The sequence below is a fragment of the Ciconia boyciana genome, chromosome 2, assembly GCF_034638445.1.
Source record: "Ciconia boyciana chromosome 2, ASM3463844v1, whole genome shotgun sequence".
NCBI classification, from domain to species: domain Eukaryota; kingdom Metazoa; phylum Chordata; class Aves; order Ciconiiformes; family Ciconiidae; genus Ciconia; species Ciconia boyciana.
The window spans coordinates 97,403,620-97,547,798 of NC_132935.1; the positions used below are offsets into that span (position 1 = coordinate 97,403,620).

Consider the following 144,179-nt stretch of genomic DNA (forward strand, 5'->3'; position numbering starts at 1 on the left):
TTAATTTCTCTTTGAAATGCGGCATGAAGAAAAGCCAAATAAGTTAACTTCTCCCCTTCTGGAATGCAAGTTAATTACAGGTACCCATTTCCAGCTCAAATCACCTCCTGAGATAAAAGGCTTTTGGGTGGGCTGCTCCTACCATCCTTCATAAAAACAAAGCACAAGGAGAAAAAACAGTAAAAGTCCATTTTTTCTTTTTCCTGTTCATGGCCACTCACCCTTGTGGCTTTTTCTCTTTGAGCCAACTGGGAATAAAGGCAGACTTGAATCACCACACAGGGAAATGCACTGGAGCCTTCTACCTGCCCAAAAAGCTTTGAGATATACCTTTTTTCTTCTTCCCCCCTCTGCTCTCCTCTTTCAGACTTTTCTGCTTGTCTTTCACTGTAACCTTCATTTAACCATCCTTAAGTCTGCCTGCATATAAATAGCAGATGCTTCTGGGACATTGTTATTGTGCCTTCCTGGTTGGCAATGGTTTGGGGAGCCCTGGCTACAGTGTTGAGCAAGATAAAGCTAGCTAAGTAGGAAGCCATGAAGGGCCTCTTGGATTTGGTTTCCTGCAGCTTTGCATCAAGGAAAGAGCTCTGATCATTTTTCCTGTAATGAAGGAGAAAAAAAATCCCTTTGATCTCAGGGGACACCCCACCCAACCAGCAGCAAGATTTTTACATCCCTCCCTTGGCCGATGGAAGCTGATACCCCATGGGCACAAGCGTGCATGGAACCAGGGAATCGTGATTTTTGCTCGTGCTTACGGTATGTGTAACCTTCTGGGAGCCCGCTCCATGTGGAGGCGGCTGCTGCTGCTTGTGCCGCAAAGCTGAGGCAGCGTGTTGCAGATGAGATGAGCTTTATATATCTCCTGTAGACCCGATACTTTGTGCTCCCCCCGTTCTCTTTTTGCTGTAGTCAGCCTGACGTATTGAGTTGCTGCTTGTACAGAAAAAGATACCGTGTCTCTTGGTGTTCAGCAGAGAAAAAGAAACCCTTCTCAGGGAGGTGGTACGTATGCCGAGCCCGTTGCAGCTGCAACAGTGCTCCTTGGGCACAGGTTTCCCAGGCGCTGGGCTTTGCCCTCGGCAGGGACTCGGAGGACTCATGGAGATGGAGAGGTCAACAGCAACAAGGCGGACTCCTATGAAGAACATTGACTTGGTGGACTTTGCTTGTGGGGGTGTAGGGCCAGAAGTTAAACCTAGAGAGGTGCAGAAAGAAGGAAGCAATCTATTCTAGGTTGAGCCTAGCCCAATGCTGTCTGCTGAAAAGACAGAATTGAAGCACAAACTCCTGTGAGGAGGTTATTATTGCAAATGAAACCCCAGGAGAGGTGGGAAAGTCACGTTCTGCTCAGCATTGCCTCCCCCTCAAACATTTCAGCTTCTCCTGCTCAGAAATCCCCGGCAACTGCGAGCCAAGACCATGTCGCTATAGAGACATGGGTTTATCAGAAGGCACAAGGAGCTTTTGTCTCCTTGGTTCTTGCCACGGAACTGCCAACTCCTGATTTTCTGCTGCCCTGTGAGGCTGAAGAGGAGGGCTCTGCAACAGCCAGCATCGTGCATGCCCAGCCATGCCCTGATATTTTGACCTGAAACTCTCCTTGTTGGTCCTTTGCTCTGGGAGGCCATCCCTAAGTGGCCCTAGCCACTGACCTGGAAGGTGGTGGGATGAAGATCACCCCGCTCTGAACCCAGCAGCTCCCCAGAGGCACAAAGCAATGCCCTGGGAAGGTGTCTCCTCTGAGGTCAGGCTGCTGACTAACTATTTCGTGCCCTGTGTAACTCGCAGGCACCGAAGACTAAATATTTGGTTTTGGAATGGAGAAAAATGTACTTGCGTTTCCTAAGTGATTCCAACGGCCAGCAGCATGTCCAGCATGATCGGGCCTTGCTAATGATGTGAACTGCACTCCAAATTTAGCTCTAATTTAATCAAAGTAAAATTGCCTCTGGGCAGTTCATTAGAGGGAAAGTGAGGTGGTTCAAGTTACTAGGAGTCTGTGCTAGCCCTCATGCTAGCTCCCAGGAGGTTAAGTTTCATGTCACTCCTGCTCTCTCTGAAGGCAGCAGGTTTATGATAAGGCTGGATTAGATGTTTCTTCTGCTGCAGTTCACTTTATCCAGGTACTCTCAAGCCTGGATTGAATGTCCTCTTTGTGTCGGAAGAACTTCTGGGAGGACTTTGCAGTGCTAGATATAACTGTAGATTAACTCTGATGTTGAAAAGCCACACACCTATATCCAGGGCTTCTCAGAGAGAGAAAGCTGCTGTCTTAGGTGGAATTTGGGTGCAAATAGCAAAAAGAAATGATTTAAAAATAAGTAAATAAATCCACATTATCTGGACAGTCCATCTCCAAGATGGAAAAATCTTCTAGCAGAAAAAGGGCTCCGTTGATTTAAGAGTCATGTGTATATATTGCTTTTGAAATGGCCAGCGTAAGAGCTTAAGAAGAAATGAATAGGCACGTTTCAGAGTCGGGAGGAAGGCTCGGTGTCATCCTCCGAGACTGGCAAGACCCCATCTTTGCCCTGGAAATATTCCTGTCTAAATGTGGACTAATGCAGTGAACACTGTGAGAGGAGAAAGGGGCAAGGGAGGGTTAAGAACTACCTTTGGAGTAAATCCTATGAGTTTCTAAAGCCTTTTGATTGAGACTAAGGCATGTTAAGATGGAGCAGGCAGCCTGGAAGTGGGATTCAATGGGGAAAAGCTGGATTTGGAGCAGAACAGCTACAGATGCTTGGGTTGCGGACAGAGGGAAGGTGTTACTGGTGTAGCAACACTGAAGAGTGCTGGCAGTCGATGTGGGAGGTACGTTTCTGAAATACAGCCCAGATGTATGTGTCAGAGAGTACCAAAAGCTCTAGGGTCTAGAAGTTACGGGGAATGTGAAGATGCTGGGGTGTAATCTAGCATCAGGCAATGGTGTGGGAACTTGGTTTCCTTCACCCGTGTTGCCTTTGCTGGAACAGCATGCAGTGGGTTTGCCAAGGTTGCAGCAATGCACAGCTAATTGAAAATGCAGAAGCTGCGCAGCCCTGGCTTGCAAGAAATGGTAGAGGTAGCAGCAGGGGGTTGTGCAGTATGGGGTGCAATGAAGTATGTCCTGTGTCATCTGTCAGTACGAATTGATAATTTCTCTAAAACCTGCCCGTTTCAAGGGTGGCTTTTGTCTCTCCTCTTTCTCCCTTGGTCATTGTCCTGGAAGACAAAGGAAATATTTTTCTAATTAATATGGATTAGTATTTACTTAATGTCTGGAGTAACAAGCCAAGTGTATTCCGCGTTTGCCACTAGTGTGAGGCAGACTTTTTTTTTTTCCACACTGGACATCAACTTGGTTGCCAAACAGCAGTGGTTTCTTGGCAGCTGTGTGGGGATGCTGTGGCTCAGGGAGGAGAGCAAAGAGGCTCTGGTTTCTATTCTGAACCATTTTGGTTGTCCAGTCCCTCCTTTGTTGTTAGTTGACCTTTTTAAATTTAGCAGAGGAACAAAATGGAGCGCACTCGGGAAGCAGCCCTGCATCACCAGCTGTCCCCTTGTGAGGACACAACGAGCCAGACCAGGCACTTTGCTCTCAAAGCTTTCATTGCTCTTAATGCTCCTCAACAGGAACGTTGTTTGTTGGCAGCCAACAGGCATAAGCACAGAGCCAGTCCCAGGCTTTTTCTCTCCTCCTTGCACACCCACTGTGCCTGACAGGAGGTAGGGCAATGCCTCAGCAACAGTGAAATTGGAAGGTAACTTTTGGGAAAGACTCAGTGATCCTTAAAGCCATGCGGTTGTTTCAGATGGAACCCACACCCAGATAATGCTCAACTTCACATGTAGAAGAGGGGTGCTCTTACCATTGGGTTGGGGGGGAAGGATGACTACACTGAGCAAAGTTGCTCTTCCAGTTCCTGCGTGGATCGTGGCTTCACCAGTAAGTGCTGGAGAGGGGGAGCAGGCCAGAACAGGTGGACAGTCACATCTGTGTCTTGCCACCCCACCTCACTGTGGGGTAGTGCTGAGAGGAATTGCCCTGTTCACCTCAAGGACTGATGCCTGTGCTATGACGAGGTGGTTCAGGATGCAGCTCATGCAGCAGGAATAGACACCGGGAATGGGGCAGGAGCGTGGCCCGGTGCTCTGCAGACTCTGATGGTTGTATTTTGGACTTGATGCCTTGTGTAGCTGAGTTGGGTAAATGCTTCACCTGCTGCTTCTGGACAGGCAGAGAAAATGCCTGTCCCTTCCTCTTATACCCTCAAGCTCTCGCTTCATACTATAAGCACTGATCGGTGAAGAGAGAAAGTGAACTCATTTTAGAATGGCTTTGATAGTATTAGCAAGCAGCAATGTTTCCTTTTAATATGCTTAGAGTACTCTGAAAACAAGAGAAAATAAGACCAAGTGTTGCCTTTTTTATATAAAAAAAGCTAATCCTTTAATAATTTGAAAATGACTCTCTACAAGATATCAGACTGTAATACAGGCTTGCAATAAAGGTTCTCCTTTTGAAAGCACAAACTATCAACATAACCACTAAGCTTCAAAACACTTTTTCACTTTCTAAGAATATACAGTGAAAAAAATGGACAAGGAAATCCGAAAGAATCCCAAACAGCACTAGTACAAAACAGGTTCACGTGGATTGCTTTTTGGCAACTGGCTATCAGTTACAATAGGAAAACCACCCTTTCTGGATGTTATGTCAGAGCCAAGCCCTGGAGCCGATTCTGGGCCAGCTGAGGCTGTGCTGGCTCCCGCTGGCCTTCCTGGGAACGTTCTGCAGACTCTGGAAGTGACATTATGGTAGTTCACTCTGAGACAATACATTAAGGCTGAAAGATTTCATACGTTGCTGAAATGGTTTTGTTGTCTAAGACAATAAATCCCATTTCAATAAGGCTCATGTTCGGATACAAGCTGGGAAAGTGAAAAGTTAGGCAGAAATGCCTGTTTTCTAGGTGCTACTGATCTCATGAGTGTGTATTTACCAGTGATCCGCTCACCGATGCAAAACACTCAGAACACATCAATGTAGGACTACCTTGAATTTTGCAAGGACAGTACTGTTTCTGCTTTAAAAACACCAGAATTGCCTGGAATTTACCTGAGCTATTGCCCACTTTGAAGTGCAGCTTCTAGTCCGAGGACCACAGGCAACTGGCATTCTGTGCCTTATTTTTAGGGGGTTCACAAAAGGCAATGAAGTTTATAAGTGTTTTGCAGCAGCCAGCATACATGAAATTTCTAAAGGAGTCTACCACTCTGCTAAGAATTTTTAAGGGTCTAAATTGAAAATTACTCGGTGGGATTGTGTGTACTTACTGATGGAATGGCCCCATTAAAACGGGAGGTCATTTTTGGCAAGTGTACTGCAGAAGGACCAGCACCTATGCAACAATTTGGAAAAAAGCCCAATAGTTGAATGGAGGTCAGAATTGCAATAGAATTCCCAAGAATATGTCCTAGAAAAATAAGTGCTATTCCTCATTGAATTGTGTATATGCTATAGAGATGTTTAAATGTCTGTTATTTCAAACTAAGCTGTTTTCTTTCTGTGTGAATTACAATTTGTACGTTAATCCCTCTGGAAGGGACCGGTATTTTGAGATGTTGCTCATCTGCAGCCTCAAAGATGAGCCCAGTGGATCCTGGGATGCTCTCAGGATAATTCTGAGTCCATGAACAATAAGGCTTTTGAGCCTGACTGTTAAATTTAATTGCCAATGCAAAGTCGTACAAAGTAAACGTTTATGAATTTACATTGCTGGGAATCCATCCACGTTTTGAAATCCCATGTTGCACAGTTGTTAGAAATAGTGAAATTTGAATGCCGCAAGATATTCAATATATACAATTCTGCCTTCCTCCTTAGAAGGTTCTGATTCTAATATGGCCTAAAAATGCTTTTCTCCCAAATGCTGTATGCCTTGCTTGATGTGTTGCTTGTTGCAGTTGTGCATATATGCTACTCAGAATGATCAAATGCTGTACATAACAAAGTAACATCAAGAGGAGAGTTAAATTTCATGGTATTAAGCTATAGAAAGTAATTTCTAAGAAGGGAATGGAGTTCTATGAGAACCATTACACTTGCTTCATGGATTGCTACAAGTAGGTTTCACAAGCAAGTCCATGTGCCAAAATCAAGATAGAATGAAACAAGAAGAGTGCAGCATCCAGTTAACAAATATACTGAGGAAACAGGCAGTATATACAAAAGATACGCACTGCTTACCCGAGACATAATTTTCTAAGGTGCTTAATTGATGTTTTAGGGAATGTAGCAACATATACATATATGCAGTGTATACATATCTAAATGTGTATTAGAAACATAATGCACAACTAGATAGTTCCCAGATCCCTGATTTCATTAGATTCTCTAATGCAGTATTTAAAATATTTCATAAAAAATTTCTAAAAAAAATAAATGATAACATTTACATAAAAATAGCTCCAGTTTTTTTGCTTTTCTGTTTCGCTGCTCATGGATTGGATACCACTGAGTTTCATAAGGTCGCCAATTGGACCAGTGAGAGTTTGAACAACTGTGCGTGACGAGACAGCTCTGTTACTCGGTCCACCATCTTCTGTAGGGCTGCTGTGTTGGGGTAATGCAAGGCAGCCATCTTGGTAGCCAGAACGACACTCTTCAGCAGTTCACACAACTGGTTGCTGGAGTTCATCACTTTGTTGCGTATGTCCTGAGTTGTCACTTGCCTCGTGAGCATGTCCCCAATGAACACAAGTTTGTGAGCGCTCAAAATGACAAATTTGCTGTGAGCCACGAAGATTCGGGGGGGCTGAGAAGCGTTGACGCAACTGAAAAAGGCGTCAATGGCATTTAGAAGGGAGTTGAAATGAGTCTCACATTGGTCAGAATAGAATAAGAGCAGCTGGCTGTCACGGGAGGTGGCGGTGCTGTTTGCACTCTGGAGAGCTTGAGGTGGCTTCCATTTTGAGATGTCGTTCTCTACCGGCTTTGTGATCTCTTGCTCCAGACGCTGAAACTGATTAATCTGAAAGGCAAATAAAAAGGCTCCCTTCAAAGAATATTCTCGTAAGATGTTGTTACGTATTACAATGTCACCTTATGCCTCAGGATACCCCTAGGTATCCTAGATTGGCCTTATCCTAAATAAAAACTAGTATTATGTGTTTTCTAAGATCTTCTATTTTGGAGAGTGAGGGGTAATCAAGTGCTTTGGTTATCATAAATCCAAATACACAGGGTTCAGAAGAGAAAAACATCTAAAATACTTTATTTGCATTAAAAAAAAAACCTCCTGAATTTACAAGCTGTTGCTCATTTGGAATATTTTGAAATCAGAAGCGAGAGAAATGGATCCAAGTGGCAATGACTCCTACACAATCTTTAAAAAGCTGCCATCTCTGTGAGATTTTGAGATGACAAACCTTTAACTCTCACCTCCACATTGCTTGTACAATTTTCTGCCATACGATATGGTAACAATATATTGAAGAATTCATGTGAGGGCAAAGTGACAGCCTTCAATCTTATATGACCTGCTTTTTTAGCGTTTACAGTGATGTTAAGCACAGTATTTAACTTAATGGTATTGATGTTCACATCACAGATGTGCAGGTAGCATGTGTATTCAGTGTGGTCCAGTGATTAAGGCACTGGATTGCAGGTCCGGAAAGCCAAGTTCTCAAGCTGGCTTTGTCACTGATCCACTGTGAGACACTCCAGAAACCTGCTTCTCCTCTGTGGTAAACTTTTAGAGACAGAGACTGCTTTTCATTATGTGTATGCACTGGGCCCATTGCAATGGTGCATTGTATAAAGAAATAATTAGTCTCCTAAATTGAGATGGTTGGAAATTGTTTTCAAGGGAAAGGCTTATTCCTGCCACAAGAGACGTCATTCCAAACGCTGAGAGCTGTGGCTGTGCTTCCACTCAGTTACTAAGTGGCAACAAGGAAATGAACAGGGCAGAGATGCTGATCTTCAGAATAGCTACTCTGCAGAAAATACTTCAGCTGTCTCTGGCATAAGCAATCGCTGACGCAGATGCATGAGGCCAAGGAAGGTGCTAAAATCTTGATGCTCACCATTTCCCACTTGGAGCATGACAGCGTGTGTCCTTGTCCTTTGTGTTGATAAATCCATTAATGGTGGAGCCTGACTGGCACAAATCCCACTTGGAAAGAAACTAACCTGGAGCCACTGTTTAGCCAAGACCTAATACCTGCCATCTTCACCATCTAGCACCTGGGACTCTCCAACTGTGTGTGCTGGCGCTATGCACACCTCACAGCCATGATGCCAGCAGTTGCACACTGCTACGCGAAGGGCCCCTCCTGCTTTATTTGACCAGTACTCCTTATGTGCAAGGACCACTGCATTTTAATGTGATTATTGCACCTGAGTGAACATACCTGATGGTGCTCTAGTTCTATTTTGCTCTGCTTGATGATATTTTCTTTTTCCAGCAGCTCCTTCTGTTGTCTTTCAAACTCTTCTTTCCCCTGTTTTGCATAATATAAGAAGACACTGTGTTAAATCAAAACTGCTCCTGAGCTAAACAACAACTCATAGGTCAAATAACAGGCTTCTTTGTATTGGCTTTTTCACTGGTAGTGTGCCACTAAGAGTATGGAGAAGAAAAGGAAAGTGTGGCAGAGCAAAAGGCTATTGCTATTATATATGCAACAGTCCTATTTGAGAGCAAGTAATCGCCCTGGTGAAATTACTCTTGAATGTGTATTAGTGTGACAATCTGATTGCCTCCTTCCTGTGAACAGCTTTTGCAAACAAAAGCATCAACAACTCCTACTTGGCCTTGCACAGACAAAGGTGTTGGGTTTACCTACCTGCAGGTGAACGTAATCGTAGTCATCCATCCAGCTCTTTTCCGAGCTCTCACTGGTAGTATTGTGAGGGTGCTGACCTTTACTCAGAAGCGGAGGAAGGGAACTGCAGTGGTTCTGTGCTTTTTCTCCGTGATGCTGCATATGAGGATTGTCATATGCATAGTCAGGAGTGTTCGTGATATTCTCTGGTATGTTTTTGAAACGTGAGCTGCTCAACGCCTGTTTGAAGAGCACCTCTGCATTGATGCTGATGGTAGTGGTCAGTTGCTTGGCATCATCTGGGACTGTCCTTGCCACCATAACAAACCGATCCAGGTCATCACACTTGTTCTGCAGTCTGTTGAGAGCTAGAACATTCAAAGACCAGTTGTAGCTGTTCAAGTCGTGACTGGTTTGGGTAAGGATCTGGTGAGAGTCCTCCAGCCTTTGCACCTCCCTCCTCATTTTGTTAAGTAGGCTGAACTCAGACAGGCAGGAAGCATTGGCTGCTGATCCTTTTGCAAACTGGAGGTACTCCAACAGCGACTGCTCTACCTTATCCACAGCAGTGTGAATTTCATTGATGTGTTTCTCCATATATCCATAAGACCGCCAGTCTGCTGTAATAAAGGCCATGAGATTATTGACAGCTGTCTCCACCATCTGCTGGAGGCGATAAAGCTTCTCTATAGCAGTATCTGGATCAAGGATTAGTCTTTTGTCCTGTGCAGTTGATGCTGAGAAAGAAGAGTCTTTTGATGTTGTTGAAGATGTGGACATGTTACTCCTTGTGCTTCCTGTGCTGGAGAAAGACAACCTATTTATCCCATCAGTCACATCCTGTAAGCCTTTAGTGTCTTGGAGGACTGGTGGTGGTACATCATATACACCTTCTCTTCCTTCTGGGATGAGACTTTCACTGAGTCCTGTCTGTTGTCCTGGGAATGCCATTCCCCTTGGGGTATCATAAACATCTTTTTGAGGTGCAATTTGCTGTCCAATAAAATGGTTTTGATGGTTCATAGGGATGTCATAAACACTCTGTTTCTGTGGCACTCCATCCGGCAATAAAAGGCTCTCAGGAGAAAATTTATTAAGTTCTTTCCCAGTTGCTTTGGTGATGGGAGGAGGAATATCATATACTCCTTCTGGTCTTACACTGTGGCCCACTGGAGATGAAAAATCCTGCAAATTTTCCCTCAGGCTTGTATCATTTCGGCATGCAGATGGAGGTGTAGCATAGACCTGAATCACAGAAAGCAAACCATGAAACATTTGGCTAGAACAGAAAAATATTTTACACCTTCCATATGGCCTATAAAATGCTGTGATGGAAGATCTGCCATTGACTTTCATGGAGTCTGCTACTTCTCCTGAGTTTCACTGAGTGTCAGTTTTAATATCTCACTTTTTAACCTTCATCTTGATGCAAATTCTCATAAGCAGCAAAATCCAAAAAGGCAGCATGCTGCCACAAAGATAATGTAGGCCTAATTATCAATTCACACTCCATAACTTCAATAATTTTGATGCAGTCCTTCACTTTACCAGTTTTAACAGTTTAAAAACCTAAGGAAATATTTGAAGTACTGAATCTCCTTTTCCTTCAGGATCATACATGAACTCTTGTTTAAACATGTCTTTGGTCAGACATGAAAATACAGGATCTTGTGGAAACAGTGTAATACTCACTCCTTTGGCAGGTGGTATGTCATAGACTCCTAAAGCTTTTGCTTCTCCCATGGGAACTGGAAGTGCAGGCCCCTTAACTGATGTGGGGGGAATATCATATATCTAAAGAAAGAATAAACTGGTTACAGAAACAAGTCACCTCAGGAAAGCTCTGATCTCAGATGAGTTTTCTTGGTTTCCATGCTTCCTCTCAAACAGCCTGAAGATGATCAGAGCTCTTCAACTTTGTTTCATATGGGAGAGCTGCTTGGATTTCCCTGGTATTTTGGACAGTTAGGAAATGCACTTTGCTAGGTCCCCTCTGGCCAATTATGTGGACGGCAGGCTGGAGAGATGAAGTCATGGCTGATTTCCATCCCGAGGTAAATCAAGGCCAGTCTATTACAGATACCTGTTGGGGTGAATGGGGGAGCAGTATATTCATGTGACCAGAACTGATCACACCCTTACTGATAGAGATTAGAGGGATTGAGGAATAAGCTTGTACTAGCATGCGCTAAACTCTCTGAAACTAAGGCTACCCCTGTCAGCATCACCTGTCTGCTTTATTGGGTGCAGTGTGAGCTGTCCTACTAGCAAAAAGTACAGCTGTCCGATGTTTCAAGTGTCCCACTTGGTGGCATGTCCTAGATTACAGTGGGTTCTGCATGTGGTCTAAGGCCACTCTCTGAATGTTTCTTAACCCAGACTTCCCAACAGTTCCAGCCATTTGGTGTTAGTCTGTGCCATGTACTATTGGGCTTCAACGTTGTCCCCTAGAGGAGCTGCTTTGTCAAAGAGCCATGGAGAGATGCAGGGTTGTTGAGTTACAGGTCCTCCAAGCATCCACTCTATATGTCTGTGGTCTTGGGCATTGAATGGTAAGGGTGTTCCCCAGAACAAAGATGTGTTTCAAGTTCACTGACACGGTGCAGTAGATATGTGGTGAAAACAATTCCCTGCATAGTAGCTGTTCATCTAGGCAATAATTTTACCCTTACTGAGTGAATTACTGTCAACTATGCAACAACAAAGTAAGGGAAAAAAAATTGTTCCCAGCCAGCAAGTTTATTCTGTTTAGATATACTCTTTGATCAAAACACAGAAAACAAATGGGACTTTTGCGTTTGGTGTGCTGCCAAATCTTAGTCAACATCAAATACAACTTTGAAATACTTCTGCGCTCTGTGAATAAGCCACTGCATCTAATTAAAACATATTTTCTCTCTGAAATGAGAGAACTTGCTTTGCTCATAAACTTCTGGTAGAAATTCATCACCTTTTGTGCCCTGTCAGTGCTGTTGGCAGTTTTATTGGTACCTACCCCTTGGAGAGGGCGAACAGGGGGGATATCGTAGGTATCCTTCTGGTATTTGGAAGGGAATTCATAAACATAACCTTGTCCTGACCTGACTGGAGTTATTACCTGTGGGATAAAAGAAAAAGAGGAAACATAAGTCTTTGAGGATCTTGGCATGTTCTCTCTGTAACTGCACAGGGCATAAACAATCCAGTATGATTAACATACTTTGTTATGCCACATAAAGCGTGTTATGATCACACTTTATGTGGTAATGTTAGTAACACAAGTCTACGTATACTTCTGACAGTTGAACGCTGCAAGATTATTATTATTAGTAGCTACAAATGCACCATCTTTCCCTTCCAGACCAGTTCTGACACAGCTGCTTGCTAGTGCTACAGTATCTTCTATTTGTCAAGCACAGATTCTCCAACAGGTTTAAGAGAGCTTGGTCCCTTCTTCCCATTGACTGCCCATTAGCACAGGCCACATGATGTGATGGTTACACCACCCACTCACTGAGATCAGAGCTATGTACATTCTGCTGCTCCCACTGAGGTGTTGAGTGTCCCCACTTACTGACAGAGGCTTAAAATACTATGTTCAGGCTCTGGGAGTCTTCCCCCTTTGCTTGTGGAGGTATTTCCCACTTACTCCAGCAACAGAGTCTTGTGTTACTGTGCTCCATAGCACAACATCCTGGATGACTGAGTGTGAGCTGTGGCTTTGGGAATTCTTTACATAGAAAGGCTATGCTTAAACTTTCCAAAGCTGGACATTCAATTATGCTGTCTCCATTTGGTTTGTCTATATTAGTGGATAAGAGATAGGAAATGTTAAGCCATTCTTGAAGTATATAATGCAAGAACAGCCTCTGAAAAAAAAGCTTAGAATTTACATTTTTTGACATTTTTCTAAACCATTAACTACCATAATGACTTCAAATAAAATTTGGTGAAAAATAACTGCCTTGTGTCTTGGACAGCATCTCCATGGCAGAATTTCAGTATAGTTTGGTATAAAAGAAATGTTACCTAACCCTCAGGAAGAGCTGGGTTTATAGTGGAAATGCTGACATCTTAGCCTCTGCTGGTGCTACTTAGCTCTAACAAAAAATTATAAATACTGTAACCCAAAGGCATAAAATGACAAATTACAAATGGCCATACAAGATGTGGCTTCGTGCTCAGCTGGGGAGAATTCTATACCAGAGCTACCTAACTGTCTTTAGAGATGTACGCAAGATGTAGAACAGAGTTTCTGCCCAAATGCTCAGTAAAGATCCTGTATCAGTTTTTGCTGTAAGGAATCCTAGCATCCTGGCCAGATTTCACAGTGAGTTTTGCTTGACTGAGGTCTGCAGGGAAGTCCCTGATGCTAACCTGCTACCTCCTCTCTGCTATGTTAACAGCACAGGCTTTTCTTCTTTTAACTTGCTGCCCAAATATTGCTGTGTAATCACTGGATTTTCCCCTGAGGTGACTGCCACGGCAGTTTACAGTACAGGTCTGACTCAACGTGAGTAGCCCAAGGCAGTGCATCCAGTACTGCCAGCTACTGCACTGACTGTGTGTGCCTTAGATGAGGGAGGAACATCCACACCTGGCAGGCAGGGGAAGACAGTGGTTTTTGCAGCTGCTTTTCCTTGAATTGGCATCAGAGGACAGGGAAGACAGGAACTGGAAGCTGTACGCTCTCCAGAGCACTGGGTCAGTTCACTGCCCGTGACAGAACTCCTGCTGAATTGGGTGTGGGGTTAATAGGGCTCACGTACATAAGAGTTTTTTAAAAAGAATCTAGAAATGTATTGAATTTATGATAGACCGTTCCTCTCCCACGGAGTCACCTACTGCATTGTAAAAGATATCTACAGACAAAACTTTTAAGAAAGTTCTCCCTTAAGTTCCTGGAAGTTCCCATAATGGATCACTCCAGACATTATCTCTTTCGGGCCATTCTCATGTAATACTGGGATTATGTTGTTTGAGAAACTTCAAACTTGTATCAACATCACTTCCTCATGCTTTTTCTGTCAGTGAGGGCTAGTGATCAGACTAGCATAGTTTGCCGTATATTTTTGGCACCCTTTTTTTTTTTCAGTTGGGTGCTGCCAGTCAAATGCTTTCCACCCAAGTCAGGAACAGAAGGATTTGGTTTTAAGCAATGTTTACTCAGAGGTTCCTTCCAGGGGCTCCAAAATTACAACCATGATGTTGCTTCAATAACGAGTCACTGGGGGTGTTTAACAATGATCTTCCAGGAGAACAGACAGTGCACAGTAAAAACGAAGGGCTGTTTCCTGGGTAGCCCATCTCCACAAACCCTTTTGCTACTGTGAACACTGTGGCATTAGCCTGCTCACTAATATGCCAGAAAACTGCTTGACCGTCCCAGAGAAAAAAAAAACCCAGAGTGTTCATGGCAGGCAACCAGAGGCCCCACGCCAGCCTTGGAAGTGGGGAGGACTGGGGCACAGCTGCAGTTCAGCTCTGCTTTACCTGCTGATTGTAAGGTAAAGCCTCCCAAGGCTGGGAGTCAGGCTGTGTCAGGCTCCAAAAAGATGGGTATTGGTCCCTCAGTCTGAAATTTTTATAAACCCTTGCTCAGTTGTGTTCTGCTCCAGAAGTTGAACTCTATCCTAAATCCAGATCAGGAGTCAAATTTGACCAGATCTCCTCCAGGCCTCAGCTGTGTGATGCTCCTTACAGTGCCACCCATGGAGGAAATGTATAGCACCTCTGTAGAAGCTTTATGGCACCCTAGTTCTCCAAGGTTTACACAGCAGTTTAGAGAAGCGCCTTTACACAGGCTCAGCAATAACTGTCCTACCTATCCCATGCCTAAAGTCACTCAGGATACATTAACACCCCTACTCTCGCCTTGCTCAGAGAACGAATTTCCAAGAAGAAACTCAAAGAAAAGTCACAGGTCTCTAATATACAAAAGGGAGCTGATCTGAGCAGCACAGGTAATAAGGGATGTGCAAGTAAAATTATTTGCTCTTGTTGTTATAGGTAAACACGATATTTGGCTTTTGAAAAAGAGAAGCCCTGGTGGCAAAGCAGATTATATCCTTACACCATGGAGCGTGGAACATAAGTGGAAGAGAAGCTGTGCTCGTGCCTAGTATTTAGAGAGATCCTCCCTCACTCTGCCTACAGGAGTATCATGCAGCTGCGGTTATTCTTGTAGCTCATCCTTAGAGACCGTTCCCATTTTTCAGAAAAGGCTGACATACCAGATGCTATATGAAAGGCTTACACTACTACAAGGCTGCTGTTTTTATTTACTGTGCTGTGATACAACCCTAAATAACTACACTAAAGCTAGACTGGCCAGATGAAGGAAGCCAGTTTCAGCACTGCAGGACTTTGTTTTTATCATGTATTTTGACACTTTCATTCTTTCCCAGACTTGACTAACCCAGTGTAGTGGTCAAGCAGAGTCACTCCCTTATTTAGGTGACACAAACCCCTGCTCTGGGTGCTTCCGGCTGTTGTTAAAGGCATTGAGAGGTTAAAACACCAAGTGCCTGATTCCGGGTATTCACGAATACAGCATGCCTACATAGGTGACTGTGGACAGAAGACCGCAGCTATCTGCAGGGCTGTGCTTAGCAGTGCACTCTACTTAAGGTGGCATTTATTTTCCAAATAAAAATGCATCAGAGGCTTTTATGTCTGCTCCTTTTTAGGCTTCTGAAATAGCTATATAAAAGACAGAAAATAAGACTTTAGGAAACCCAGCAACAATCAAGGTTTGTTGATAACATGAAAGACAACTTTTTTCTCCCAGTGACTCAGGTATATTTTCCTGTGTGGAGGATTATTATCCAGTAACAACATGTTCTGAGCGATTTCATCATAAAATCCTCCACAAATGCTGATCTGGTCTGCACTGAATACAGAACGTTTCCTGTTGTACCTCCGCTCATCTTCCCTTCCGACACTTTTCATTAGGTTAAACATCCCTCTGGACTGCTTGTTCCTAGTCAATTCAGAACAGAAGTTGCTCATCACCAAAACATATCTTGAGTGAACATTTTGTAACAGTAATTAAAAGAATACCCATGCTACTTGACGAAGTGAAAATGTGGAGCATTTATTCTGACTTTCATGTCCCCAGAACACTAGTACCTCACATGGGAAGCCAGGACATGCAGTTGCACTGCTGCTTCTGTATGGGGAAGAGGGAGGTAGCTGGGTAGGTGAAGTATGAAAGCTACCAAACCAAATATTTTTAGAACTTCTGATTTCAAGTATTCACCTATAAATATATTTAATGAACTTGCTGCTTCTGAATGAGATGCTCAGCCTTTTCAATGCATTGTTGAACCATTTTTTTTTAATGGTTTTGAATGTCTGATGGCAGTTTAGTCTTGAAGATCCACTTCAGAAGGAAGGAGGTAGCTGCAGAAGAAAAGTTGCCCTTCTCCCACTTCTGGAACAGGGATAGCAGCCCCCCCTGGTACTTAGGAATTCATTTCCTAACATATGCCACTGAACTTCAGACCTCATGAGGATTCTTTTTCCTTTTACTTCTTCTCTTTTAAGAATGCCTGTGGTCATCCGAGTTTAAACAATCCTGCATTTCAAACCAGCAATTTTCTTTGTTTACGCGTTAAAGGAAACAGATGGTGTTCCCACAAACTATCTAGCCCAACATTCTCAAACATTGTTAACCACTTAATCCATGCAGAGCACTAACAGAGACCAGGTTTGGCTCTGGTGAAACATGTAATGAGCCTACTTCAAACTTTTAGTACTGCAAAACAAAGACAATTTAGTAGAAAGCTTGTTCTGTCCTTGCTGAAGACCATGCTCTTCCAAAAGCAATTACTTGGGTCTTTTCCATGCTAATGGCATGTTCCTAACCAAGAAAAAGAGCTGAATGTGCATGTACTTTGCAAAATATCCAGTCCTGTGGTTCATTAAATCCCTCTTCCTTAAATATAAGGGAAAAAAAACCCATTCTATTTCTTCTAGGATTAAAATGGATGTTAGGCTGCAATAGAGAACATTCCTAAGGCAGCAAGAAGACAGTTCTCGTGCTTACAGCAGATGCACAACGCTGTAGTTTACATTGTTATACAAGGACAAAGAGTGAATAAACCTACTGAAGCCAACAGAATTACTCTGAATTTATAGCAGCGCTGTGGAGGGCAGAATTTGGCCTGTTCCCATCAAAAGCAATGCCTGATATGCAGAATGATGGGAAACAAGCTTCGCTGAGTTTTACAGGTGAGAGAACTGAAGCAGAGGTATGTTGCACCTCTGCAACACCTTGCCCCACCCAAACCACAGGCAGACAGGCGAGCTGAAAAGGGCATCTTGCTATTTCCCAGTATGGTCTCTTAACCCCAAGAACCTTCCGACTGCTTTTAAAATAGATCAGTGCTTTTTGGAGGTGGAAAAGAAGAGGCATGTGAGGTAAGTGTTACATATTTATTTTAAATCTGGATGAAGAATTGTATTAAAATATATTTCCTCCCATGATGCTCTCCTCTTCACCCCACGGGTAACTCTCAGCAGTTGATGAGCTACTGCCATCAACTGCTGCTAATCTCAGGTGTCAGTCCTGTATCTATTAAAATCAGCTGTAGCTTAGCCTGGGAAGAGTCCTGCCCTAGAGGAGGCCAAGTGGTGGTGCATAAAATGGGGCTGTTATAAAGCTTGGACATGGGAAAAGTGAATCAAAATATAAGTAAAGGAAAAAGAGCATGTTTGTTTTCTGTTGTAAAGTATTTATGTAAATTTAATACAAAACTCTAGTTGTTGAAATTCTGTTCCTAAGCCTCTTGGGTGGATATATAACAGCTACCTGGGTTCTCTTAGGCTTGTAAGGAGAATGAAATAGCCAAAGAGAATATGGGTAAATTAGAAGAGAGAGAGAGAATTACGGGGAAAAACCTAACCCCTACTCTCTTGAACTCCTAGTCTTTTGGAAGGCAGTGGCAGGAGCCATTGAACGATGCTGGATCAGGCAGCGAGCCACCTCTCGGCCCTTCTTTCTGTTTTGCTGCATGTATTTAGGAAGCTAGGTGTGTCTCCTTAGAAGTTTTTTCTTGGGAAAGGTCCTGTGGCTAAGCTGAACTGCAAGAAGGTTGTGTTAAAGAAAAGAGTCTCTAATGTAATCTGGGTATTTGAAAGAACCTGCCTAGCTGGCTAAAACTGTCCTTTTTACAGAAAGCACATAGTGTTTCCTCTCCTGCCTTTTGCAAGCTGCATCAAGATTTCCAGCGACTGATAACGATTTTCCTGACAGTAATACCTATTGTATCACTCAGTATTGTCTGCTGTAAAAAAGAGCAAAAATGTTTTTATGAAGCAGTAGCCTTGACTTACTTATTTGCTATATGCAATGACATACAACATATTTCCCAGCTGTCAGTGAGTAAGTAATGGTTGGGCTTTCATTCTCACATGTGCTAAGGATACTCACTCTTATAAATGTTTGGTTTTGTGAGTTGTTATTATAGGTCTTAGGATTATCAAATCATAACACTTTATTTTAACCTAAATAATGTATGAACATTGGGCCACTATAAAATGCTCTAGTAGAGTATTTTCTGCCAAGACTGAACCATTGGAGAGCTTTTGATCAAGGCTCACAAGCTGAAAGAGAGGGGAGGAAGCCTATAGAGGTATTTCTTCTAATGCACCAGGCTCGTAGCTGCAACTACGAGTTGCTTCTAGTGCTATGAGACCAAATGTTTCTGCAAGGCAAGAGGAAATCAACAGAAATGACTGTATTTTCTTTCCTGGGCTGAGTGAGTTATCAGCTCTACTGTGTGGCGGAAAGAAACGCGGTATCAGCACACATAGTGACACTGCCGCTTGTCTTTGATCAGGTGTTCCCCAGCGAATTTTCTGAGAAGTAAGATTCAAGATGTGTGAAGATAAGGATACGTGACAAATACTACCCTGATGCAGAACTGATTTATAGTTCTTGATGTTGTTTCCATCTTCAAAATACTTGCTTACTTTCTCCTATGCTTTATGTCCATTTGTTGTCCAAGACCTATACCTATGAAAACCTGCTTTTCTGCTGTAACTGTACATGCTCTCAGGCCTAAAGCATGTCCAGATGTCACTGATTCATGGTGTGTTAAATTAAAAATGCTTAACTTTACAGGCTCATGGATTTAAACAGAAACTTTTTACATGTGGCTATGAAGTGCCTCACCAGTAGATGCCCAGTCTTAAAAAAATGCCCCCATGGTATTGTAATGCAAATAACAAGAAGTAATGAAAATGGGTGTTACACTTTTCTCCTTTTCAGGTCGTATTATTTCAATTAGATTTATGCAAGTTTTGGGTTGTGAGTCTTGAAGATGTTAGGGCAGAAGTTGTGAAACCAATGTAAAATAAAAAATGTGAAATCACGAGCTGGCCTTGATTCAAACCCTCAACTGGTGGTGATACGGGTATAGCCAACTGCTTTGCAACTAGCCTAAGCCTGGCTTTTCAACTTTTGGTGTGACTCTTTCCATTAACCAGCACACAAAAGCAGGTTCATTACACTATTTTTCAGCTTTGTATTTTTCCTAAATCGAAAGTACAGGTTTGTTGTCTTTCCAAACAACTTTTTTTTTTAAATCTATGGAGTTACATAAATGACCTAAGCTCCAATTAGCATAAAATGACACAGCTGTTTTAAGTATAGTGGAATGGTGCTGACTTGCATCAGCTGTAGCTTTGGATTACGGTGTTGAATTTTTGCTTGCTGCTGGTGTTCACGATCACAAACTAAATGCAGATACAACGGTCTATCTGTCTACAGACCTTACTGAATGAGCAGTACAAGGCACAAAAAAGCTCAACAATTTTGTCACTGACAAGATTTTACTGCTTTGTTTGTTTCTTTCAATGCTGCTTTTGTGACCTGATCCTGCTTTCACTCACATCAGCTCTAGGGCTTTCCGCCAGTTGTGTTATGAGCAACATTTCTGCTTGCTTCAGTGGAATAGGCTTGGTGCTGGCTGGCCTTGAACTGCAAGGCTGACTGGGAAGGGGTATTTCCTAGCTTCTAGTGGAGTCATTCTTGCTTATAAAATGTGATTAAAAAGAGTCAAATCCACACTTCTGAGGATGACCCATTTTGAGAGAAAGAGAACAAGAGAAATGGACAGAATTTACCCATTATTATTAAATTATCAGCATTTTTTAGAGAAGTGTGAAAGAGGAAACTTGTCCAATACTCTCACTAAGAGTTTTACCAGTGCCATCCCCATGACAATTACTCATTTTTAGACAGACAGTGACATCACCATTTCTGCATGTGTTGGCCAACAGGGCTAACAAGCTGACATGTTACAGTACTGGTGATAGAACAGGCGTGCACTCTGAAATAAATGTCTGTGGATGGATCTTACGGAGAAACAAAATCCCCAAATTATTGTGTGATAAGTGGAGAAATACATTTTTCTGATAAAGCGTTCTCTGGAAACCTGTGATTAATTTTGAGCTGGAGTTTTGATTAATGAGAAGTGTGTGGCGAAACTCAGCACTTCAGTGTTTTGGTATCTTACCCATGATAAATACTTAAAGCAGCATCTTGCTTTGGCCATCCCAGTCTGTCTGATTTTCCCATTTTAAAAAGGTTGTCACATGAAGAACCATTTGGCAAATATGCACTTGTTTTCTATGCTGGTAATACTATGACTGTCTCGTCTGAAAGACAGAAGCCTAAATTTAGGACAGGTTTGGAGGAGGAGAGGAAATGAAGAAAAAGGATGAGAAGATGGGTGCTGGGACAGGTAGGACAGAGAGCGGTCTTACTGTTGTAAATGACATCAAATCCTAAAGGCTCACAAAAAATAAACCAGTTTCGTTCAGTCCAAACAACTTGTTTTAATTCTTTTGAGGAGCTTCATCTTATTTCTGTTATTTCTTCCCTCCTATATTGAATTTCTAGATGGAAAGTTGGGGGGGGGGGAGGGTGGGGCTTCATTTGGGAATCGTTGAAGTAAGGTATTTCCATGACTTCTTGTTTCCCATCAGATATTTTCTTTCTTCCTTTAAGACATTTCTCGGAACAAATCTTTCCCTGTCACCAGTTTCAGTTTTGGTGAATTGGCATTTCCCAGTGGGCAAAAAAATTGTTGAGATGAAGCATTGCCAAAGAGTTTCAATTCCACAAGAGTGCTCTTGGAGGTACACTTGGACATAAACAATGGAAGTGTCCCTATATAATTTAGGTTGGGAACCATGGTGTTCTGAGAGAGCTAGGCAAAGAATACCTTCCATCAGGAAGAAGCTCAGCTGAATTTGATTGGTAGAGGTTCTCTGGCTCACAAGCTATATTCTGGCTCCATTTTTGTATGGGTTTCTCAAGGCAGCTGTACAGACGAGTGCTCCTATTAACTGGTGTTTAGATTAGCATAGCTTGCTTTGGCAAGTTTATGGAAGGTATAGACACCTTTTAAACAGATATAAACTCCATCCTTAATTGTCTGTTGCATCTATATAATAATTATGCCAGACCTCAGTCAGGACTGATTGTGCATATAAAAAAGTTGTGATTATAAGACCCAATGGGAATATGTTAGTGTCTTTTAAGGATTAGGGATGGACTGTCTTATGGAAGGTTTCTGTCTCCTGAGGACTTAACTACATTAATTTCACTTCGATTCCATTCTACCGATCTGTTTTGGGAGAAAGCTTAATTTAGATTCATTTTTTTAAAAAACTGATGCAGTATTACTACTGCTATTTAAAAAAGAAAAATCGAAACATTTCATGCCAGATATGTGGAATGATGATATTCTGATGCTAACTAGTCTTCCTCCAAAACAAAACATCTACAAAATCATCGAACGCCTGCAAAGCCTTTAGATTTCAATAGAACTATGTTTTCTGACTGTCAGCAACCTGTCTTCATCTATCCATTTCCTATCTCCAGAAACCACACTGCCTCCTTATGATGAGATTTACTTTTTGAATAATCAGTTTTCCACTCGTGCTTTTGTAAAATGCTCTGCTGTTGTGCTTCGGTTTTAGTACTTACAGGGAAATTTAGATTACCCAGACTTAGTGTTTGGTTAGTGTGTTTTCAGATGTAACAAAAAGTCCAGTTAGGTTTCTAACCACCAAGAAAGAGCCCATAACCTTGCATTTTTCTTTTTATTATTATTCTTTTTTTAGCTGAGGTTTGATCCTACACTTGTGCCCGTGCAGGCACATTTGTGTCCCTGCGGACATCAGTTGTTGGATTAGATTGCAGGACTGGCCTTTTTTCTGATACTACAGGGAAAAAATGCATGCCTCTGGTCTACAAATAGAACTGATTAAAAAGAGCCCTGCAGTTAGGGAGAAACAGGGAGTAATGTTGAGCTCATATGTTTGCTCAGCATAATAAAATGCAGTCTTTTTCTTAAAATACTTCTCTACAAATCACATCAGTGACTAACTACTGCTTACTCTGACTTGTGGATGAGTACTTCTTCACTCAGTAGTTTTCATGGACACTACTGAGGATAGATTAACTGCACAGGCTTTTTATCAGTAAAATGGCTTTTCTCCTATTAATGTCACATGGAAAGTTGCAAGTGAAACTCCTGAGTCTAAGGAAAAGGCTGTGTGCTGTTTTTACCATTGAGTTTGCATTTAATTTGAGATAATTTCATCCTTTAGAGCACACTTTGTGAAACAGAGCACTTGGGTGCTGAGGTATGTGTTACCATTCCTGCTGCACTCAGCAAATTTGCTGTGTGTTCAGTACTTTTAACACTGAAGTAATATTTTGTTACAAGGGATACAAATCCCTAAAGTAGAATTTGTAATGTGAAAGCAGAAGAAGAGAGGGACTATAAGATGACCATTTGGGCCATTTAAGTAAACCACATCACAGGAAGCTGTGGTATTTCAGACTTGAGGGTAAACGGGGACATTATTCTATCTTGGAATGTAAATACATTTTGCCAATAAACTACAAAATACTGGATATGCTCCCGTTGTTTTGATGACAAAATATATCTGCCACACAACTCTTCACTATGCTTAATGTATGTCTCTTCTTACTTCATAAATGTGAATAGGCAAGAAAAGAGCTAATAATGTAAAGGCAGGCTTATTTCTGGAACAAACGTTATATCCAGCCGTTTGTTTCCTCCCAGCTAAGACAGTACTTGTTTAACTGGAAGGAAAAACGTCATAACATGGCTAACTGGCTTCTGCTACTGAAGTCTGTGCCAGAACTGTCAGGGTGGTGCTTCTTGTGGGGTGGTGTTTCCACTTTCTCATGGATTCAACCAACATGACTAACATAAATGAAGACCAGGGAACAAGGTCCATTCCCTTAGGCATGGTTTACCCGAACCTCCTGCTGAAGGCAGTGAGCTCTTGAAAAAGGTGGAGATCGCAGGATGGTGGGGTGTGAAACCCTTCATCTGTCATGGGCATGTTTATACCTGGAAATATGCCAGGGATGTTCGTGTGTGAATATGAGTTCCTTCCCTATTCTGCTTTATCCACTTTTAAAAGGTGGATAAATCTGAGTGAGTGTTTCCTGAACTGTAAAGTTCTAGTTCAGACAGACCAACAAACAAAAAAGCTGGTGTGTTCCAAGTTGGCATTGATCTCTATTCGCCTTGAGTTAGTCCTTGTGGGAGCTGTAGTTCAGGGCTGGTAACCACTGCAGTGCAGCCTCTTCCCTGGTTGAACAGCTGTGGTGCATCAGCCTCATATTCTGTTTTGTGCTGCTTTTCCTTGATCAAAAAAGTTCTCCTGAAAGCTACCAGTTCCTACAGAAAGCTTTCAGAATTTGTCAAAACTCTTTTCCAACATGGAAATGTTTACCTTAAATTTTTTGGCCAATGCTATTTTCAGGATGGCAGGGACAGCGCAACAGATCAGTTAGGGGAAATGCTGAACCAGAAGAAGAGTGTTTAAATTACAGCAGTGACTTTTTTTACATGTAGCTTTCCCTAGTTTAAAGCTCATGTGTGAACTAATGATTAATCATAGATGCAAAAGAGGCTTTGTGCTTTGACAGCACCTTTCCCAAAGGATGTTCTCAAAGCAGTCTGTGCAGAATGAGTTCCCTCATAATTACCCCACATATTTTGCAGATTACATTGCTGAGGTGCAAAAACACCACTCAAGACTATGCAGAAGTCTGTGACATGGATAAAACCCAGGTTTTCTGAATGTCAGATTTGTCTGAAGGTTCCTTCTCTTTGCTGGTTGCAGCAAAAGAGAGTAAGTTTGAAGGCAGAGCACAAAAAGAAGGAATAAATTCTACGATTTGGCTTTTGTATCTTTATGCTTCTCAGACACCCTTCACACTTAGGGGTGTAACCGTTTTGTGACTAAACTTGCAGCATAGCTATAAAAGCTTGGGGCTAACCAAGGCTAATTTTAAACCATCCCTCATTATCTCTGTCATTTGTAGGGTGAGTTTTAGAAGGTGGTATTTTTATTTGATAGAAGGAGCCAATACAGCTCTGTTGTCAACATCTAGCTTGGCCAGAATCAATTTGTCATTATAATTACCTGCCTCAGGACTCCTTTTTGACTTGCTTTGCCTTGCTGGCTAAGGAGATGCGTTACCTCAGCACAGCTTTATAACGTGCCTGCTGTTGATTTACTGTTGCTTGAGGCTAGACAATTCCTGCCTGACAGCAGTTCCTAAGCTTTGCCTGTAAAACCTGTATGGCAGCCAAACCACACATTTGCACAAAGAAAACAGGCAAACGTGCACAGAAATGGATAGGATAGAAACTGCTGCTGGTCCTGCTTAGAATGGTGTCTAGAGGACACGGTCTTTTCTAGCTACTGCTATGGGAAGGGAGAAGGTTTACATATAAGACGACCTCACAGCAAAACCCCTCAACGTCCTTAAAACTGCCAAAACACACAGCTTGCTAACCAGCTGTTTCTGCTGATGGAAGAAGGCAGAGTGGCTCACTTAAACCATTGGGGCAGGTGTCACAAGTTCAAGAAAAGAGATTCATCATTTTGGAAGTCAAAGCAAAGATTCCCAAAAATCAAATCTTCAAGATTTCCAGCTTTCCTTAATATTAAGGATTTGTTTTACTGATCCCTAGAGGAGGAGGATTTGGAGGACAGACTGTCTCCTCAGACAAAGGAGAAGTGCTAAAGTGCTTCCCCTTAATTAGGCTTTTCTTTCACAAAGGCATTAGTAGATACTTGCAGCTGTAGCAGTAAAAAGCAGTTTTACAAGGTTAGGATGATAAAGAATGGAGTATGTTTTACCTCAGACTCCTCCCTTACTAATACCCCTACAGTTCTCTCTTGTCTACCATGGTTTCAATCCCAGTGGGTTCTTTTTAGTGTAGAACTGAGCAATTCCAAGGGACCAGAGACATGTCTGCCTCTGATCAAAGCAGGACACTGCCATGACGTTTGCCATCTAGCAACCCTGACACTAATACACAGTGAATACTGAGACTCAGGGCTCTTAGGCTAAATAAATTTAAAGTCAGGATTAAGGTGATCCTATCCTAAGTAACAAGAAGTGGCTAGTGCTAAGCAGGTTGGTAGCTACTTTGCTGAGGGTAAAATGCTTTATAAATGTGTGTGTTTTAGCTTATTCTACAGTTGGCAGCACAGCCATTTGTTTTTATGCAGCATAGCTGACCTTTCATAGGTTGCAAGGAATTAAATGAAACAAGTTATAAGTCAGCCAAATAAATGGTCTTAATTTTCTAAAGGTGACTTCAATTCAGAAAAATGCATATTCAAGCGTGCTGAAAAATTTCTAGGCAGAAACTTGGAGAAAACAGGTGCTTTAGTGCCTCTGATTTTTTGTGTCTCAACAATAAGTCTGCACTTAAATTAAAACAAAGATTTCAGTTTCTCAGTGTATCTAGGGTTTTAACACAGTCCCTGTAGCAACCAGGTTTATGCAGAATGTCCTATTAGTTTCAGTGGAGCTGGAGAGAGCAGGAGGAGGGAGAAGAGATTTCGCATGCAGTTGGTGAATTTTTTCCTTTCAGTCTTACACTGTGCAGAGTACACACACACTTGCATTATGCTAAGTAAACTATGCTAATGGTCATTTAGGCTGGTCAGGTCCTAAATTAAAGTACATAGCACTTTCCAAGCTAGTATCTTGGGCCTCCCAACAGACTTCAGTTCAGCTCTGCAGAGTGGTGCATCTCCTGTAGCCCAAGCCCGCTAGCTGAGTCATCTCTGCAGAGCGCTGTAATGTTTCATGCAGACATACACTAAAATGTGATCTCTTCTGTGCTGTCCCATCAATAGGCTACTTACCATGTGTTCACTAACTACCTTGGAGGGTATCTAAATGCTATGGTGGATAGGTAAACTATACTGCCCCTGAAAAAGATTTCACTATATCTAGCCTATAGGGAAAGGAGAAAAGGAGAGAAAGGATGTGAGATTTCTCAATAAAATCCACATAATTGCTCCAACAAAGCTCCTATCTCTACCTGTGCAGCAAGTGCAATTTTCTCATTTGACCTTTCTGTACACCCTACAAAGCATAATTGTGGAAAAGCTGAGCAAACGAACCTCTTTATACTTGGCTTGGGATGATTTCACAGATCTTTTTCTCTTGCTCAGAAGGAAAAAATCCATTTATTCTTATCAAGCAAAATGAAATTATAACAAGGAAATAAAAGCATTAGAAGATGTCTTCTGGTATGAAAAAGGCTGAGTTGAGAGTGAGGTGGGGGAAAAACCCGAAACAGATTGTCTTGCCAATCTAAATTAGGAGAGGAAAGTTTAAGCCAGTCAGGAACTTCCTGACAGAGACATCATCTGCTCACGTAACTTGGATATAAATACTATGCTTTAAGCTCTAAAGGTAAGGAGGATGCTAATAGCTGGAGCTGTTGAGCTGGGAATGGAGGGACTGTAGGAACTTCTTTTTGGCTTGGCAATAAGAGTTCCGGAAGGCCAGAAGAATCTCCTTCCTCCCTCCCTCAGGTACCTTCCATAACCCTTTTCAGCCACCAAGGCACTGTGTGCCACCAGGGTACCTGGCAGGTACCATGTGAAGGTAAAATGACGGAGTGACAGGAGATGGGGAGAGCCTGAGAGTGACAGCAGGAATAAGGGGGGACCCACATAACGCAACGCCTCTCACTGGAGCCTTCGGAGCTCTCAGCTGCTGCAGTAATGGCTGCATCATGGAGCTGCTGCAGCTCCCGCTTTCAGTCAAGAAATTTAGCTATAGATGAACATCAAGTGCACTCTTATAAACTTCAGGTTTGGTATTAAAACATCCCTCGTTATCATCATCCTCTTGCTCCCTCACTCTTCCAAGTATGGCCCTTGTCACATCAATCATTGCTTTCTCTTTGTAGTTTAGACCCGTTGGGACTTCTTGCAGCAAGGCAGTACATCACCTTTAATTAAACAAAAATTACTTGGGCAGATAATGTAACTGTTCATTAATTTGTGGGCGAGTTAATCTTACTGCAGCAGCTCTCTTCTGAACATATAATGCAAGAGTGCCATAGGCCAGATGTGCTTCAGCCTCCCTGGGGAGCCTGTGAGGACACAAGATCACCTAGATTCAAGACACAAGATTCCCTCACCTTTAGCAGCTGCGGTAGCACAGCTCCAAAATGCTCTACCATGTATCCCAGTTGTGAATTAAGCAAGCTGTTAAGAACTGGGCCTTTCTTTTCCTCCCACAGCAGTAAAGTTACAACTGTAACTTTATATAGTTAAGATATAGGAAGGATAAATATATATATAAAGTCCACACGCTGTCACTAGACATTAACAACTTCATTGGTGGTCAGTACAAGTGACCTCCTTTGGAGCTATCACATGAAAGCAAATGCACGCACCTTGTTAGTCAAAGCTGGACCGTCAATACATCTCTGCATGGAGGGTGGCACCTGGTAAATATCTTGTCCCACTAGACCGTGACCAGTGGGTATTTGGTAAATTCCCTGATTCAGATGGGAAGGTGGCACTTGGTAGACAGGGTCCCGTGCTGAGGCATGTGAGGTTGGCACTTGGTAGATCTTTTGCTGGTTGAAGGATTGATGCATCAATCCTGAATTGGACATATCCTGGCCAGAAGGACTGTCCTGTACCACTGGACCTATCAGGAGTTTCACACGGTTGCCTGGAACGATGCCTTGCCGGCCATGTAAGGAGCAGAGCCACCATCCTTCAAGACCTTCAGTGTTCTGTTCTATCACTGTCAAAATGTCTCCTTTGCGGAAGGCCAACTCCTCTGCGCATTCGGGGACGTTATCGTACAGGGCTCTTGCCATAAGATTCTGTGGAGAAAGAAGGGCAAGAAAAACAAATGAACAAAAAAGCTAGATTTTTTCCTAAAACTTCAAGCACATTCTAGGTGGAGACAAATAAGAACTGAATTGGAAAAAGTGTGCAGAAAATCAAAATGACACAGAAAATAATGCAGCACAGGATTCCTCTGTCCCAGTTTGGAGAAATGAGAGGCTTATGCATTAGCAGCACTGCTAGTGAGAATTTTACCAGTAATACTAGGTCAGATAGAAGCTCTTTATATGGTCTATTCACCCAGAGAGAAATCAGGAGAGTTCTGCTCTTGGCATTGAGATGCTCTTCCTGTGACTGGGGGCTTGTACCTTCATCTCTTGACATTGATTTCCCTGTTGCGCTCTGTGTATTGCTACAGTTAGCTAGCTGATTTTTAAAATAAAACTTGAACAAGACTCTCGGGGACATAATCCAGAGCAGTTGTTTCCAAACTTTTTTACATCTGCAGTGTTCCAAAAGACTTTCCAGTAGAGGTGCAGATCCCATTAGTGTAAAGACAGCGGGCTGGCTTTTCCTAGCTGCCACCTGCAGGCTCCTTAAAGTCAGGGATCTGTAGACCACCTGGTGAGAAAAACTGACCTAAAATACAAATTGACAAAATATCACAGTTTTTTAACGACGATGCTCACATTGGCATGTAGCTCTGTGCCTCCTCATTCTTTAAACTTCCTTGGTGGCACAGCACAGCATAGCACTAGCTTAAAAGGTAAAAAGCTTCCTCCTCCCACTGCCTCAAAAACACCACCACCAAAAAAAAAAGCCAACACCCCACCTCAAAGGACAAGGTTCCTCAGAGTCCCACTCTCCATAGAAAGATCTTGAAGAGAACATTTTTTAAAAAATAATGTGCCCAGTGACCCCAGCTGGAGTCATGCCTTTGCCATTGGGAAACCTGTATCAATCTATATGGGCCTGTTCTCATGCCAAAAAGCATAAGAATTTAGGTACTAAGCATTACTATAGAGTGTGTTTATATGTAACTTGGGAGGAGTCTAAGGGCAGCCAAGGAGTGTCTTTGACCTGTGTCAATATAGTTTAAGCATTCTTATACGCATTTTGCTTGATCACGTCAAGCAGAGTGGTAACATTAATATAGGGAACTTCACACAGGTCTACTCCCAAGCATTTGCCTCATGTTTCAGGCAGGCTTTGCAGCTTGCCCTGACCTCTGTTTTGTTGTGGCTATGCTACCAGCAGTACCTCTGCTAAGAAGTTTTAAGCCAACTCCAAGTCGATGTAAGATTATGCTCTGTGAGGTACAAATATGTTACTGACAAGTGCCGTTTCCTCTCACAGATTGAATCAGCTCCCTTCTCTCTTTCTTTGCAGGCCTGTATGGCACATCCAGTTCTGAATAACTGGCCAAGCTTAGGTATTCAATGGAAAGTAGGCAGGCTGTCTGTACTGACATTCTTGGACCCCTCATAAAGGCCGTGAACACTGAATTTCTTGGCTCTGGTGATGTTTCCAAATGCGCTGGCAACAACTGCTCCATGCCTGCCTGCTTCTCGGTGAAGGCAGTCAGCAGAGATGGTTATAAAGTAATTTTAAGCACTTGAAAAAATATAGGGAGCCCTGGATCTGGAGCGTTCTAGCTAAAGTATTTGGATGCAGTACACAAACTGAAATGGTGCTAATCCACTGTAAGACAGGATATGCAGATGCCTTGAAGATTTATCTTCCCTCTGTTAAAGGGACAGTATCAAGTACAGTTTAGTGGTTGTATCTGTCATACTTATCCTCCTTCTTGGACATATCAAAACTTTTTTTTTTTATCCCCCACTTGTTATATTTTTTCCCATTGACACACATTGATGACTTCCCATCATCTCTGTGCTTCATCTAGACAGCAGACTTCCATTTGACATTGCTCTGTTCAACTTTTCTTAAGTGTAGCTTGCGGCCAGGAGGTTGTATGAAGAGCTCACTGGTGGATGAAGAAAGGGGAAGCTCAGATGTCACATAAAAGGTAGATGAATATGCTTTTCCCAAGATATGGTGTTGAAACAGGGTGCATGAGATCAGTTTTCTCTTCTCTGAATGGGGGATCAGCTTTCAAATGTATGAGAAACACTGGCTTTGCCTTTCATCAGCATCATTAGTGAGGTCAGTATAAATTAAGCTTTGGCTTGGAAAAGCAGGACTGCCATTTTGAAATCCCACGTAAACAGCAGCACTGAGGCCCACCATTCTCTCTGATGTACATCTACTCAGCTCATCAGTCAACAACACTAAGAAATGTGAATAGAGATAAAGCAGGGAGCAATTCTGCTCATGCCTTGGCAGAACTGTAAAACTATTCTTTAGCACGGTCAAAACCGGTGGTCTCTTCTTGAACGCTACATCTATGCTCTTGCTGTGTTGACCTGGCTGCTCAGCTGAGCCCAAGGAGCTCAGAAAAGAAAAGCTCCTGTCTAGTCTGAATATTCAAGTTAATCTCTTACCTTTCTACATTTCTTTCTAATGTGTCTTTCACAGGCGAAATCTACTCACATGACTAGTTCAGCCTGTGCAACTGACTGTTTAAAGGAGACTTTTGCAGAAAATGTTTAAAGAAGGAGGAAGATTATGGGGGGGAGGGCAGAAAACAAGAAGGCTAAATCAATGGTAAATGCTTATTCTTCTATACTTTGGTGATTAAAGGTATTTGAAAAGCCTGTTTAGCTTCTACAGCAAAGCAATTCTCAGAACAAAGCTGGAATGGTGGTAGAATTAGAGCAGATAAAAGTTCCCATGTGAATTTTTTTTTCCAGTTGCTCATTATCTCTGTCCCAGTGACCTTCTCACCACCTGGCATGCAGCATGTTAAGACTTTCTGGATGTGCTTCAAGAACTTCTCTGCTGCAAACAGCTTCAGATTCTTGTTGTCAGTGTTAACTCAGGCACCAGCATGTGAATTATACTAATTGGTTGCCACTTGTTTCACAGCAATTTCCCCAAGGCTTTTTAAATAGCCCGGACTCATGCTACCAGCATCAGTCACTGATGGAGCAGTGAAGCAGGCAAAATATTCTTCCAAATAAGCACTGGGACCAGAAACACTAAGCCTGTTGCTTGTTGCCAGCAACATAGGCACTGTTCCTGCTAAGCAAACCTTCTGTGTCTTGAGTATTTCTCTGACTTCATTCTTCCTTCACAGGATTTCTTAATACGAGCTTCAGGAACAGTGTCACCGTTGCTTTCATTAGTCAGCTGAGTCAGTTGTGAGAAAAATGAAATTGTCACCGCAGAAGGTCATCAGGAAAGCTTTTGAAAACCACAGAAGTACCTTTAACCTTCTGTGTTGATCAGAATGGTAGTCTCTACTTTTCCACACACAGAAAGAAGTCCTGATTGAAGACACGCTGCAACACTTGTGGGCTTTATCTGGATTGATTTGACAAATTCTAGTAACTTTTGGATACTGTGGGCATCATAGCTCACATCTCACAACAGTCCTTTCTCATTGGTCTTATCAGCTGGGGAGCGTTATCTGGAATTAATAGGACTTGCTCTTGGAGGCATGGATCTGTCACTCATCTGTCTGTTAAATAGGCATCAAAGAAGCACTAACATCTGATATGAGAAGGCAAAGGCACAGCAGTGGCCTTTTTGTATGACTAAGTGCTAGAAAAACCCTCGTCCATTTCCTAAACAAATTGGCAACAGAGAAAGGGCTGATGAGAAACTTGTCTTGGAGCTTGTTTTGGCAACTGGCAAGTTGCACAGAAGTCCCTTTATATTTCTAATACAAAAAGGAAAAAAAGGAGAGCAACAGATTCAGAACTACAAATTCAAGTTCTGTAATGGCAGGGGAGAAATCATGTGATCCTAGATAGGGAAAAAAATTTGGTTTGCCATAGAAATCAGCTGTGCTCCATTAAATGAACATATTGGCAGCTACCACCTTCTTTTAGTAAGATTAAGGATGGAAGTCTCTGTTGCCCTCCTTTGGTCCAATTAAATTAGCTGCATGATAGGTGCAGTGGTGCTCTCCTCAAAATCTGAAAGTACCTGTGGTCTATATACAGCTCCATTCTCCTGAGCCCTCTGTGTTACAGCAGCCATACTTCAATTCATGAGTGCTTCTCTGCAACTAATTGTTGACTGGAAAGATTCAGTTCAGCTTTCGTATCCTCAAGCCTTGCTAGTAATACTGGGACGTTTGGAAGTCAAAGCCAGGGTCAGCCCCCCACTGTGTTAATACTCTGTACAGGCAGAACAAAAAAAACCCATTTGTTCTGAAGAAACTTAAATTCCTCTTAACCTTGGACTCTTGAGTGCAGTAGAAAGCATCTTCTGTAAAATCACTGAAAAAAAGGAAATTTTTCAGTCTTCCGTTAAATAAAGTGCTACCCCAGTCATCAGCAGGTCAAAGCGAAAGGGAGCCTGACCCTAATGACTGCTGCCCAGGGATTTCAGCTGGAACGTGCTGCAGGAAAAGGCTCACCAGACTTTGTTGATGCCTTGTGTCAGAAACTCTGTCTAAAAGAACTAAAACTGAAATGGATACTCTCTAGATTAAATGCAGATTACAGTGCCCATGGTCCCAACTTTCTACATTGGTTGAGACAAAATTAAAGCTTTCAAGCTCTCTCTAGGTAAAGTGAACCTGGGATTTGAAACTTCTACCTAAATTTTCCTTTAATGCCAGCTGCAAGTCCATTAGATAAACCCCAGAAAGGCATAATTCAGTCTCTGCACACCTTAGATTTTTCTCTCTTTTGTGTCCAGAATGCATGTCCTAGTAAAACCTGACTGAGAGCAAAAGATGCTGCCCTGAAAGTTGTCAGCTGTTCTACTTGGAGAACCTGAAGCAAAAAAAAAAAAAAAAAAAAAAAAGACCCTGTAAACTATTTTTCTTCTCAGATGCTGAAGGGATTACAGGCCAGATTCAGATCCATAAATGAGGTTTATTATAGAACAGTCAAAGATGTCTCCTCTCTCCTTAACCGACTGCAATTGATGGTTAACATGCCTGCAGCTGAACAAAGATGCATAAAAATACTTTGAAAAATATGATCTGTTTGGGTTGGCCTTCCCTGCAGCAAAGGGAACTGATAGAATTCTGTAATTTGTGGCTTGGAGGATGAAAAGGCTGTTTGTTGATGAGGCTGAGTGGCAGAAGAGGCAAGAGTTAAAGAGAGTGGTGGAAACATCTACTCTTTCTGTTAGAGTAAACACATCCAGTGACGTGGGTAACAAGAGGGCGTGAGGTGCCCACAGCCATGGAAGCAAACACAGGAATAATAAATGACACGCTATGAGATTAAATACAATGGACTCTTTAAGGGCTGAGTGTTGCGGTGCCAAGCTATTAGTGCAGGGCTGCCGACTTGACTCGTCAGCCAGCTCTGCAATGAATGAACGCTCGAGGAAACGGTTCAACCAACCATAAGCTCGAAGAATTTCAGTCGCTTCCCTCAGAGGTGCAATATGAGGATGTTCCAGAGCACGCAGGCTTGTGGATGCTGATCCCTGTTCTGTGCTTGGCTGGTGGGGTGTGCTTTTTTGTTCTGCTTTGTCTTGTTTTTAAATACTGCTTCCTATGCGTAGAGTTTATGTGAAAATAGAACCAGGGAAATCACCTCTGCCCTTAAACTGAAAAAGGGTGGGACCCCTTTTTTCTATTATTGGACAAACTGTTTCTTAAAATGCAAAATGGCTTCTCTTCTACGTTTAGCTAGCTTAGGAGAAGGAAGGAAGAGAAGAACAAAGGAAGGAAAGGTGGGGGGAGACACCCCAAAGGATTGTCTATGCACAAACCAGTAGCTTCACTTTGGCTGGGCTTCTTTTAATTATCCATCACATAATACTTTTAATAGAGATTCTCCTCTCTCCTTTTGGTTCCCCTTGTTTCTGCTTTAGGTTTCTTTAAAATGAATCACTGCCATTCCAAAGTAAGCTTAAGCATTTGCATACCCTTGTTGTTGTAATAAGGCTAATAGTAATGATTTGCCTGTGAGACTGAAAAAACAATCTGAAAATCCAGTAAAGAGTTGAGTTTTGAGAGAAATAGTTTGACTACAAGCAGTACTGGTAGAAGAGAGGGAAGTTCAGGCTCTGTTGTGCTTTCTGACAGAAGGGCTTCAGTGCAAGAGTCATTGGACAGTTTAACATTGGTGCTTTTTAGCTCTCATCTCCTTTTCTGTTTCTCGTTGTCACTGGCCCTGCAATAAAGAATTTATTGTGCTGTGTTTGCAAGGAAAGAAACTACTGAGGCACAATAGGTAACAGGTCTATCTATAATAAGCAACTTTTCATGAGGCTACTTAATACAAGTTGACAGAGGTCACTGAATAAGACATTCAGCCTTGAAAAATGTCTGTTGCTGGTCTCCTCAAACCTGGAAGAAGGCAGTGTGAACAGCAAAGGCAGTTATCTAGTACACGCAAAGTTGCACTGGCATGTTCTTAGACATGTCCCTGTGGGCACTGACATGGCGAATGGACTGTGAAATGGCACCTTGCTGCTTGGCCGCAACAGCCCCCACATGTGTGCAGACCTGTAACAGCTAATTGCCAGCAACAAGCTCTGTGCAGGTACTTACTTTTTATCTTAAGTCGATAGTTATATAGAGGAGGCAGGAAGTGCTACCACAACATATATGAAAGAGCTCGCTGCGCTACCGGGGTGTTGCAGTTACCACAACTTCAGCAAGAGGACTCTGAAAAGCCCTTAGCATCTAGTTCAGACTGTGGGTCTGCCCGCTGGCTCTGGGAGCTGTGAGCTTCCTTGGCTCACATCTAACAACAAAAGAGGGAGCCTGGTTGCAAATGCTCAGCATAGTAATGTTTCAGTTGACTCTTACAGGCAAAGCCCACAATTCTACTTTTTAGGCACTCTCTTGCTTTCTTCCACCAAAAACCAAGTTTTGTTTTAATGCAGATATTTTTCTGGTCAAGTGTTGCTAGCCCAAATAATTACAAGTCCTGCTGGATGGAAATTAAGGCAGTTTTCCATGCATAGATTTGGGAGGCTGATTTTACAGCTAATGAGAGAGTGAGCTATGAGGTTAACAGCCTAAGCAGAGCCTTAAGGAGGACATATCTTCATCCACCCTAAGTATCCTTGCGGTCTAGTCCCATGCATTTCTGGAACAGAAGCTGTCAGTCATGCTAAAGTACACCAAGCTGCCTGGAGGTTGTGATGTGGAAAACCTTGGGTCTGCATGGCAGAAAGGCAAGTGTCTTATTTCAGTGCTCCACCAAGTGGTCCCAGCTGCTCTGTCTGGTCTGAGAGGCCTGAATTTTGGAGTTTGTTCTGGATGTTTTTTTTTTTTGTAGTGTGACCACTTACGCACAAAGTAAAGATGAAAAATGGGAACGTCCCTTCCTTACTGGTTCACACTTGGGTAAGCCAAAGTAGGCATTATGGCTGTCATTCTCTGGATATATTCACCGTTGGTTTTTGCAGGCACAATACTCTACCCCGCAGGGGTGGCAGGCAGGCAGTGAGCAGATCAGCTAGGGCCTAGGCACTTCACACTCCTGCTCAAGATGCTGATGTGATCCATCAGTTCACCCAAGACTGGGATTCAAATGTAACTTAAACATGTGAGAGATCGACTGCTCTCTGGTCTGAGAACATTTTTTTGTTTCAGTGTAGCTGTTCTATTTTAAGCAAATAGGAGATATTTGTGTATCCAGTTTTTTGTAGGCAAGGCACAGCAGTGAACCTGCAACTTGGGAAGGAATCCAAACGCGTCAATCCAAAGGAAGGAATTAGGAAGGGGGGGGGGTGGGGTGGTGTAAAAAACATAAAAATGTGAAAACAAAGGTTAGAGCAAGAGATCCTAACTGAAGCTTTGGCCTGTGTGAATAAAATACTTAATTGTTCTGCACTGAGTGCATCAGCTTATTGCTGTGCTTGACATTTCAAACTGGACAAGTGAGTTGAAAAGAAAGTTTTCTGGCTTTGTATCTATTAAGAACAACAAAATGATAACTCTACATTGGCTAGAAGGACAAGAAGCCAGGCTTTGTTTGTTTGTTTGGGTGATACTCTTCTGTCTCTTCATTGAGTTTTGGTTTTTGGCTTGGCCGGTTTTATTTTGTTTTAGTTAGAGGGGATGTGAGGTGTGGGGGTGCTGCTCTGCTTTCCTGGGCATTACAAAGGTAACCATAGAAATATAATTTTAGGTCAGATGTTAAATAAGGAGTTGATTTACCCTTTCTGTTTCTGATGCAGTGAAAGGTGGATGTATTGTGTCACAAACACCACTTGACTTGCACAAAACCTCTGAGGTGCTCCGTGAGCATGTAGGGGGAGTTTATCAGAAGTGGCAACTCCCTTTCACTACATAGCAACCTTCTGTTTGGATTCTGTACAGTGAGACGCAACGGGTCATAGCTACGCTAGAAAAGCACATATCTGAGGTAATACTCTTTCACTCAGCCCTGGGGAACACCCCTGAGATTAATGCATGCTGCTCCTGTGTTGTGAGACCACCCACTCTGTTTTGGAGCTATTGTAGAAGGCAGATATGGTTAGCGACAGTAACATTTACAGTGAAGCAGAGCAGGCATCTACTGATGACATATCCTGATGTTATTCCCCTGCCCTCTGAGTTTCTGGGGTTTTACAGGAGTGTTGAAATACCATTTTCTTTGCTCTTTCTGGGAATGCAAACCACATCCCCTGAGTTACCTTCACGACCTATTAATATTTTGGGAAATTCCACCACACCTAACTCACAAATTTTTCTGTATATGTTTTACCCCTGTAACCAGTTTCCTTTTCCCCCACCCAAGGAAGGGTGTGATCTAGTTCCATGACTTTAAAAGGCCTTTTCAAATCTGTCTGAGGGCTGTGTGCCTTCTGTGACATCAACGGGGAAAGAAAGAAAAAAAAAAAAAGGCATGCAAACAATAGCCTTGGAGTAAATATGATCTCACTGTGATTAAGCCGCAGTACATCAAAATCAAAAAGCAGATGGAAAACCTAACCTCCTTCCCTCAGGCAAGCAATTAAAAACTTAATGAAAGGAGATCGGATGTTGAATGCTTAAGAATTGAAGGAGCAGAGCAGAAGGAAAAAAAAAAAAGGATGGAAAGAAAGAAAGAATCCTGAAACGTGTGTTTTGAGTTCTCAGTTTTCCATTTTCTGGCATTTGCGAGCAGTCTTCTCCCAGACAAAGTTTCCCTAAAAAAAAAAAACCAACTCTCCTCCCAGATTTAACCCTTTTCTATGCAGCTCTGGGGAAACAATCACAACTCGATTGTCAAGAAACCATAGCTGTGTAGACATAGGACCTCAGTATTGCCACCAACTTATTTCTGTCTTCATCTGATGTCTTCAGCTTTGGAAAGTATGATTTTTATTTATTTATTTTTTAAATCTAGAACTTAGCTGAACTGGGACATGCTCTTCTTCCCCCAAGTCTCTCCAAGAATTCTCCATAGAAGGGAAAGCCACCCTTCTCTGTCACTTTAGTGTCACCATCTGGGATACTATACAGCAGCTGCAACTTGGGATGCCTTGAGAGTCCAGCTTACTGAAGAAAAAACAAGGTTGGGAACTCATGTTTCCAGGCTCTTGCCAGCCCTCAGCAGGCTGGTGGGGTGACAGGCAGCAAGCTGCCTGTGAATCAGACACACTTCCAGGGGAGCAGGGCCTGGCTGGCAGATGAGGCTTGCCAGGTTCCGTCAGGGTCTTCTCCATACCACAGGGCACTGGCCAAAAGTCAACAAGCCTCCCAGAACAGCTCAATTTTGGCAAGCTGAGATTTTCTAGTGAAGTGTACCCCTGGAGAAGGGAGAGGGAGAGTGCGTGGGTGCGTTTTAACCAGTTATAGTTACTATGCTTAGTCTTAGATTGAAACACAACTTTAACTGTATTCTTGATCACGTGAGAGATTGGTTTCTGCAGTTTCTGGGCTGTGAACAAGATAAAGCAGTATAAGCAGGGAGAGAGAAAAAGGAGAACATATCTGCTTGTAAACTAGGCCCTTCTATAACAGTAAAAACTGGTTTATTACCCTAAGCATTTTAACTGGATGTAAAGTCCATAGGACAAGGGCATTCACAACTCTACCTACTGCAAGCTGTATGTTAAACACAGAGTGCACACTTCCAGTTGTTTTGTACTTAACCCTTTGGATCAAAAAAATTCCTTTGAAAGAGAATAATTGAATTTTCATGGTCTGTATTTTCTTCCCCCTGCCCTCAAATAAGCAGGACATTCATAGGAGAAATTGAGATTTACTTCTAGGATCCTTCAGCATTTTCTAAGATTTATTGTCACCAAATGATACACACTATCGCTTCTGCTAAAAATTTCAACCTTGCCGTGAATGAGGCCCACTTAAGAAAGGGCTTCTGATGTGCTGACTGCATTCCTGTAGAGTAAATCCATTCTTATTACTCTTCCTTTTCCAGGCAGGCTAATCCACTCTGACTGTGAATTAAGTGTTTTTAAAACAAACACAAAAATAGAAAGGTGAGAATGGGCCTCATCCCTATAGAGAAAAAAAAATATAAAATTTTTGTCATGCTATGCACTTGTGTTTCTAGAACTGCAAACTATAGCTTTAGCAGTCCTGTTTCTTGTCAAACGCAAGCTATGTCCAAATCTACTGTGGAAAAATGAACTCCTTAAAATTAAGACAGTTTCCACTACTGTAATGTCTAGACCAAAAGGCAGAAGAAAAAGGTCACTTGCCAAGAGCAGCCTGTGATAGACAGGCAGCAATATTCAAGGGCTGTACCCTTAGCTGCTATAAAGTGACCCAGCTTCACTGATCCCGAGAGCTGCAGCCATTTACAGGCAGCAAGGAGTACCTCTAATTGCAGCTTTACTGAGCAGCAGCCCAACTTAACAAATACTGCTGAATACATGCCATAAATATTCTTTTGTAGTACAGTCCCAGAGGACTGTCTGATCAAGCCTAGCATAAAGCATCTTTCAGCAGTCACAGTACTGTTGTAATAGGTAAATGTCCATTGCCTTCATGGATGCTCAGAGAGCACGTATTACATAAAGAAGCATCTTGAAAAGTGACTTGCACATTTACGATTCCAAACATTACTGAATGTGGGCTCCTACAGAGGTGTGTGGACTTCAGTGTCTCAAGAAGTTCAGCTACTTGTCTCCATCAAGTGCAGCCAGAAACGGGAACAGCAGAAGAAAAGGGTTCTCCGCCATTGCTGCAGCTAAGGCAGACACCTCTGCATGCTCTTAAGTGCTTATATTGCTTTAAAAATGAAATTAAACTCTAGATCTTAGAGACAGGTGGGTTCCTACCTACTGTTGATATGAATGGAATTTAAATACTTAAATGTCTGCTATAAGCTAGTCCAAAGAAAATAAGCACAACAAAAGTAACTTTACCTAGGCCCCTAAGTGACCTAAGCCCATCTGTTGTATGCAAGTCATTCCCATGCCCCTAACATGTTTGATAACAGCAATATGACAAGGAGGAAGCCCTATGCTCCAGTCATGGCTTTCTACTCTTTGTATGCACAGAAGCACAAGGCTGTTTGCTATTTCCAGATACTGAGGGAACATCCTGTTCTCCTGCACTTCTGTGCAAGAGCAGGACCTCATGCTTGGCCAAAGACTACCATGAGTGCAAGTTCTTTGCAAGAAGACAAATACGTTTCTTGTCTCCTACCATTTCTAAAGTTGTCAAAAGTAACCGATAGGTACATCCACTCCAGTAGTGGTACATGGAGGTGTGTGTGACTCAGGAGAACTACCTCATTCGAACTTTTACTTGGGTCACTAGACGCACGTGGCCTTGCTGCAATGACTCTGGAATTTGTAATGGAGCACAGGCAGTTCAATAATATAAACTACTTCTGAGTCACTACACGTAGGAGTTCAATGTTCAGTGATAAGGTATCAGTGCAAGTATAATCTCTTCTAACCCTGCTTGTTGCTGTGCTTCAGATCATACAATTCCAAAGGTGAGCTTGCATGTGGTCTTACGAATTGTGGTCCAACACTTAATGAGTTCACAATAACACTTCATGAGACTTCTCCAAAGGCTAGCCTGTATTCTGCAAAATGGTGGTTATCGGCTTAGAAGGGTGCAGAACTCTCCTGAAATATACTTTTATTTTTTCCTTTGCAGAAGATGTTTCCATAAAGTCTTACTATTAGGCAGTTCTCCTGCTCTCTGATCTGGTAGGATCCCCTCTGAGAGGGTCTTTTGATAGTATGGCACTGTTTGGAATGACTAATGTTAAGGCAAGGTACCTCAAGGCAAACTAATAGTTTAATGTGACTGCAGCCTCTAGCAGGATCTTAAAAGCACAGGCAAAACCCCCACATTAGTATCCAATGCCTCTTGTACTATCTAGGGTCAAACTGAATTGGAACTATCAAAAATGTAAGGAAGACTGTTCATGTGGCAGTTCTGCTTCCTCATCATATACTAGGAACCACTGGACAGAGGTAGATTAGACTACCAGTTTCTTGATGAAATAGACTTACAGCTACATTACTCATGAGCAGCTGTTAGCATAAATACATAGAATTTTAGAAATCATGCAAAAAAACTGCATGCTGTTAGCTGTAATGCTTTGTGATGGCTCCTCTTCTTCCTCTGAAACAAGTCCTGTAACATCCCTAAGCCTCAGTACCTCCATCTGTAAAAGAGAATTAACAGCACCTTGCTATCCTACCAAGTCTTTGGGAGGGCACACAAATTCTATTGTGGGAGTTTCTCAAATACCCTGAGGTATTGAGGCAGTTACCTCTATTAAGTATACAAATACATACTTGATGCAAAATTGGAGGCTTATAAGTCTTCAAAATTGAAGGAAACTTATAAGTCTCCTTCAAAATTGGAGACTTACAAAATTGGAGACTTACAAGCCTCCAAAATTGGAGGCTTATAAGTCTACGGGGGGGGGAGGGAGGGGGGAGGAAAGGGGGGGCACACAGAGGCCACAGTGGGGAAAGTGCGGGAATCTGAAAATGGCAGTGGCCCTTCAAGCTGTGGGAAGGAGGCAGTCCTGCTGCTACATCTCACTAGTGCTGCTGCTGATTTAGGCCTGACCCTGCTAGACTTCTGCCACCTCCCTCCATACGTGCACAGAGGAGAGAAAAATCACGAAACTTCCATTGCAAATTCACGATGGTAACAGAGACGACACAAACTTGGACAGATTTTCCCTTTGTTGGTTTGTTCCTCTAGTATTACCTTTTACAAGGTTTTATGGTTCCTGTTTACTTCTAAGTTTGATTGTCACCCTGTGATTGCTGAGATAGCAAAAAAAAAAAAAAAAGGAAAACAAAGAGGAGTGTGAGGAATAAACAGAGAGGATTTGATTAGTAAAGTACAGGCAGTTCTGTTCCCTTGACATGGCCCGACACTTAAAGTCTTTCATTGCCAGGGTTACAAGCAGCTTTTCACAAGTATTTCTGGTTGGGAATATAGTATTTCTTCCTAGTGACACTATTTTGTTTGTCTTGGCATGCAGGCATTGTAATCAAGTCTATATATTACAGGACTGTGCCTTAACACAAATAGCAGGCATTTCCAACCCTATTTACTTGGGTTTCTTCCTTGCCCAACAAATTGTCTAAAAATAGATAATCAAGACCTCATACTTTACATCTACGTCATTCCTTTTGGCTTAAATGAGGTAAGGAATGTAGTTTTCTTTTCCTCTCCTCTTTCACTAACTGTTTGGATCTTTTAGTAAACAGATAAGTCCCCCTTTCTCCTTCCCCCTCTTTTTTGTCTTGCTTGTGAACAGCCAACAAGCTGTACAAAAGCCTTGTTATGATAATGTCTTCTCCCTTTTGCTTCTGTCACAATTCTATTGCCTGAGATAAGGGCATTGGAATTGCTGGCCAGATACATACTCTCCCATCCATGTTCTTCTCTGATCACAGTAACCCACTGGTATTTGTGTTCCTGCATAGTACATTTTAGCTGTAACTGCTTCATCTTTGGAATCACAGTCCGGGTTTGGTTTCAGAAAGGGTTGATCCTACCTTCTGGATTACAGAACACTGGAATGGGATCCTGTGAGAACTTGATGGGATGCAGTTTTTGTGGTACACGGAGATTTAGCGCAAAAGAATGCTGTTCTCATTGCATGAAGAATGGGGGCATTGCCATAATACAACTGCACCCTACAGGAATTCGTTTCTGAAAGTAGCTTCTAGACAAGTAGGACTAAGAAATGCTCACAACCAACATACAAGTATCTGTTATGCTTAACCGTTACTCTGGCTCAGTTAGAATAACTTTTGTGTTCCTCAATATTTAATTAGTACACGACTGGTAGAACAGGACCTAACTTGGAGTCAAATTTGTCTTTGCTTTAAACAGTCATATCTTGACTGAATTGCACACTGTGCGCAAAAGATAGAAGTGTAGAGACATATATAAGGTAAAATTCTGAACTTGCTGAAATCCATAGGGATTTTCCCACTGGCTTTCAGAGGACTCGGACTTGAGTATTATGTTGTAAGAATGTTTAAAGAGTGGGATGGACAATAAAAGAAACTTAGGTGAAAGAGGAGAGGGAACAAATTTTCAAAACCTTTATGAGCAAAAAAAGGGCAGACTGAGTAGCAGAAAGGATTTCTAGACCAGAAATTACCTTGGATTTAGTCACACTGAAAGTGAAGCCAGGAGTGATGGAGAGACATACTCAGGGTCTCACACGAGTCAGTTCCTGTTCTGTCCAGCTGTTAATACTCTAAACTATAACAAGCATCTCAATTATTTCATTAAATGAGGCCTTATCTTATGGACTATCACAATGAAAGTAAATAATGACAGGCCCCAGTATAACACCAGGAGCAGTTAAATAGACCCAACTCTGCACCTGGAAGCTAAGCCACCTCTGAAGTGATGGTATGTCCCCAGGCAGGCCATGAGCATGCTCTGTTCCTTTGTTTTCTTTATATGATAAAAACTACGGGACTTTTGTTTTCCTATAGAAAAATAAAATAAGAAAGAAAATACAAAACGAAAGAAAATAACCGAGACTGAATGAGCAGGTATTTTCTTTATATGTTACTCCAGGGATAAGAAATAGATCTAAGGATGTTTGTCCTAGTTAAACAAGTCCTAGTGTAAGTAAGTACTTCACATTTCCCAGGGAATGTAAACACCCTAGTCTGACAAGAAGGTTTTTGAGGCCAAAACCCTCAGTCGTCTTTTTTTTTTTTTAAAAAAAAAAAAGGCTTGTTATTTCTTTGCCTAGCTTTCTCTGTCTAGAATTACATAATCACAAACCCAAACCAAAATGTTCATTCCAACCAGACAGGGCACAGGAAACAATACAGAGCAGGGAAGCCTTCCCTGTTTTGAGCCACCTTATCGGTCCCTATTTTTGCAGTGCCACTGGGCTACGTATGAAGCATGATCTCCTTGCAGCACAGGAAGGATAGATGGTGACACGAGAAGTCAGGAAGCTGTATAACTACGCAGAACCATTATTTTGCCACTGGGATACAAGTGCCGCTTAGCCATGGGCAGTTGGAAAGCAGTTCATGAGCTCTGGACTAACGGTGACACTGCTCTTCTACCCCCAAGTGCCTGACATTTTGTGGTAAGAGTCACAGCTTTTCTAAGCAGATATAAAGTCTACCTGAACTGATTTGAGGGGGAGTAGAAAGGGACAGGAGATGAATTTCATCTCAGACTTCAAATCAGTCAGTTGTTTGAGATAGAATTAAAAAAAAAAAAAAAAAGCGCCATCAGATCCAGATCAAAATTTTCAAAGTCGTGGAGTATCTTTGTCTATCTATACCTTATACAATTTCTTTTTCCTGGTTATTCTTAACCACCATGAGATGGAGAAACTGGCAGCAGCTTTGAAAACTTAACTCTGAACTTTCCCAAAGTTTGGTTATCAGAGATCCTAAAAGCTTGGGCTGAGCTCAGAGATATATGGAAAATCATGAAAATTTGTGTATATTTACCTAGGTATCACTCACACATCTCATTCTGCCCACGTTTAAGCCTTATACAATATTATAGCACCAGGGCTCTTTCGCACTACACTGCCCAAATTCAGTAAGAAGATGGACTTCACTTCCAAAGCAAGTTAGTCTCCAAGTAAGTATATAACGTGTGACATTTGGAAATCACCTTTTTATTGATGTTGAAATTACTTTTGGCAGAGGATGGAAAGTTTTTCCTTCCCTCCCCCTTTTTTTTCCAATCACACAAGATTACGGTATGTCTGTACAGTAATCTAATGCCCTGTGGGCAATTCAGGACCTTGCCCAGACGTTTTTTAAGTAGAGTAATATTAAGATGAAAGCTTCCACGTTTGTGTCTTCTGAAAAAAAACCTCTGGTAAAAGGTTAAGCTAAAAATCACTTATTCTATAAAAGGCTAAGCTAAAATAACTTATTTTATTTAAAATGGGAAAGGGGGATAGGCTACCCATTTTTTAAAATATACGGTTGTATTTTTTTTTTCTTGCTTGTGACCCATCAAACAGATCGCCCTGAAAAACTGCACTGTGACACCGAGACATTCACAAAGGGCTGGAAAACGGGTGAATTACATCTCGAGGAGAAGCAGCGAGACCTGTCCCAAACCGCTGCCGGGCATCACGTACAAACCCGCCTTTCCCCAGATACCGGGCTCACACCGGTAGCCAGCACCGGCGTAAGCGGGAGAGGCGCCGAGCCACCGACCGGGCACCCGCAGCGCTGGGGGAGAAAAGCCCCTTCTCCCCCCACGGCGAGAACCCTCGGCACCCGGCGGCTCCCCTCCGGCTTGCCCCCCGCTTCGTTTTCTCCCCGGGCACCTCCCTTGGGGGCTCTGTGCCCGGAGAACCGGAGCCGGCGAGGGGAGGCTTGGCCGCCCTCCCGCCCCGGGCCAACAGCTGTACCCGCTTGCCCTGGGGGGTGCCGAGGGGAGCCCCGAGCCGGCCGCCGCCCGCCTCCTGTCAGGGCTGCGGCCCCTCAGCGAGGGCCGCCAGGGAAGCCGCTGACAAGCCCGTGAGACTCTGAACGCCCGCCCTTGCCCTTGCCCTTGCCCTTACCCCAGCCCCAGGACGGCGCCCGCCCCGGCCGCCGCCGCCGGCTCACCTTGTACTTCATGGCTGCGGAGCGCTGCGGGGCCCGCGGGACAGCTATGCCGCCTCCCGCCGCATCGCCGCCGCCTCTCCGCGCCCGGCCGCCAGGCTACCCCGCTCATTTGCATAGCGCCCCCCCATTGGCCACGCTCGGGGACAAGGGGGCCCCTCCCCGGCCCCGCCCTCCGCCTTCCCCCGCCCCCCGGCCCCGCGGCCGGTGGCGCCGCGCGCGGGGTCCGTTAGAGCGGCGGCGCTGAGGGGAGCGGGGGAGCTCGTCGGGGCGCGCGGCTCTTCCTTGCCGCGCAGACGGGGAGAGGGCCTCGCACGGGGCGAGGGCTGGCAGCCCTGCTTCCTGTGACCCGGCGACTCCGCCCGTGCCGTTTCAAAGCCGCTCACCTCGAGTTGTGCGCATGAAAGGGACACTGGGAACAAAAGGCCTTCTGTCTGCCCCCCCGCCCCGGCTGCTGCCTCTTGTGCTGGGGGATTTCTGGGCCTATCAAAGTTCAAAGCGCCCAGGCTATCTGCAGGCAGCCCTGGGAAGAGTGCCTCTCAAGTGACTAAAGTGGCGAGGCACAGAAAACGCCCCTCGAAGCCTGGCCTGGGGCCTGCAGGGCCAGAGCTTGCCCCGCCAGCCATACTGCACAGAGGGCCAAAGCTGCCTGCTGCTACTAAACCCCTTCCATCAATCCCTTCCATAATCACCTTTTTCTTGTGCAGCTTTTGGAGGGGTTGAACGCTTTATGCTGCTCCATTCCGTCTTCCAATCAATTTTTGTTCTCACTTGTCCCCAAAAGATGGTCTTTTAGCTACTGCCTTTCGAATCAAAACGAGAGTTTGCTTTGCCTGGGAAAGCCTGCTATTTAAACACTGATGAGACACCAGAGGCCAAGATGGCTTTAATGATCTAGCAATGTCCATTATCAAGAGTGACCATGGCAAATAAGATTATTTGGAAGAGAGTAATAATTAACTCCAGTGTCTTGGGGGCAGGAAAGAGCAGGGAAAATAAAAGTGTGGTGATCCTCCATGCTTTTTAAGTCAGCCCCCTTAATCAGGCATGATTAATATGGTGCACATAATAGGAATCTCTGTGTATGGGACATACTCCAGCTTGTTTAGATGAACAGGAAATAAATTCTCTCCTTTTTGCCCGAGTTGGATCTTACCCAACATTTTGAGGTCACAGACGGGCTCGACTATTTCTAGTGGCCTAAGGAAGAACAGCAAAGAATAATCTTGTACTACCAAACATAACTTCATTCCATAGTACAGTGATATCCTTAAATTTTCATATGACTAATCCTCTAGAGAGGGATTCTATTGCTAAAATGGCTTCATGGCTTCTAAAGAATGTCATACTCTTTATCTGCAATCTCCTCCGTTCTCTAGTTCCAGCATAAAATATGTGGTTGTACTATAAGAATTTACTAAATGAATGCAAAAATAATTTGTTTCTATACCGTCTTCTTGACTGCACATGCCCTAATAGCTCATCGGTATGAGCCCCTGTCAGTACAAAAGGTGTCTCAGTTGTAAGTGAGAAAAGTGAGCTGCTGCTTTCGGCAGTGCAGACCATGCCGCTGTGACTGGGCTCCCTATGCAGTGCTATAGCGTCACTGGCTATAACCCCTTGTAGGGGTTTTTCTCTGGGTTTTTCTTTACATTTTTGTTGTTGCTGTTGACTCTGATTTTCCAAGAAGGTACTTGAAATAGATAATATCTTATATGCGCTGAGTTTGGGGCAGCGTTGTTCTAAGTGTAGCATCAACATAAATTTGGGTGGTTTCAAGAGAATACAGCTTATTTGTATACTGTGTCCCTAGACACTTTATTTAAGAAAAGAATTCTTCCGGTGATTATGCATAAGCAGCTTACTATTAGGAGAGTGCAAATCTCTTTGGAGTGTTTCTTAACTGTAGAGTTTGACCTTTGATTTTCTCTTTGCGTGTTTTTGCCCTTCATACTCCAAGGATAAAAATTTGTCCTGGGAGGAGAAAATTTCTCCTAAGTACAGAAGATGCAATGGCTAAGGTGTTAGCATGGTATTGGACTAGCATCCAAATCCCGTTCCCTGAATAAACTCTGTATCATCTGTTTATATGGCACCATTGTCATGAAGATAAATGCATTAAAGACCGTAAAACCACATTAATAAGAACTGGATAAGTATCAGAGACAAAAATAAGAAAAGTAGAATCATGTTTCTGACTTCACCAATATTAATATGCAGAGTGCATCCGGTTTCCAGTCATCCCACCAACTTTTCATGTAACTGGTGTTTTTCCTTTTTCAGAATGCTTTACAATCACATTATGAAATCTAAGCACATTTCAGGAGCTGTGCCTTCTGCTTTTCTTTTAGCTTGCATTGCTTTTAATGTATGTAAAATGTCCCTGACTGATCTTAATATGAGGTAACAGATGTGTTAATGTAAAATTCTAGTTGGGTTGTTCCCTTTTTTTATATTGTTTTGCCTTTAGCGCTCTCCATAACTCATATTAAAAACTTTTAATTAGATGCCACGGGAATGACACTTTGGGCACGAAAACATGAAGTCTATCGGTGTTGATAGCTATACTTTACAATACTGAAGAAGAATTGGTGTTTTACAGGGGGAAAAAGAGATTGCCATCGCACACCACCTCCTCAGTGAAGTCCCACTGCTCATTTTATTCATGCACCCTCCCTCCCCCTCTCTCACCTACTCCATTTACTGTCTTAGGTTTTCTTTGCACTTTGAGGGGCTTTTTAATTTCTCCAAGGATGAAATACTCCCGCTTAGTGCAACACTTCTAGCAGAGCTAGCAGCGTGGCGGAGCTCCCCAATGTATCACGAATATCAGGAATTAGATCTACCTTGAAAGAGAGATTTGTAAATATGATCCTCTAACCTTGACACGTTACTATAAGAAGTCAGGGTTGTGGCAAGCACACATCTGTGGTTAGTGCAAGCACTTTGCTTTTCTTGTTGACCTTGTCGACTGCCGTGCCTTTACTATGTAATATTGTATTTCAGGCGTAGTCTAGGAAAGTTTTGAGTTGGTTGCCTTGGATAATCAGCTCAGTTATACAATGGAACATGCTGATGAGGAAGCCAAGACCTGGCATTACTGATGTCTGTGTTGTAGAGGCAACTTGAACTATATAGCTAGGATTTATAACTACAGGACCCTATTGAAGTTCTCAGGAGGGTAATTCATGTAATGTGTCTTTTTGCTTCACAGCACAGCAATGGCTTGATTCACCACCTCATATTTTATGCCGCTGCAATTGTAGCAGAGTAGCAAATAGGCTCTGTGACTTCGTCTGGTACCTGCATCAATGGCTTTTGTTTGTTTCTTTGCTTTTGCCGAGGGCAATTAATTTTACTCTCTGCTCATTTGGGCAACCTACTGCTTGTCTCCTACTCTCGTACACCATCCTGGTGAGCTTATCGCTTGCTTTATTTCTGATTGCACCACTGCTCTGTGTCTTCCCGGTGCCCTCCTGATTGCCAGTTGGGGTTCTGGGGTATCTGGGGGATGGTAGCAGGTGAAATGGTCAGGCAGCCAAAGGGACTGCTTGTCAGCCAGGCTCTGCGGCTCGCCCGCCACAACCCTCAGCATACAACGTGAAACGGAGCTGTCAGCCGGGCTGGGAAGGGAATACCCGTTGAAGCAAATCAGCCAGCTATCGCCCTGTGGCAATTGATAGGAGAAGAACACAAGACAGATATCCTGCTCTGAAAGGTTACTCAAACAAAAATCCCTTGTTCCTATTTCCCCATGACACAACCTGAGAAAAGAGAGACACAGCAGAGTGTCTGCCTCACAGTTGAGAGAGTCTTTTCAGGAACAGTCTGAGAGCTCTGTGTTTTGGAAACACTGAGCTATCTTTTTTTTTTCCTGCACAAAGCCCTAACTATCCTTTGGGTAATGTTGTGCGGTATCTGCATCACTTCTTGCTGTGATACTTGGCCAGGGGATTGGGATTAAAATTAATTTAGTTATAGTGCCACTGCACTTCACGAGCAAAGGAGTTGTAGTAATGAGCCTTCATCCTGCCACCTCTATAATACTACCTAGGCTAGTTCAGCGAGTATGCAGTGGATGGGATTTCTTCAGTACAGAATGGTTTTATACACGCTCAGAGTGATATTTAATTTGCTTGCTTGGACAAATCTGTTAAAAAAGATGAAATGCTGCTGTTTCCTGAAAAGAATGTTAACAAAAATTCACCAGTGACGTGGACAGGCTCTGTGTCTGTCTGCACAGAAAGGCCCCCTCTGCCACCTCACTAGGAGATAATGAGGAAAAGATTTCATTCTCACCCAAAGAAGGGAATATTTTGCATTTCAGCAAACCAAAACAAAGTCTGCTCTGTTTTTCTTTGACCAGTGACGGAAATCTTTTCAAGCAAGCGGTCTATTCCATTTAACAGTAACAGAAGTCTGTCCTGGCAGACAGAGGGGTGGGTAGCGATCGCTGTAGTGGTCAGGTTTAAATGCAAGGGTCAAATTGTGGGAATAAAAATTGTTAATAGAAGTATCTTTTTAAATTTGACTGTCCTTTGCCAGTCTACCTAAGGTGCCTTTTAACCACAGAGGTAGTTCACTTGCCTTGCTCTAGAATTCTACATTTCCTTTAATATATATGAACTAATCTTACAGACATCCCACCCCCTTTCACAATAAAGCACAAAAGCTGTTCACATTCTCAAGAAGGGCATTTTATGCTGTGTTTCTTCAGGAATCGCTCATTTAACTTTGTAAGTCAACCATCAAGGCTCTGTTTAGTGACCCTCCTTCAGATAAAGGGAATAAATGCAGCTCCCTCTGTCCTCTCTGTTTTGCTTCAAATGCCAGCCAGAAAGAAACATACTGGTGTCCTCCCACCCAAAAGGTTTTGAAAGTGAATCCAGTCTTTGTTAGTTTGAGAAATCATGGAAGGCAGTTGGAGTTTAGATATTCTGCCACTGGGTCAGCCACCAGCCTGACCCAGTGAATAAAAACTGAGAAGTCTCTTCAGTTTAAAAAAAAAAAAGGGGGGGAGGAAAATAAATACCACTACAATTTTCACTTGTTATGAGAAGCAGGCAGTCACCTTCTCAGGGGAAAATGAACATGGGAAAGGGAAACAGTGGAATCACTATTCAAACAGCATGAGGGACCCATCTCACCCTGGAGAAAGGAAAGGAGAGAATGTAAAATCAAAACGAAGTAAATTTATCTCTGGTCCAACACTGAGTACTAACTGCAGATGAGAATGGAAAAGAATAGCTTTTCCAGGTCCATGCAGCACAGCAGCTCCCCAGCCATCTGGCTGGTGTAGAGCACGTAGGTCAGGGGGACTTCATGTTCTCAGCAGCACTGGAAGGAATTTGTGGAAGACGGCAGCAATCGTAGCTGAGCTGCCATGCGTGCTTTGCAAAGCCGAGGCAAGTAAGATCTCTGCGAACCTTGATATGTGCACTGGTGCAGATAACATTGGTGCATTGGGTAGGAGAGATGGCAGAAGTCGGTGACTTCAAGATGGGTTGCAGGGCGGTGGCAGACTCGGTCCCCAGTGCTTGGCTGCCCACGAACCGGTAGTGTTGGGAGGGCAAGAAGAATGTAAGGTATGCGGGGAAGACTGGAGAGGGAAAAGAATGTCAGGATGGAGCACGCACTGGCCTATTCCTTCCAGAGATACTGTCAAAGGCTTATTCATTTCCCAAACAAACAAACCAGTCTAACAGTCGTGCTTGCAGAATACACTCCTTTATTTTCCCCTCTGGCACTGAATATTTTTAATACATGGGTTAAAAAATACAAGCTTGCTTCCAGACGTGTGGCGTGCATGCCATTCAACCTACTGATGCCAAAAGAGGGTTTTTTTGTTTTTCCTAAGAAAAGCTGAGAAATAGCACAACTATGGAGACTGCAAAAGGCTTCTGTTCTCTCTGGTTCACAATTATGTGGATGAAATATGATAAATGTAATACAGGGAGGTTGCTCAAGAGGAAATGTATGTTTAGACATCGCAGCTCGTTTAAGATGAAAGGAATCCAGAATTGGAACCGGAATTGCCTCAGACAAGAAACTTAGGCACAAAGCTTATGTATGTTAAGCTTTTCATGCAGTTGTAAGAAGTCATAGTGCTGGCATCTTTACCTGAACTTTCTACTTGAACTTTCCCCAGTTTGGGCGAAACTCTGGAGCTGAGATTTTATCCACGTGGATCATGTTACCTTATTCCAGCAGGTATTAAAATTGTTAAAATAGGAGTGAATTGAGTAAGGTTTTTATTTTCTTTTTGGTTTTGGGTTGGTTTTTTTTTTTTTTTGTGGAGGCCAACCAGCCCAGCTCAGCACTGTGATCCCAATTTGGAAGCACCCCAGGCTCTTTTGAATTCACACATCTGGCATGCTAGGTTTGTGGGAATGAAGTCCTGACTCAAATAGCACATAACCCACCCGCAAAGGAGTTCTTTCATGAAAGTAGGAGTGTGAGTGTGGACAATTAAGTAGGAAACAGTGGTCTGGAGTAAAAAGGTTCACTTTCCTGTGACATGCTGTTTGATGTCTAGAAAGATAAGGTTTTGTAGACTAGCATCAGTAAGTTTTTTCTCAGCAGGTGCAATCTCTCTTGCCTCCACACATGCACAGACAGAGTAATATGCAGCAATTCCCATCCCCAGAAGCTTTGTCTTAAAAGCGGTAGCGCACAGCTCTGCTCTTTCCAGTCTCTGGTGCCCTGCTCCTGCCTGCTCCTCCTGCCTGCCTCCCCTTCCTCTCCTCCTGCCTTCCCAGTCCTGCAGTCGACAGGGTGGAGAGCCCCACTTCCAAACACACGTACCAGCACTTTCCTCTGAATTTGTGTGGAAGGAGGTTGTACAGAAACATGAAGCTACAAAGTGGCGTATAAAGAGGGGTGTGCATTGAAGTCCTTACACATCTATTAGATAGATTTAAAATACTGCGTCAAAATCTTTGAAATCCCATGAAACCTCTGTGTAGAGCATTTCTGCATCTCAGCCTCATCTCAGGGAGCCAGGACCAAGGAAACCTTTGTCTAAATACTCTCCCCTTCCCCCTGATTTGCAAAATGCATGCTACTTTAACTTGGCAAAACCGCAAAACTGACCCTAAAATACAATCTCTCCTGACTGTAAATTGTCCGTCAGTTTTACGCATCATCCTGTGACTGGACTAGCCAACTGTGTCCATTTTGTTTGCAAAGCCTGTTATTTTTGTTCTCTCTGGTTTTAGGAACCTTTTGTTGCATATCTCCCACGCTTCTTTTAGCAAAGGTGATCTGCTGTTGTTATATTTTATATCCTCATGTTTTCCCTCTCCCCATCTCTCACCAGCAACTCTTTCATAGCACCAAAAGCATTTCTCCCTGGTAGGGAGAGCTCGGTTGTTGTCCACTAGCCAGCAACCAGTTCTTTCCAGTGGGAAGAGGGGAAGCAAAAATGAAAATTTAATAAAATGCAAATTAGGGATTTTTTAAAAAAATAAATCCAAGGGGGAAACTCCTGTTTTGCCTTTACCACCAAGCTTCCCATGAAGTCTCAGCCTGGAGGTATTTTGAGGCTTGAGGAATTTCAGGGAAATTTGCTTCTTTTGGAGGTGTTTGGAGGGAGGTTATACGATAGGAAAGCGATCATCTTTTCTCTCTTTCGCCTCAACCAGATCTGTGGAGGTTGGTTGATATCCACAGCAACAGAGAATGGCACGTGAAATGTCTCACACTGTCTGACTTATTTTTCTCTTCTTTGGGTGTTGGTGTTTAAGCTCTCATCTCATATTCAGTGTAAATTTGCATCTCCACAAAACTGCCAAAAATGGTTATCTTTGCTGCCATCTAAATCTGTTTATGGTCTACTCTCCCAAAATCATTCTTTAAAGGAAAATGACTGATTTCCAAACCCCTCCTCCTCTTCTGTTATTTTTAACAAGCAATTCAGTCCAAGGTCGTTTAAAGAAAAGATCATTGCATTACTGCATGTTGCAGGACTCTCAGGAAACAATACTAGAAGAAAAGGAACGTGGGAACTCTGTTCCCTCTCTTTTCCATTGCTATCGTTTGCAAACTCTATGCTTCCAGCAACGGGGTAGCCGAAGATGGGGTGAAAAGGACAGAGCATGTTCCCGTTGGCAAAGCTTCCCTCAGCTTCACTGGGACCAGGATTTGGCCCACACCGCATAGCATCCCAAGCCTTGGCTTTGACTTAATTGGCTCCTCATAGTAGACTGTCTCTGCTGAGGGAGGCAGCGCCTGCAGATAACTCAGCTCTCACGAGTATCCATCACAGTTATTCTTCTGCTTGCTTCAGTCTGGATACTTACACTTGCACAGCTGATAGAAGCACCAGTCGTGGGATCACATGAAAGGAAGGCTGCACACAACCATTTGCTGGTCTCTCCTTCAACACCTACGTTCTCTTCTCTGTCTGCCCTTTCCCTCACATCCCAATTGACTCACGGTGTTTGCTCCTGAAGTCTGATGAGGGCTTGAGTCATAAGGGTTGACACGAGTATTTGACTTCTCAGCTCCTCAGAGTTCAGCCCTGTCTGGGAGCTGTAAAGATCTGTCTCCACGTGTACTCATGGCTTTTGAGGAGGGGCTTAGCTCATTTGTTGTGCCATAAGGTCCTGGAGAATGTACGTCTGGAAGCCATTGCTAAAAATCCCTGGGAGCGTCAGGGTACTGGAGAGGCTCTCCTACTTTAAAGTTTTGAGATAGAGTGTGTTGGCTCTGGCTCTCTAGACAGTAAGTAGGCACTGTAAAAGGACCTTAGTCATGCTTTCAAAAGTAAGGCACTGTAGGGCGCCATAGTGAGCGCAGCTGCCGTGGGATGGGTCTGCAGTAGCTATTCCAGAGGTTGTTGCTTCCAGTGAAAGACCATGGTATGATTGAGTGTTTGCCCAAAAAGAAGACCATGAAGGTCGTATGTGTGCAATCCCCCCTCCCCAGAACATAAGCAGTGGTCTGACATGACCATCTAGTGGTGTAAACACTGGCTCAGAAACATGAAAGTCAAAGATGTGCTGGGAGAGCAGGTTTCAGGTATATATGTGTAGATAGGGTCAAAAGGTTTGGACTAAAGCTGCTGGAATAGGTTCCTTAGACTGGTCTTATCATTTCATTTTCCTTACTTCTCAGAGATGGATCTTCTGGTGCAGAGATCAAAAGTGGGAAGGCATAAGAAATGCAAGGTCCCAAATGCTGACTCCTGCCCTAAGCACATGGGTGAAAGAAAAGTCTGTCGGACCAAGCTGCATTTGTAGGAGCTGTAACCACTGTGGGGAGGAATGGAGGGAGACATTTCTTTGAATTTGTGGGAAAAGGGAAAGAGGGCAAGAAAAGGAAGACGGATAGAGAAATAGACTATTATTAATCAAAATAATGAGAGAGAAATAGTCAGGGGCATTAGGGATACAAAGCATCCCACACCTTATGTGGATCAGTACAGATTATAGCCTTTTCAGTCTTTTGAGAAATCTGTTCCCCTCCTTACTTTGATATTTAAAACATTCTGCACTTGATAAGTAACAAAAAATATGGTTCTTAAAGACCGAATCACATTCTGGTAGCAGCCAAGATAACTTTATGAAGACAGACAAACTTGTGTTAAATTAAAATATATATATATCACGCTAGAAAGTTATGTAAGATTCTATTTTAAAATCATCTGGTCCTAATTTACTAAATTTACTGCCTCAGAGCTAATGCCAAACTGCTACATTTGATTTATAGAAATACTTTAGCACATTTTTCCATCAGGCTATTGTAGAGTATATTTACTGCCTTTTTATTATTGTTAAAAATGCAGACTTCTTTAAAGGAACGGAACATTTTTGAAGAGCTTATTGATAGTTTCTCGCAGGATGCCAGGAGACATGCGGATAGTAAACAATGCTGTGTGCTTAGGAACATTCCACTCGATTTTCAACTCCTTCACCATCTTTTTTTTTCTTTGTAATTGAACAAAGTGATCCATCTGGTAAATGGATGTTTGAAAATGTCCGGTTTGTGCCAAACCACTTTTCTTAAGCACAGACTACATTTTTTTCAGGCAAATATTTAAACAGCAGCCGTACTGTGATGCATTGCTAACCATTAAAAAAACACACACAAAACCCAGACAGCGAGCAGGGGGGAGTCGAGGTGGAAGAAAGCTTAACAAATATTTCATTAAAAATCTATCTAAAAATATCGTGCTAAACAACCCTCCTTCTTCCCCTTTCTCTTCCTGACAAGGGTTTCCAAATGGGAAGTGACTGCTAGGGAGTAGACCCTATGCCTTGTGTTCAGCAGAGTGATTGAATGCGTGCTTAACTTTACGCACGTGCTGAAGTCCTTCCTTATTCATTTGTATGTATGTGCTTCACTGAACTGGGTCTTTGTCTGCTTGTGCAAAAAAACTGTGTTCCAGAAGAGTTACGTTTTTCAAGATTTTGAGAAGTCATCGTAGCTTTTTTTCTCCCGCATCCATCTCCCATTGTACTTATCCACAAAGTTTCCACCATCTGCAATGAGTTCTCAAATTTATGGGTATTGGGTGGAGCTTTGGTTCAGGCCTTTCCCTAATTTTTATTCAGCTCTGTATACTGATCTTCTGAACCCAGAAGTGCCAAAATACCACAAGCAGAGGGAATTTTTCTGGTATTTCCAGCTGGAGCAGAAGTAGGTGGTATTAGACATCCCCTCTTCTTCTGTGGTAAACTCAGACTAATTCAGATCTAATCATCTAATCTAGCAGTCATACCAATACCTCTTCTCCAAAAGTCCCCATGCAGTTACCTGAAACTTGTATTGCCTGCTTTCATTTTGATACCTCTCTTTCCTCATCCATCTCTACAACTGCTCTCTGTTGAGTCTTAGATTCAAATTCAGAGTCTCCTGAAGTCACACAACCACCTAACCAACTTCAGGGACTTTTACTTTAGCCCTGTTTTGAGTCCATAAACTCCCTCCCATTTTAAAGCCCAAATCTCTGAGTAATTTTGAAGCTCAAGGGATTGATATTTTTGCCTTGATGCAGCAAGACATCAGACTCTTAATGCCAGCTTCAAAAAAAGCATCAATGCTTTTAAAGTGTCTGGTCTCAATAGCAGTACTTCCAGATGAGATGGGTTTGCACAGCCGAAGAGGCTGTTAGTAAAAGAATGAGAGGGTGTAATCCTGATCCTAGCAAAGCTGACTCAAGTGTGGCTGTGGCTCCATGGTATCATCTGTTTAGTCTCAAGATAGAGAAGACTTAGTCAGCTATCCCAGTCTTAACTGTGCCAAGGCAAAATTGATGTCTGTTTTGTATCCATGAATGCCCTGCCACTGTGTCTGCTTGTAACATCCCAAGATTTTAGGGCATTTCAGTTTTGTGAAACAGGTTACTAGGCTGTTGTGGTTTTTGTAGTTGTTGTTACAGTTGTTGGAGAAGGACTGTCAGAAAAGGCGAACTGTGTTTGTTGCCCAGCATGAAAGGCTCCTGCCTGAGAAAATTTCCCTGCAGCTCATCAAGTACAAATCCACTGAATCTTCTCAAATGCTTCTGTGATAGAGATGCATGAGAGCCACTCATGAAGAAATGGACTGACCTGAAAGGAAAGGAGGGTAAAAAGGTCGCAGATGGGAAAAGAAATGATTCAGCACTAGTTTTTGTGGGCTGGCATTTGTGTTTGCAGGTCAAAGTCAGTGTAAAGTTGTAAATGTTCTTCTGTGTTCTGCTCTGGGAAGGAGATAACGGCGCAAGAAAAGCAAATCACTGAAGTCTAAATTTAATTTGACACACCATGAAAATGAGACAATTGTGTGCTAGCTGGTTGAGGTCCAGAGATGTCACCTCCCATTACTATCATTTGTTGAGTGATTGCCAACATTTGTCCATTTTCACAGCCCCATCAATGCTATAGAAAGGTATTTCTGGGACTCCTCGGCAGTCTGAGGAAGAGCGGAGCTATGTTTTTCGGGAGCTAATCCCCTTAAACCACTTCCACTTCCCATTAGAGAGAGGTTTTCTTAATGCCTTTTTGTGTTTTTTGTTTTGTTTTAATGACCAGTGCTCTTGGGGCTGTTTCCAGGTCTCCCTGAAAGGTCAGGTCTGCTTTTCTCTTTGCTTGCCATTCATATGGTGAGTAGCAAGTGCTCCTCCTGCCCCCTTCCCTCCGGCTTTGAGGCTGCTCTGTTTGCTGATCTCAACTCTTGTTCTTTGAGGTTGACAGTGGTTATTTCATTATTTCACTCTTTGGAAAAATAAAGTCCCTTCAAAACTTTTAAATGTATATCCCTTATTGCTAGTTATCACTACTTCACCCAAATACCTGGGTAAATAAAAAGTGTGTCTGTGTCTTTCAGCTTTTTCCTTGCACAGTGATACAATGAAAGACACCTGATGCAGAGAGGAATTTTTCCACCTGCAGCTCTGGACAGCTTTCAGCTCTGCTTTAATGTTTGTTTTGTATTTTCTCTTGCAGGGTTTGCTCTGCATTTCAGAAAACAAAAACACACATGACATGTTTATATAGTCATGGTTCTAGGCATGGTTCTAAGCAGGTGTCCCCAGATAATCTAAAATATATCAGGCATGCCATTTTTATAGATGTATATGATATAATCACTTAATTAAATTAGCCATACATGCTAAAGACTGCATCTGTCTTTGATTCATGCAAGATCTTGGTGGTGTTGAGAACCCGCAAGCTATACGGAAGCTACTCAGTTTTATGAGTGATTACTGCCTCTTGGGACCAGTCCAGCTGATAAAGCTTATGTTGAAGTAGGTGGCAGTTGCATTTGTATGTGTAGGGTAATAATTCTGACTTACTACATATAGATAAATTAATACAGATGAATTCTAAATGTTCACCATGAATGATGTAGTTAGATACAGAAAAATCTGTCAGGGTATGAGAAGATTTAACTTAAAAGTGAGTCCAGCCTTCAGAGCAGCAACTGCCTCGTCTCTAATCAAGGACCTGTCTTTTTATAACACTATTAAGTTCCAAAGTTCAGAGCCAGACAGCTAATATGAGCTGGATGAATTTTGCTTTCTTCTCTCTCCATTACTTATTTACAAACAATTTGTGCTATTTCTTAGCTTGGCTGATTTCTTTCCAAAATAATTTGGGGCTTTTTTGCTCATATCATGGCTCCATTTCATTAGAAAAATCATCTCTTGAATTTTTTTCCTGCTATTCATGACTCAATGATCCATTCCCCTTCAAGGTTTCAAAACTTGTTGCAGAGAGTGCCACTTTTAGACCAGGTGAGGTTAGAAAACAAGTGCTGAGATGCTAATATGAACCCATCTCTGGACCACAACCACAACTGACATGAGAAAAGGAGTACTGGAGAAGGTGGTTCATTTAGCTGTGTTCTTTAGCAGAGGAAAATAAGGGAAGGATTACATACTTTATAGTCTGTCAATGGTTTATTGACCACACTGTGGTTGAATTTTGGTTAAAAGAACATCTTCCAGTGTTTAAATATATATTGACCTAGAACTATATATGGCAGAGATGTAATACATCTCTTTGATCACGTAGTCCCTTGCATTTAAGAAAATTTACTGCATCCTCTACTACAGGTTTTTCGCTGGTTTGGGTGGTAGGTCAGCAATCTCTGAACTGCTGGCTGTTCTTTGAGTAGTAGTATCATCAGTATTTTGCAGGAAGAAAAACTGAGGCACTTGTTGATTTGCTTATGATCACACAAGAAGTGCAAAACAGCTGAGGTACGGGCAGTCGTGAGCTGAAGGGCAGGGAGAGTTGGCTACTTGGCTGTGACAACATTGCTTAAGAGGGGAGCATGGACGTTACTTGAATGGGCTGCTGTATCTTCACTCAATCTCCCCCATTATATCCTTGGCTGTGTTGTAATGCTACAAATAGCACCTAGTGGGATTTCCCTTGCTCTCGGGTCTGTGTTGTCCTTCTCCTAAAAAATCAAAGTGGTTTGGAGGTTTTCACTTAGGCATGTGAATGTTTGAGGGCTAGACTTTCAAAAGTAAATGTGGGTCCACCAGGGATGGGACTGGGTTGCCTGAGCATGGAGTCTGTGGACAGGTCTATCTTAGGGTATCCCAGCTGACATATAGCTGCAACTCCAGGAAGGCAGCCGTATCCAATAGGTGCTATTGCATTATACCCACCCTTGCATGGATGGTTGAGAGTTGGGTGCCAGAGCCTTTTGAATCCAACCCCTGAACATTTGTTGGGATCATGGCCAAGATGTCTGAACGTCCTGGCTCCGCAAAGCTGAGCTGGAGTTTGAGACCTGCATCTCCCCTGTCCACAAATGCATTTCTTCTGCCAGAAACCAGACATGCAGAGCAGAAAACACATAAAACACATAAAATAATAATCATCACATCTTCAAAATATGTTTGAGCTGTTTCCAGGTAAAATTTTTGTCCAGGAATTCTGGGAGCAGGAGAGATTTGGTAGTCAGAGTAATAGCAGTAGAAAAATCTGGGCCAGTTTCCGGTCCCTAAAGTTCAGCCAAGTGAAAATTCATCCATTGTGAAATTGTCACAGCCTGCTTGCTTAGGCGGCCATGACCTCTGCCACTTTTATCCTGTAAATACAAAGTGGCCTCTTCCCTGATCCAGCAAGGAACAGAAAATTATTCATTGCAGTCAAGCATCTCAGTGCTCAAAGTAGCCAGTAAGTTTTTCCCAGGACTTCTGAAAGGCCTGTTCATTTGATGGAGTGCACACAGAAGGCAAAGGTATGGTGGAGGGAAACTACTCTTTTCAGTTGCTTTCTGTTTCTACTAATTTGTGCCATACTTAAAAACAAAAGACCCCTAAATCCATTACTGGTTCAGTAACCTCTGCATCAATATCCTACTCTCTGCACCAGTAATCTAGCTACCTTGCTAGCTGCAGCTACAAAATGTGTCTTTCTGGTTTTTTAGAGTGAAATCACACCTCACACTGGGAGTTTCTAGGTCATATGCTCACATTCAGAAAGGATGTGGTTTTCCTGTTCTGTAGGTTGCAATGCAGAGCTGCACCAAAATGGACTCTGAGAAAGCTTGCTGTGTAGTGCCAGCTGTGAGAAATGCTTCACCATTATTCTTCACAAAAGGGTGAAACCCACTGTTTTAGTCTTCTGAACTGCAGCTAGCCCGCTAGGAAGGCTAGACTCAGGTTTAAGTTGCACGCTGGGCAGAGCAGGACAATAACTAGAAGGACAGAAGGACAAATGGAGACTTGCAGCGCAATGATTCTCACCCAAGTGCTTAGTCAAACTAGCCCTTACTTACACTTTGCTTTGGCTTCTGCTCATATTGAAGGTGCCCCCACAATAAATCTTGACTTTTTCATCCTCTGTGACAGGTACCTAACTAGACCTTGCATCCTGGCTTGACTCCATACCCACAAAGCTGCACTATACAAAGAATCCTTATATGCCACCTTTTTGCTTGCCAAACATCTGCTAAGTCTTTGTCAGTGCTTAGGAGATCTATTCTGAGCCCTCTGGCTTTGGAGTCTGCAAAGGGCCTCACTGTGCTCGCGGGAGCTAGTTTGTGCAACCAATTCTCATTCAGTTACGAGAGGCGTAGCAGACTTCCCAGGAGTATGGAAGAAATGTAGGGGGGGCACATCTGCTCCTTAAACCAAATGAGGTGGATAAGCAGATGTAGTGGTTACTCTGAAGCGTCTGCCAAAAGGGTGACACATTTCTAGGAACACAGGGCTTGCTGGGTGGGGACTAGCTATGTCACTGAAGAAGCTTTATGCATTCACTGAACCCAGTCCTGCTAAATGTCGTAACACAGAAAAGAAGATTCTCTCTCCTTTTTGCCAGCAGACAGTCATGGTTCATCATCAGTGCATTTGTATCTTCAGGGAGGGATACACTCTTTGCTGGGAGCTCAGCAGTCCGTGGGTCTTTATGCATGAGGACCAAAGGCTCTCTGTCTTCCTTCCTGATAGATTTGCTAATAAATTGAGAAGAAAAAGGGCTCACCACATTAATGACATTCCTCCACTCACTGGCAAGCAGTGGACACCTCTTGTGCTAGGTGCTGAGGATAGCCCTGATGTGACTGGGAGATGCGCACAGCTTTGCAATTAAAACATCCACCCACATCCTGGGAGCATTTGCCATACCCACTGCTGTTGGCCAGAGGGTCAATGCCTACTGATGCTCTGTGGTAAGTCTGCAGCTGCACCACATTTGACAGAACTGGAACTGCTGAACATACTCAGCATGGAGTTCTTTACTGCTAGCACTGAAATCATGTCTCCATCTTTCTTCTCCTTTAGAGAACAAAAAAAATGAGCTTTATAATAAAAAATCCCTCAAAATCATAGTTTTAAACTGCTACCAAAAAGAAGTTTTAAGGAAATATTTGGCCAACCAATTAGTAAACTGATCTTTAAGGACAAGCTCTTTAAATTATTGCATAATTCCCTGTCTCCAACCCCATAATGAAAAAAAGTGACCCTTCCATAAAACCACCACCTGGCTACAAATCATTATTTCATTTCAAGGAAAGTTGGTATTAAAATAACTAGACCAGTTATATGCATTACATTTTAATAATCTTCCAGACCATCACATTTATGCTGAAGTGGCTTCTCTTTTTCTCAAAAGAAAATGTTCAGAGCATAATCATCATACATAGGTTGAGTTCTTTTTTCCATAAATCTGGCATGAGTGCGAAACATGGGCTTCACAATTATTTGCTTTTGGTCTTGATTTTGTCTGGGGTTTTAATGGGGTGCACAACAATGTCAAAATGGCTTCTGACCTAAACAGCTCATCGTTCTCCTGGTAGGGCTGGAGACCACATGCAGTGACTTAAGAGACAGTAATTGCTGGTGGATCTCAGGTATCTTCTCACCCTTCTAACAGAAGGCAACATTTTACATGGAGAAGATGTTACTGCAAAATTTCAGCCCATATTGAAAAAAATAAAGTTGAGTCAAGACAGGCACATTAGTGTGGGGACTGCAAAAGCAAAGGGTTAGCTCAGGGCATGCTTGCACTAACCCAGAGGAACTAGATACATTCTCCAGCTCATTTTTTTTATTCAAACATAGCCTCAGGTCTGCTGAACTGTTCATAACATTCAGCAACGGAAAGTTTCTAAAAGCTTGCATTAGTTGAATTTTCACAGTGCATCTTCCAAAACTACCCATGGCAGTATGCAATAGTTATATCTAATCTAGTATTTACAGCCCCATTCTGCAACTGTGCAGCTTCTTCCTGGAACAGTGAAAGAGTTTCAAGGGGGCTCTTGCTCATGGGTGGATCTTGTGGTTAATGTGCCAGGCCCCCAGTTTAACAGCGAGGCAGTTTGATGCGCTAGCATGCAAGCGCCTCTTTTCTCTCTAATATAATTCTCTAAGTTCAAAGAATACCAAATACAGATGAAAATGTCCCTGACCTTTCCACCAAGCCAGCAGTGTCATTCCATTTTTGCACTCTAGTAAGTGGTTCTAACAGTTTGAAGTCCACCTGATTCTACATACGTTTAGCAATGTTTTGTTCTGCTAATAGTGTAATTTATTTCATGTGGAACAAAGGCTGCCAGGGGAACTGGATGCTCTTCCCCTTGAACAGCACGTTCACGATCTGCTCCCAGGTCATTCTTGTCTCTGAATATTTTCTAAAGGCTTAAATTTCAAATTGTTCCTACCAGTCTGGCATGTAAATATCTAAGTGATGATGCATGCAGTAGCTCTTATAGAAGTCTTACATAGGCCAGATTATTAAAACTCTCTCTAGGGGGTATTCTACTTTATTTGTGAAGTATCATATCTGATTTCAATGATGCTACTCATCAGCTGAGGTGTTTTCAGTCAGAATAACAAAATACTTGATTCTGTACCTTCTAAAAAGGATTCCTGCTTTCAGTAATCTAGTTTCTAATTGATAATGAATATTAAAATGTCTGCACATGGGCAAATTATATCCAAGTGTAAAGACACTAATTTTGCAGTTTATCCTGTTTACAACTAATATGGTAAAACATCCCCCTGCTTTTTAAATACAATAAATGTACCTTAACACAGTAAGTACTGACTGCATGCTTCATTCAAAGCACTGGTATTTCCTTTCTTCACGCATATTGGGTAATAATAATTCATCTTAAATTGTCTATCTTCTTTTACAAGTCCAATGGAGAAGTAAATATTCTGGTTGAGAAAGAATAACCAAGTCTGACTCAAGCACCTGTGTTGATTAATATGGTATGTAATTTTGCAGCAAGCACCTCAAATAAAAGGATGTGAAATCAATTTGACATATCTATTTCCTATTTTATGCCATATTACATTGATTATTGAAAGGTTGATTTGGAGATACCAACTTAAAAGATATCCTCCTGAGTGAGGAAAAGAAATAGCTAAAAATTCTTGGGTTTTTTTTCAACAACTCCTAAAACTTGATTTATCTGAAATATAAATAAAGCCGCCCTTGGTGTCAAATGCAGACTGAAGGGTGAGCATTAAAATTTGAGGCTTGTCCTTTGGCTCAGTGCAAATCATCGTAGTACCACTGATTTGAATAAATCAACACACATCTTCACTAACCAAGGATCTGGCCTTTAGAAATGGCTGTGTGAAATGGCCTCTACTTTCAGAGTATCCATGACTGACTATTCTGTTCATTTGAACTGCATTAAGGTCCAGTGTCTTTCTACTAGATTGCAATAGATACCAGAACTGTAGTGCACCCTGCTTCCCACCTTTCAGTTGCCTCTACTTAGAGATTCAAGCAACAAACTTCTCTTTCTTTTCCCTTCTACTTCCGTTTAGATCTTTGGCTTCTGCAGTTATTGCTAGTCCTCTGCAAAAGGACAAAAGTTAGATGGAGTTTACACTGCTGTTTCTGGTCTGAAGCTGTCTCTAGTCCTTGATGGAATGGGCTTCTGGGTGGCTACTGAGAAAAAATTGTCCCCCTTGCCCCCTTTCTGAAAGTTGCACCTATGAATCTTTCCATCATTCTAGTTCAGCATCTAAAAAGCAGTAAATGGATGTGGAGAAATTTAACCTGATCTCCTTCTGGGTGATAGAATAAAGGAAGATCTGGAAACGTCAAGTTGGTCACCATTTTCCCTCTGTAGGTTTTCTTTAAAGCTAAGGATTTGTTTGCTGAAAGTCATTGTTCCCTACCTTCTCATGCTTCTTCAAAAAGTATTTTAGAATTGCAATTCACCTAGCAAAAAACGAGTATTAAGGAACTTGGGAATTCCCCTTGCCTCTGCAGGTGTTTTTTGAATAGCAAGCCTTCATTTCTCCTGGAACGTGAACCACTCATATCCAACTGGTACACAGTTTGGGGAATGTATCTATATTGTGTTGTTCCTCTATGCAGATTTATAAATGGCTGCTACTTTAGGACACAAAACTGTTTAACCTTGTATATCTTAAGATATTTTTCTATGAGCTAAATTAACCTTACACAAATTATCTATTTCCTACTTCACTATCGAAGGAAGCCTTTAAGAGAATGGGGAAAAATGCTTCTTTTCCTTCTGCTCCATGCTGTATCTTGTATTTATATATATCTATATGTTATAATATATCTATCTATATATTGTATTTTCCTACTAATGTTGTCCCCTTATATTGAAAATGCAGGCAGATAGGGTGGGAAATAGCATTCACATAGCTCCTTATGACAGCCTAGCTAGTGACTGCAGCGTATCACATTGTTGGTATATGAAATCAAATGAACATAGTATCCTGAGGATAGTGACACAATGGCAAATAAGTTCTGTGTATTCAAAATGATATGTATACTGCAGGTAACAATACTGAGGCAGATTGAAAAAAAAAACCCCATGCTTTTCTATATGAAATTGTTTAAGTTTTGCTGGCAGAGATTTTAAAACAAAGCCAGATGACCTTTATTTCAATTTAATTATTTCGTTTCTGGGAAGAGAAACAACATGCTTGTATTTTGGGGTATTTCAACCTGATTTCTCTCATTTTTCTCTCATGCATAAAAGGGGGGTGAAACTGTGGGGTTTCTAAGTCTGAGGAAGTACCCCATTTCCAGTTGTGAAAAGAGTATAGAAGTGTGAAAGACTGTTTTATTCCCTTTTCCTTCTAACCTTTTTAAAATATTTTCCTGCATTTTTAAATGAGAGAGAATAAAACCTGTATAATATCTGGGGGTTTTCCTCCTTTTCCTCCTTTTTTTTTTTTTTTTTTAAATGTTCTACACCCTTTCAGAAATGTAAGCTCTTGATCTACTTCTCCCTCTTCCAGGGAGCACTTGGACTGCTAGCACCACTCATTCCTCTAGACCAATCTATTTATGAGTGTCCATCACTGTAAACACCATCCACTAGAAGACTAAAACATCATGTTTATTACTTGTCATAGCTTTGGTTACAGCTGAAACAGTTTATTAATTCACATTAGCAAAACAAGATTAAGGCCGTGTCCCACTACCTAGCAAAATAGTTCTTGCTCTCTCAGATAGTGCCATAAAGGACCTTTGCCTATTGTGAATAAGACCTCATCTAAAATCCAGGCTGCCATAAAGGAGGTAGCTAGAAGCATTTGCAGGACACCATAGTATCTGGAACTCATCCACAGAAATGCAATAAAGTATTTTTAAATACATATGAATCTTCCAAATCTTTGGAAATCTGAGCAGTTTGCTTTGAGAATGCCCATAAATTAAATATCTCCCAGACCTGCAAACCACATCTGTTGCCAAAGTTTAATCCCAAATACTAAAAGTGCAGAAAGAAGCTGGCTCATGAAGTGTGCAGGGGTACTCCTATGTGCACATAGATCATCTCCTTTTGCAAAGTACATCAAGGACTTCACAGGCAATTTGGAATTTCATCTCACTGGGCGAGACTCTGGATGAGCTACCGGCCTTGGCTCCCTGGAATTCAAGAGTCGTGAGTTTCGTAAGTTCAGATAAATGGTCATCCACACACATGCTGAAGTTTTCTAAGAAATGCATACATGCATACACACAGAGTGTTATCCCTTAAGCTTTCATTTCCTTAGGAAACCAGGCACACACACACCAGCCACAGGTGCACACACATACAGATAGACATTTTGTAGATCGATTTAAGAATCAGTTTGCCAAGTTTACCAGAGTGTACTGGTTCCTGAAGTGCTATTTTGTCCTGTTGCATATTTACAGAGGCTGCATTGGTAGCTGACTTTCAGAACTAAACACAAGGGAATAGGCGTGGTTGCTGTAATGCTTTCAACATACATGTTATTGCAAATGTCTTCTTCTCTACGTCTTAACTGGACTTGTGGGTTTGGTAGCGCTTTTGCATAAGTTCTATTTGTGCAGCTGAATATCTCTCCTCTTCCTGCATAATCGAGTTCTGACCGTTAAAATCAGAGCCCAACAAAAAAGGTCAGCATTTAACAATCATCCATTATAAAAAATGTCCACATGTTTTTTCCTATTCCCTCCCTAGATAACTAGGATGGATTTTTAGGTACTTTTTGGCTGACAGTTAACACATGTTCATCATATAGTTTGTGTCTGTATTCAAGTATTTTGAATCTCAGCTTGATTGCTTTTATGTGATTTCTTCTGTGTAAGGAAATGAGGGTCAGACTTTTCCATGGGCTTCTCAAGAATAAGCTCGTTCTTCTGTTGCTGCTGGTGTACATGACTATTTATACTGCGCTGAGGTAGGATCGAGTTAGACTGTTTGGCTAATGTTTAGTTCCTTGGATTCTTCCAGCAAGCGAGATGTGCGAGTCGTCAGCTATTCAGTAGGATAACATTATGAAATCATGTATTTTTTTTACCAGCCAGCAGATAAAATGACAGCTCTCCTTGTGCTCTGGAATGTCATTGTGGGGGCCTCTTTTACAAGTTTTGTCAGCCTAAGTAAAACAAATGCCCTACTCATTTGCCTTAGGTTACAAAATAACAGCTAGACATTTGCTGTTGTTATAGGGAACCATAATTATTATCAATTACTGAGTATGCAAACATATTTTGTATACTCAATGGATTTAGACCTATTTTCATTCCTGTCTAATTAGAAAGCTACATGGTAATCTCCAGCCTCAGGCTTTTCCTACCCATCCTTGAGTGACTGCTTAACTTATCCCTTCAAAATAAACAAAGAGCTGCCACATCCACAGCAAAGCTCCAAAAGGAAGCCCCATACACAATGACACAGCATTAAGAGATGACTTTTTTTAGCAATTCCCTTCTATTTTTCTTTGCAAAATTGTCTACTAACTACTAGCTTCAATGGGAAGATTTAATTTTGAAATTGAATTTCAGTATTTCTAGATCAAGTCAATATTTTCTTTCCTACGTGGTGGGAGAGGAAGAAAACAAATTTGAAGCAAACATTAGTTAGTTGACTATCTTTGAAGTTAGTTAGAAGACAAAAAAGATGAATTCTGGGAGTATAAAGTACTGAAGCAGGTATCTGAATGAGGTTATGGGCTCTCCTTTCTCATATTCTTTCCAGAGCATGTTAGATAAACATATGTTGGGGTTAGCCTAGGGATATCAGACCCTGCCTCTGGGCAAATAAATGGTATTAGATGGGCTCATGCGGTCTCTTTCAGCCCCAGTTTTCTAAGAATAATTCAAATTAAACAGGAGGCTGAGCTGTGCGAGTCACTGAACTTAATCCACTACTGCTAGAAATCAAGGTGCCCACCGTGGACCCCGAAAGGTAAGAGCAGACCCTCTGTATGAGAACCGTGCCACTGTAAGAGGAGGTAGACATGGAGATGAGAGGATGCTGGCAGTACATCCCCAGGATGGAGGCTGTGAGCAACGCCAATCACAGTGGCCTCTGAGACTGGCAAGGTATTAGAGAAAGAGTTCGAAGGGAGTTTGCCCACTCTGTGGGCAAAGAACTGGCTGAAAGAAGATGAACTGGCTGAAAGAAGAGGGGTCCTAAGGTTTGGGTCTCTGACTCCCTGCTGAGACTTGGTGGGCGTCTCTGATGTAATTGAATGTTTGCTGAAAGGCAGCTTGATGCCCAGCTTCCACATCCCAGGTGAGCGTCCAGCTTGCTGGCTTACCAAGCTACCCTCTCACTTTCTGCATTGCATTATCTCTGTCCCAGTTTAGGTGTGGGAGCAGAGTGAAGTAAGTCCATCTAGTGAAACAGTGGGAGGACCACTCCTGGACAACATGTAACACAGTGGCTAAGGTGGCTTCCTAGGAGTTTGGGAAACCAGCATCAAGTGCCTGCTTCACAGCAGGCAAAGAAATGTTTGAGCTCTCACTTCTGGTATCTCAGAAATAAGCTTTAGCCAATGGGCCTCTTGGTGCGAGAGAGGCATAGTCCTTGTAGCCTCCTCTTGGGCGTGAGTTTTGGGTGGTTGTCATGAACAAGCCTGCTGTAGGACCAGTATTCAACATGCATTAGGCACAAAGCAGTTTGGAGCTGAATGAAAGAGAAAATGGGGTTCAGTGTCTGCAGGCTGAGGTCTGGGCTCTCGGGGTGCAAACCACAGTCTTCGTGCAGAACATGGCAATTAGACACCTAAACCGCCCACACAAATCTCATCCCATCAAACTGTGGTGTTTGACTATTTATGTTTGTTTATATTTATATTGTTTACATTTATATTTTAGAGGGAAATGCAAACAAACCTCCTTACTAAAAGAAAATAGCTCATTGCACAAACAGCATTTCTGTCAAGAAGAAGAAGGGGCCCTATGTCATAGAGGATGGTCACGCCACCTGATGTGCAACCAGGAGGTGTTTGATACCACACTGATGATGCTTCCATGAGAATTTGGGCAGTTTAGAACAGAAGTTTCAAGCTTCAGTAAAGGGCAGGTGGGTGTATATATCTTCATGTTCACTGTTGTTTGTGTGGCAGCACATGTATTTTAGTCGCAGGATGGATATGCTTTTTGATCATGGGAGAAGCCAGAGCTGCTTATGTCCATTTACAAGGTTAGGTAGCCTGACTCTGGCAAGCAATCAGACTCAATTTCTCTATATCATGTTAATATTTCCACTCTGGGATATACAGTGGCTTTAGGACCTCAGGAAGAGCTGTTTGTGCAAATTACCAAGCAAATCAATGGTATGTGCATTCCAAGGACTCATAACTCAGGCAGAAAGAAAAAAAAATCATCAAATGGCTCAAAGGAACTTGTTTAGGGTGGCAATTTCCTTGCTATATTTCAGCTCTCTGTCTCCCGCTATTCAGGCTGTCTAAAATAAATCACTGTCTTTTTTTTCTTCTTTTTTTCCTGAACAATGGGGGAAGTGTGATCAGTTTGTTTGTGCTAACTCTTTTTTTTTTAATTCTCCTTTTCTATAAACCCAAACAAAACCTGTGACTATTTCTGTTGACAACTCTACCCTAAGACCTAAACATGCAAAAACTTTCAACAGGCTTAAAGTAGTATTTTAACCAGGAGACGTCAAAATAGCTCAGCTGTTTTACCCACCACTGGAATGTAACGCAAGCTATGTACACAAACCAGGCCTCACATATTAAAAAACATCAATAAGAAGTAAGATCCATTCCCCCCTTTAGAAGCTAGGGATTTCATCCTACGTTGGAAGGATGCTGAGTCCAGACTCCTGTTAGGTGGCCTCATCCCAGACAGTGGTGAGTCCATATAAAATCACAACCAGTTGTGGGGGGTTTTTGCCAAAGCTGAATGTATTTCCCTTTGAAGTACTGCTGGTGAGGAGCGTGTTTTATTACGCATGGTGTTAACACCAGTTCAAAATTTTAACTCCTTTTTCATATTAAAATAAGAAATCGTGTCCATGAGAGCTTGAGACTGGCTTTTTAACTACAAGCTGCAACTCCTTTTTTCTCAAATGAAATAAAGGCATGCTTGGGAGCAGGAGACCAAAAGGATGTTTCTAAGCTAAAAGGCAGGCAGAATAAGCTTGGCTTGTCACCAAGTTGCACTGAATTTGACAAATGAAATTTCATTAGAAGTGCAGGGGCGGTTGTGAAACTGCCAGTAAATAACTGTCTCCCCAGAGTCTCACACTTTTTCCAGAGTCTATTTTCTCTTCGGACTCCATTCTGCCAGGGATAATATTTTAAGAGCAAAACCCAGAGCTAAGTGTCAGGGTTAGAAGTTAGTAGATAATAAAGGTCAAATGTATTTTTTCCAGGAGCTACTGGAATTTATGCCATTATTTTATCTTTTCTTCCTCGCTTGTGCTTTCTCTCACAGTTGTTACCGCTAATGGGCCCAAGCCAAGACCATGAATCCAGACAAATTCAGGGATGGTTCCAGAGCTAAATTGTGTAGCTGACCATTTTGTCTCCAATGACCCAAATGCCATCCCCATGACCCTGTGCTCTGAAATGTTTGGAGCTGTTTCAGACCTGGATCTGAACTTCATGGCTGATGACCGTCTCTAGTCATCATCCTTCGGTAATTCAAAATATAAATTAAATGCACATCATCATTCATCTTACCAAACCACATCTGTGCATGAAGCTACTTTTGCTCTCTCAGGGCATTACAAACCCATGAAGTATCTCTCCTCCTGGCTGTTACTGAGCAAAGAAAAAGGGTTCTTTGTCTTGTTTCTTGCTGCTTCTGTAAGGAAGGTTTTCTACTCTTTCTAGCTCAGGGATGTAAGACACTTCCATTTCCAAACAGGAGACTCTATCATGACAGTTTGTGTTTTCTGTACGGATTAGCTGTTGAATTTACTCTTCTGTACCACCCCTCGCTGCTCCTCAGCTGGAACGCGGGCTCGGGTGGCCCTGACAATGCAGCTTCTTTTGCTCTGAAGCCAAGGTGGGAGGCCCAGTGGGGGTCCGAAGTGTTGAACGCAGCTTTCCTGCGTGGACACTATCACTTGTGATTGACCAAGACTGGCTCGAGGGAGCACCCGAGCTCTTTTCACAGGAGGCTTCCCCCTCAGTGACACAGTCTGTATCTCTTCTTACAGATGGCACTCTGAAGGACACCTGCTTCTGAAAACATGTATATCTGCATCTGTCTCTTTGTTGTTAGACGCAATTTTGATCATGCATAGAGATGTTTTGTAAGTGAACTCTTTCCTTCCCCGTATGCAAGGAAAGAGCTAGCTTTTCTTGGTAGCCGGTAAAACCAGGTGTATGAAACATCTGTTTCTGAAGTGCACAGCAGTGTCTCCAAATGGACGAGAGATGGAAAAGGAGGTGCCCTCAGACTCACTCTCTAGTTTTCTTTTTAAAACCTTGAGACCGTGTGTTTTGGGCAAAATTCATAGCTGCTGCCGTCAGAAGGGCAGAGCTGGGATTTCAGGTCCCTAATTTGTCTGATAGTTTAATTTGCTGGGAAACAGGTCCTGTGTATCACATGCTTCAGCTGATAAAATCAGCAGGACTTTACTACCTTCCCTCATCAGGCCATGTTCCACCCGTCACTGGTGTAAATGGAAGTCATTACACTGATAGTTTATGGGAAGAGGATTTAGGTTATAGAGACAATAGAGCCCCAGTCTTTGGTCCTCCAGGTTTCCTAAAGCCATAAATGCTTGCAAAACTAATATGAAGAGCATATTTCCAGTGTAGATGAAGTTGGAGGACTCAGTTTCTTGGTACAATTTCTGTTTTCTAGAACCTTAATTAGAACTTTCAAAAATCACTGATAACCCAGATGTCTTGCCACTGCTTTTAGTAGAAGGTAATCCTAGATGACCTTCCACAAATCCCTTTTAATTAGCCTCTTTCCCAGAGTGTGCCATGCCAGCAGACGATTAATACATTAATCTTACTGTATTTGCAGCTGATTCTTTATTCTTTCTCTACAGATGGAATTTTATTTTGGGGCCCCATGAAGTTTTAGGTCACAATCATCTACTGTAAAATCTATTCTCACCCTTAGAGAGTCTAGTCACATTTTGGGGAGGGGGGATGATCTAAAATAAAATCTTGCAGATGATATTGCACGAAACACCACACACAACTGCACACAACAACATACACAATGCTGCCAGCAGTCCTGCTGCTTAAGAGCAAAAACTGTCTCTCATGAAATCTGAATTTACAAGTTGATTGTAATGGTATTGAACAAGCTAACAAATGCCATACTATTGTACAAGCTCACATGGGAGGCAGTGCTAACACATTCATTAATGGTACCAAATTGTGTAGATTGTGACATCAGATATACTTTTTAGTCTTGAGAAATAAGAATTTATTTATGCTGCTTATTATTGAGAAATAATACCAAATGGTTCACATGAGAAAAAGTTCCTGTTATGGCACTTGATATTCACCATTGTGCTGGATAGAAAGTAGCCATGTGAAAGAAAAATCTGGGGGATTTGGTGGGGCTAACTAGATTTGCTGGAAAACATGTCCTGCATATCACCTGCTGCAAATTTGATCTGAATTTGGGTCATCAATCAGATGCTGGACTGAAATGTAACATAACATTAGGGAGGGTCAGTAGAACATTGAGCTTTGTATTTAAAATATTGCAATCTATGTCAGGCATTAACTACATCAGCTGCTATATATGGCACTATGGAAAGCATTTTGCAACTGGACTCAGTAACTCTGAAAATATTTTCCCTTAAACTTTCTGTTTGAGGAAAAAAGGTAAAGAAATAAGTAAGTGCACTTTTGCCGCCTCCGGGCTTTATAAAAGTATGGCTTCGTGGATGGTCATGGGGAGCATGGATGGCAAGGTTCAGCGTAGCGATTGGTCACGTGGACCATGGGGAGTCTGGAAGGGAGGATCTATCAATCTGCTTCAGTTGAGTTTATCTGTCCCAGTGGTAACCTGGGTACCAGCAGGTATTTGATGGCTTTATGGTAGGCGTGGGTTAGAAGCCACTGGAAGGGCTATAAATTTTCAGACTTGAGGCATGAACTGACCTGGAACTGATGGAGGTTAGGGAGAAGGTTTGCCTTTGGGGAAACTGCTAGTTTATTTGTGTCTTAGCAAGGCAGCTGGTTTTACATCAAAACCAGCACATGGATTAGATGGACAGTTAGTTGTATCAAACACGATGGTTCCTGTGTACTCCAGCTGTCAGGCTGGGTAGGGAAGCTCTGTCAGATGGTGAAAGCACACTGTAACAGAGATCTGCCAGTCACTTCTTACAATAGCTGTATATATACAGTATAGTTAAATGCTGAGAATCAGGTCCCACAAGGCACTACCAGTCCTGTCATTTACTAAAGTCCTTGTAAACGAAGAGTACACTGAACCTTGCAGATGTGAACCTGGGGCACCTGTCATTTGAGGAGCAAAGGGGAAGCCAGAAAACCAGGAAATCTGATGACAAAGAAATCTGAGAGGCTTTCAGCAGTGGTATTTTGTACTGTTTCCCACTACATTCTGGGAGCCAGTAAAGATTTCTGAAGATATTTGCTTGATAGAACACCCACTGCTTGTTTTAATTAGCTTGGTCTCATTTTTAATAGGCACCAGCTGAAAATTTTGAGTGGGATCTTGCATGCATTTCAGTATTAATGCAGAAAGATGGGCCTGACAGAGTTCAAGCTTGCATCCCAGTTATTGCAGGCGTAGTTCCACAGGTCTGGTCTGGCACAGCATAGGGGGAGCAGCATGACCCAGCCGAATTAAACTTTGCGGATTGGGGCTATCTTTTGCATTTCACTTGAAAGACTTAAAACATATAAAGGCCATTTGGGTTCCTTTTTGCTCGTCTCTGTTCAAGGCTGCTGAGGTCTTCTGCTGAAAGCAAGTCATGATTGCCTGTGGTGGATAGCTTTTCTATTAAGAGATAGTTAAAGTATGTCAGCAATCTTTAGCTGATAGCAGACAAACTAAACTCCTCTCGTGTTCCCTCACACAGAGCCTTTAAGTCTTGCTGACATGCCTGGAGTTGAAAAAGCCAATGATGAGCTGTGATAATAGCTCGTAAACACAGAGCGTGGCTACACCTTGCAGTGTCTACAGCCTAAGGGAACAGATCTGCCAACCCATATCTGCCCTTAAAAGCCAGGAAACAAATCATTGGTAATAAAACACAATGGCTGTTCTCCATCTGCAATCAATTTGTGTTTAACTAACGATGTTAAGTACAAAATAGCCACAGTCATTTCTTATTAGGTCCTTGAATAAACAATAGCTGTAGCTCAAATGTTTCATTAGCAGGGAGGGAAGCAGCTACTAGCTACTTTTCCAGGTGTCAGTAGCTGCTGCTAGGGTTTGCAGAGCTGTGGGCAGGCAGGAATGGCCCACGTTACTGCTGTCCTCCTTGGCTTGTGTGATGAAGGGAAGCTGTGCCTCTGTTTGCTACAAGGCCTGGACAAGTATGGTGTGTTCATACCAGCAAGCAAGATCTGCAACCCAGTGAAAAGAGTAAGTCTTTCTGCTGGTTGCAAATGATTTTGGGTTCAAACATGAAAAAAGTCAGCCAAGGGCAGGGAGAAGTTTGGGGTGTCTGGGGGAAAATTATGGAGCTGGGGCTGCCTCTAAGCTCTCAAGCAGAGAGCCTGAGACAAGCTGCCTTATGTGTTTCCTGTCTCCCCTTGAGCAGGCTTGGGGTGCAACTGCTGATGGCATTGCTGTCCCCATGAGCAGGCCAGCTTCATGTAGTCAAGAGGTTTTTTCAGGCTCAATAGCAGAGAGAGGTTCAAGATGTACTGTTGGAATTGGGGTCAGGTGCAAAAGTTGTCAAAAGCTGAAGGTGATGATATGACTTTGATTTGACTGACCAAAAGCCATGCACAGATAACACTTCTCAACTTTTCTAGGCTTAAAGTTATTTGCTCTTTAAGTTAGGGGTTTTGTGCCATCTATAAATTACAAAACCTAGGTCTCTTAAAGTGGAAATTCTGTGCTATGTATGCACACAGGGCTTGGCTGTTCTGTTACAACAAAATGCCATGCCAAATAAATAATCATGAGCATAAGGAAATGTCATGAATGAGAGAAGGGTGAAAAAGACTAAAATGAAATAAGGCTCCTTAAAAATATTCTGGGAAATGAGCAGACATTATGCGCAAGTAAAGACATTATCATTTGTAGGCAGACTGGTGAATCTATGTTCTTTAATGGCATTCTAAAGCTACTGATAAGAAATGCTGCACGTATTCATGGGACTTAAGTAGATGCTAGATCCTCTTGCTTTAGGATTAAAGCAAATAAAGCTTTAAGGTATTTTCAGAGAACCCCTTCACTTCTAGCGTGCTCTTCGTTAGTTTAAAAAAAAAAAAGGCAACAAAACAGAAGAATTCCTAGAGGACAATATGTATGTTCATTTGGGGCAACCCAAAGCCTTTCATTTGTTTTTGTTTTGAAAGGCAAATGTTTACCCTGAGTCTGAGCCTAGCCTGCAGGTGTTGTGGCTGGCCCCATTAACCTGTATGGGCCTGCTCGCACACACGGGTGGCTTTCAGGGTGGCCTGCCTCGCTGCACTTAGCTTCTTTCTTTGCTGGGCATGTTATAGATCGGTCTTTCTTGTGCAAATCTGAGTATTTCTGGCTTGGATTAGGTTAGAGAAACTGTGAAAGGAAGGGGTTTTGTTTTGTTCTGGTTTTCCCTTCATGCTACTCAGCACTAATAGCTTCAGCCAGATCAGAATCGAGAAAAGCAAAAAGGATTTCTCCCTGACTTCCCCCCAGTGTCTGACTGCTTCTGGACCTGAAAAAGTTGGTTCTGAGCATTAAATGTTAGCACTGCTCTATTCCAGTCCTTTTGTATGTATCTGTATTTAGTTTGCTATTCTGGATCTTCCCTTCTCCAACAGAATAGTAATGGTGATCATGCAATAGGGGTTTATGTAAAATGGCCATCCAAAAAATGCTATGTATTGCTGCAAAGAGCCTTTACTTCAGCTGCTGCTTATGTGAATCCTAGTGATCCACATACACACTGTGGTAACCATACACAACAGTGAAACATAACAACGAGAGGCTGTCTTTAATGGGGGAAGGTAATATTAAACACTTGTACAAGGAGTCACCAAAGCTGGAACAGCCCAGCCCTTAAATACCTGGTGACTCAGCAGCTGATGAAGATATCATCTGGGTCCCTGGGCTCTCCCTTCTGCACTTGTCCTTGTAACTCAGTGATACCTTCTCTAGTTGGTCAAGGATGCATTAATCCATAATCCAAACTTCAGCTAAATGTCTCCTTCAGCGGTATCTCTGATTCTCGTTACTCTCCAGTAGGCTAGAGCTTGAAATGTGCCTCACTTACACTTTGTCATACTTGGAAAAGAGAGAGGACTAAGTTGGCTTTAAACTTGTACCTGGCTGCAGTGCAGGAGTTACTGGGTTGCACGCAGGCGTAAAACAGAGCAGGCTTAGGCTTTTTTCCATGCTTTGTTTTGTCTGCCAGCATCTCCTGAGGACTACTCTATCACATGAGGGTTCTTAGGGAATAGACTTCCCGCTTATGAGTTGTCCCTGAGGCCTTAACTCCTGCATTGAAGAACAGCAAATGCAGGAGCTGCTCTCAAGGCCAGGCTTCCCTGAAGGATTCCTTTAGATAAACCATGGCCAATGTGTGTTGATGAACTACTTGCACAGCAGATGGGAAACGAATGGAAAGCATACAAAACCCTTTATCCATGTTACAAGTTTGTATATTTTCTGCCTCCACTTCTAATCCAGTCTGAAGCTTTTTTTCCTTTGAAAAAATAAAATTAAAAAATCCAAGCACTTGGTTATTTTTCTTCAAGATCCATTATGAGGTACTCTGTTTTTCTTGCTGCTTTACTGGACACTAAACCCAGATTTCTCCATGGTAATTTTTAATGACCTAAAGCTCTGTACACAATATTTCTATAACTGGGTGTATTTCAAGCAGTTGCTACTTCAGGTCTTCATCTTTCTGTATTTCAGTGGAGAGGAAAATAAACAATCAATGGCAACTGGAGGCAGAGGTTATAGATGGAAAGCTATGGCTCCATGAATGAAAGTATTATTGTACTGATATGTAATCCCCAAAATCCAGGCTGGGAGAACTGCTGCTCAGCTGAGGCCACTTTTAAAACCTGTAAGGCAACTTGCTTTCCTTGTAAACTAAGGAATCAGGTATAAATACATTTTACTGTACCTTTAAAGTACAAAACAAAACAGATGGTTGAAAGGTACTGTGTGCTCTTGTCAGCTCTCGCCCTCTTTACATGGACTTCTTCCAGCCCTCCCAGTCTGTCTTTGTGGGTTTTAATACAGTTATTAATCCCAGTTGCCCTCCCGCCTTGGCAAGAGGCCTTTCCCCTTGCCAGTCTTTGGTCAGGCAATACTACCGAAGCCTGATTCCGAACCTGCTGATGAAGCCAAACCTGTGATTAGCTATTGTTTGGAAACCCTAATAATTAGGCGGGGTGTATATGTTCAGCTGGAAGCCGATGATCTTGTGCAGGAGGTCATGGGATGGGGGCGAATCACTGGACAAGTGTCACAGAGCAGTTCAGTTTACTGTAGTGCAAAGCATCAGGGGATGTGCAGCGAAAATCCCCGATGACACACTGGGATGAGGACATCCCCAGGAAGGGCATGTTGTGATGCAGCTGCCTGTACAAACCAGGTCATTCAGCTTCATTGCCTGAACTGCAGAAGCAGATAAAGCACTGAGGGCTGAGTCAAAAAAAAATATATATAACTTTCTCTAAACAAAAAATAATTGAATGCTGGGATTCTTGCAAAATCTGGGAGCTGGCAGGGCACTGTAGAAACCAGAATGTATTCTGAGTCTTGTGCTCCAGAAAATGTATCGTGAGCTGGCAGTGCTGGGACAGTGGAAGGCTCATAAAGATAAAATATTAATGCTGTGTGCTTTAAGGTGCTTCACATCAAGAGGGAGGTACTTGATTCAAATATAACTTGCTTGGGGGCCATCTGAGCCTGCAGACTTGTTTCAGCTTGTTACTAACTGCTGTGCCTTGTTTCTGCTACCTACCTCCAAATGAGCAGCTAAGAGGGTTTACCCTGAATCCAGGCATGGGCATGGCTTTGCCAAATGGGTTGGGTTGTACACAGAGGACAAGATGTTGCCCTTGTCCCATTACCATGCAAGCACTAAGATGCATGGGCAGAGCTCAGTCAGCTGTTGATTGTAAGGCACTAGTGTTAGGTACAAATTATATTTCTCGGGGCAGGAAGGTTGAAATTTATGCTGCCTAGCTGAGATACTGAGAGCTAGGTATCTCCAGATCTTATTCAGTCTAATACCAGTTTCTGTTGACCGTGGAGAGAACAACCTGGGCTAGTTGTCTTTGTTAAGCGAGGTGGATGCTAATGCCCCAGATTTTTGGGTGCACGGCTGGCTGGAGAAATAAAACGCTGTGGCGCTAGCAAGATAGCCAAGGACCACCGCTTTCTTCTGTAAATCCTGAATATGGAGTTGGGGGATATAGTGGGAGGGGATGTCTGCATGGGTGGACACTGAGACAAATGTGATTGCCCCCTTTCCATTGACTAATTGAAGATAGAGTGATCCTGTTCCTCTCTTTGGTGGCCTATGAGATGTGTACTTCACCTCTGCCAGGCAGTGCTGCAAGGCAGAGACTTCCCTTCTCTCTTCTAGCTGGGCACTTTGGCCCACGTGCAGGGTGGTGGTTTTGGTCAGTTCCTGAGAGTAAGAAAAAAAGCTATATCTGAATCCTGCTGTCTCTTCCCAGGCACGCTCCGGATGCAAGCAAGCCTAGGTTTCTTACTTGACCTCAATTTATACTTTCCTAGAGAGAAATGAGGAGGATCTGCAACTGAGAGTCCTGACTGGAAGAAAGCAAAGTCTGCCACAAGCATCTACCTACCTGCCTTAGTAAAAGGACAGAAGGGAAAGTTTCTGCTTAGTGGAAGAAAGTAAGTGAGCACAGCTAAAACCTTGCTAAACGTAGGGAGTCACTTGCTACCTTTCAGTTCCTGCTTACTCCCTGTGATTTGGCAACTCTCCATTCTGCCCGCACAATTTCTTCAGTGTGACTGGGCTTTGCAAAAACCTCCTTAATCCATCACAGAAAGGTTTTATGCAATTGCATCCAACACAGTCCTTTTTCACTTGATTTAAATGAGAAAGTTAAATCTCAGTCTAGACGGAGTGCTCTCTAGCTCCTGTGAATCTTGCACCCGGCGAGATGTATCATCTATGAGTATGTTTCTCATTTTCCAGACGAGCCCAGGGGATCTGCACCCCCCTCCATAAAATTCCTGTCTGTGCTAAATTGCCTTTTAGTCTTGATTTATACCTCAATAAAACCCATCATGAGAAAGAGAAAATGTTTAATTGTAAAACTGACATGACTTACACAGGGCACATTTTTGGTGGTTATTTATGCACTTATCTTCTTTAAAAGGGATATAAAGACCCATGACTTTCGTTTACAGTGGCAACAGTAAAAGGTGAGGAAAATGAAGGCAGTGAAGGATGAGGAGTAAACCTTAAACCAGTATGTCTTCTGGAAAAGGACCTCTGTTAAAACAATCACTGCAAAATATGAAGAGATGCAGGTTGGAATTGGGATCTTAAGGGGTTCCAAGAAAAACTTTGAGATTCCTCCTGTCCCCTATCAAACCAAGCCAGAAAACAACCTTACATTGGGGCTGTTTGATGTTGAAAGTTGGAAAACATTTCTTTTCTCAAAGCAGTAACAAGTGAAGAAATTTTATTTTATGTTGCTTATGAAATCATTGATTCTGAGTTCTTGTTTGATTTCTTTCACCCAGACCCCTTTCAAAATTGTGCTGTGGTTTTCTTTTAAAGTAGTTTTCTCAAGGGTGAACGTGGTGCTAGAGAGAGGTATGCAAGCCTGTCTTCAGGTTTCGGCTGCAAAGTTTATACTGGCAACCTTGTCCTACTGATGACAGGCACCCTGGCAGCACCTTAAACAAGTGTTCAAGCAGCACATACAAGATAAGAAGACTCCAGGATAATTAGAAATGGTTTCATTACTGGGAGGTCAGCATGATTTACTTAATTACATCATAAATGTGCTTCCTTATCTTTTCTATCGCCTGTATAAGGATGTAGCTTCTAAGACTGTTCTTTGGGGGTGAAAGCTAAGGAGCAAAGTTAAGCTTCTTGTTCAGCTCCAATTTGGTCTCATTACTGACAAAATGTTTATTATGGCATGGAGTTAGTGTTGACATGTGCTTTGTTCTGCATGATGTGACTCTTGCCTCAAGGGCCATCTAGACTTCAAACGCTGGAGAGTAGGTGCATGGTAATGCACAGACATGCCTATATATTTGCATATTAGCCAGGCTGATAGAGAGAAGAAATACTTCATAAATATGTAGGTCAGCAGCATTCTTATCTCCTTGTCTTTCACTGTCTCAGCCCTGAGCCTACTTGCCTTACCTATAGCATTGTCCTCTGCATGGGAACTCGGCTGCTACGGTGCTGTGGACCAGCACACGGGGAGTGTGAAGTCAGGAACTTGTGAAGGTTTCAGAGTGGTGGGGTACAAGGCCTCCTAAAATGTCTTAGACTGTCCATAGGAGATGCTGAATTCTTCCTGTTGACATCTAGAAATTTCCCTTAAATATGAGAAGTGACCAGCGCAATCTTCAAAAGTTCTCCTCTAATGGAGAGATGGCCAAAGTTGCTCATGTGTTTGTACTTGGAGGCTGTACCCCAACGGGCTGCACCAATCCCTTGAAACATCCTTTACTAGAGACAAGCCTCCCCCTTCTTCACTGGAGAAAATCCTCCTGGCAATATGTTCAGTAAAGATACATTTACTACCAAGACTTGCAGCATTCTCCCTACCCAGGATACCAGCTCTTGCTGGCTTTGGCACTAAGACTGGTTGCGACCAAGCCCAACAAGGAGCGCTCTGCCTGACCCCTGAACAACGTGGGTGTTTGGTCAGCCTCTGAGAAAGAGAGTATTTTCTTGCTGAACTGAAAAGAAAGGCAGTTACGCTTCTATTAAAACATTTTTTTTTGTAGAAAGTGAAACTTACCATTATCCAGTGATTTTGGCTTCCACCTACAGTATGTTAATCGAAGGAACACAGGAGCTTTGTGCATCGGTGATGGTTATCTCTATAGGAAATCCAGCATTGTGGTTACACTGGCTGGTTTTTTGCCTTTCCCAATTGTAGGACTTCTTTTCACTTGCAGGATTTCCTTGTTCCAAATATTTCTTCATAGACCCAAGTGCTTTTTTCCTCTCCTGAAAGAAAAGGTCAATGAAACAGAGATGAACAAAGGAGGAAAATGTCTTTCCATTTACTTACCGTCCTGCCAATTCAAACAGTTCTGCGCTGTGCAGGGTTTCCCTGCATGCCTCTCCTGATGATGCACAAGACTGACCTCAGGGGAAAACTGATTCTCTCTAAAATATGATTAAATAACTTTGCCACTGTCAGCGATATGTGTTTTTAATCAGCAGCATGACCTTTTTTTATATATCCCTTTTAAGGGCTAAGGAATTTTGGCAGGTATCATAAACTGATGCATGCTGCATGGCCTTACTTTACTGCTCCCAATGCCTTTATCAGGAAGGCTGATATCCAGAGTTGTTCAATAGCTCTGGAATGCTTTTTCGAGCCGTTCCTTCATCTGCAGGTCTGCAACCTAATGTTGCAGCTTTGTGCCAGAGAAACAAAAGGTCAAACAGACCAACTCGGGGGTAAAATCAGCTACTTTGTGGGCTTCACTGAACAAGTTTTGAGAGAAATGCAGCCGGTAAACCAAAGCACAACCAATCCATGACTGTGGACTGAAAAAATAATATTTTATGAGTTTGAATAGATTAGTCTTTTAAAAAAAATTGTTGTTGCTCTTTGTATTGGGACAGTGCCTAGAGCCAGACCACCATATGGATTATGCAAACATAAAAAAAAGAGTTGATCTCTGTACTGGAGATCATTAATCTAGCCTTAAAATGACCAGTTGTGCTTTCAGAGGTCATTTTTGTTTGTTTTTTAAACCTGCTTGTTGTCTTGAGTAACCCAAACATAACATTGCTGAGGCCCTGCCCTTATCCTGATAAGGGACACAAAAACTGCTATTGTGCATGGACTTTGTCTCCTGAGCATTCAGGTATATAGGTGACTGTCCACTGATAACCAGTTCCTCTGTGTGAATTTTCTGAGACGCTTCATCTTTCAAAGACAGACCTGAGCTGCACAGAAAAAAAACAAAACAACACAACCCATGGGAGTTGTCAGGAAATAGCTGAGCAAGCTTGTGAGAAAATTGTGAGTTAAAGGAATATGCGAAGAGTTTATGCCATGCATGGAGGGTGTGAAGTTTTAGACAGGCTCCGGGTACGGCTGCAGTAAGCCATAACGTAATCCTTCTAGCATGCGACGCGCAGGATGAGCTAGAGGTTGAGTAGAATTACTTGGCTTTGGGATCTTTTCCGTTTGCCAGGAGAGTCAATCTGAAGGAAGCCTTGGAAACAGAGCACACTTACTTTTTTTGAGGAGCTCAGTAACTTTTGCTATTTGTACTTCCAAATCCAGAAAAGTGGTTGTCACAAATGACTGTTTTCTCTTGACTTGTTGGGGGGCTGGGTGTGTCTCTGAGGTACAACAGCAGCTCCTGACCTTCAAAATGCTTTCACTATCCTCTTGGTAGTAAAGAACCCAGGAGGCATGACTTCCCCCCTGCCCCCAAATTCTTCTAGACAACATTAATGCCTTGTCCAAAAATTATGGAGGACACAACTGCACAAAAGCAGGCAGAAATGACTGCTGCCTTAAAATATGCTCACATCATGGCACTAACACCTGCTTCGCTCCCAACCAAAAGAGATTTATAACAAAGACACTGAGTAAGCTGTAGGGTCCTTTAGCTGACAGCGAGACTGCTGGTAAAGGTTGCACAGCAGTCTCCTTTCTCTGCTCCAAACAAATGAGGAAAACTGATGTCCTGGCAAGGACTTTTCCTGTCTGTCTGGGTCTTAAGCACAGAAGTAGCACTTCCCAGGGAAGAAAAAGAAATTATCTTTTTGTGTGCGAATAGCAGCCAGCTGCTGGTTGTGTTTCTTGTTGTTTATTCCCCCCTGCCCCTTGACTTCTAAAATGTGTTCAACATGTTGTACCCAATTTCTCACCCCTCATCCAACCTGCAGGGGATTTAAAGAACAGGATCAAACACTTTCCTGTATGTCAAATACAGCAAGTGTCCTGAGGGATGCAGGGACCAGAGGCGACTTGTTGCACCAAGCCCAGTGTGTTAGCTCAATATGCATCCAGAACTGTGACCAGACACTGGGCCAAAGAGTTTGGCCAGGTGGGAGACAACTTCAGGGGGACTTTTCATGAAAGCAGTATGTGCTGCCTCACGGCAGGACCTCCGGTGTTGGCCTTACTTAGTTCATCTCTCTGGACTCTGTTTTGTAGAAGCTTTAGCAATTGCTTTTGCTCTCCTCTTCCTCCTCTCTAGCCCCTGTGGGGTGAGCCATGCACTGCTTGTGGTCCTTCCTCTCAGAGCGTTACGCAGGAACGTTATTTCCCTCTCTGTTTTCCTGTCAGGCCAACTTTTCTGCAAGGTGTGACCTTGAGGAAGGGCAGTCTGTGCCTGCCTTGTCTCCCATCAGGGGAGTGATGGGGTCGAACAGCTCACGCAGGATTTCTTGTTCCTGCTGAGTGTGCGTCTCTCCTGTGACCTGGGAGATGTGCTGACACTGCTGGGTTTGACTAGGTGTGGGGAATCTTCCAGGCACAGCTGTAGGGTGCAGTTATGCCATTGCAGTAATGCCACTGTCAGTTCCTTTGGTTGTGGATCAAGAGTGCAGTTCAGGCTGGCTGAGCTGTTTCTGAAGCGATAACTTTTGAGTACGGCAGGACAGGCAAGGTATTTGATCCAAGCAATGCTCCCGCTTTCCCAAGATGTGTTACTGACCTGCTGGTGCGTACTCAGCCCAAGAAGGACCATATAGCTGGGGGGAGTCGCTAGCTGAGGGGTCCATACCACAGAATAAAGCCTTTTGCTAAGGGCATCAAGTAAGAGTCTGAAGTCTGTTGGCATGTTATTTCATCTGTTGGTATGGGTTTTTTTTCCGCTGCCCAAGAGTGAGGCATGAAACCTGCCTATGAAGTGCCTACAGTATTCATCCCTCTTGCTTGCTTAAGAGAATCTCAAAGGGACTTGCATTACTTGCTTTCATCTTAGGCAGCGGCAACCTCGTGCTAAATCCCATGAACCAAAGGCTGCCGGATACTTGAGCTTTCAGCCAGCACTTGACTTCATAGCTTAGGCAACCAAATAGCACTCCAGAAGTAAAACAGGGTTTCTCAAATGAGTGCTTTGGGATTATTACCCTTACATTTCAATTAATACATTCATTCCTGTAGCACAGTCTGAGGCATACAGAAAACATTTGTTTTGCCAAATGGTACCAAGAGCAAAATTACCCTTCTATGATCCATGTGGTTTACCAGGGTATATCAGAGTACTAAAAAATGATGGAAAGACAGATGCAATTAAAATCCTTTTTTAAATAAAAACACTAAAGAAATCCTTGTCAGCTGTGTTTAAGGAAGAAAGGCAAACATAAAATCTTAAGCCCCCCTCCTCTAAAGAAGGACAACATTGTACTGAAAGGGCTAACTGCTGCTCTATATACTGCATGATTTTACTTTGAACCCTTTCATAGCACTGAGGAAAGAAAATAAGGTACAACCCACATGCCTTCCAGATCTGCCATAAGGCATTTTTTTTTCCCTCCTCTTGCTCCATAATGAACAAATGCTCTGTGCCTTTGCTTCACAGATTTACTGCTTGATGCTGAATTCCCCTTTTATTTGCTATATTATTTTCACCAGTGTATTTTGAAAATTGCTCTTTCAGGTATCTGCTCTTCTAGCACTGAAAAATGAAGCACTACAGGAAGTTATTAGTTTCTAATTAGGAGACCAGTCTGAGGGACAGGCTACACAGGCAGTCCTTGCAACCTGAGCAGGTAACAGTGAGAGAGCAAGCACTGGTCTGAGGACCTGAAGTGACTTGTACAAGAGCCGGGCAGAAGGTCCGTGGTGGCATTGGGGACAGAGTCCATGTTTTCTGCATCACAGGAGGGTCTCATCTTTGACAACTCTGGATGGCAGGATTTTCAGGACCCCAGAAAACAGTCACTGTTGTAGCTGGAAATAACCATCTAACCTGCTCTGATCGCAGGGGAAGAGCTCTTGGAAGAGTTCTTCTGTCTAGATGCAGAAATTGAGAGGAAAGTGTTAGTAGCTAGGGGTGAAGAGAGCTGGGAGAAGTTGGCGAAGAGCAGGGATAGATGGCTGAGGCATAAACCTTGCTTAATGGGTGTTTGATTTCGCTGTTCAGAAAGTGCGTGGGAACTGAGAGACTGCAGAGGTGCGTGTAATTTAAACTACAGGGAATGTACCAGAATTCCCAGGTAACCTGCAATGAGAATTGCCTGATGCTTCTCACTTGGAAGATCCTGCTTAAAGGCGTTCACATCTCTGCCAGGCTTTGACTGGATGGGTTGATGGCTTTGGGGTCAAACCACAGGCACAGATGCTGTAATCAGCCCCAGTTCCTGAACCAAGAGCTGTTCCTGCTGTGGCTGCATGGGATGGGCCTCACCTGATGGCTGCAACTGAACTGCAACTTTAACCACCATGCTTAAACCATAAATACCTCTCAATCTATTAAGCAAGCCGGAGGGTAACTGGTTGAAGAGCATTACCCTGGAGGTGGTTGTTCTTCAGGGCTTGGAGCAGAGGTCTGGGCTGCGTTTCCTTTCTCTGCAACAGGCTGCAAACCTGCTGGAAGCCGTCTGTCTTGTCCTCTGGGAGGAGGATCATAATGGGAATAATGATGGGTTATTGCACTAGCTCTAGTAGAGAGGTGTGAATGTTGCTCACAAGAGCCCATTTCACAAGTGAGAATCTGTTGTTTCAGTATATTTATTGTAAAATATTAAGAAAGTGATGTTAGAAGCAACCTAGTAATGTTTGATTGGTGTGTTTTGATGATACTAATGGTACTCTTAAAAATGAATCAATGTCAAAGTCAAGGTCATCCGTATGACCTTTACTTGAGGTTAAGTTGCTTAAATCATAAAACTTTTCTTCTTATTACTCAGTGTAGTTACTCCTTTTCTGTTTCCTTTCCATGCTGCATGGCTCCATACATTATCTGGTATATACTGTATGTCCTCCTCAGCCCTGAACTACATAGTCATTTTTAATGTTCGTCCGTCAGGTAGTGCTGCTGTTGTAGATGTCCATGCAGTGTTCATCTGCCTAGTGATGAGGGGTGATACTTTGGAAGGAGCAGAGAAGCACAGAAAGTTAATTCAGCATTATCCAGGGCAGGATGTGCTGCACCTGCCAGCAGGCATCTCATCTGAGCTGCTTCTCAATGGATGCGGAAAGACATTTCTAAAACCTCTTTTCAGCTGAAGTCCACTTCTTTCGTAATTATTGGGGGGGGAGAAATATGCAATCCAAAATATTGCTTTTAATTTCCATTTAAAACATGGTTTTTATATAAAAATTTAGATACCTGTGTTCTTAAACAGTTTTGTTTTGGAAAACAGTAAAGCCAAATGTTTGAATTTCTGATAATATTTGCTGACAACTATTTTCTGACTTTGACCCAACTTTGCTCACAGGCTCACTTAACTGAAAACTAGATTTATTTTCAGGTCAAAATGAACTGTGAAATTGAGAGGAGAAAATCCCAAACCCTTCTTACTTGTACATAACATTTTTCTTATACTACTTGATTAATTTAAGTATTGCCCTCTGCTTTTGCTTGCTGCTGTGCATGCTTACCATTTCAGCAGAGCAGATCAAAAATGTTTCAGTGTAATTAATTGGAAGTAGATGAATATGAAGTATCTGTTTTCAAAGCCTGGGGTTAAATAAGGTAATAGGCGTTTTGTAGGGACTGTGCAAATGTTATGGATGCAATCTGAAACTATGGAAACTGTTTTTGTACAAGAGACCATGATATTTCTTTCAACAAACTGCATTCGCTACTTCAGCAGCACATTATGAGTTTACAACAAATAAAGCAGGGGCCTGGTTTATTAAATAGAGACAGGATACTTATTAGCACACAGCCCCTGACTAACACTTAAAGTATTGGCACTGAATGAGGCAGGGGATTTATGGAAAAATAGTATGTGATAAAACGCATATGGGTGAAGACTAAAGATAAGAGATGCAGATATAAAGGCTATTTGGACAGTCTGGATTCAGAGTACATGACTTTGTAGCTATAGTATTCTTTTAATCTGTAATAATTTTTGATGCTAGGAGTGCCGGACTGATGTGGCAGGGAGGTTTGATGTGTGTGGGTGTATATACATTGCATATATATATGCATATTTAAAACATATATATTGGTCTAAAACCCATGCTCGGTTGTCCTTCCAACCTGTATTCTTTCTGTGTGGAGAGAATTGTGGGAGCGGGGACCTGGACCTTCACAGCCTTCCTGAGAGGTACAAGTGAGCAGGCTGATGCAGAACCCTGCAGTACCAGCTGCGTGTGGCACGCATGATGGCAGACAAGCTACTTGGGTCAATAGGACTCCCCTTACAGTGGAGCTTCACTTGGACAAGGGAGGAGAGCAGTTTTGGTGGGTGCCTGTGTTATTTAACCTCATTAATCCACAAAAAAAGCAGTGGGCGGCATGTATGCTGCTGATGCAAGGTGCTTTGTTCTGGGGACAGGTTGTACCAGGATGGTAACTGCCTTGCCTGACGTGAGCAAGAGGAAGGAAGTAAAACCAAGGATTAATTCTTCTAGCCTTTTGCTCCTGGGGGTGGATGAAGTTTGTGTTTCCATGTCAGATGAATGTGGACATTGCAGCCTCGTGCTGCGTAGCACAGCAAACGCTGCCGACGCTCTGTAAACAGCGTGCTCTGTGGCTCCCGGGCTGAGCTCTGTCAGCTCCCTGAGCAAGCCATGCTGGGCCTATTGTAAAGTAATGCTAGTTCAGTGCTCAGAAAAAACCAGCTGGGCTAAGTCTTGGGAGCGTTTGGCAGCTTTTTTCCCTTCTGTTGCAGAGCAGTAGGCAAATGTTGGGAAATTCATCATGGGCAGTTACAACGGATGGATGCAAGCTCTGAAATGCACTTCTGTACTTTGCAGTTTTATGAACTTTCAGGTATAAGCTGTTGCTTTGGGCCTCTCACAACATATTTGCAAATAGGGAGCAATGTTAAAGAGATTGATAGGGATCAAATCGTGCACCAGTAAGTGCTCAGTGTGCACCAGGCCATGCCACTTTCTCTGTTCAGGCACATCACACTTTGGGAGGTACAACCTGGCAGTGGAAAAGCTGGAGGTTTGCCTCATTGCTAGGGTTCAAACCCGTACTCTTGCTGAATGAGTTGCCTAGGGAAGATTATTACACCTATACGCGTACTTGCTCCTGGGCAAATCTACAGGCTCGCGTTATCCCATCCTCAGCGCTGCAAGCATGACGTTTGCCACCCACCGAGTCTTTAAGTGTGCGTGGGGGTAGGAGGAGGTAAGTCATACGAAACAGGAGGTAATAAAGAGCCTAATGAACAGCAGGCAAAGCAGACATGAGTTAATGTAAAAGCAGAGTAAGTAGTGTAGTCAAAAGCTAAAGGAAAATAAAGCTTTGGCTGTCCTGTTGGAAGTGCATGTATCAGCAGGAGTCCCTGTGTCCTAATTTTAAGTGAAGAATTAATCACAGGCGGCAGAGCAGAGCCTTGGGGAGGTGAAACGATGCCCGTAGCTGCCTCCCAGAGCCCCACTCTTCCCATGAGCATGCCAGGAGCCCCCCGCCAGTGGGCAGACAGGCATCAGCCTGTATCCTTCTGCAGTCTCTGGCTCACAAGCTCAGTTTATCAGGGACCAGCTTGGTCCTGGGCAATAAAGGTTGACATGGTAGTGGAGAGGAGCTGCAGGCACTTGGGTTCTGCCTGGGCAGCTGCTAGGAGGATGGTGTTCCACCTTGTGCAAGCCCATGTGTTTGTAAGGGGGATGGGAACACTCTGGCGCCTGTGGCATACCGGCAGTATCCTTGAGGACATCATCGTCACAAACTGCTGTTGCCGGTGTGAACATAAACCATAACTGCAGCTGTGATCTTCTGCCTGACCATACGCTAGTGCACGCTTGCTCCATGCTATGCCAAAGGCAGAGGAGGAGGTTGTAAGTCAGTAGCTCTGTTTGGCCTCAAAACTGATGCTATAAAGAAGCAACTTTTCCCACCCCACCTCACCCTCCTCCTTATTAACCATTACGAACACACCATTCTGAGTTAAGGCAAGACAAACATCAAACACTTAAATTTACCCCACCCAGAGTTTGAAGCATGGCTTGCAATTCCTCTCAAGTCTAGTTGCGGCAGCAGCTGATGATGTTGCCACCCGTGCTGGTGTGCCTGGCCCCTCTGCCAGAAGCTACTGCCACTGCGGCAGGGATGACGAGAGAAGCAGCACGCTCCCCTCTCCCCAAGGCAGTTTGCAGCCTCACACGCCAGTGCCGGCTGGGGTCAGTGCCCGTGTGAGGGGGGATGCTGGGCTCCGACGTGTGTGGCTGAGAGCCGTGCTTCAAATATTTCTGTTGTAGCAGTAGTAGCTGAAGCTTACCCAGCCCCTGGCAAGTCAGGAGGAAGCTTTCAGTCCATAGGGATTGCAGATTGCTTCTGACCTTGCGTGGTTTACCTCACCAGTTTTATATTACGGGAGGTAAAATAATTGCTATGCAGACCTCTTCCACAGCTCTGAGGCACCCACTTCGTCATCCCTGCTCTGAAGTCATGTGTTAGGAGGTATCGCTTAGATCCAGCCCCTCATCCTGCCTTAAAAGCTTTATGCTCTTAAACTCCTGTGGACCTCCTGGTCCATTTACTTCCCATATTATGACTTCACTTCTTTCCAGTTCCTGTTTTTATTTGCCTTCTCCCACTTTCTTGGGATTTCTTGGCTGCCTAAGTCCATACTCTAAACAAAGCATGTCAGAAAAATGAGCAAAACCACAGCAGAGCATCCAAGTTTAAAATTTATCACGTGCTTTGGATGAGTAATTAGCAATTGCATTGCTTCAAGAACTATTTTTACAATTGCCATTGAAAACTCATTGCAACTCGTATTTTTCAGCAATGATGCTTCAGATCATTGAATTAGTAGCTGTAAATGTCACTTGGACTTGACAGGAGGAGGACAAATAATCTAGTTAAATAGTTTGGTTGTAAGATGCTGGGGTGGGTAGTGGTCTGGTCTAATATGAACTTTCTAGGGGAAGCTGCATGAAATTAGAACTATAAAGAAATGTAGAAACTGCCATAATTGGCAGGATAATGATTAATCTCATCACTTGGCTAATTGACAGTTTTTAAATTTGGTGCCTACGTTCCCCCCACCACGTGAGGTGAACTGGGAACCTCAGCATGGCTCTCCTGGCTTTGTATCAGTGGTGACTTGCTCTGACTCTGGCCTGAGCGCTAGGGCACCAGTGAATCAAGAGGCTGGACTTACAGAAAGTTAATATTGGAGAGCTGAAAGCAGACCAAATGAGTACTCCCTCCTCCTCTTCCCGAAAGACTTTACTACTAGGTTTAATTATGTTCACAAGAGTTGAGGCATGGGTGATCAAGTGAGGCAGAGGAACAGAATTAAACATTGGTTTCCTTGCATTGCAGCTGAGCTGTAGGGTACGGGGAGAACCACAACCTCCTCCAGTTTTGTTTTATACAAACCTGTGAGAAATAGCTCTAGTTCTTTACTAAACTGGGCCTCTTGGACAAAGTAGGCAAATGAAGTCTTAGTCTGTGGATCCCCTCTAAATCTGAAGAGTAAGCTGTAACTTGCTGTTTAGCTGTAACTTTGTTAGCCAAGATGTTTGCCACATCCGCTTTGCACAAAAACACCTGCCATAGTGACAGGATATGTTCTACAAGGTGGACAAGGGGCTTGGCCAGCAAAGTCCATCTTCTAAACACTGTGTTACAGCGGAGTAGCTGCCTTTGACTGAATGGTCTTAAACCTGCAGGCTGGCAGAAATATTCTGGTTCCCTCGGCTCCTATGAATGATTTTCCATATGAGGTTGAGACTTGTTGGACTATCTAAAGAACTGTAACATTAGTGGAAGGGACTTGCATCCAAGGTGACAGTAGTTTATTAGTGACATGTCTCATGAGATGAATGACTGCTAATGAAGTAAATCATGGTTTGAGCTGTCAGCACGGTAATTACAGACAAAAGGACTAGTTTGGAGTCTCGTGTTTAAAAAAAAAAACAAAACCCCAAGCATACCTTTTTATTGAAACCAAATGTGTTTATGTGAAAAGGCAGGAGTTACCTAAGATAGATACATATTTAAATGTGCATAGTTAAGTGTCAGTTGTCAACTACTCATTTTAAGCCCTATAAATAGTAGCTCATCCATTTTTTTGATACGAGATGTGCATATGATAGTTGGAGGTTATCTTGGGCATGCTTTCTTCTCAGTGCCAGTCCAGTTCTGCTTCAGGAATATCAGTGCATTCCCTTTCATGCTTATTTTCCCCTGGCTTACTTGCAGCACTATCAAATAATCAGAATTTGAAAATTTGCCAAAGGGTGATTGTTTTCAGCATTGGGATAAATACGAAAACACCACTTCTGACATTTTAAGCCATTCATTTTTGTTTTGTGTTTTTGTTTTTGTGGGTTTTTTCTTCCCCCAATCACAGCAAATTACATCCCTAGATAAACATCTCACTAGCATACCAGTTAGACAGTCATGCAAGCCCAAATGTATGTGTTGGGTTTGCTGGCAAAAAGAAGGGTGTACCACTTGGCAGCAAACACTTCTCAAAGTTCAGCAAGCCTCTGACATAAATTTTTATATATATATAAGGGTTTGGGGTTTTTTTCCCCTCCAAAGTTCTGGAAACTGTTTTCCTTAAACTCCAAAAATAATGAAAAACACTTGTTTGTAGCAATGTCTGCGCTGTTGCATGTGAGGCTCGATTGGAATGCACTGGCTCGGGGGTCAGATGAGCTCACGGCAAAGACGGGGCCGTGAGCACAAGGCGGCACACAGGCCGAACGCCCACCAGCAGGCAAGCGGGGCTGCCCGCGCTGTAAGGAAATGTGGCATGTTAGGTGGCTGAGCAGCCCGGGCAAATAACCCTGGCATTCACAGTTTTCTCACGTACAAAAGCAACTCTTGAGACTTTCATGCTCCAGCAGCTCCGCTGCAGAGTGTACCACCTCTAGGAGATGGTATGAGGAACTAATGCCTGACCTTGATTTGGGTCTGCTCCAGGGGAATTCAGCTCGTGAGAGCCCTGGCCACAGCACAGCATGGGGCTGAGACCGCTCTCGCCCACAGCGGTGCAAATGTGGAATCACTCAGAGTCCAATAATCAAAACAGAGTATTTCCCTTGCCAGGTCACTAAGCCTACTTCACGTTTACGTTGGTGCATGGCAGAAAGTGGTCTTAAGGGCTCAGTCCAGTGGCATGCCACATAGCTCTGACCAGGAGCTGGATGTCCTCTGCTTGTCTTGTGGGGAAGGACCGTCCCCGTCACCTGCTGTGTTCAGGACCACACGCAGCCACCTTATTTCAAGAGTGGGAATCGGAGCTGTTGTACGTGTTGCTCTGATCTCTGGGCCATTCGGACTCAATTAGAACAGTAATTTTTTGTGGAAGCGCTATTTCGTGCACTGTGGCTCATGGCTACAGATAAATCTGATAATTGATCACTTTGGTTCATTGCAGTATAGTTGCAAAGAACTAATCTGGGCAGACCTCAGGCAGGGTGTCATGTCTTCATTGCAAATAGTTCAATGGAGGAAGAAGTCAGCTATTGGAGCACTGCGGGGAGTTGTGGTTTCCCTCCTCCAGAGAGCTGCCTCTGGAAACTGTGTGTTCAGTTGCAGCTGAGACTGATCTCAAAGGAAAAATGTCAGTAGCAAATGGAAAGAAAAGGTGGTACTGAGTTTGCTTGTCTCAGCTGCCCTGGCTGCACCTTTATAAATGTGTGATTGCCCTTACATGCAACAAATGGGAAGTGGGTCTAAAACACCACCTCTCAATTTTTCCCTGAATCGATCCCCTGGTTCCATAGGGACCATCTGCCTTAAGAAGAGTGAATCCCATGGCTTGTGCCAGCTCTGTCAAATCTGGCAGCAGATGCAAACCTTGGGAGAGAGGACGTGCATTTACCATTCATCAGATGGCACGTTTTCCAAACATGCTAAGTGAGCAATACTGGACAAGATTGGGATCTGTAACCTTCTGGTGGCCCTGGTAGTGCTCCGAGATGCATGCAGGGGCAATCAGAAAGCCATTTCAGTATATCTGCTTCAGTTTGTCAGTGGTCGCAAACTCACAGTTGCATATAAGCTTTTTTGTTGGGCAGATGACGACGTTGTGCGTTCAAAGGAGTATTACGACAGGTCATTTTTCTTTTTGTGGCACTGGAACGTGCTTTTTTAAGCATGGAATCTGTGGAGGTCAGGGGAGTTTCTTCCTGCTTTTGCAATAGCAATAAGTTTCAGTTTACAAAACAGTTTCTCTGGGACACGAACACAAGGCATTTGACAGCCTTGTTAGAGATAAGTTGTTTGGGAATGTTTTTCTCTGGATCATTTTTTGTAACAACAACAAAAAAATCCTACTTTGTCTAAAATGAACCCTTTTGATAAGAATTAATAATTTTAAGAGACTTAGCTGTAAAAATTTCAGGTTTTTTTTTTTATTATTTAAAAGGACTCATTTTGATATTTTTTGAGTAGAAAAACTAGCTCAAAATTACCTTCATTTTAACACTTGACCTAATAAGAACCCTGAAACAAGAAAATCAATGTATTTTGAAGTGCTCAAAGATTTAAAAAAGCACAGTGGTGGAAAGACTGGATAAGTTTTTTCAGATTTTCATTTTTTGTAAATCTGGATTTTTCTTTAGAACAATTCCCTCAAAGCCTGAAATATTTCCCCCCACATAGGAGGACTGTTTCTAGTCCAGTTTATTATGGATTCAGTAGTAAAGCTGCATATTCCACAATAGATAACCTTACAAATATTGTTTGAGGAGGAAAGGAAATCTGACTCAGCCTTCTGGTAGAATTACACAAACCAGAGGCCTTTCCTACGTGATATTATAGGTACCTGCCTTCTCTCTGATGCTTTCCAGACAGCACTCATAAATAAAAAGGCATGGTATCTCTGAACAGAGGGGTATAGAGAAGTGAGGGCTGTGTGGTGGAGCGCTGCTAATGCGTGAGCATCTACCCAGAGGCTCGACAAAATGAAAACTGAGTTTTGCTGAGCTCCACCCTGATCCTACCTCCACTGCTCTCTTCTAGTGGCTCTTTCACCCTCCAGCCTCTTTAGAAATCCTCACCCTGCAGGAAGGGAGAAGAGAGTGAGGAACCGGGGGTCCAGCCACAATAGCTGTGCCCAGACCCGCTTGTGCCACGCTGAGGAGCGAGGTGAAACAACTGGAGGTGTTTCCCCCACACACTACAAAAGATGCATGGGTCCGTGCTGCGAAGGCTGTTTCATGCTGTTTTAAACTCGAAAGCTGGAAAATTCAGAGCCAGCACTAAATATTTGTTCCACTTTCACAGCTGAGCATCAGGGAGTATTCCTTAAATAGTGGATGTCTGTGCTCTGAGCCCATATGCACTTATAGCATGGGTCTTGCCAGTGTTTTCCCTTCCTCCTGCTTCCCACACAAATGTGCGTGCAGCTTTGTAGCCATCCGTCTTTACCCTTTAAAGTTGGTGTGAGGGGTGACAGCTGTTCCTTCTTCAATACAGGTGGCAATAACATTGTACAAATTGTTTTCAACCTTAATCAGTAAAGCTTGCCACACAAGTGATCCTATTTCTTGCCAGAAGTGATAAATCGGACACAATTTTGAAGCAGATGAAATGTTAGACAAAATGCATTAGTCAAAGACACTTCAGGGTATCAGTTACTTTCCCATGGTATGTAAGTAATAATTCAGTTCTTAAAACCTTCCACCTGGATTTGGAAGGTCACCTGAGCTCCTGTTGCTGGCATTTAGCAGCGAGTTAGTGTGAGGTAGCAGTGCTAACCGGTATGTGGATTGATAGATAGCATTGCGTTACCATTTGTGTAATTAGAAACAGCAGCAGACTCCAGCCTGGAATCTGGGATACTGGTCTCTATTAATCCATCTTACTGGGCCCAGGCTGGGACATTCCTGTCACTTGCTATCATTTTACACGGGCAGCCAATCTTAAACAATCTTCAGTTGTCACAGCTTTATCCTTTCCTTAAATGGTGCAAGCTGGGCAGACCCAGGGTAATGACGACACACGCAAGATGCACCAAGCACAAATGGACGTCTCCTGAAGGTCAGTTGTCCCTTCCTTCCACCTTTGGTGGCTGCCTTTGCCTAGTGCATGCAATAGAGCGGTTATCCGGAATGAACCAGAGGACTCAAGAGCTGAGATGCTTAGGGAGGGGACTTTTTTCTTTCTGTGGTGCTTCTGCCACCTTTCCTTGCCCTGAGTAAACCCATTGCCCCTCTCGGGGAAAGAAGGTGCTGAAGGAGGGTGGTGGGGCTACCCTCTTGTTACAGGTCACGGGCACTGCAGCGCTGGTGAGGGGATCTGTCGGATCGGGCTTTGTGTGTCTTAGGTGCTGCACAAAGCTTAACAAACGACGTGGTTTGAAGCGATGGAGTTGCATCACTTCAAGTAAACTCAGTAAGAGGTTGATGTGAGAAGGGATAGATTCCACCTGCACCTCTTACAGCAGGTTCTTTCCCCTGACCAAAAGAAGGGCAAAGGTGAAAGTTTTGAGAGTTTTAAGCAGGTTTTCTACTTTTTTTTTTTTAAGCAACCATATTTGTACTTGTGTGTAGAAATTTTATTTCTAACCCAGCAGAGGGGACAACATGTAGAGGAAGTCAGAATGGCCAACACAAAATCACAATTTTCTCTACTGTGGTCTAAGGAAAAATGCGTTCTCATTTACTGCGCCCGTACCTCCATCATATTTCAGCACAAAGAACTGGAAAATAATGAAGTCAGTTGTCAAGACATTGAAGCCAAAACCAGCTAGCTGAGTCAAACAAGGAAAAGATGGGAGGGATGACTCAAGTAGTTGAAGAGCAGGTGGTAATCTGATAAATTCTGGGGCAAATCACAGGAAGGCTGATGTGGAGTTGAAGTTAGGAAGGGGTTAGAAGAAGATAATAAAATTAATGGTAATCAATGTAGTTTTATGAAAACTCTCTTGTCAAATAATTGCAATGTAATTTTTGTAAGATGCCACCTGTTTGGTTGGTAGACATAAGGGTTTTGATATCTAACTTAAAGAAATTTCAATAGATGTATGTTTAAGGCATATGATTTTGTTCCACATGATGTTCTGAGTAAAAAACAAAACTATAAATATATAAGACTAATTAAAGACATTAAATGAATTGCAAGCTGGCTAATAGTCACACTTTCTAAAGTAATTATAAATGAGGAAGCATTCAGAATGGGTGTTCCTAACAGATATACCAAAGGGCTCATTCTTAGGCTCAGAGCTATTCAGTCACTTGGTTTTTAACTTGAGAGCACATGTCATATTTCATTAGGCAAAGACAACAATGATGATGCAACCATTGATGAAGTAATAAAGGACAATGTCAAGGACAGAACTGTTGTTCAGGGTCTTCTGGATTGTCTGGTAAACTAATCTCATCCAAAAAAAAGTGTATTTAAATCTTCAGTCAAATTCAAGGTATTTACAGACCAAAAATGTACTTTTAGAGCCATGCCATTTGTCTGGGAGATTGTGTTTTGGAAACCAGTGACTCAGTCGGGCTCGTTGTTATAATGGATAATCAGCTAAACATGCGCTCCCTGTGTGATACAGTATACCTGAAAGCAAATGCTAGTCTCGGATTAGAGCAGATTGCTGAGTAAAGGTCAAGGAGGTGATATTTCCACGTGTACGGCATTAATGAGACCATTACTGAAATACTGAGGCCACTCCTGGTGTTTACGCTTTTAAAAGGATGTTGACAGATGGGCAGAGAACAGAGAATGGCCGAGCAGCATGAGCATAGGTTGAACTGTGCTGTCTAAAGAGAAGCTAAATCAATTTATGTTGTTGAAGATGAGATTTTATATTCTTCCACTAACACCTGAAAGCAAAGAGATGATTAATAATCAAAAACTGTCTCTGGATATAGCAAGATCTAACGGTTAGGGGCTGAAGGTGGACAAATTTAGATTAGAAAGCAGGCAACTAGAAATGCCTTTTGCTTTGTGTCAGCAACTAACCACTTAACTCAGGATGCAGGGCTCACCTGTTACATGAAGTCTGTAAGTAAGCAATGAATCTTTTTCAAAAAGATAGGATGCTGGTAGGCAAGAGGTGGTGTGAGACCACCATTCAAAACACAAACAAGGATGAAATCAGGATCTAATAATCCCTTTCACCTCAAGGCTGCCAATTATTTTTATGGTCCCACAGCCAGGATATTACTATTGGGTTTGTTGTACTTCTGAACACTGCAAATACTGATCAAAGGTGAAGCTTTTTCACTGTAGTTTTTGAGCTGAAGACAGCTTTTCAAGAGGGCCATGAAAGGACAAAGTTCTTAATAGATAGGAAAATACCAGGATGGCTCTTTCGTGGGTCCATGAGGCACTGAATATTTATGTCAACACACAACTTGTTTTTGAATTTGGTATATCATCAGAATATAAATCACGTAGAACACAGTATTGGGCAAACTGTGTGTAAATACATAAAGACTGAGAGGTAACAGATGTACTGTACATATATAGTAGGAAGGTCTAGATCAGGATGAACTTCTTGGTCTACTGTGGGATCTGAATCCTAGTTTTGGGACAGCAGGAACCTGTCAGTGACTGAAAGTACTGGCTTGTACGCGTGTGAAGTAAGAATCGCCATCACCAACCTTCCTCCATAGGTGCAGCAGGAACAGAAACGTTGGACATTTGGCTGCACTTGGATGCAAGAGGAGGCATTTTACGTTAGGTAGCATATGCAGCCTGAAAAATCTATTCCTTGCTAACTTAGGGGACTGAAAGGAGTAGGCTAGCAGGCACACCTATCTTCATGGTACGGTTTATACGAAGTAATTGCGCTCTGGAGAGTGTGATGTATGGTGGGGGTGAAGTAGGGGTGAGGGGCAGGAGTTCACTAATCTCTCAGACAGGGAGACAGGAGTTGAATGAGGGAGGCATGGAGGGTCATTACTCAATGTAGAGATAACTGGCTTTCTCAAAACGATCTGCTTCCACCACCACAGAGGTCAGCATGGGCAATTTATGGAGTTTGTCTGGCATGTGTGAGCCGCAATGGTGCGGTAAAATGTGTGTGTGTGAGTATCCATCCTGTATGTGAGTGCTCTGTACCTGAACAATCCTGCTTAAGGTGCTGTGGGCCAGGAGTAAGTGCCTGCAGCACAAATACACTCAAAAAGCCCCTTGATTCCTTCTGTAAGGCCTTCCTCTTACTTCCAGCACAAACACTGCAGAGCAAGGCTTTTTGCACAGGCAGTAACACCCCTCGTGTTTGTTCGATGTACTTAGACTTCTTGGTGGGCTGGAAGAACCTTGACTTTACATCCATTTGTAGCTCAGATTAGTTTCCCAAATGGACTAAACTTTATGAGCAGAAGAAGGACTTCTGATGTTAGTATGACAGTTGTGTCTACGCTGGGGCCTTCGCTACGATCAAAATTTTTGATAAGGTGATTTTTTTTAATGTATTCATTTTCACAGCTATGCTAGAGCCAAAGTATAGAGTAGGTTTAAGGACTGGGGTCCTGCATATCTTCCTTTCATGGCAATGGCGTTGTCCACATGTTTGTTCTGCTTCATGGGACGGATTTAGAAAAGCTTGTTTTGATAAACTGCTTGCTTGCTTGGCTTGGCATTCCCAAACACCGTGTCAGATTTCCACAGAGCCATCATGTTTGGGTCGATCGGGGAATTCAGCCTGCTGCTCGGCAGCACTCAGCCAGCAAGTGGCATGACTCAAGGAGAAGATAATTGGGTTTGGTTTTTTTTTTTCCTGAGTAATTATACAAGAATTGCAAAGCTACTTTCCAAAAGTGGGAAGAGAGGGTCTGAAATGGATCTGAATTTTCTGCCGGCTGTTTGGGAGTTGAGAGCCACATTAGGCAGTGGCTAATTATGGTAATTGTAATACTTTCCTTTGGGTGGGGGGTGTTTCTAGATGTGTAGCTTGTCAGTGTGTGTTTTTCTGTGGCTACATCTGCAGCACAAGCCACAATTTCTAGTGTGGCTGCTGCCAGCTACTTAGAGAGCAAGTGTCGGGGAGTCTGCTCTCATACCAGCAGGAGGAGAGGGGGAAAACATGCAGGGAGAAAGCTAGAGATGAGACCTGAATACTGAGGGACTGATCTGTATCGAAGGATTTCCAGAGTACAAAAGACAAGTGTCTTGGCTGCATGGAGGACCTTTATGGTTCATGCCATCCCTCCCAATCATCTCTCCCATTTTAACGCTTTCTCTCATGAGCTCCATTATGTAGGTACAAAGAAGTGTGGTGGGTGCGTGGAGATGGCTTAGTAAACATAGACAGAATTGAGTGATCAGCCACTATAAAACTAAGTAAAATAAAATGGAAACATGGACAGTGGGAGCTGGAAATTAAACAACACTGAAAAGAGAAGGAAGGCTGATAGGCGTAGTCCACAATTTCTAGTAGGCTGGCATATTCGCTAAGAGAAAACAAGTAAGATTTGGGCACGCAGCATTTCTTCAGACTTGTGTACTTGAAAGCTTGTCTGTTGTTTTCTTAATTTTGGTTTGCCTGACGCAAGCTATCGCTTCTCTCTGAGACCTGTTTGTCATTTGCATCCTTATACCATGGCTCTGCCTGTCACTGGGATGCTGGCAGAGAAGTCATTTTGCAGGGAACACTAACAGTGGGTGGATGCCGAAGGGATTCTGGTTTGGGCATTGTTTTATTTGTGGAGGCAAAAATGCTGAAGACTGAAGAAAATGAAAAAAAGTGAAATGAAGAGGAAATGAAACCTCATTCTAATTTCCAACCTAAACGTATTACTGACCAGGATAAACACATTTTCAGGGTGTGGGAACAATGCTGTCTTTCATCTTTGGTCGCTCGCTCTTTTCTGCCATGTTTCCCCATTGGGTGTGGTTTTGGGCAGCAGTTGGACCCTCCTCCACCTTCTCTCACCCAGGCTCGCTGGGTTTCCGCAGCAGGTCCCAGCCAGCGCAAGCTGGTGGCTGCCCAGAGCAGTGGTCCCACCCTTCATCCCACTCCCGTCGGGGCCACTGCCACCCCCCAGGCATTTGCCCAGCTGGGAGCAGAGCTAGCCACTGCCCTCCTCTCCTCACCCTCCAACCTCCCTCCCCTCCCATGTCATTATTTTTAACCCTGATGGGCGTCTCAATTCACTTCACCCTGTGGCCTCCTGCTTCTGCCAGCAGAAACAGGCTGTGAAACTACAGAGTTAACCCCAACTTCTTCAGGTTCCCTGCAGCCCTTCTCACCCTGGGCAGCTCGTCCCCATCTGCTGGAACCATCTCCCCTGGTAACGTGGAAGATGGCACCAGCCTTTTCCACTGCTATGGTACATGAGGACGTGTACCATATTGCCTGTGTTGTGGACTTGGGAAGAAGCCCGGCACAATGTACGCAGGCTTCAGTGAAAAGTTATTGGATCCCGCAGTATATTCATAACTTGTAAGATGTGCTGGTAGAGTCGGGTATTTTTCTCTTCTGCTTTCCTCATGTTTTTCACTATGAAATTTCACCCGGTCTCTTCTTATAGTCCGCAAGACTGTTCTACCCGTGATAGTCAGGAAGGACAATATCTCCCCAATAAATAACCGCTAAAATCACAAAGTTGTGGGAATAAAACTCTGAATTGGAAAATGCACCAGAAGGGCATTTCTGCACAGAGTTTGTATATTTTACTTCTAAGTCTGACTGTGCCGACCTCGATAGGCTCCAGTCATAATCTACCCCCCCGCTGAAGTCAATAGGAGTAGAATCCATCTCATCTAACTTTACAGGTGTGCACTATACTCAGCTATATCTGGAGCAGTCAGACTCCCTTTGTAGTCAGGAGAGAGTAAGTGTGTTTTGGCACTCATCAGTCCAACCTATTTTAGCTTTCTGCCTAAGGATGTGGACTTATGTCTTTTCACGGAGAGTAATTCAGTTGCCAATAACGAGTTCAGGTTTGGATATCTACATTTCAAGTCAGATGATGGTTACCCTCAAACTTTCCAGTTACTTCACTTGGCTCCAGAGCAGGTCTTGGCAGATCAGCATTTAGTCATGACCAGTCACGTAGTTATAATGAAGATAACCTTTGAGTTCTTGCCTCAGAAGGTCTTCAACTAAATGAATATGATGCTATTGGAGAGAAGGCCCACAGGTTATTGTAGTTTAATTGTCCTGTGTGCTCTCAAGAGCATCCACTGATGACTGACAATGTTTCTATACCTTTAATGACAAATGATAGTTTACAGTACGAGAATCTCAGAATAATTCAGGTAGGAAAGGGACCTCTTGAGCTCACCTACCCCAACCTGGTCAAAGCAGGGCCAACCATGGGATCAGCCCAGGTCACTCAGGGCTTTGTCCAGTTGGTCTTGAAAACCTCCAAGGATGGGAGACTTCATGGTCTCTCTGGGCAACCTGCTCTGCTGCTTGGCTGTCCTCATGGGGAAAATGACTTTCCTCACATCAAGTCAGAAACTCCCCTGTTTTGATGTACAACCTTTGTGTCTCGTCCTCCCACCATGCACCTCTGAAGAGCATAGCTCACTCTTCATGGTAACCTTCTCGTAGGTGCTGTAGGGCTGCAGATAGATCACCCCAAAGCCATCGCTTTTCCAGGCTGAATGAGCCCTGGTCCCTCAGCCTCTCTTCACAAGTTAGGTGCTCCAGCCGTGACCATTGTGGTGGCCCTACACTGAACTCACGCTAGGCTACAGGTGTCTTTCCTGTGCTGGGGGGTGTGAAACTGGACACAGTGTCTAGATATGCTCTAATGAGGACAGAGCGAAGAGGAATAACCACTTCCCCATATCTGCTGGCCATGCTCCTGCTGGTGCAGCCCAGTGCTCTGCTAGCTTTCATTGCTGCTGGTGTGCACTGCTGGCACACACGTAGCTGACTCTCTGCCAGGGCTCCCACCTCCCTTGCAGCAGTCAGTTGCTCCCCAACCTGTACTATTTGATTAGTAGGATTTGGGCAGAAGTTATGTAGTGATTGAGAGCTGTGCTAAGAAGTAGCAGTCGCTCGTTATTATTGTTAAGCCATGCATTTAGAATAGCTTAAAAAAATCAAAAGTCCATTGGTATTTATTGGGAATACTTCCCTGAAACAAAATGCTCACTGGGATTCATTATTTAGCTGAATCCTGATACAAAATAGAAGTAAGAATCTGATGTGGCAACTCTCGACAGCTCAAATAAAAGAACAGTTAATTATATTTCTGGGAGATCCTTGTGCTGTTTGGAATGGAATCCATGAAGTGCAGAGGTGCTCAGGCTGGTTGTGTACAGGCTTTCTTATTTTCTTTTCGGCACTTGGTAGTGCACTGTGTGCATTCAAGCTTGTGACTCCCTTGCGAAGGAGGAATGAGTTACGCTCGCTGTTTAAAAGGGAGAAGCCGTGGTGCAGAAACCCAGATGCTTCTGACCTAATTTTAATTGTCAGAAAGTTAGACATGCAGTCCCAGGCTAGCAATCCACAGTCCTTCTGGAAAGGGAGAAACAGGTCTCTCCAGAGAGACCTCTCTTCCTCTCTTCCCTACTTGTTTTGGGGTGAAAAATGGCCTGTCTGTCTTCACCAACACTAGCAGAACCTAAACAGCCAGTCTAAATTATTAGTCTTTACCTGAGACTCAGGGCTAAAATCCTAGTTAAAGCTAAGCCCTGGCATTACCATTTACGTGCTTCTCCCCTAGGCTAGCTGCGGAGAACTGTTGGTGCTTCTAGGCTTTTCCTCCACATTAAACAAAACCTCCAGACCATCCCTCATGTTGCCTGAAGGATGCCATGGAGATGTAGGGGGGCTGAGGGAGATGGAGAACAGGCTATTCTCCCCCTGCTCCCTTGCTCCCGCCTTTGGCAGGACATTTGCGCTCCGTTGGTGTTGGCGTGGGTTCGTTCCCACTGGGGAGGTGAACAGCGCGTTGTACTTGCTGTTCCCACTCCCGTCTCCTTGCATCTGTGGCTGATGCTGGCAGTGGGGACAGAAACTGCCCTCTGCTTCTGTTGAAAAGGGACCTAACCTATTTTGCTGGGGAAAATGTTGCCGTTTAGCTGCCAGAGTGCTTGGAGATGTCCCAGATTAATTCAGCAGAAATGGCACTAAAATAGCCCTAATTTTCTTCCCTGTGTCAGGATCTTTACTATTAATTTCAGTGATGCAGCCATCATACCTGAACTGCTTGTTTTCCTCAACACCTCCGCAGACACCCAGATGAAACCCGGCTGCTAGTGAGTTTTGCTGGGGGATGGAGGGTTTTGGGTTTTGTTTTGTACAGCTCTTGAAATAAGCCGAATTCTCACATTGGGGGAAAAAATCACCCATGTGTCTGCAGTGCAAAGCAAAATGCAAAAGCAAAATGCACAAACCACCAGTTTTATTTCCAGTCTGTGGGAAGCTTGGCTGGGTTACGCTGTTCACAGGTTTGACTAGGAGAGTACTTCAAACAAAGAACCTTTAATACTGAGAATAAACTTTGATTGCTTTTTCCTAAGTAGAGCTCTCTTGCACAACCAGCTCACAGCAATGAGAAGTGCTAAGGGTCCCTGTCCCAGTCCTTCCCCAAAGGCCCCTTGGTGCTTTGGTTGGAAGAGTCATCTGGTAACCTAAATGACAGCAAGTCTCAATTAAGATTTAGTTTGGAGGCTAAAAACTATCCAATGATTTAGTCTCAGGGATTAAGGAAAACAAAACCTTACTGACGGCTGGATAAAATTCACATTCCTTTCAATTGTCATCATCCTACATCAAGGAAATGTTTGAAATGTTGGCAGTCTCCTATGATATGCCTGCAAAAGTTATTATATTGCTCTAAGTAATTTAAGAAAAAGGAACCAAGAGCTGTAGCACAAATGTATTATATAAATCTTCACTGGGATTACTGTTGTTTTTACAAAAATAGTTTGACTGATGTCGGGTCCCAGTGGGTGACCTTTAAAAGAGACCACATCAAATGGAGGGGCAGAGCTGCAGCTCTCCACCCCCACGCTGGCTCTTCTCCTCCTCGCTTCTCCTCACTAGAGTGCCTCTAGACAGCTATATCATCTGTAGCCATAAAACAAATTGAAGAGTGTCTGTCTCGCTAAAGGCAAAAAAGGAGCCCTTTTCTCATCTCCAGTGAAGCAGGCCACGTCCCTAGCTGGGCTGCAAAGTGAGCTGTGTACCTGCACGGGGGCTTAAATTACCATAAAATCTCCTCCTCCTCCTCCCTAACCTTGGATCAAGGCGTCCTGGGTTAAGAGGGATGTTTTTGTGGGGCCTGGACACAGAGCGACATGAGTCCTAGCTCTGTGCCACCTTTAATTTGCCATTTAATTAGTGTGGGAACAGCATAATTTGCTACTTGCATCTATCAACATCAAACTGTTAATGCTAGAGGAAGGAGGAAGTTTGACTTTTCAGAGGGGCTTTCTGAAACACAGCTCCTCCTAGGAAATACATGTGGGATAGTTCATTGTTGGTGATGCTTCTTACCCTGAGTACTTATGCTCAAAAGAAGAGTTCAGCACAGCATTGAGGGTGTGCAGCTCACAAGATTGCTTGTCCGATATTTGAACCAGGCTGCACGGGTCAAAACTCACCAGTTATTGTGGTAGAAAATCTGCTTAGGCATTTTCTTTCCTTTTTCTTCAACAGTGGTCTGTTTGGTTGCAGCTTAGAAAATGAAAATCTTTTTCGTACCACTTTGAATCAGAAAGGTGAGTAGAAGCAATCAGTGCTATAGTTACACTTTAGGGTGTCTTACTTTTATAAAGCCATACAAAAGAGTAATATAAGGCAAAAGAAAGTCCTGCTGAGGAGTCCTGCATGAGACATTTAGAGATGTTGTACTGGCAAATGAGTTCATCTACTCAGATAGAAATGGCACCGGTGTAACAAACCATTACTTGGAGGGAGGTGAAGTGTTAGGGAAAACGGATTTGTTTCCTTGTGGCCTAGGGGCAAAGGAGGGGATAGGGATGTGGGTGCTTCATGGCCACCTACTCCCCTATGACCAAGTTCCTGTACCAGGCCCTTCGGTCCCTCTCTAGCAGCAGACAACCAGTGGGAGGAACCCAACAGGTTTAGAAGCTACCTTAGAGAAGGGGAAAATGTCGCAGAGCTTAGACCAGCTCTGGTTTAAGCATCCCTAAGAGCCACGAAATCCTTTGGAGCTTTCCCTGCTCATGCTGAACACATGGATACTGCAGTCACTTCCATAACAACAGGTAAGGTCCAGAAACCAAGATTAGGCTTTCTATGAAAGATAAGTAGAAGATGCTGCAACGGGTACGTGTTTGGATGCCCTTTCGGGCAGGGAGCCCAGTGCGGTTCAGGCACAGGACAGGAGGACCTTGATCAGTAGTTGGACGGACGGAAGAACGAGAACACACATCTGCATGTGATCCCTGTGTGCTCCTTGCCTCAGGGAAGATGTCTATGCAGTATCTTGAGAGTCTCTCCAACAAGAATACAGGGTGGATCAATTATGGGGCATGTTGCACTTACAGCTTTTTTTTCTGGCCTGCCATGTAGATGCAACCACTGAGTTTTAAATCGGAGGGATCGCAAAGATTAATTGAAGATCATTAATTTTTGCCCTATAATATACTGGCCTGCCTAAATCTTCTGGGAATCTGTTTTAGATCTCTTTTTTTTTTTTTACTGCTGACAGAGAAGAACTGTTGGTTTGGTCTCAGATGGGATGTCAGAGGGTCTGAGCACAGCCAGCTACATGCTTCAAACCAAGTAAAGGCATATATTATACCACTTGTTATACCACTTACAGACAGAGAACCGTCTCTGCTTTTCAGGCTGCCCCTCCGACACTGTTGGGAATGTTTTAAGTATTTGATGTTCATGATATACTCTTTGGCTAGTATTTGATTAATTCAAATTGTTTTTCCACTGAGTGGGAAGAACAATAGTTTCCAGTTTCGATTCTTGAAAGTACAACTTCAAAATTTCTTTAAAATGCCAATATTTGCTTAAAATATGCTGCTTCTGATAAAATGCCTACCACTAAGCTTGTATGGTAGAGCACTCAGAGAATGCTTTGCTCTGAAAGAGCAAATTTAGGTGAGAGAAAGCTAATGAAAATTATTTTGTTTTTAAAAAAACAACCTGTAACCTACAATCAAAGATATTCTGAGTAGTTATGGGATCATCTTAAATATCAATTAGCCCACCTTGATTACTGGGGGAAAACTCTCCAGGAGCAGAGAAAGCCCATAAGTTTGGACTTAGGGGGATAGGCTAGATACATGGTTTAGTGCTTTAGGAGAGTGCTAGTGCAGCAATTAGTTTCATTTTTATGTGATAGCCCCTTCAAGTTTGTGCTTCTCTGTGGGAAACCATGCAGATCAAAATGCATGGTGTAGTGGTAAGGAGAAAATGGACTTTTGGGGAGAGGGTAGGCAGGACGACGAGCAGGAGGACTTCATGGGGACTGTTAAGAGAGTGACGGAGAATGCCATACCTTCCCCAAACTACTTCACCCTTCCGCATTCCCCTTCCCCCTTGAAACACCAGATTCCTCCTTCCCTATTTGCACTCCTCTCACCTCCTCTGTCACAGGCCTGGATTTTGAATGCTCCTGCTGCAAGGCGCTGTGTTTCACCAGCCTTCAGTGCTTGGTCCCAACATGTTCATTTGTCTCTGCTATCAGGTGCAGGCTAGCCCTCTAAGCCACAGCGGGCCCCTGGTTCTGAAGGAGAGTCAAAGCTCTTTCCAAGAGGCAGTGTGGCTTGTCTGATGAAACACAAGTTGCTATTATCAGCCTTGTTTTGTTTTCTTGAGAAGCAGACAAAAAATTTCATGTTCCAGACACTTAGCCTCAGCATAACACTCCCATGCCCATCCTTGGTCAAGCTTTGCCTGCTGTTTATATGATGCTTTTACCAGCATAGATTACCTTTTTAACTGACCCTGTGAGGCAACGTTGCTTCAGAGGAAGCCTCAGCACTGAGCTGGATTTTCTCTCGGTTATTTCCTGGTTTAGAGAGGGCTGTCGTATCTGCAGCTGGTAGATATGGACTTCAGCAACCTACAGCGAGGCTGTTGAGGGTTGCTTTTAGTGAGGTTTGGCCACTACACGGGTGTCTCCAGCCTTTCCTTGTCCTCCTGGCTGCATATGGACAGGCCTCAAAGAGAAGTACAAGGGAACTGTTTAGTGCAGTAGAAGCAATAGTCCCTCTTTAAAAATTCACAAGCTGTTGCAAATTACTTAGCTGAATTTACTCTACAAGCATTTTGTCCAAGCATATCTTTTAGCCCAGGATATGATTCCCTCAAGTAGGCCAAAAGAGGACAGAACGATTCATTTTCTGCTTACAATACACAATGTGACCCAAATCATATCCTATTGTCATATCCTATCACACCCTGAATGGTGTATCTCAAAGAGGCTGGACTGCCTGGTGCAGGACACCATGTAATATTTCCTGAGTATTTGTACTTGGTCTCTGTACTATCACAGATCAGTTGTGAACAGCTGCAGAAAGTGAAAGAGAGGGGCGTGTACCGCTGACACAGCTTTGTATTCGTTATTCAAATAATGTTCGCAAATGCTTTTTTTTTCCAATTTTTTTTGCTTCTTAAATGCCACTAGCAATAGGAAACACCTTGCCCAACACCACAGACTAGCAAAGCAGCAATCATGTTATGTTCCTCAGTCACTATGAGTTGCCTAAATAAAGCAAAAAAATCATGATTAAAATTCAACCACATGAAAATCTACAGGCTAGAAAGTCTAGGAATGAAGAGGAATGACTTAGGCTCACCTGTGGTGAAATCTGCACTTGCAAAGAATGATCTCTTTTGTCTTTAAAACTCTATTTTAAAATTATCTTTGAGCTTTCTCACATCCTAAACCTCTGTTTAGAGAACTACCAGTATGTCCTGATGCATCCAAGACTGACTGAAGCAGGCTTTCCTGTATATTCAATACTAAAAAGGAAATGAGAAACTTCCTGTCTGACAAATACAATCAATTATATGATTAAGAGCTGACAATCTGTTTGGTAATGCATAGCTTAGAGTAAGGATGGACTTTCTCCAGAAGAGTTTATAATGTGTTTCCTCTTGGCAAAGAGCAGGTGCATGGGTTTTGGCCCCTTCTTGAACAGGAGTGGTAACTCTGCAAATAAGCTCGCTGCTGCCAGCCAACTTCCTGGTTTGCCTTTGGAAATGAGGCAGGACTCTTCTGATTTCTCATGAAACGCATCTTCGTTAAAGAACTTGCCAGCATCCAAATAGTCGGAGGAGGTAAATCGCAATGGTCAGTTGTCACCCAGAAAATATTATTTCAACAAAAAAAGCCCGTGAGAGTGAAACAGCAAATAATTTCGCCTTTAACAAGCAGCATTCAAATTAATTGGTAGGATTGTTCAAAAACTCAAGAAGGTCGCTCCGTATCTAAATGAAGAGGGACCAGATTGTTTCTAGACTTGTAGGTTTAGGCTCAGCTATTAGACAGCAGCACCTCTCTGAAATGCCAGCGGAGGGGGTTTTGCCAGGCGGCACTTACCTTGCCAGGGACGCCGCTCCTAATGCCTTCCACCAGCCCTTCTCATCGGGTTTCTTGCATCCTCTGTAAGGTTAACGTAGCCTGAGGAAACCACGTCTGCCCATTGGTTTGTTAGAGAAAGCTTGGTTGTAGTACATTTTTACTCTGTCTCCCCTCTTTCTTGTAAAAGAGAAAAACCACAGATATTTTTCTTCCGGTTTTAGTCATTTCCTCTCCGCTTGGCAAACTCTGTTTTTTTGACAGGATCTCTCAGATGCTCAGGCTGAGTGCTCCTTGAATAAGAGAGCCCATGGGGAGAGCTCTGTGGTTGTCTGTGGCTGTCTTTTAGGCACCAGATTCAGGGGAGCTATCCTGAGGAATAATTTCATTTTATTATGATGATTTACTTGGCAGTCCCAGTTCCTGAGGATATTTCTAACCTTGCTTCAGTGCTAAAAAAGAGCTTTGTAGCTCTGGAAAGTCAGATTGCAGGCTTTGAGCTTTCCATGCCGCAGGCCAGTGGTGCCGTGCGTGGTGAGACGGCTGCTGGCTCCCACAGCTCAGCACCTCTGTGGATTATGGTCATGGGCAATAAGAAGTGCCTTGGTGCTTCAGGACCCTCGCTTTTGTTATCACAAACGATTAAGAAACCAAGAGCCCGAGTTGCTTTAAAAAAAATGGAGTTAAGGGGTACTGGGGTTGCTGCAGATGGAGGTTTCCTTCCCATGCAGGTAGGGATCAGGAGTGAAGGAGGTTTGTTGTGCAACCCTTCATTGGCATGGAGCTGGGACAAGGCCTGGCCATTTGTCTAAACCCACAGTGGGAAGGTACAGTTAGGTGAACAACACCTTTCTTCAATGGCAAAATTCCCGTCGGTCGTAAAGCAAAGAACGTCTAATGGGGGAGGGAGCATGAGGGAAGCTCTTGTGTCTTCTGAGACATTGCTTCACGTGTTCTGGTTGTCCTGACCACAGGTGCTAGTAATTTCTAGAGAAACAACAGATGTAGTACAATGCTGATAGTAGGCTTTTCAGTAGCTGTTTGCAGGGCCTGAAGGGAACAAGCTGTCAAGCAGAGGCTGTTCAACCATGCTGCCCTTCTGCCAGCCTCACCAAGCAGGCAGGGGAAAATCTGATTAACTCAGGAGAAGGGCACTAATGTCTGTCATGCAAACAGTGCTTGAGTAACTGATCTCTCCATATTGGTCAGTACTGAGGAGTCTCTAAACTCCCCTCACTGCATGATGAAGCATGGATGAAAGGGGAGAGAGGGTGGTATGGCTAGAAAGAGATAAAGCGGTGGTGTGAGTCAAAAGGAAATTTGAGAAATTTGTTAGTCAAGACAAGATCCAAAGAGCTCTTTCAGTGAGTGGGAAAATCGAGACAGACCCCTGAGGTCAAAAGCAGTGGGCAGGGAGGGAGTGGGAAGCAGCGGGGTCTGACGGGCCACCAGCAAGAAAGCTGGAGTTAGCAAAGGACGGAGAGGTGAGGAAGAGGGAAAGGCTTATTTGTTGCACTTCAGCTTCTCAGTCTCAGTGCACATGGCTTCAGAGTGGGGTACTTGCTGGAGTGCTTCCTGGGGGAAGGGAGTACAAAAAGTAAATTTATTAATTTCTGTTTGCTCCACAACTACAAAGAACCCTCTCAATCTGTCCCCAGGTCTATTCTGCTCCGAAAGGGATAAGCAACCAATCACCTTACGAAGCAAGCGCTGTTTACATTTTTATCTTTATCTAAACTGTCTGTTAGTCCTAGCTTTTTCTGCCCATAACACATTTTTAACATTGTCAAGTATTTCTGATCTCCAGACTTAATCAGCTGCTCACGTACGTAAACACGGTTGTTAAATTGCTTGTGGAAGATTTTGCCGAAGACCAGTCTTTGCATCTGAGATAGGAGGACCCAGACCAAGCTCTGTGCTCACTAATAGCCAGCAGCCCGTCGTGCTGGTCTCCTTCCTGAAGTTGCATTTCCCTTGTGCTTCATGAGCCAAGCTGGCTGCAGCTCCTAGCTCTGCGGGTGCTAGTATCTGCTAATTTATTTTGAGGTGGCAATATCAGGACTACAGGTTCAGGTCCACAAAAATGGATTGCCTGCCTTGCCCTGGCCCAGAGGTTATCAGCTCTGCAGATGCAGCAGCCTGGCTAACATATCTGCTCCTACGTTTCTAGGTATGATCAAGTGTACCAAAGTGACTTGTATCAGCTTCAACCTGGCTGCAGAGTGCATTAGCTGAGCTTTCTGGGTTGTGAACCCTGCTGCACTTGGCTGCTGTGCCTGAAGCAGGGGCAGATACCGAGCTCTAGCAACAAGAACTCCTCCACCTTCCGCAGCTTCAGCTCCTCGGACAGTGAACCAGAGCTTGCAGCACCTCAGTGCCTCTGTGGGCCGCATTCAGAAAGCCTGCTTCCCCCAGAAACAAACCTTCCTTAACAAAGACAGGAGTTGCAGCTATGTATTGGTGCTGTGGGTGCGCATCACCTCCAAAAGAACAGGGCAGGTAGAAGGTAGAAAGGGTCCTCAGGCATTTGGAAAGCCTAGAAAATCCAACTAGTTAGACTACATCACACCTGAGCAGGCTGGAGTTGTTATTCTGATGAGGTATCAGTATTTTCTTAACCTGCATGATCCTCAGGGCAAACTGTGACATATTGACAAAAGATGCCTCTTACTGGTGAAAATCAGTCATCTTTTTGTAGGCGTGTATGAGCCTTTTCACATTCATTTCTGCTGCACTGGGAAGATTGCTGATTGATGTCAGTGGAGAGGTGGAGCATTTGCCTGGTCCTCAGAAGTCTCGTCATAGGTTTATAAACAATTTGTGGTAATTTCAAATAGGAAATCCCACCTGGAATGTGGATAAATGCTCCTGGTGAAGTCAAGTAATAGATATCTTACAGTAAATCCAAGGAAACATATCTGAGGACCCTCCTTCATCCAGAAATGAAAGGTTAACTTGAGATGAAAGGGAAGAACCAAATGCTTTTGCTGCAGTGTGGTGAGCACATCAAACTAATTACTTGGGTTTTCCCATCTCTTTCAAGTCAAGGTCTTCATTCCCAGCTCCTCATTTTCCTCAGCTGGACAGACTGATGCTGTGTGTCCAGAGTGGTGCTCCTCCTTTTTGGGTGTTACAGCTGTGTGTCTCGTTATTTGGAACGGACGTGTAAATCAGTTTGTCCTTCCATATGTAAAATCCATTATTCTCCAAAATTTTTGGCTGAATAATAGTTCCAGGCTTACTTGTCCCAAAAAGAAATTTAGCAGTCCTTCCTGATGGTCACTAAGTTGTTGAAAAATGCCAACAAAGTTGCTCAAACACCAAAAGAAAACAGACTCCTCCTTTCAGGCAGCTATGGCGTGTTTCAGACTGCATCCACATACAAACATCAGCTACTGCCGAGTTTTGGCTCACAGAACCTTCTCCTTCCGGAGAGATTCCTCGTATAAATGCCAGTGGGTTCACTATTGAACGATTTGCTGTCTGTTAATTCTTTTACTCTCGTACAGTGCTGCTTGGCAAAAGTTGTTTCCAGAGGTATTCCACCTTTAGAAGAAATCCTTTCCGTATTCAACACTGATCCAACACGTCCATTTATTCTCCCAAATAGTAGCTTGTACCCCTGCTATAGCCATCTGTAATCATTTTCCTTAAGTCCAGTGGCCATCTCTTTCTATTTTTCTAGAGATACTTCTGTCACCAAATCATCTTCCAACAGCCCCATGAATCTGTGTTTATAGCCCCCTTTGAGGTAATTAGTGCCTCGTAATGTTTAAACTCCTCAAGTTTTGTCTGAGCTTTAGCCCCCAGAGCTGCCTATGTATCTGCACCCCAGTTCCTCAGGAAAAGGATGTTTTGCATAAATCGCTTTTACATAGCGCAGTTGTTGCATGAAACATGACGTGAAACAAACGTTGCACAAAATGACACAGCACGCTCGAGGACTTTAGCATCTTGCTCCTTTCCCGTTTTCGCTGTCTCTGGCACGCAGCCGTCGTGGCAGCCGGTCCTGTTTAGCCCCACACCCCTCTGAGCTGGGGACTGCAGACCCTGAGCTGCTCCTGGAGCACTTCTTAGCTAATTAAGCTTAACAGAGCAAGCCTCTGGTTGGGGCTTTTTTGTGTCTTTTTTTGTTTTTTCCTCCAGGAGTTGCTTTGGCATAAATTTACCGGTGATGAAGCTTGCAAGCAGGACAAATGCTCAGGGAGAGGTGGATGTGCCACCCCAGTGTAAGCTGGAGGGTTCACAAAGGTGGTAGAGCTGGTTAAGGCAGGGGACTGAAAGCCCGAAGGCTTGAGGTTCTTTTCCCAGCTCTGCCATGGAGTGTGGTCTATGATAAGATATTCTGTCACCCTGTTAATACCTTCTTTCTCCTCTTCTCCTTGGCAATATCAACTGCAGAGTCCCTTTGCGTTAGAGTCCCTTTGCGATTGTTGGCTTATATTTTTTTTTCAGCACCATTAAAAACTGTTGCCTCTCCCCCTGGCCTGTACATTAGATAGATACATTTAAAGCGATCCCCAGTACAAACCTTGAATAATGACAGCAATAAAGATGAAGGAACTAGAGAGACTTGGTCCTAAGAAGCACAAGTTGCACTTCATGGGTGTCCGCATTTGCATCAGTGAGCTCTTGGGGACCGCTTCCTTTGGTTTTCCTGAAAACCTTTTGTTTCAGACAGATCTAAGTTTCAGGGGTTTGGGTCTGACCCCACCAAACAGTCCAAAAAGCCCTTTCCTTTTTCATCAGAACAAAAATCTACATTAAAAGAGTTCCAAATGTAGAGATATTGAAACCAGGTACAAACTGTCTGCCTTGGGTCTCCCTCTCGTTTCTATGCACTGAGTTAATTTCTCTGCTGAGGGAATGAAGCTATCTTGGAGCATCAGCAGATACCAAAAAATATCCACTGACTTTCAACTGGGCTCATGTCAAAATTATGTGAATGATAACTCTCACTGGGCTTCCAAGTGAAGCTCTAGTAATTGCTCCAAATTGTGCTCAGGCATTAGAGATTTGCTGGAAGATTCATGGCCCAGAAGGAGACTTTTACAGTAAACCTGGTCCCACATCTGGTTTGACGTTGCAGTCTGAAAATGGGTACAATTTGAAGAGTTTTGTGTCTTGCCAGGAAGGCTGTAGCACAAAGTGCTTGATATGTTTTTCACCCAGTGGAAACAGAATAGCTCAAACTTCTGTTGATTTGGATGCTGACTAAAGTGGTGGCTCTGAGAGAAAAGACAACAGTGACTTCTGGGTGTTTTCGACAAAAGTGAAAATCCGTCTCCAAGAGGTGGGTTCCAGGCATGGTCTAAGCAGTTGTGTTGAATGACATGCTGGGTTATGAAAGGGTAAGCAGAGTCCTTTCTGATGCATCTCGGTGCTAGGGTGAATTAAACACAGGTGCAGTTTGCAAGAAACAGTGCAAATGGCGCAGAGCAGTCTCAGCTCGGCGGGGCTGCCGCTGTGCTTAGCAAATGCGTTGGGGCTGGGACCCATGGGGAGAGAAGGTATGGCACAAGCCAAGCCATTGCAACTGGCCTGATAGATCCATTTCAGTTATGTTCAGGGTTCTGATTCACCCCCCACCTTCGGGATGATTGCAGTCAAAAGAAATAATAGAAATAAGTTACTGTAAAATGGGAGACTGGGATCAGCTTCATAATTTATAGTCAGCTGCACTTTAAATTCCTTTTTTACTGCTTTCTAACTGGAAGCTGCTGAGGCACAACTTTCTCTCAGGGCAGATAGATTATGGCACTAAAATTTCTCTGGGATACTTTGTTTATCTGTGCTAAGGTTAGATTGCTCAACACACACTTAAGTAAATAACATAAAACCCAAGGACTATCTTTAGCTACTGCAAAATGTTTTCCCTAAAATAATGAAGTATGTAACCGACATTGCTTGAGCAAGAGTTTATTATATTGTTTCAGTATTTTTTAATGTAGTAGGAAGAGGGCAGAGCAGTAGAGAATATCTGGGAGTAAAGCACTTGTCCCTTTTCTCGGCAGGAGGAAAAGCAGCCAAGGCTGGCCCTGAGGCAGTAGCGAACCTGACTCCACGGATGAGTGAGTGCAGAGGCTGATGTGTGCATGTTGTTCTGACAAGACAGGGCTGAGCAGGGTGGGTGGGAGGCCTGTTTTGGGGGAAGCATCAGATGGTAGTGTGCATGGAAGAGAAAATGGGAAAACTGTAGATGTGGCATGCATTAAGGTCTGCGGGTTGTGGACAACTGAGAGGTGCTCACAGGCAAAGATTTGTTTTGGGTGGAATATCCTACGTCCCTCCAGAGCTGCATTTCTGGGCCAAGGCTGGCGCGGGGGGTAAGGGGAGCTTTAGAGGAAGGAATCGGTGGGGCAGCCTGAACGTGACTTGTGCAACCTCTGTGCTTGGTTTTCGTCTACAGGGAGAGGAAAGATATGAGTACACTAGTTGTGTACTAGTTGATCGCAAGATCACCCTGAGTCACTATCATGACCTGCCCTTAAAGAAAGGGAAATGTGATCTCAACATGAATTGCCAGGAGGGGCATAGAAACATCAATGCTGTTTTGTAAACCACTGAGATGTCGTCTAGAAGTCTAGTCACCTACTTCTAAGAAAAATCGATTCATACTGGGACGGATGCAGAGACAGGTTCATTAAGTAAATTATTAGGGGTTGGTTTTTAGTTAGGGAAAGGTATGAAAAAGCCTGCTGGTTTGTTTAGCTTAGCAAAACAAAAGCTTCAAGGGGATACAATTGCTGTCTACAGATACTTCAGCAAGTACACACCAGAAAAAGAAGAGAGCTGTTTAAGCTAAAGCAGGGCTCTGACACAAGAACAAATGAACCTCAAGTGCTCATGCCAGCCCTGAGAGGAGACCTCTGCCCTTGGGAGAAGCAAGAAGGGAGTATTAGTGTGATAAAAACAAACCTCATTTGAAGGTGCAGATGGAGAGGCATTGTATGACCTGGGACAAGGAAGTCCTTTCCAATCTTAAGTCCCCATTTGCAGCAGGGTTTACAATATCTGGTGGTGAGAACAGGGACTTTTTAATTGGTGGGTAGTTTAGCATGGGAAGTATTTGAGATCGTCCCTCACGTTTCCAGTGCCTTGTGCTTGCACAGTTTTGGGCTCCTGTGCGAAGAGCTGAGTGACATTGTTGTGACTTACCTTCGCTTTGGGTTTATTTGGACAAGGGTAAAGGTCTGCATCGAGACTGAGCTATTGGTTCATATGCGGACCAGCTGTGAAGAAATGGAGAACTTTTGTGAAGGGCTGAAGTATGTGCGAGGGCACTTGCAGCAGTTCTGTGTGTTGTGTGTCTTGCTAGTCTTTGCTGTTTATTACCCCTTTGTTTAAAATTAATGGGAGTGGTATGTATCTTGTAAATGAACATATAGGATCATTTCCAAAGTCTCTACCCATTTATTTCTCTTCTAAGTAGAAACTAATGAGATCTGCAGAATTGTTCATTGTAAATAAACGCCTTGACAAATATTTGAACGTTTTTGTTTAATAAGTTAGTTGTAAATATTTTTGTCATAGTTCAATTGTTACCAGAAATAACTCAGTCCTGGAATTCACTCCCTGATAATATGTTACATCTTCCTGGAATAACTGCATTCCAGAGGTCACATTCTGCGAATAGCTTTCCTAACTTAAATTACTAGCCAAATAGTCTGAAGGGTCCTATATGACTGCTATTGCGAAACCCAGCTTTCCTGGTAGCCATCTGCATTTAATCACTTTCAGGGAAAGAAGTCACGTGCAGTGCTTTTGGACCCATGCTTTTCTTTTGAGAGTGCATACCTGCAAGTATCTTCATTATTCACATTTTATGTTCGTGTGAAGGATGCTCAATGTACCCCACCCCAAAAAACACAATGGGGTACTGCTAATAATGACCATTCTTCCGTGTCAAGTTATACTTTGGCAATAGCTTCAATATTATCACTGTGGTGCTATAAAGAAATGAGGAATATGCGTTTGGGCTTTGTTTAGAACAGAGCACTGCAGTTTTCATATATGTTCTCATTTCTGTAATTTAAGAACTTCCAGGCTAGGTGAAAGTTAGAAATCAACTGTGAGTCTGGAAACGGCACAGCTAACAAAAGGAACAGTTATTCCTTAAAACAAACTGAAGTTGTTACTATCCTTGGGGCAGGACTCAGTTGATAGCGAGAAGGATGAGGGGGGAAAAAGAGATGGATGGGGAGCACAGGTGGAGCAATGTTCTTCAGGAGACATCATCTGAATTTGAGAGAACTGTTTCACCTTAGCTTTCCAGCATGAAAGATATTAAGCTTGCTAATAGAAAACTTTACAGGACTAAGGACCAAACCCCCTTTCTTAGTTATGCCAGCTAATTCCTGCAGCTCTGTGAAGTTAGTGAGGAAACTGGAAGGCAGGGCTTTGGCACAGGGGGGAATGGGGCATCAAGGAAAAGCATTGAGCAGAGTGGGGCATCGCCAGTGGAAAAATACAGGAAATTCTTCCCACAGTCTCCAGGGAAAAAGGCTTATTTCAACATCAGAAGAAAGTAATTATCTCTATTTTCTTCCAGGTAAAAAAAACCAAACAATTCCACAATCATATATCTTCCTTCTTCAACATATAATTTATCATGAATGTACAAGCAGAAAAAAGGCTGGTTCTGAACAGCCTACGTAACTTTTTTTTTCCCCCTGCTAACAGTAAAACAGTGGTATGATCCTGACCATTTGATGATAAAATAGGAAGGTGGAGGGTCCCTCTAGAACAGACACTACTTCTTTTTTTAAATATTTTGCATGGAAAACACTGAATTTGGCAGCGTATCAAAACCTGCAGTATTTTGCTTGAACTTTTTGGAGTTTGGGAGAATTTGGGGGTGTTTTTGCCTAAATGGTAACATTTTACTCTCTATTAGCTGTACATGATGGATAATCTCATTTAACCAAACCCCTGATTTTTCCATAGGAAACCATTTGCAGTGGAAAAAGGTTTTGTTTCAGCTGAAAGAGCAGGCGACGGGCCATGCAGCAGGAGAACCAGGTACCTAACGCAGCCTCAGTCCCAGCAGCAGGGCTTACGGGGGGATATGTTTTCCTCGTAAGCTTTATAACTTCGGCAGTGTTTCTAACAGCAAGCAAGTAGCTACCAGGACTCAAACAGTTCTCTGGTGACCGTCATGTTCCTGAGGCTCCGCTTGGCTGCGGCACAGCTTTATATAGCAATTTATTCCTTAATAGCTACAGGGATCGACCACATGGAACAGCATCCTCTGAGCCGGCACTGCTCTGGCTCTGAGCCTGTGAGGCCCCCTAATTTCTCCTGTTACATCCTGAGGTTGCTCTCTTTGGAAAGCCCAAAAGCTTTGGAAAGCACTGCCCCGCTGAGCTCGGTGGGATCGGTTACAGGGCAGGCGCTGCCAGACAGCTTCGTGGGGCTGCTCAGGAAATAGTCTCTGAACCGGCGAGGCTCAGCTTTTCTAGCAGAGGAGCGGTGAGGGACCGGCGCTGGACTGTGCCCCCCGGGAAAGCATGATGGACCGAGACACAAGGAGAGGTTTCTTGGTTGGAAGCGGAGGTTTATATCCAGCACCAGTGTTGCAGGGCAATACACATCAGGCTCTCAGTAAACCCTGGGGCGCAGTCGGGAGTTAAGTCCCCGAGGCGTGGGTGTCCTCAGGATCCCACTTACAAGGGTCTCGGGCATCTGTCTCCAGCTGAGGGGGGACAGTTGGTTGGAACACCAAGCCGCAGCTTGGTGTGAGGAAGGTTTTTCTGCTCGGTGGGCCAGCAAGCATATGGCGAGCGGGCATCGTGCTGTCCCCTCCCGTAATCACTGAGCAGAGGTGCAGCGTGCAGCAACGGACAGCGCTGCTAAACCTGCCGAGGCCCTGGTCTGCCTGACGCCACAGTTTGTTGTTGCAAGACTATGTGGAGCGGTCACTCGTCAGTACGTACTTGATCCCCACCAGGGAGGAACACACAGTGACATTTGGATGTGATGGGCGGGCCAGGCCCCGCAAAGTCAGCCAGAACCTGCAGTACAGGGTTTATCCTGATTTCATGCTCTTGTGGTGGCTTTGTACTGATGGCGAGGTCTGCTCTGGCATGAATCTTGCCAATGCAAGAGTACCCATCAACACTTTTTAACCAACTTGAGCCAACAGAATGAATTTCTATCCGATCAGCTTTTGCAGTACATGGTCACGTGGTTTCACGTACGGGACTAGCAGTATCTGAATGCACTGCTTCTCCTAAACTGTGCCCTGCCTGAAATAAGCAGCTCTGCTGATCACCTGCACTTGCAGAAAGGATGGGGAGGAGGAGGGAGAGAATGAGAGGGTTTGCCTGCTGGGGGCTGAGTACGTGCACACAGTGGTCCTAGGAGAGAGCTAACCCTGGAGCTCAGCTCGCTCTCCCTACAGGGCTCTGCTTTGCTTGCAGAGGGGCTAGTAGCCCCTGGATGGAAGTGTGTCTGTAAAGGATGGGGGAGGGCAGGGGGAGCTTTTATTTAAGGAGTCTTTCTAGAAAAAGTTGCCTGTGAGATTATTCTTTCACTGTTCAATAACATACGTTGCAAGAGAGAGGGAGTACAATATTCTCTGGATTAGGGAAGAGGACTTTCTGTGTTTTGAACTGTTTCAGAGAGGCCCCTCACAAAGACTTCAGAACAAAACTGCTTACTCCATTAATACCAAGGAAACACTTTTTTTGCCAAGAAACTGCAATCCTATTTTTTATGCCCACTGGTTTTAGAAAGCGGACTTATAAGTCCCTTTGTGTTGGGCCTTTTTCTGAGTAAAGAGCATTAGGAAGATCAAGCTTGCTTTGTACTTTGTTTGAAGAGCTATCACACAGCAGCAGTATCAGATAATGTGGATTATCATCTTATAGCGCTCTACAGTTTTATGCATTTTAATTACTTGCACATAAAGAGTTCTGTGGGACATCTGAGGCTTAGAAACAGACACTAATTAAACAAGCAAAGTGTGCCGAGATCTCTGTTTTCCTGAACTGTATCAATAACAAAATTCTCTAACAGGTCAACACAAACTTCCTCCTCCCCCTCTCATCTGAGCTGTGTAACATTACTGAACGGTGTAATGTTTTCATAATCATCCGATTTACATAACAGCAGATAAACTCAAAACACAGAAAGAAATTGGGTGAGGAAATCCGCCGTGGCCATTCCAGTAGCTTTCCAGAATCCCTGACAAACCTCACGTCAAATCCCCAGCTGCAGCTTTACATGAAGAAAGCCCATTTTTCCCTGTGGATCAATGTTGTTACGAAAAAACATTATTAAATCATAGGTAGAAAGGGCGATCTGTTCAGAGCAGCGTAGAAATATATTCAAGCTCAGCCTGGTCCCACTTCATCTTCCTTCCAGTAGGTAGGTGCTGGGAGGAGCATTAGTGCAAGCTGAGCACACCTTAGAGACTTGAAGATCATTGACTACTTGCCTAAAGTCATCAGGAAGCCTAACAGTTGACCCTGAAGGGGTGGAAAAGAGACACTAAATCACGATCAAGAGTACGTCAAGGTTGTAGGAATATGGGTGAAGGGTTGGCAATTTCTTCCAACAACCTTCTTGTTCTGTCAAAATGATGATATTTTAGCTCCTGTCGGGACTGCTGGCTCTGGGCTGGTGAACAGGGTTGTTTTTAGCGGCCATTTTCAGTTGAATTGTTAGCTGCACACTGCCTGTAGAAACCCAAGCACTAAATACAGTTGCTGAACCCTCAGCATCCCTTGTCTTATTCATTCCCTTCCTTAACAGAGCCGAGTCCTTGGGGTCAGTTGCACACTATTGCAATGGGTATTTAAAAATACTTGACATGACACACAATACTGCAATATTTCCAGGAAGAGAGCTCTCCGAGGCAGGCAGTTTCCAGCATGCATGTGTGTGCCTGTATTTGTGTGCGTGCTGGCTATACTGTTCTCCGAAGCAGGGAGATAAGAATGGGATTATCCTGTATCTGCCAGCTACAGGCTTCTCAGACCTTTCTCTGAAGCATCTGGTGCTGGCTAGCATCAGAGACAGGATATTGACCCTTGTGTCTAAGCAAGTCTGGTAATTCCCATATTTCCAGGCACTGGACAGAAACAGACTGTTTTCTAGTAGAGGGTGGCTCGTATTTCTTGCCAATGCTGACAGTCAAATGCCGCTTTGACATTCTCTCTTATTCCTAATACACAACCTCAGGCTGAAGGTCAAAGGGTAGATCCTGCATGTTTCCATGCAAGGAAAATCAATTTAGATTCACAAAAGACAGAGCAGTCAGTGCAGAAGGTCACTGTATGGTCTCAGTTGCTCTTCGGGTTTAGAAATTTGAACGGGGAGGAAGGAGGGGGTTGAACAAGGATGAATTGATGGAGCAGGATTGCTTGCAGACTGGCAAAACAAGAACGTGAGAAGAGGCATAGGCAGAAGGGCCATCTGCAGTAGCGACTGACCCATCCCACTGTACCAGGATCTGGACTACCCCAAAATCTCATCCATAGTTGTACTTTGGCCTCAGTTCATTCCATTGTGAAGTGTGATGTCCACCAATTTTGGATTTCAGATCTGACTGGAGACTTTTTACTTTATTTTATGGAGAAGTTTGCTACCAGATAGCTTGCTTTGAATCAAGGAAGGGACTCGGACAAACAGAGAATGGCCTGATTCCTTGCACAAGGATGAATAGAGATGCTTTTGGGCTTAAAACACTGCTCTCCTGGTGTAGCAGGAAAATCTGCTTGGCCTGTAACAGACAATTTGACCCCATAGGAAATGAAAGCTGAGAAACACTTTCCAAGGGGCTTTGGGGGGATTCTTTGCCTTATAAAGATGCTCATTTCCCCCCAAAAGACTTTAGCAAGAATCAATGCTTTTTGGAGGAGCCAGGGCAAAAGACTGAATGAAAGGCAATGGGAAAAGCAACTCTCAGGGCAATAAGGCAGTGCATGCCTCCCTCCAGCACGCAGCGTGTGGAGGAGGTATCGGTCCTCTCCACCTCCGCCCCCGGCTTGCTTTTCTGCTTTCAGGCTGGCGAGCACATCGAATGGAGCCGCACTCCATACGTCTCACCAGGAAGCGCTTATCGCTTGTATTAGGGACGTTGGCAAACTCAAGCTACTCGTTATTGCATCATGTTTAAGCTAAGTTTCACAAAGGGAGACAGACTACTGCTTCTCTGAGAAGCTAACGTTGTCATTTCGTAAAAAAGCACCCAACAAGTGAGTACCCCTTTCCGCCTCATTAAGTTTTTGAGCACTGCTCAGTAATAACACCATGCATGGCTTCAAATTTAAGCACCAAGATCCCTACAGACATAGACTGTTTTGCAGCTTTCATGTATACAACAGAGCACAACAGCTCCCCAAGGGCCAGGCTGGTGCTGCTGTTTTCATCTGGAGACAGATTCCTGCTGCAGAGTCTAATGCCCCATTGAATTCAGCGGGGTTACATCAGGAGTAGAATATGAATCAGGATCTTAGTTTGTCATTTGGCGTTTAGTTCATATTTGGTGTTGCTATAAATAGGTCATTTGGCTGCAATTCTTATTTCCAGATATTTTTTTTTTTTTGAACCCCAGCTACGCTTTTTTAGACCAAGAGTGTGTGGTGAGTCTCAAAATGTCAGACTTGGGATTGGAAAGGGCAGATAACTGAGGCATGGCTCGCTCCCGTCCCAGGCTGCTCGCTGCCTTCCCACTGTGGGCAGAAAAGGGCCCAATGATCAGTCTTGGCGCAGCCACCGAGGGTTGTTTTGAGTTCCTAGGAATTTAACCCTATGACTTTGACCTTTGACAAGAACACCTAATTATTTCCAGCTCTCCAGCCGGGTCATAAACTGGCCCTTTAGAAAAGTTTCCTGCTCTCCGTAAAGAAGAGCTCTCGGCTCCTGTCATAGCGGAGTTTACATTCTTCGAATGGAGGGGCTTCTTGAATCAGCGGGATACTATGGCTGGGTTAAAGAGTTCAGCATTTGGTTTTGGTTTTAACAGTAGATGAATCCATGTTGCAAAATGCCATCCTGTGTCCAGATTTTGTATCTCCCAAAATTTTCCCTTTTTTTTTTGTTTCCCCAGATTCTGCAATTTGAGATTGTTCCATTATAAAAACAGAATTTGTCTACAAAAACAGAATAAAAAGTATTCCATCCTTTTATTTTCAGGGTCACACTTGGATAATGATCAATATTTTATTAATCCAAAATACCCAGCAGTGACTGCCTTGTGCTCCCGAACCTTTAAGTTTCGATAACAGCTTACGAGTGTACCTCTTCCCTTGGCTGACATATCAGGCTGCATATAGCACACTTTCCGTACGAGGCAAGAGAAACTTTTCTTTTCACCTTTTTCTGTAATGCTCTCCTCGCACTCCAATTTGTCAGGGGGACATTTCTCCTTCAGTCAAAAAATAATAAATGCAAAACACTAGTTATGCCAGACTATCCAATAAATTGGAAGGCAAGACCCCAGCTTCAGCACATCATGCCTTAATGAAGTATTTCATCCCACGCTTTCTCTGATTTAGGTAAACACACAGCCTTAAACAACCACAACGCAGCAGGGAGTAAGACTCTGCCTGGCAGCCTTGCAAGGCTCCTGCTTTTTAGCAGCCCAAAGACGGGCGGGTGGGGTGCGTGCTGACCTCTGTGCCCACGTCACTCCTGGTGAGGAGCTACTGAAACCATCAAAGCCTCGCTTAAATGACAGTAAGGTTTAACGGAGAATGTAATTCTGCCTTCCCACTTAACAGCTTTACCAGTAAGTTGCTGCATTTTCCTTACATGGGGATGTGGTTGGTGGGGACATTCTTTTAAAATGAAAAGGCGGCTCACGGTACCAAAAACCACTTGCCCACATTTCTAGCGTGATGCACTGTAAGGCAGCAAAACAGAGCTGAAAAACAAACTTTTACTGAAACACGTATTTTTAGACTGATTTTCCAGCTTTTGCAGCCCCAGGCTCTGCCTGCCGGATCTGAAGCAGAGCCCGGTCCCCCCTGCGGGCACTGTAGCTAGAGCTGGCCTGAAGCAGGCAGCTCAGGTCCAAATCTGCGTTTGCATCAGCCCAGGTGTGCAGCCTGGGGTCGGACCGGTGTGGGGAATCGCTTGGAACGCCTGCACCCCGTGAACTTCGGGCAAGCCTGAGGTGCAACCAGAGACCAACCCCCCTGGTGCCCCCAGGCCTTCATCTCTGGGTTCGGGGTCATTGAGGTGCCACAACCAGCTGCAGGACCGTCATGCCAGTGAAGCCTGTGAGATGTCAGTGAGGAAAGAAAGGAACAGCACTCCTTCCTTGCCTCATTGAGGGGAGGAAATGGAAATGCACCCATTAAAGATCACCAGTGGTAGCAGTGACTGCATTTCTTGGTCTGCAGAGAATGAATTAATTTAGACAGTGATGTTATTAAACTTGTCTGGGAGAACAGAAAGCAGCTGTAAGCATCTTTCCTGCTCGGAGTTAGTGTCCCATGCCTCTCAGAAGGCTGGATTCCTGAGCGTGACCTGGGAAATTCCAGCCCTTCCCCTGCCTCTGGGGGGCTGCCAGCTTCCACCTTAGTTATGCGTGGGAATGCAGCCATTGCCAGGCAAAGGGAAAAAAATAATTAAAAAAAAAAGGCGGAAAGCTTTGCAGGCCACAAGCCCTCAGGAAAAGGGCTGCATTTCAAGATAAATCCATTTAGCTCTGAACACAAATGGCATGTTTGTAAAACGGCACAGAATCTCAGTTGCTGAAAACAAAACAGCGATTAGCGGTGATGCTGAAGTCTGTGTCTCGAAGGGTTTGTCTTTTTTTATACTTTTGTCCCTTCACAGTCTCCTGCCTGCACACAATGTCCTGAAAATGCCTTTTGCTGCCTTGCCCTCACCAACAGCATTTTGCAGCACGACTTGCATTTTTGTGTGTCCTTTCCTATAAGTCTTTTCTTCAGGTCAAGCCTGCAAATGATTGACTTTTTAAATTGCAATTCTATGCTGCCTGAACCAAATTTTCACCCAGAGGCTGCTTTATACCGCTCCAGCAATGCCAAACTGCTGAACTGCCAACGTGGTATAAAAGCGACCTGGACATTAAAAAGCCATCCTTTCATGTCTCTTTCCATATTCTACAGAAGTACCAAGTACTTCTGTTTTCTCAACATAAAAAAAAAGCAGCAAACTCACCCATTTAATATTCCTACTCCCCATATATACCATATGGTATTTTAAATACCACCTTTCAGAGCCCTTGTCTTTTAAAGTTAAGAAGTTTTATGGCATAAATATTTTCCCTGTGAGGTTAGGAAACCAATGTGATGGACACTATATTTTTTAACAGTTATGGTATATTAGATCATGGTCTTTTGTGGTTAGGTATGACATCAGGCCACCGCAGAGCCATACCAGGAGAATCGCATGGAGGAAAACATGTCAATTTAATAGCTTTCAACATTCAGGGGAATTCAGAAAACCTGGGTATGTGGAATGATCTGTTGTTGTTCCAACAAAGCTAACCTGAGGTGCCTCGCAAGCATGCATGTTTATAAGAAGTTTAGAGGAAGAGATAAGGTGAAAAGAATTACTATTTGGACACTGCAACTTCAGCAAAAAAATCGACGAGGCAGGCAGGCCAGCCACTGCCCCCACTTGCCCTCCAGTAAATCCCTGATAACTCACCTGCGACCTGAAGCTCTTGGTACCAGCTTTCCTAGATGAGAAAGGCAGCCCAAACTGCTAACAGACCCAGCGCGTCTGGTGCACCTGGCCTGCCACTTTGGTAATGTTTTCATTTATCTGTTCCACTTATCTGTTGGTGTTTTTTTTCTTAATGCAGCACTGGCAATCCTTAGACCTTTTGGCTATCATCATGAGGAAACACGCAAGAAAAATAACTTTTCTCCCAAGACAGATCTGCGAGAGCAAGTGCCAAAATGCTGATGGGCAGCTGGAGCACAGTGATGCCTCAGGCTGGCTGCGGGTGATTTAGGTGGGGAGGGAGCTTGGGACCCAGCCCCAGGTGGATATAACCTGCCTTGTGGGATTTCCCACTTCTGGGCTGGGTTGTAGAGAAGCCCTGACTTGTCAGGGGCGCAGAGGAATTAGTTCCTGCCTTGTGCTGCCTCCCTCCTCCCGTGGCTCATGCCACGGCTGCTCTCCCACCCAGAGCGGCTGGGGAGCGCGGGTTTGCTCTCTCGCTACATCGGCAGCCGCAGTCAATGATTGCCACAGAGCAAGGACGTCTCTCTCCAAGAAGCGTAGCATAGCTCGGGAGGGAAGCAGATCTGGGCAAGGTTTGCCCCTGCGGCAGGCAAGCAACCACCTACAGAGATTTGCATCAACTGCTGAGTAGAAGTTGCCGCCTCTGTGGAGCTCAGATCCCAGGGGTTTTTGTTTGTTTGTTTGTTTTTGCAGAGTAAATGCCAGCAACTTTATGTGGGAATTTGCTATTTCTGGTTTTGACCCATAAAAGGACTCATCTGCCTGGAAGGTTTTCTCCTTTTTCTAACGATACTAATTGGGCTAATGAAAAATATTTCTTCTACCTGTAAGCTTTATCTTGGCTAGGACTTACTCCATGCCTTTCCCAGTAGATAGCAAAGTGCGGTTCCCACTGCTGGCCTTCTATGTTGAAGGATAGAGGCAACACGCGAGATATCCTGTATCTCTGATAAGTCTCGGAGAACTTGAGTTACGAGCAGTCTCATATCAATGTGTGTACGTGCCTGCATACATAAGAGAAGCTATCTCAAATTGCAAAGGCAATCTCCCTATTGGCATTTCTAACTTTTAAGTCCTCAGCTTTGTAAGCTAAATAATGTCCTATAAGCATAGATTTGCATTTAGGCATGCAATAAAATGCCTTCAAATGCTGACACTACCAGTTATTTTGTATCATTCAGATTACAGATTTATTGACAAAATGGGTGCATTTTTTTTCTCCCCGAAATGGAAAGGGGAAGAGGGACTTCAGATTCAGATGTATTTTATACGCTGTTGTTATGAACCTCTGCTACTCCTGCTCCGTGGTCTGCTGTCACCTGTCCCTGCCACAGCAGAGAAGCAAAGTCAGACGCAGTGGTTGGAGCTGTTTCACCCCCAGCAGCAGGGGATGCGGTTGGTACCAAGTTTCTCTAACTTCCCTTTTTGAGGAGGGACACGTCTTCTGCAAGAGTGTGTCGTTGGCACTGGAAAATACCTTAGTTGCTGGGACTGCTCATACATGCAGGACTCTTCTGGGAGGTTATCCATTGATACTGATTTCCATCATAGAATATATTGATTTGATGTCTATAATCAGTCAAGCCAGCAGTATTTTTTTAACTGGAAGTGTCCTATGACTATTTTATTATTTTTTGTCCTTATAATTTTTATATAGCTATTACGACCTTCTATTCTTAATGGGGCTTTCCTTTGCAACATGCAGCTGAGATGTGTAAACAAAAATTATTCAGAAACAATTTCATGTGATCCATCAGGCCATTGAGACTTAACCAGTCTGCCTTGTACTTTGAATACTGACTATTCGCGGCAATGTGATTACAAAGGATATATAGCTCGAGGATTCCTGTTAGAAATTTTTAGGGAAATCATTCTGAATAAAGAACTCACTCAGATTTATTATTTTTTCAGCTCAGTGAGAGAATAAGTTTGTGGACTGCATTGCATGAAATTGTAGCAATTATTAAGTCGAATCTAAGCAAAGTGGACTGGATTTTGACTTCCTCCTCCTGTCATTGTCCTTGCTAAATGACTTGTACAAAAGCACTGGTAGCAGATTTCACACAGTGTTTCTTATCAGCCCTTACACAAGGAGATGAAGAGAAGATATTTCTGATAACATTTAAAGTTATTCTTTTTTTAGATTCCAATACGTACATAACAGCGTAGAAAAAGAAATCAGTTCTTCTGACTCTGTACGTGGGACAAAACCCCAAGAGCCAATTCGTTTGCTTTGCTCACAGCAAGCCGCTGCTCTCCACTTTTGATTTCATAACAGCTTGACCTTTTTAATTTGCTTTAATGTGCTCAGGGATTTTTTTTTTCTTAGCTGGTTTTGTTTTGGACGGGGGTTTGGAGGACTCTTGTGGTCAAAAGCCCTGACATAGGTCTAAAACCGTGCATTGATCCCTGTCCTCGCAGCCTGGGGGAGATCATCCGAACCTGACCTGCCCTGCTGCTCTCCTGAGTGAACAGTCACAGAGGGGAACTGGGGCTGTAGGAGGTGTGAGGCTTGACAAAACAGAGAGATCCCATTTTATCTGCAAGATGACAGAGAAAAACAGCAGGTCGAGCTCCTAGGTATGTCCTTGGGTGCTACACCAAACACTGGCCTCCCGTAGCTTGCCTCTAGATTTTTAAGGCGCTTCCCTGAGTGGGGCTGGGGAGGGGGCTTCATAAACACCTCAAAGACACGTCACGCTGCACCCTTGTCCTGCGTTAGCCTCATCCGTAACAGCCCCTAGCTTGTGGAGAGGCAGAGGGAGCCCCGTCAGAAATGCACGTATCGTTAGACCCTCCAACACGGGCAGGATACTCAGCATTTGCTTAGTGTTGCGTTGGGTTGGGCATGCCTCTACTTCTAAGCCCTTAAGGGCAGGGAAACGTTACTTCCTTCCCCTGGGTTATTGCAAAACACAGTTATTAATGGTTGGCAGGTATTTATCAGAGAGTAATAAGGATATTCCTGACTTTTCAGGGAAACATTTAGTGTGCCTTTTCTAAACCATCAAATTATTATTATGGCCGTGATTTTCAGAGAAGACCCTCAGCTAGGCACTGAAAAGACAGACATGGTTTCCACAGGCTGGCAGCACCGCACAGCTCCCCTTGCAGCTGCCAGGAATTAGCGCAGGGAGCAGCAAAGCAAAGCAGCCGGCAGGGAGGCAGCTTTGTACGTTATCTGCAGATGTTGAGAACAGCACTGCCCTGGGATGGCCTAAAGGGAGAATTTATCCCAATCACAGCAGAACCTTTGGAAATTAGTGGAGTGGTAAGGTTCCTTGTCAATCTAGCAGCAAAATCCTCTCCCTCCTGTGTTCTGTGACAAAGACAGAGGATAAATATTCTGGGCTGGGAATTGTGCAAAAGGAGCCCTTAGAAGTTCTGAGGTCCCTGGTTTCAGGCCCTTAGCAAGGGATTGCTTCAAGCTGTAAAAAAGGAGTTTAAACATTCCCTAGTTAAGCTCTTTTCTTTGTCCAGAGTCTTCTCATGTCTCCAGCTGCTGTATTCATGTGCTTCCCCAGCTGAAAGGGAGCCAGTCTGTAAGCTCAAAGTCTCCCTGTCTTACAGTGTTTGGAGAGCAGAGTGAAAGCATTAAAGAAAAGCAGTGGTGGCTCTTCCCTGGGCTGTTTTGCGCCCTTTTGGTATGCTCTTACCCCGAAAGCTGATGATTGTTAGTATAAGGATTGTCATGCTGGTGGTTTTCCATTCCTAGTGGAAGGTTAAAGTTTCTGCTTGTGGCTGGTGTAGTTTATCGCAACTATCAATAAAAGCAACGGATGAAGGTGAAGTCCTTGGACTCTATATTGGCTAAGGTCCGAGTCTTGCATCGACTTATATTGGTGTGCTACAATATATTATAAACCTCTGATCATAAACAGAGGTTAGATAAATACTACTGAGACAACTGATAATGGCCAGGAGTAAAAATACCCACAGTTGTTTGTTGCTGGATGGTGCTTGTGCTTTAGAGGAGGAAGTCTTGTCTTTTTTCTGATGCTGACAACTTTCCCTGGCAGAAGAGCCAGCCTTTCTAAGAGCAGAAATTTGACTGTCACTGTATAAAACCTGTGTCACTCCTACTTTGTATATTAAACTGTGTATAAAAGACCACTCATTCGTATACTGGACAAATATGCTAACCCCTTTGAAGCTGGTTGAAGGAAGGATTTTACTCGTTATTTTTCAGGCAGTTCTTGTCTAGTTCTGGGCGCACAAAACACACAGAGTCCACAAGACTCTTCCTCTCCTCCCTTGTGTGTGAGGAAGATGGACTTGATGTTGCAGAAGAGCATGTTTTCACACTGTAAGCAAGCTGTGGTGCTGTTCGCACCAGCATGGTTTAGAAAAGTGAGTTTTATTCGTTCTTTTTGATGACTTTTATTCAGAGGGAGTCATGGACTTCAATTTTCCATTTAAAAAAACCCTGTTTCTCTTAATTTTTATAATGGAAGGAATCACATGATGTACCTAATGCTGGACTAGATGTTGTTGATACTGCTTCTCAGGAAACTCAAAGTAAAACCATTCATAAGGCTGATGGCCAAGTCAGAAGCTCTGCTGGAGGCAGGACAGTGGGCTTTTCCATTTGCCCACCAATGCTTGATGTGCAACTTCTCTAATGTGATAAGAATCTGGACTGGAAGAGATGGAAACAGTAAACTAAAATAGGCAGCTTTGGGCATCACATGAAGTAACACCTGTTGCAGTACCAATGAAGGTCCTGGGAAAGACTTATTTAAAAGGAACGTGGAGAAATGGAGTATCTTGCTCATGTACTACAATCCTCCACCATCACCACCATGAGCTTCTGCAGTATGTACTCAGTGAAACAAAGCAGTCACTGTTAAAAATTTTGCTGGCAGATCTCATGGACTTACTTTAATTATTCTGTGTTCCTGCTCTCAGCAGCTGAGGCGGACAAATACAGTAGACCCATCCTTCACCTCTCTCCTTCACCTCTTAAGCATTTTGCCTGATTGCACTTTTCTCCGTTTCCCTTGGTGACGGTGGTCTTGGAGGAGTCTGCCTCAGAGAAGAGGTCTGGGTGAGAGAAGAGGAGTCACCGTTATGATGCACCGCGTGGGGTATTCTCTGAAGCCAAAGCTGTGATAATTTGCCCTGTCCCTGCTCCTGCCTTCTCCCCCATAGCTCTGCTGTACGTTGTTGTACTTCCATTGCCCTGTAAGCTCGCAAACCAGCCTTTCGCTGGGGAATGGTAACGGATGGACTCTCAGTATCTCCTCCAGCCTCTGCAAGGTCTCTGTGTCCTATGAGAATTCTGTGGTGGTGTTCAGCAGGAGGATCATATGAACTTGTGTATGGTCTGTTTTCGTAGTTCTTGTAAGAGGGAGAACGGGGCCATTTAAGCATTAACCGTTGGCTATCTCCCTGGTGGAACTAAGGACTAATTACAGCGGGTGTGATTGGTTTTGGTTTAAACAAACAGATTCTCTTATGAAGTTTTTTTTAACATATCTTTGATAAGGGAAAAAACTTTAAAATGTGAATAATTAAATTAATTAAGTTCAAAGCATATTAAATTCAAAGCACAAATTTGAAGTTGAAACAACCTCCTCCTCTCCCCACCCCAACAAAAGAGAGTATCTGGATTTTTAGACTGGAAGGTTACTGGCAGGCAACAAAGGAGACCTCTGTTCTGCTCTTGGCCACACTTCTTGCTCACAGGCTGACCTTCAGGCCAGCCTCTCTCACCCCGCTTAAAAAGGGAGTGTAATGATACCGACCTATTTGGCAAAGTGCTTTGAGAGCTATCTGTGAAAAGGGCTGGGCTGGGGGTGAGTTGCCTTTGCAAACTTTGAACGTTTCACGTTGGTACGCTGCTTCAGCTTGGAAAATATTACTTGCTAAATTTGGACAGGTTTTAGTGTTTGTGATTCATTCACAGGGAATTCCTGACTGCTTTAAGCTCTGCCCTTATTTGTAGGTATTAGCTGACTAGTTTACTAAACGGGCTGTTCTGAGCCTGTTTGCTACACTCAACACCACTTACCCCTCCGTGGGACTGAGTCACGCGCCACCAGGTCTTACACTAGTGTGTGGCAATTAAGATAAGGTAGAAGCAAAAACGCAGCCTTGAGCACAACCTACAGTTTGGCATGGTGGGGTGGGGTGGTAGCTTCACTTCCCCGCACCTGGACTCTGTTGGTGTGTGACTCACGGCTGGCTGGGCAGGCAGCCGTGGGACTCCTGGCAGGTCAGAGGCTTGATAACGGCCAAGGACAAAGAGGAGTTGTTATCTGGTGTGCACAGAGAAGTACTCTCAGTGCAGACAGGGTGTGTGGCACGCAAAATCATGAGCTAAGCACTACATGCAAAAGGTAACTGTAATAGAAGTATATTGAGCGCATTTTGTTCCTGGTTGCTTCCTTGATAAAATAATCTGCAACTGTGACAGCTCTTTCCTCTAGTAACTTTCCATTCTCCCATAGCTCCTATTTTAAGAATATTCCTATTCCATATTCTGAAAAAAGTGTCTCATTATTTTGAAGCCTCCTGCAGGGAACAAAGATGCAGTTACAACCTGCTCATGCTTTCTCATAAATTGATTTAAAACCTTGTACGTGGACATACTGTGATCTCAACTGGTGCTCAGAGTGATGTCTTCCATGAAAACATGCAGCTGTCCCTTAATGGAAGATTAGTGATTCAATAAGGTGTCTTTTTATTACTGTTGCTGTTTTCTCACTAATGAAACAGGCTTGTGCTGTGTGCTATTACGTTACAAATCATGTAATGTAATGACTTGGTACTTTTTTTTTTTTTTTTAAGAAAATGTAGCTCTAAGTTTTACTCAGTCTGATTATTTCATGCCTTCAGAATTTGTTGTCCAAGCCCCTAGTTACTGCAGCTGTAGATAAAGACTTGAAAATCTGAATCTCTTAAAGCTCGGGAACATAACAGAAAATAGCCCCCGAAAGGTCACACACAGTTTGTTTCTGTGGGAGAGGAGAAGGTGAGGAGGAGGAGATTTAAAAGCTGGCATGGGATATTTGCAGCTAACACTGCTGTCAGTGGGGCTGCTGGCACCGTGTGGCTCTTGGGGCTCTTTGGAAAGTTTTCTCTGTTCAGCCTCTGAGTCTGAATTCTTCCAGCCTTGTTTAGTCTTTCTGGGCTCCCTTAAAGGTCAACTGAGAGAAAACATGAATTGGCTCTTGCAGAGGGAGCTGCCGCTCCTCTCTCTCCGTTTGGCCGTGCGGGGAAAGTGTCTAAAGCATGGTGGTGTGAGCGAAATTAGCTGCTTCTGCTTTCTCCCTTCCCCATAGTAAATTTTTTTCCCTGAATGAATGAGCCAGACTTAGTACCGATTTTATTCCCAACAGTCCTTGATATGTAACCTAAAAAAACCTCAAAACCCACACATATTCCTCGTAGCCCCCAGCTTTTTCTGGAGCTGATGAAAAACAGAGCTGATGTCATGGGCTATTTTTATACAGTGATGTCTAAAATACTTGATTTTTGTAATAGTGAATGACTGCACTATGCTCGTAAGTAAATTATTTCAATTTTATTGCTTCCATTTATGTAAATTGACAAATATCGGAGCTGAACTCAGATGGAGCAAGTCTTTCTTTTTTTTTTTTTCTCAAATTACTTCCAAGTTCTTAAGCCCCACTTCCACCCTTGTCTTCTTCCCCCAAGTCTCCTCCAGCAGCAAACACCAAGGTAACACCTGCCAGGGATGGGCCAAGCTCTCGAGACAGTGGCCCTTGGTCTCAGAATAAGAGCAGGTGAGTAATTGCACGATTACAGCCCCGGACCTGAGCAGTGAGTGCTGCAGCGGAGGTGGCACAGTCGTTCACAGTCCCTGGAGGCAGATGCCGTGGTCCTGCCGGCCCTGCATCCTCGTGCTGTCCTAGCAGCTGTGATAAGCCACCAAAGCTTCACAGGGAAGTTCCTTGAGATGGTGGCAAAGAGAGCGAGAACCCAACTTGGATGTACGATGAATAGTTGTCATTAGCCATGTCAGATATAGGCTGGGTGTTTTTCCAGTTTCTGGCTTTCTTCTCCTCTGATGCTGCTGAAGTGTTTGGGGAGCCAGTCTGTTCCCTGTCAACTCCCACAGTTACTTTTTTCCTTAAAAGTAATATTAAAAGTGCTTGTATTTATCTATTTATTTTAGTATGAAAGAGTAGCCCAGCCTGCAGAGTCTGCCCTGCTGGGTTTACATTTCTGCCAGCAAAGTCACTGCTTCTGCCATGCACTTGACACCCTCTTGCTGCTCACTAGCAACCCAGGTGGGCACAGCACAGCCTTGGTCTTGGAGCCATCCCTTAGAGTAAAGTGTGTTTTTTGGTGATTCAAGCAATTGCTAATCTGCAAAATTGAAAAATAGGATTCACTAAACAGAGCACAGGATGCTGCTGAATGCAGAGCTGTTTTAAAAAAGAAACTGTTTAATGAAAGCAGTACAGGTTCTCTCCATCTTTGCTTTCTGAAAACCAAATCAAGGAAACTAAAATGTTTTGGGTTTTATTCAGACCCTACTTTAGCAGCATCTGCCTTACCTGGGGGAAACAGGCGTGACTAAGGTGGTAGACAAAGGGCTCTTTTCCAAAAGGATTCAGGTACCTAATGTCGGTTTGAGAGGCTTCTGTCTAAACGCAGGTCTCCAAAACCTCTTTGCTGTCCTAGGGAACCTGAAGACCTAACTCCAGGCCTCAGCAATTCTATCAGAGCTCTGCATGAAATGGTGGTGGCTGGTTTTTATCTGCTCATGTTTGAAAGGGGAGATGAAAACATTCATATCTCTTTACCGCCCGAGGACATTTGAATTCCTGTACCTCACTTCCCTGGAGAACATCCTAAGCCGCTAACTAGAGAGTATCCTGAAGTGGTGCTCTCTTTGTTACAGCTCTTCCTGGCTTAAAGTAATTACATGTTTAATTATGAAGGTACAGACACACACGAAAGACTGGCTCTGCCTGTGTGGTGGTTAAATACTCATTGTAAGCCCCAGTTCTTACCCCAAGGATGTTAAGGTTTATTTATATATTTATTTATATAAACCTAGTATTCAGTGAATTGTTCAGTTCAGAAAGGGACAAAGCTTACTGAATCTTCATAAAAGCTTGTATTAATTCAGATCCAGCATTTGGGTCCATTATACATACACAAACACACAGACTCTAAAGGCCAAACTCCATGATATTTAACTGAGCAAAACGTTTTGCAGACAGCCGTGTTCCACTGCAAAGCAAGCGCTGGCAGTCAGCACCAGGCTGCATAATAGAAAGGAAATACTCTTGTTGCCTGCCCATAAGCAGGTGCGGCATCAGCCTGGGATGTTTTCATAAACACAGTGTCATACTTCTCTGTTACATCTGCGCCATTTAAAGAAAAATAAAAGGATAATCTTCTCATTGCCATCTTCTCTGCTTCCAGCTTTCTGAATTATTTTCACTGATTTTATGGCAGGAAATGCTGATCCTGTGTTGCAGTATGTAGCCCAGGCTGGAATAGTAATTGCATCTTAAATACTCAAGGTAGAAAACATATTCCATTAACTTCTTGACACCTAAAGGATCACATTAGTCAACTTTTTATCGGTATCTTCTTCAAAGCTTTCTCAAATTGGTGTTATATAATATATGCTTTTCCACTTTTTTTTTTTTAATATATCATTTTGTCTGACCACTATTACACCATCTGCCTCTGGAGTACAAATAATTACCCCAGACCTGCACCATTCTTGCATATCTGTGGAAAAGTAGTCACTGAAAGCAGCTGCTGAAGCCCTCGGCCACCAAGATGAATGTACTGAACTTGCTTCAGACAACACTGGGGAGACTGCCTCCATCCCCCAGCTGCTGTGGGGCAGGGAAGGGCGAATCCAGTCTGGGAGAAATGGAAACAACCTCAGAGGGTTTAAACAGTTTTGTCCACTGAGGCTGAAGGAAGAAAGAGGTGAATCAGTGACTGTCAAAGAGCAGACCCGTCTGCATCATCAGGGGTCTGCAGATCCAAGGTTTATGTGATTTACACAATCTATCACGTGTCTCATGGTATGTGGCAAAACACTATTCAGAAGAAGCAGTCTGAAGTTGCCGCTTTTTGATCTTGACCACATCTTGGCCCCTAGAAAGGCTTTTGCATTTCTAGTTGGACCTGCTAAGAAAATACAGTCCATCAGACAGGTTGTTGTAACCTGAAGAGCCAGGACAAGCATAAGGCAAGTTGTGCAATTTCAGCCCAGTGCAATTTCACTATGGATTTACTAAGACAGTTACTTCCCTCTCGGGAGTTTGTCCTTTTGAAGGCCCAAACACACCCTCAAAATCTCTGTCCTTCATGGACACCTTGCAACTGAGATCTGCCTCCTCTGTATCTGTTGCTTTGATGGAGCTGAGCATAAACCTGCATGATGTGCTTGGCCTTATTTCTCTCTCCCTTCGAGATTCAGCAGATGTTTTTATAAAGAGCCAACCTTTCCTTTTTCCAAGTCTAGCCCTTCTGCCTTGGAGAAGTGCCCTCTCCTCAGAGCCATGCCACCTTCCTCAGAGTGTTCATGTCCTCTCCCCGGGAAGGGATTACAAAATATGGCCTGAATGCATTTTTAAAAACACACAACCTCTTATTAGACAGTGTTTTTAAGTAAAACAGCAGGTGAGCTTGTTGACTTTATCTGCCACTCTTCTCATGGAGTATATGTTTTTTAAACAAACTTTAATATCCTCTGCTAAATTAAAGAAGTGTTGTTTTCAACAGGAGTACCCTGAGTATGATCATGATGTACATGTGTGCCCTTTTTTTAAAAAAAACCAATAACTACCATCTGCCACTTTCTTAGTAAACATTGTGATATTATGTCGCGAACTCAATTACGCAGATCACTGGGGTGTGGACAACCGGTTGCTGCTTTTTAAAAATAAGTGTTGAAATAAAGCTTTGCTTTAGGTGCAGCAAATCCATTACTGAATGTTCGTCAAAGAGAACGGGCTCATTTCAGCCAGCTGTGCATGTTCCCTTACGTCAGCGGGAAACCGCCTGGCCACAACTAGCTTGTTTCTTATTGACTTGTGTAATGATAGGCAGGGTTAATACATGGCACCAGTTACTGCGAAGCCTACCCTGAACCCTTATTCTGCATTCTGCTGTCTGTCTTTGGCCAAGCCTGTTGAGAAATGATTATATCTTTCACCAGATCTGCTTTTTGGCCAAATGTTCTCTGTGATGGGGGATGCATGCCTCGGGCTTGGTTTTAGAAATAGATTCATTTATTTAGAAAAACCTCAGCCTGAAGGGCTGAGACACTGCTAGTACAGGGCAGAAAGAGGAGGCAAAAGAGAATTTTGTTCGCATGAGGAGAAAATTTGGTGACCCCCTTGAAATCTGAGGTTGGAAGCTGCTGAGGAAGATCAGAAGGAAAGTGGCACTCAAAATTGGTGGAAAAGTGCTTAAATTCACTGAGCAAAGGCATTGGACAGAGATAGAGAGAGCATGTGGGAAGAAAGGCAGAAAAATGGCAGAAAGATTCAACAAGCATTTAAGGAATAGGGTGGGGGTCCCTCCTCCCTCTCCCCCAGCTCCCAAGAAATCACAATTTATTCATTAAAGAAATGGTGGAAGCTTGAAGGCTAAGAACTCCAAGGTTAAGAGATGCTTGTTTTAATTTGAGCCTTTTTAGATACAAACAATTACAAACAGTTCTTAATTGTACACTAGGTGTGATCATGCAGTGAGCAACATCTGCTAACCGAATGAAGAAAGCATCTCTTAGGAAGGGAAACAAGTTACAAGTCTAGAGGCAATCTATATTGCAAATCTACGAAGACAGTCATGGTTATGATTCGTAATTTATTGCTCACAGGGCATTGAATTATCTTCTCTGGAAAATCCACAGAAATCTACTGTGTTACACCAAGTATTATTCAGAAAAAAGTTTCATCCTTTTTCAAATTATTACTGACATCAGTTTCAGCCTGACACTTCAGGAATATTTAAATATCTATGTACTTGGCTTATTTTATATTCACGGAACATATGGGTCAGACTCCTATCATCCTGCTTCAGTATTAGTTGTAAATTGATGTTAGGCTCATACACCTGAAATGACTCCTGGGAAGTTTTAATACCTTCTTTCTCTCTTTTCATTTTGGCCTGTCTTCTTTCCCCTCCCTACCCAAACTGACCTGCGGTCTCTTACTGATATTTTGAGCAGCCGATGTGGGGGGAAGGAAACCCCTCTGTGATAGCAGGGGCCAAACTGCTTGATGCACACAGCAAAACTCCTATTGACTTTAACGGAAGAAGGATCAGTCCAGAGCCTGTCTCTCTTCTTGTTGCCATTTGCTGTTGGGTTTGGGTTTCTTTTTGGCCAAAATGCAATAACATGCTGTGGATATGTATCTATTGCATTCAGTAAGACACAAATAGCGAGCTTTATAAGGTTCCCATGACCTGTTTATTATTCAGGAGGTGTCTGTGTTTGATGTGGTGGGCACATTGTGCCTGATTCATTACACCTGTTTGGTTCTCAGCTGAAACCCACTGGTGCAAAACTGCAGCCCATTGTACTGAGCAGACTGGTCCCTTGGCAGGTTCATTGTGAGTAAATGATATGTATCCCTCTGGCTGAGTAAGACCTTGATGAACTTGTATCAAAGGATTTTCTGAACTCGTTTTAGGAGCATGATATGAATTATATGGAGCAGGTGTGAGTGCCAGAGGAAGGCGGAGGTTGGTGTCACGCTTCACAGCTGAAAGCCACCCACCATCAAGGCTGCTTTTCATGTGCTCTGCCAGTATGAACCGTGCTGGAAACAGAAGGCCCACTGATGCTATATGGTAAGCCTGAAGGGACAGAGCAGGCTTTTGAGGGAGGAAATAAAAAACATTGGAAAAATTCCTGCTGCAGATCAAGGTAATTTTTAATGACTTGTAAGTCAAGACTAGACCGAAGAAAAAACATCATGATTTATAGAAATCCTCTCCCTTGCCTTCAGAGTAAGTAGGACACTTTCCAGGTTAAATCAGTTGCATCACTCCACCATAGTAAAACAGAAGATGACTTTGTAGAGGGAGCTGGTTACAATTCTAGCGTTGTGGTGCTACCTTCTGTGAGGAGGGGGTATGTGGTTTCATGTCAGATTGTGCCATGTTAGAGGCAGTGAGAGACAGTCCTTCAGGGTGGCAAACAGTTGTCTTGACTGGGAAACAGAACCATGCTGTGTGCCCTCTTTTTCCCCGAAGGAAGCAGCAATACCTGGATTTGACCGTTTTTGTGCTATAGGTGTTGGGTTAGAGCTACCCAACACCTGGACTCTCCTCCTGGAGATGTAATGTTTGATGATGCCCTAAGGCTACAGGTAGAATGCCTTAAAAGGGACAGCTTCTGGCTTTGCTTCCAGCAATGTTCATGAGCCACTACAACTGACAGAGCTTTTATAGGTGTGGGGAAAGAAGCATGTAAGGGTTAAGGAAACATTCTTTTAACAAAGCAAGTTTGGATGGCTCCTAGTGAATGCTTATATTGTACACATCCAATAATGTCAACTGGCAAGTTATTCTTGTCACTGTGTTTCCTGAGGCACTGATTTCTTAATCGTTCTTCTGATGGTGCCCTTGCTTATCCAGCATTAGATGCTGCAGAAGACACCTAAGCCTACAGCAGAAATTCCAATGCACTTGATGGAGACTGTATCTCTGGTCCAGTGGGGGATAAACCTGAACCATGAAGTAACAGAGCTTTGGGTATCCATGATCTATGAACTGCTCTGGTTAAGTACTTGGATTTTGTTATCAATTTGTTTTTTTAAACTGAGTTGGCTCTTCTGTATTGATTCTCCCTTGTGGAAAGGAAGCCGCAGGAAAATACTGCCATGGAAGGTTTCTCTGCTGTAGTCCCACTAAATTAAAATGGAGGCCTTTTACCATGAAAATATTGTGCCTCCAGGAAGAAGTTTCACTAGTTAAAACTGACCAGTTCCAGCATGTTTTCGTGTGCAGGTCTTTACCCTCTGCCTTGAAGGGAGTTAGGAATGGGGGATGCCCATGTCAGCAGTTCTGGCATAATGTTTTGTTTTCAGCAACTGGAATCAGGGGTGGGGGAAACAAACAGAAAAATAGCAGTAGTGGGAATATAATAAGTTGCTAACAGTGGCAAAAGGAGTCTGAAAGACTGCCGTACAAAGCAGACTTCCTGAAAAGCTAACTTTTTTGCTATGTTGGCACATATCTGAAAAATTTTGTAAGCTTTCTGATATATTTCTGATTACTTAAAAAAAAAAAAAAATTGGGCAAGATGGATTACAGTGTTACCCAATATCAGCATGCTTTATGTAATTCTAAGGCAGTAAAGTTACAAAATTCGGAGGTGTTTGATTTGCTTGCTTTAGAAGATTTTAAACAGTACAATGCGTAATAACAGTTGCTACCTATAAAGGGGGAAGAATGTTTTCTACCAGTTCCTAAATCAAGGGTTATGTTTGCAGAAGTGACCTTGGTTAAGGCTTTGCGTTTCAAAGCTGTAATCTTCTGAAGTCACGTTCCTAGTAGAGTTGGGTTCTCTTGGTGTAAACTGTGACGCCTACGTGCGCAGCCTCACGTGCAACAGTTAATGTTTGAACAAAGCCTTCTGGCTGGACTGAAACCTCTCACAATTAGCAAGTCATTTAAAATAAAGAATTTTTTTCAAGTTTCTCAAAGCCAGCATAAAACCCCCCAAACCTTATTGCTTAAATAATGCAAGAGAAGATCACAGGTAATGTGTTGACATGTGCAAACCAGAGTTAATTAATCTTTAGAATATGCTTTACAGAAATAATCTCCTTTACCACTTCTTGGTGAGCTCCCAGTGGGAAGAGCAGGGCTAGCCCACAATCAAATAGTACACTGGCAGAAGAATAGGACAAGAAGTAGAGCTGGGTTAACCAAAACTATTCTTTCACTTCTCTGTAGTCTTGGCAGCTTGCTTTACCATTTGACCAGAACCCATTGTGCCATGCATCATCCTCTTACTTACTCTTTGCAGTCTGGAAATATAAGGAAGAATATGCTTACTTTTCTGATTCAAATCCTCCCAGCAGGGTTAATTTGAGAGAACACAATGTCACAATGGAGTCCAGTCAATGAGTGAGCAAAAAAGGGGTAATAGGATACCAAAGTTATAGCCATGAACTAGGTATTACGTGGCACCAGTAATAGTCTTGGGATGGTAAGAATGATGACTAATTCTCCTAGTATTTTATTAAAGAGTTAAGGATAGGGCAGCAGAAAGGACTTTAGGCTGCTATAAGAAAGAGGTGAAAGCTAATGTTTTTCCAGGCTAGCATTTGCCAGCCAAATGATCCGCACAGGATTTGTAAGACCATACGTGAGTGCAAAGGACACTTTGAGAGTAAACGCCTGAGGGAGGGTTAGATGTAAAAAAGCAAAGACAGCAGGCTCTTCTTCATTTTTCCTTCTCCTGAGAAGACTATGTGTGATGTGCCACCTCCACCATCAAATGGGCTTTGTTTTTGCATTATTTTCTAGTAGCTCCATCTCTTCCACCAATCTCCTCCTATGTGAATGCTTTTGGTGGCGCATTTCTACTTTGATGGCAGGAGTGAGGACAGAGGAGAAGACTTTTCTTAGCCTATCTGCTGCATTCTGAAGTTCTTTTAATCTCATGGTGGCCTGGTTACATCCCTGCTTTCTTCTCCCTTTAAGTGTTGAGTGATGTTGTCCATGATGGAAATCACAGATGTAGACTGATTTAACACCCCCTTCCTCCTGCCTCCACCCGTGGTTTATGGTTACTTTAGTTAGGTTGTTTTGCCTCTTTTAATGTAACAGGTGGCAGGTGCTGATGGCCTAGACTAAGAAACCGTGATGTAGCTTTAAATATGATTTAGGTCTTCTAGCTATTCCTTAGGTTAGCAAAGGGTATTCCCTCTTGCATCAACATGAAAAATAGTTGAAAACTGCAGCTATAAATATCCATCCATCAGAAGCAAAGCCTGGGAAAACTTAAAATGGTAATTTGATGCTCTTTTGCTTTATCCTCAAATAAGCTTATTTTTTGGCTGGATCTTTTAAATGTACTTCCTTAGATTCCTCCTCTGGACCAGATACTATGGGTCTTACTTGCCCTAAATCCTGTTTTGAAAGTAGCTCCAGTGCAGTTAAGGCATTAATTGACAATGGGCACATAGCAAGGCACTGCTTGGAACAAATATGTATGACAGAAGCAAGGTCTTCTGTATCTGGAGTAAGTGCGTCAACATGCATCTTGTTGATATTTTAACAGTGACTAAGTCAAAATGTTGCGGGGGGGGGGGGGGATGAATATAAGCCAGTAAACTGTTACAGAGCCTTCCTCTCCTGAGCATATAATGGAGTCCCCTTCACTCTTTCAACCTCCTTTGAATTCAGCTGGATTAAAGCAGTGAACAAATATTGCATAATTGTTTGCCAGAAGTATGATGATCCATGACAATGATAGTATAGGAGAAATGTGCCGAAATGCCCAGTAACCTCCTCACCTTCCAGCAATTATGCTGGCACAGCACAGAGCATTACTGAAATGCTGGTTAATAAAACTGTTAATGAGGTAATTCTAAAACTTTTTTTCCTACTTTTCTGCTGGGCAGTATGAGAGGTTCCTAACCATCAGTGGCATGGAGGGGGCTTTCCAGGAACAGGGGAGAGGGAAGAGGAAGTCTAGAGAAAAGAGTCTAGACATCTGAGCATGGAGTCTTCCCTTAAACCTAAACAAATATTTTATTTTTTTTTTCCTTTTGTTTTCTAGAAGTGTGAAAGTTTTAGGATGTAGTTACCTGAAGCATCTTCTCTATTGGCAAGTCTCATCTAAGTCTCATCTACTGACCTCTTGCTCCTATGACTGTGCTGCCATATGCCAGCCTCTCACTCTGTCAGTGCAACCATCTGTGGTGCTGCACGCTGAATAGTTTCCCCTGCCAAAGGACATGGAAAGCCACTGACCGCCCCCGTGTGCAGCAGCAGATGCTATATTGAAGAGCTTGACAGGCTTTTCTGGATACAGTAACACAAAACCAGCAGCTGATAATGCAGTGACAGGCCATTCAAAACAACTGAAAGCACCTCTCAGAACTTGGAGTAGAAGCCCTTAGGAGGGCATGGACCTCTGATTTCTGCTTATACCTGGGTTATGAATTTTTGAAAATCACTTTACTTCCCAAAACACATTCCAGGAGACTATTCTGGCCTTTCTTACCACATTTTCAGAAGTGCAAAATAGCACATTGGGATATCCAATGTCTCCTCTTTCTGCCTTCTCAATAATATCCCTATGAATCGTGCTTGTCCCTTCTCTTCCCCTTTTTCAAGAGGTAGAAGCTGTAGATTTGAATGAAAGTTTAAACATGTAAATATTCAGTAAAAATTAATTGCCTTGCAGGAAGAAAACCTGCCTGACTCCTTAATTCCTAGCTTCTGTGCACAGACTAGTCTTTTACAACTTCAATGCGCTTGTCATAGTTACTGTGTTGATTAAACAACACCTGCTTGCTAATAAATATTCTAATTGTTCTGAAGTATAAATTGGGGAAGGGGGAGGATTGCAAATCATACCTTACAGAACTGTCAAAGGATATGCAAAGTCTTTGATGGCCTCCTGAATAATGTAAGGTACACTTGCATTTTCATTAGAGTAACGGTCTACTCCTGAGCAAGATGAAAAGCAATTTGTGCCCTAAGGAAAGGTATGTGACAGAAGTCTACGTGCTTGGAAAGCAACAGTAAGTAGTGCCAGCAATATCCGGTAGATCAAATGTTTCTAGGATCTCATGTTACTTGTCTGTGAAATCAACTTGAACTGCTGGCTCCCAAGGAACTTATAACGTGAGTAACGTTCCCAGCTAAAATACTGCTTTGTACACTAAACAACACTAAATGCATATTACATCTCCTTCATCACTACTGCTAGGAGTCCCAGCACGCAATTGTTAATTCCAGCTGCATTTATTAGTGGGCTCTTAGGCAATGAAACATTAATTCTCTGATATCATTTGTTATGCTAGCCACAAAGTCAATGCAGAATCAGTCACATTTCTATCAATGTTTGGTTACTCTACCCAAAGAGATTTTCTTGAGCTCAGTACCCTTGTTGTCTTTACTAACTAAATCAAACAGCAAAATAAAATTGTCTTTCAGCCGAAGTCTACACTGGCATATGGAGGATCTCTTCCTTCCGACTAGTAATGTAGGATGCATAAGGAAAGAGCAATGCATGTTTCTGGACGTGCTGTACACCTCCAACTCAAGGTGTATATATAGCATGCCTTGAAATTTGACCTTGGCTTCCAGTTCATTTGTGGTATGTGGTTGAGTCAGCAGAGGAGCCAAAATGAGTTGCAGCGGGATCTTAGGGAGGCTAGAGTAAAGGGAGCAAATGGTTGTGCCCAGTGATATAGTATGAGAAACAGAAAGGAATTCAGAGTAAATTCAGGAGATTGGCATTAAACATCGAAAGCTGCAGGTTATAGGCACTAACTAGAACACAGACTTTTGCTAGGCTTGTAGTATTATTATGTTAGTAATATGAAGACATGTTTTCGACTACGGACAATGTACTAGTGATAATAATTGTGATGTTAATTCTGCAAAGAGCTCATTATTCACACTTGATGCACATCTGGCGTCATCTTAAAGGTAACTTTGTAACTTGCCACAGAGATCTGCATGATCCTGAGCTTATTGAAACCAAGGGTGATTGATATAAAACCCAGTAGGCTCTGCAGCAGGAAGACATGGAATCAATACGATAAATGGAGAAATTTCAGAAGTGTACTTTGTTATTTTTTCTGTTTTCATGAAGGATGACATTTCAGCCTTATGTGGAGAACCTGACTAAAGCCTAGGCAATACTTATGGACCATCTAAGCTCTAGCCCTTTTACTTACTTGGAACACTGAGTAGTGTTTTTGGACTACTTGCTCTGGTGTGGAATTTCACCCTTTGCGTTTATATTATCATACTTTGTTGGAAAAACCTGGTGAAAACTGAGTCTGAATATGAC

The 144,179-nt window shown here is 43.2% G+C and overlaps 1 protein-coding gene across 3 annotated transcripts; it reads right to left on the minus strand.

Moving 5' to 3' along the window:
* Window positions 1-4,418: 4,418 nt before the first annotated feature.
* NEDD9 (neural precursor cell expressed, developmentally down-regulated 9) lies at window positions 4,419-80,819 on the minus strand. 3 transcript variants are annotated; one of them, XM_072853269.1, is made up of 7 exons: window positions 80,801-80,819; window positions 27,582-28,022; window positions 11,816-11,917; window positions 10,513-10,614; window positions 8,842-10,065; window positions 8,407-8,496; window positions 4,419-7,022 (listed from the first exon to the last, which is right to left on the minus strand). In XM_072853269.1, the coding sequence occupies exons 1-7, from the start codon at window positions 80,801-80,803 to the stop codon at window positions 6,513-6,515; spliced, it is 2,472 nt and encodes an 823-aa protein (XP_072709370.1). In that variant the 5' UTR covers window positions 80,804-80,819; the 3' UTR covers window positions 4,419-6,512. The 3 variants fall into 3 exon arrangements, with proteins under 3 accessions (XP_072709370.1, XP_072709369.1, XP_072709371.1); XM_072853268.1 differs by lacking the exon at window positions 80,801-80,819 and adding an exon at window positions 45,043-45,161; XM_072853270.1 differs by lacking the exons at window positions 11,816-11,917; window positions 80,801-80,819 and adding an exon at window positions 45,043-45,161.
* Window positions 80,820-144,179: the final 63,360 nt, after the last annotated feature.

Coding starts and splice junctions, on each gene's coding strand:
- NEDD9 (XM_072853268.1), bottom strand. Junction 10,615..11,815: donor CTGTTCGCCCTCTCCAAGGG/GTAGGTACCAAT, acceptor TTCTTTCTTTAG/ATATATGATATTCCCCCCAC. Junction 8,497..8,841: donor ACGATTACGTTCACCTGCAG/GTAGGTAAACCC, acceptor TATGCAAAACAG/GGGAAAGAAGAGTTTGAAAG.